Source organism: Symphalangus syndactylus, chromosome 8 (genome assembly GCF_028878055.3).
Source record: "Symphalangus syndactylus isolate Jambi chromosome 8, NHGRI_mSymSyn1-v2.1_pri, whole genome shotgun sequence".
NCBI classification, from domain to species: domain Eukaryota; kingdom Metazoa; phylum Chordata; class Mammalia; order Primates; family Hylobatidae; genus Symphalangus; species Symphalangus syndactylus.
This window is the reverse complement of record NC_072430.2, coordinates 12,168,032-12,284,396: the sequence shown is the minus strand read 5'-3', so window position 1 is coordinate 12,284,396 and position 116,365 is coordinate 12,168,032. Positions and strand designations below refer to the sequence as shown.

At 54.9% G+C, this 116,365-nt stretch overlaps 4 protein-coding genes across 22 annotated transcripts in view; 2 read left to right on the top strand and 2 right to left on the bottom strand.

Moving 5' to 3' along the window:
* Positions 1–7,526, top strand: part of PLD4 (phospholipase D family member 4) — an 8,794-nt gene extending 1,268 nt beyond the window's left edge. Inside the window, exons 1-11 of one of the 11 annotated variants that reach the window (XM_063645437.1) lie at positions 1,078–1,288; positions 1,434–1,523; positions 1,963–2,156; positions 3,040–3,223; positions 3,601–3,721; positions 4,272–4,399; positions 5,036–5,236; positions 6,066–6,178; positions 6,303–6,468; positions 6,550–6,646; positions 7,056–7,526. In XM_063645437.1, the coding sequence (XP_063501507.1) occupies positions 1,106–1,288; positions 1,434–1,523; positions 1,963–2,156; positions 3,040–3,223; positions 3,601–3,721; positions 4,272–4,399; positions 5,036–5,236; positions 6,066–6,178; positions 6,303–6,468; positions 6,550–6,646; positions 7,056–7,255 (1,677 nt within the window). In that variant the 5' untranslated portion in view covers positions 1,078–1,105 and the 3' untranslated portion in view covers positions 7,256–7,526. Of the gene's footprint in view, positions 1–1,077; positions 1,289–1,356; positions 1,524–1,833; positions 2,157–3,039; positions 3,224–3,600; positions 3,722–4,271; positions 4,400–5,035; positions 5,237–6,038; positions 6,179–6,302; positions 6,469–6,549; positions 6,647–7,055 lie in introns of those variants that run through there. The other 10 variants (XM_055287969.2, XM_055287968.2, XM_055287970.2 and 7 more) reach the window with 10 other exon arrangements.
* A 4,226-nt stretch (positions 7,527–11,752) lies between these two features.
* AHNAK2 (AHNAK nucleoprotein 2) lies at positions 11,753–50,674 on the bottom strand. Of its 4 annotated transcripts, none has more exons than XM_055287966.2 (7): positions 50,434–50,674; positions 30,132–30,190; positions 29,928–30,026; positions 29,106–29,207; positions 28,000–28,150; positions 27,476–27,660; positions 11,753–27,318 (listed from the first exon to the last, which is right to left on the bottom strand). In XM_055287966.2, exons 1-7 carry the CDS (start codon positions 50,486–50,488, stop codon positions 12,562–12,564), a joined length of 15,408 nt encoding a protein of 5,135 aa, XP_055143941.1. In that variant the 5' UTR covers positions 50,489–50,674; the 3' UTR covers positions 11,753–12,561. The 4 variants fall into 4 exon arrangements, with proteins under 4 accessions (XP_055143941.1, XP_063501505.1, XP_063501503.1 ...); XM_063645435.1 differs by lacking the exon at positions 50,434–50,674 and adding an exon at positions 45,360–45,368; XM_063645433.1 differs by lacking the exon at positions 50,434–50,674 and adding an exon at positions 42,779–42,839.
* Positions 50,675–57,999: 7,325 nt separating this feature from the next.
* CLBA1 (clathrin binding box of aftiphilin containing 1) lies at positions 58,000–67,435 on the top strand. Of its 2 annotated transcripts, none has more exons than XM_055287975.2 (5): positions 58,000–59,079; positions 60,739–60,884; positions 63,602–63,731; positions 64,873–64,989; positions 66,523–67,435. In XM_055287975.2, the coding sequence occupies exons 1-5, from the start codon at positions 58,657–58,659 to the stop codon at positions 66,682–66,684; spliced, it is 978 nt and encodes a 325-aa protein (XP_055143950.1). In that variant the 5' UTR covers positions 58,000–58,656; the 3' UTR covers positions 66,685–67,435. The 2 variants fall into 2 exon arrangements, with proteins under 2 accessions (XP_055143950.1, XP_055143951.1); XM_055287976.2 differs by lacking the exon at positions 66,523–67,435 and adding an exon at positions 65,485–66,516 and having other exon boundaries at positions 58,644–59,079.
* Positions 67,436–81,478: 14,043 nt separating this feature from the next.
* CDCA4 (cell division cycle associated 4) lies at positions 81,479–112,382 on the bottom strand. Of its 5 annotated transcripts, none has more exons than XM_063645461.1 (4): positions 112,306–112,382; positions 109,431–109,572; positions 93,632–93,987; positions 81,479–83,504 (listed from the first exon to the last, which is right to left on the bottom strand). In XM_063645461.1, exon 4 carries the CDS (start codon positions 83,496–83,498, stop codon positions 82,776–82,778), a length of 723 nt encoding a protein of 240 aa, XP_063501531.1. In that variant the 5' UTR covers positions 83,499–83,504; positions 93,632–93,987; positions 109,431–109,572; positions 112,306–112,382; the 3' UTR covers positions 81,479–82,775. The 5 variants fall into 5 exon arrangements, with proteins under 5 accessions (XP_063501531.1, XP_063501530.1, XP_055143953.1 ...); XM_063645460.1 differs by having other exon boundaries at positions 112,152–112,376; XM_055287978.2 differs by lacking the exons at positions 93,632–93,987; positions 109,431–109,572; positions 112,306–112,382 and adding exons at positions 91,821–91,941; positions 92,594–92,766.
* Positions 112,383–116,365: the final 3,983 nt, after the last annotated feature.

The following is a 116,365-nucleotide window of genomic DNA, read 5'->3' as shown; positions in this document are numbered from 1 at the left end:
GGGAGGGCAAAGGCCCAATGCTGGGCCCTGAATCCCCGGGGACGGTGGGGACACGGTGGGCACCCTGAGGTCTCCTCTGTGGGGTCGGGGGAGCATCCCCCAGAGTTCAGCTCTGGGGTGGGGGCGGCACCCGACCCACCTCTGCAGACCCCCCAGTGTGGGGGGAGTTGGGTCGCAGTGACTTGGCCTGAGTCCCCTGTCCCCACACTTGGTTTATGCTTCTACCCCCAATCCCCCATAACGCTTGGTCTCCAGGACAGACACAGCCCTGGCGTTTCCACCCCATGCTGAGGCAGGCCAGGTTCTCAAAGCCCTCAGCCCTGACCCATGGGAGGATAGCCCAGACGAACCCCAGAGGCCTGGAGGCTGAGCTGGCTGCTCCTGGGTGGATAGATGACCCACAGAGCCCCTGGGTCCCAGTGCCCAGCCTGGCTGCAGACACTGGCACTCAGCACTGCCCAGGCCCAGGCCCCAAACCTTGGAGACCTTCCCATCCCAGCCAGGAGCCAGCCAGCTCCTGCCTTGGTGGATGTCTCAGTCAGAGGCTGGCCAGCCAGGTGACCATGCTGGGCACAGACCCCTCCCTGCACCCAGGGAGGGTGCCTCTGTACTTGTGAGGCACCCTTCCCCCATGGTGGCACCTGGGGCAGCCTGACTGCTTGCTTTGGGGGTAGGAGTGGGGGTGGGAGCCCACATCCCACGGGGCCCAGATGGCCTGGCTCCCAGCTCCTTGTGGGGTGACCACTCTGAGGAGACAAGGCGAGTCCCTGCAGCAGAGGACAACCCCCTCCCCCAGCAGTGCAGGGGTCCCACTCCGCCGCCATCTCTGCCCTCTCCACGCCTAGCCTCTCCAGCCAGGGTGCTGCCCACCTGCCCCCTCTGACCTGTGGCTCTCAGGAGGGGCTGCCGTGGGGCCAAGACAGGAGCCCAGCCCAGGAGGGAAGCAGTTATTTATAGGCCAGCAATAAGAGGACCAAGCGACAAAAGCAGAAATGGCACTTTCAGATGCAGTTTCAGTTGTGGTTGAAACAGGGAACTGAGATGCAAAAACCTAGATACTCACTGAGTAGGAGACCCTGAAAGGGGAGACACAGAAAGCCGGGGCATGTGGTCAGGCACAGACGCCCACCCCGCCCCTCATGCTTGGCCCAGGCTCAGCCCTGGGGACCGCCTTAGCAGCAGTCCCTCCGGCTTGGCCAGGGGGACAGGGCAGGTGACATGTGGCCGGCTGCTGGCTCCAACACCCACACGGCTTGTCCTTGTGGAAAGCACACCCCCAACATCCAGGGTGTGACCTCGGGCATGAGTGGGCGGCTTTTGGGGGCTTATGTGGGTGTCTGTGCACGGTGTCCCCAGGGCCCAGCTGGCCAGGCACTGAGGGGCAGTTGTGGGCAGAGCTGGAGCTGCTGGTGATGCCAGGCTGCCCTGTGCAGATGCTGAAGCCTCTTCAGAGAGCAGCAGTGGCCCCCACGTGGCCATGCTCCATGACGCCCCGCCGCCCGTGGGACAGACAGGCTGGCACGGTAGGACTGGGGGGCCCCAGGGAGGAGGCGGCTGGGATCAATGGCCTTTCAAGAGCTCTGAGCCAGAGTGGAGAGGACACAGGCAGCCTTGAGGGGGCCTCCAAGCAGAGGTGCCCTGACTGGTGGGCAAGGGAAGCCTCCCTGGGCTGCTCCAGACCTTCCCTTTATCCGCCTGCTGGAGGTGCTGGGGACAGCCAGTTACCACGAGCCACAGCATTGCAGAGTGGGCTGCAGGCCCCCTGACCCCCACCACCACCCTGCGCTGGGGGTCTTCTCTGTATCACCCTCCCCTCTCCCTTGTCCACCCTAGTCCCCCCCAGCGGCAGCCCAGGTCCGGGAAGTCAAGACGGTCTGTCTCAGCACTGGAGGGGCCATCTTGGCCCAGCCAGAAGTCAAGCTCCCACCTGTCTGGTGACCCTGCGGGTGCTGCCCCATCCAGTTGCAGGTCCTGGGAGCACTGGCTGTGCTGTGTCTGGGCTCCATGGCTCTTATCTACCTCCTGTGGCAAGTGCCCCATCCTCCCACCTGGGGCCAGGTGCAGCCCAAGGATGTGCCCAGGTCCTGGGGGCATGGTTCCAGCCCAGCTTGGGAGCCCCTGGAAGCGGAGGCCAGACAGCAGAGGGACTCCTGCCAGTAAGTGGGCCCATGGAGGCCTGCGGGGGCAGGTCTCAGTTTGGGGCTGCTGCCTGTGTTTCTGCCCTTGGATCTGCCCATGAGATAAGGGCGGCCCTCTACCAGCTGCTCTAGGAAGGTGCAGGTCACCAGGGAGGGCCACAACCATATGAGCTGGAGTGGGGGCTGGGGACGGGGCAGGCATGTGGTGCTTTTTGCAGCAAGCAGAGGCTGCCACCTGGGGGCTCTGACAGGCTGGAGAACACTGCCTGTGCTGAGGCTCACCCCCTCAGTCCTTCCACCCCTGGGGGGTAATGTCACTGTCTCCTCCCGCCCCTCAGCCTTCCCTCCCACCCTTCTTTCCCTGCGGTTGGGGTACTGGAATCCCAGGACTGCCCTGGAGGAACCTGTTGGGCCATCCTGCACACATCCCCTGGAAACGGGAGCTCACCTGCCCCTGGCCCAACCTTTCCCTTCCAGGCCAGCTCTGGCCACCACCAAGGGCTTCCACACCAGGAGGCCACCCCAGACTCCAGACTCCACAGCTCTGCTCTACTCTGCCTGGCTTCAGGAGCAGCTGCTCCCTGTAGGCAGTGCCTCAGGGCTGGGTGGGGCCAGGACCCCCCAGTCTAGCCTGCTCTGGACCAGGCAGCCCCTCTCAGGCTCCTTCCCAACTTGCTCCTGGGTGTCCCCACCCCAGCAGCATGCTGGGCTCAGGCCCACCCTGCCCAGTCTGTTTTGTTGCCTATACCTTAAACCCTTACCCTGCACACTTGGCCTGGGCTCATCCCAGGGGCCACCTGAGCAACAGTTGCTCTGGCTTGGCAGCGGGATGGGGCAGGTGATGTGAGGCAGGCTGGGGGCTCCCGCACCCATACTGAGCCCAGTGTGGCCCTCTCCACAGGCTTGTCCTTGTGGAAAGCATCCCCCAGGACCTGCCATCTGCAGCCGGCAGCCCCTCCGCCCAGCCTCTGGGCCAGGCCTGGCTGCAGCTGCTGGACACTGCCCAGGAGAGCATCCATGTGGCTTCATACTACTGGTCCCTCACAGGGCCCGACATCGGGGTCAACGACTCATCTTCCCAGATGGTGCGCCCCGCCCTGGCCCCACCGCATCCTGGTGCTGGAAACACAGCAAGTCAGGCTGCCCATCTATGCAGGCGTCTCGGGCACCAGGCCCGGGGGCTCAGCTCGGTGGTAGGGTCTAGCATGGAACAGGGATTAGGCCGCTCCTTTGGGGGCTCTAAGGGCAGAGGTGTCAAGGAGCTGGGCCTCTGGGTGATTAAACACTCAGACTGTGCCTGGTGCAGTTTGGCTGTCACCAAGGGTCATCCAGATACTTGACCTGACCTTGCGCCGTGGGCAGTCAGTCATAGGTGGGCCTCCTGAGGAGGGCATGGGTCCCAGTGGGGGTGCGGAGGAGAGGGCGCCTGAGGTCAGCTCTCATGGCTGGCCTGGCCTTGCAGGGAGAGGCCCTTCTGCAGAAGCTGCAGCAGCTGCTGGGCAGGAACATTTCCCTGGCTGTGGCCACCAGCAGCCCAACACTGGCCAGGAACTCCACCGACCTGCAGGTCCTGGCTGCCCGAGGTGGGTACCTGCACCATGCTGGGCCCCACTGCCCTAGCGTCAGGCATGGGCTGTCTGGCTGGCACCATGGGACAAGGAAAAGGAGTGGGGGTGGGAAAGGTGTCCTGGACTTCCCTAGGACACCCCAGGAGGGCAGGACCCAGGGCTCTGAGGTCCTTTGAGTCAGCTTCACCTAGGCACAGGGCTGGTTCCAAGGAACCAAAAGTACCATTTTCCACAGGGCAGAGCATGGGTGGCCTTGGAGCCCTGCTGAGCCCAGCAGCTGACCTGTGGGTGGAGGCTCAGGCTGGGACCTCTGGCTGGGGAGCGAGAGGCCATGGGCAGTCACCACAAAAGCAGGCTCTGGAGCTGAGCTGCCCAGAGGGATCCTGGGCCAGTCTATCCCTCAGTGTCCTCACCTATAAAATGGGGATGAGGATAGCAGCAGCTTAGTAGGACTGTTGTGAGGACATCTGAGTCAACCCCACTGTCAAGAGCTTGGGGTCAGGCTCACCATGAAGCTGGCACTTAGCAAGACCTAGTTCATCCCATTGCCTGAACTCTCCACCAGGTGCCCATGTACGACAGGTGCCCATGGGGAGGCTCACCAGGGGCGTTTTGCACTCCAAATTCTGGGTTGTGGATGGACGGCACATATACATGGGCAGTGCCAACATGGACTGGCGGTCTCTGACGCAGGTGAGTGCCAGGGCCCTAACACAGGAGGCCTGCCTGAAACTTTTCCCCTCCTGCACTCCTGGGGACTTGGCCTGACATCTCAGTGGGTCTGGAGAAAGTCGTGTAGTCCTGTTTACAATTCACCATGGTAGAAACAATCGGAGACTGGTCTAATAAATGATGGAATTCTACACAGCCGCTGAACTCATGCTGTGGAATCACATTGAATGACATGGAAAGATGTTCAAGTCACATTACCCAGGGAAGCATGCAGATTACAAAACACAAGCCTTTTTAGGAAAAGCAATGCATGAAAAATGTGTCAGAATGGTCATGGCAAAGGCAACCATGGTTATCGCTTGACAGTGGGATTAAGAATGATCCCATTCTTAATGCCTTGATGCATTTTCTATTGTTTTTGTAATAAACATGCATTGCTTTGATCATTGGAATACAATGTTCAAAAACGCAGGCACCCGCTGGGCACTCCTCCCACCAGCACACTCTATTACAGATTCCTACAGGCAATGCTTCCCACAAGTGGGGACCAGTTGGGCAGGGGCTGCACCTGCCCCAGCATCCCTGGCCTGGGTGGAGTGGGGTGGAGGCCCCGCAGAGGGGTTTTTCTCCCACAGCGCCTGACTTTGGTCCCTGCAGGTGAAGGAGCTTGGCGCTATCATCTATAACTGCAGCCACCTGGCCCAAGACCTGGAGAAGACCTTCCAGACCTACTGGGTGCTGGGGGTGCCCAAGGCTGTCCTCCCCAAAACCTGGCCTCAGAACTTCTCATCTCACATCAACCGTTCCCAGCCCTTCCACGGCCTCTTTGACGGGGTGCCCACCACTGCCTACTTCTCAGTAAGACGGGTTGAGAAGGAGCCTATCAGAGGCCCCTGTTCTACCCTGGCTGGCCAGACCCACAGGGAGCCCTCTGGGCTGGCCCTGCAGACACCAGCAGCATCAGCTGGGTCCTCAGGCAGCCAGCACCATGGGTGGGGCCGTGGCCCTGGGGTGAGCAGCAGGCTGGCATCAGCAGGCTCTGGGCTGTGCCTGGAGGCAGGCTTAGCTCCAGGAGGACAGCTGGTCAGCACCATCCCTGGGAAACAGGCCGCCTGGGAGGTGGTGGGAGGACCTGGGGCCCTGGGAGTCTCCAGACTGCTGGGCGAGGCCAAGAGGCTTAGCTGTGCACTGGAGAGGGAGGGGAACCCCACTTGCTCTTCGGGGAAGGAAGGGAAGAGTGAGGAGTGGGCAGATCCTCCTTTATCAGCCCACGGGGGTGGGGGTGGACAGCCCTCCAGCCAGCCGAGGGACTGGTCTGTAGTAGAGGCTGTATCAGAACAAGGGGAGCCTCCCTAGATGGGGGTGGGGGTGGCACCCTGAAGGGAGTGGAGAAGCTTCCCTGTGGCCAGGAACTGTTTCTGGGAGATCAATCCAGCCTGGAGCCCAGGGTGGTCCAGCTGCTTCCCCACTCTCTCTGCCAGGCCTCAGAGCCAGTCCCCAGGACCCCTGTTGAGCCGATCCCTTCTTTCCTCACATTTCCAGGCACCTGGGCCCCCTCCCTCCACCACCACATGGGGCCTCTTGGGTGGTGCATGGTGGGGTCACAAGTCCAGGATGGGCTGGGCTGGTAGAGCCTTCAGGAATCCCTCTCCCATCACAGGCGTCGCCACCAGCACTCTGTCCCCAGGGCCGCACCCGGGACCTGGAGGCGCTGCTGGCGGTGATGGGGAGCGCCCAGGAGTTCATCTATGCCTCCGTGATGGAGTATTTCCCTACCACGCGCTTCAGCCACCCCCCCAGGTATGTCTGAGTGGGAGGCGGGCGGCCTGCTCTGCTGACGGGCAGCTCCTGGACACGTCCCCTCCTGCTGGGACCTCTGCCCCGCCCGGCTTGTAAGCAGAGCCCCGTCCCTCCCCACACCAAGGTACTGGCCGGTGCTGGACAACGCGCTGCGGGCTGCAGCCTTCAGCAAGGGCGTGCGCGTGCGCCTGCTGGTCGGCTGCGGACTCAACACGGATCCCACCATGTTCCCCTACCTGCGGTCCCTGCAGGCGCTCAGCAACCCCGCGGCCAACGTCTCTGTGGACGTGGTGAGGGCGCGTTCCCGGCCGGGCGTGGGGAGGGCGGCCCGCCCCCCGCCCTTCCTGACGCGCTGCCTCTGCTCCCCTAAGAAAGTCTTCATCGTGCCCGTGGGGAATCATTCCAACATCCCATTCAGCAGGGTGAACCACAGCAAGTTCATGGTCACGGAGAAGGCAGCCTACATAGGTGAGCGGGAATAGATCACGGCGGGCGGGCCCCAGGGTGGCCAGGCACGGGCGAGGGAGGCACTGGCTTTGTGACCGGCGTGGACACCTCAGGACAGCGGGGCTGCTGCTGAAGAGGGACGGGGTCTCCATGGAGTTCCGGGGACCAGGCCACCCGCCTGTCACCTGGCCCCACAGGGCCCCAGAACACTGAGTCAGGACGCCTGTCCCCGAGTGATGAGGGTGGAGTTCCACCGCGACCAGCTGTGCCTCCCGCACCTAAGCGAGGGGCTTCCCCGGCTGGAGTCTGATGACAGTGGAGGGGCCAGCTGCCAACCGTCCCCAAACCCGTAGCCGGGCCTGGCGCTGAGCGGGCTGCAGAGGGGCCTGTGAGAGCCGGCGCCCCAGTGTCTCCTCCGTCCTCCCCGCAGGCACCTCCAACTGGTCGGAGGATTACTTCAGCAGCACGGCGGGGGTGGGCCTGGTGGTCACCCAGAGCCCTGGCGCGCAGCCCGCGGGGGCCACGGTGCAGGAGCAGCTGCGGCAGCTCTTTGAGCGGGACTGGAGTTCGCGCTACGCCGTCGGCCTGGACGGACAGGCTCCGGGCCAGGACTGCGTTTGGCAGGGCTGAGGGGGGCCCCTTTTACTCTCGGCGACACCGCCCCGCACCCGCCCTCCCATCTGACCCCGGCCTGGGCTTCAGCCGCTTCCCCCGGCAAGTAGCTCGGGTCCGCACTGCGCCAGGAGCCGCCTGCGACCGCCCGGGCGCCACGAACCGCCCGCCTGCTCTCTGATTTCCGAGTCCAGCCCCCCTAAGCCCCACCTCCTCCAGGGAGCCCTCCAGGAGGCCCCTTCCCTGACTCCTGGCCCACAGGCCAGGCCTAAAAAACACTCGTGGCTTCCTGCTGCCTCTGTGTGAGTCCAGCGCGGGCGGCGCTTCATCCTCTTGCCAAGGGCCCGCCTCTACGCGCCCGCCCCTGCGAAACTGCGCCGCGCGACCGCCGTGGCAGCGCCTCAGCTAGTCCGGGGTCCGCGAGAACCTGGGGCGGGGCGGGGCGGGGACCAGACGGGCCCCCCAGGCGGAGCGAACCCTCCACCTCCCACCTGGCGCCGGGCTGCCGCGCTCCGGAACCCAAATTCCCACCCCGCGGCTGCCGGGGGAAGCGAGAGGCGCGGAGCCCACGCCTGGGACTCCCGCGGAGGGAACGCAGACCAAGGCGCAGCGCCGCGCACCCACCGCCAGGGGGCAGCTCCTACGGCGCCGGACGGGTGCGGCGCGGGAGAGGAGGTGGGCTGAGGGGACGGGGAGAGCGGGAGGGGACCCGCGGCTGAGGGGACGGGGAGAGCGGGAGGGGACCCGCGGCTGAGGGGACGGGGAGGGCGGGAGGGGACCCGCGGCTGAGGGGACGGGGAGAGCGGGAGGGGACCCGCGGCTGAGGGGACGGGGAGGGCGGGAGGGGACCCGCGGCTGAGGGGACGGGGAGGGCGGGAGGGGACCCGCGGCTGAGGGGACGGGGAGGGCGGGAGGGGACCCGGGGCTGAGGGGACGGGGAGGGCGGGAGGGGACCCGCGGCTGAGGGGACGGGGAGGGCGGGAGGGGACCCGGGGCTGAGGGGACTGGGAGGACGTGAGGCGACCCGGGGCTGAGTGAGGGGAGGGCGGGAGGGGACCCGGGGCTGAGGGGACGGAGAGGGCGGGAGCGGGCCCGGGGCTGAGGGGACGGGGAGAGCGGGAGGGGACCCGCGGCTGAAGGGGCAGAGAGGGCGGGAGGGGACCCGCGGCTGAGGGGACGGGGAAGGCGGGAGGCGACCCGGGGCTGAGTGAGGGGAGGGCGGGAGGGGACCCGGGGCTGAGGGAAGAGGAGGGCGGGAGGCGACCCGGGGCTGAGTGAGGGGAGGGCGGGAGGGGACCCGGGGCTGAGGGGGTCAGGAGAGTGGCAGAGAGGGTCCCCCCTGATGGGGAGGGTGAGAGGGAGGGGACCCAGGGCCTAGGGGACAGGTCCTGCCTGTGGGCTGGGGAGACAGGTGGACCGAGGGTAGGGGTGCACAAGGCTGTGTAGTTTGTGGGCTGTTGTGCAGGGCGGGTCCAAGAATCTGGGGGCAGGGTTGTCCTGGGGATGCAGTGCCCAGGATTGGTGGATGGGGCTGAAAGGACCAGCATTTGAACTGGAGGGCAGGAAGGTGGCTCCAGTCTGAGACCAGGACTTGGATGCAGCTCCACTGGAACTCACCCTATCCTGGGAGCCACCTGGGCACCTGTCCTGCAGATGCAGGATTTGAACCCAGGTTTGGCAACTCAGTTCCCACTCTTCTGCTATGAATGCTGGGTCAGGAGGCTTCTCAAAGCACCCTGGCTTATCTCACCTGATGGTTCCTGACCAAGATCACAGGGTACCCTCCCCTGGTGGAGGTCCATGGGGCCACGCTAGGCTGGAGTTCAGGGATGCCTCAGCCATATGAAGGAGCACTGGATGCTGAATAGACACAGGGTGCCCTGAATGCTCTCCCGGTCTTCAGGCACCACTTTCCTACCCTTCTCTACTTCTCTTCTTTTCCTACCCTTCTCTACTTTTTTCTTTCCTACATTTGTGTCCCTGCCACACTGTGAACTCAGCCGTATCTTCCTCTTCCCTCTTTGCTTTGGGGACAGCTAGCAAAGTTCATCTCAGGTACAGTACAAGTTACTTTTCTGTTCGATTGGTGACCTCATACTTCCCCCATCTAAAGGACACCTTAGACTTCAGCATTCTGTCTGTGCAGAAAGTCTCCTACACCCATCCTGCCTCCCTGCCCAAGCTTGTGAAAAGCTTGCTGCGGATGCTGCAGGGGGATGGGGATCCACACAGCCCTGCAAGGCCTTCAGGAGCCTCTGGGGGCTGCTTTGTATGTAAGCTGCACTTGGCCAAGCCAAGCTCTGGCAATTGCAGTGGCTGCTCCCTGTGGCTTCCTATCCCTCATTCGTGCTCCGTATCTCCTCAGCAACCGTCTGCCAAAAAGCTGCATGGCAACACCTGGCTCGGAGGCCGATATCATCCCAGACTAAGCTCTGCCGTCCAGGGTTGCACGTGTGGGTTTGCTCCCTGGTTCTTGGCCTTATACCTGAATGTGTCTCAGAGCACTTGGCCCGCTCTTTTGGCCTGCCAGCTATGTCCTAGGAGGGCTCTGTGCTCCAGGCTGTGATTTGGACAACTGGCTGGTGGCCCTCAGCCAGTGAAAGGCCTCTTTCCACACACCTGGGGACTGGCAGTCACACCTCAGTGGGACTGTCAGAGGCCTGCTTCAAGGCAGACGCCTATTCCAAAGGAAATCCAGCTTGACAAGGCTTGGGAGACCCCAGGAGGGTACCACAATGTGGCCCCTTCTGGGTTATAGCAGACAGACTTTAGAATGGCTCCCTTGACCCCCACCTCCTGGTATGCATGCCCTTGTGTGATCTCACCTTGAGTGTGTGCAGGACCTGTGCCTTGTTGTAACCAATATAATACAGAGGTAATGGGATGTCACTCCTGTGACACCGTGTGATCATGTGACATAAGATTATAACATTATCAAGGAATAGCAGTGTATCCCTTGCTAGCTTTAAAAAGTGAGCTGCTAGGCTATGAGCTGTCCTATGAAGAGGCCCATGTAGCAGGGTACTGGGGTTGCCTCCAGCCCCCAACTAGTAAGAAACTGGGGCCCTCAATCATCCCATCCACAAGGAGTTGAGTGTGGCTAGCAACAACTTGAGCTTCAGAAGTGGCTCCTTTCCTGGTCATACCTGAAGGGGAGACCACAGCCCCAGCTGACATCTTGTCACCTAATGGGACCTTGAGCAGAGAACCCAACAAAGCCACACTTGGGCTCCTGATCCACAGAAACTGGGAGATCATAAATGTGTGTTGTTTTATGTTGCTAATTTGTAGTGATGTTCTTATGCAGCATAGATAACTCATACACAGAGAACCAAGGCCACGCGAGGGGGGCCCCTGCTGCTCAGCCACTCCTCACATGCTGGGACAGCTGTCTCTCTGCCCTCTAGCACCAAGGTCCCCACTATCCCAGGCCTTGACTCTTGGATCAGAGAGGGACAAAAGCCCCATGGAGCCAAGCAGACTCCTCCCCCTGGACTGCACCCACCTAGCTTGTCTGGCACACACAAGTTGGAGTAGAGGAGGCAGGAAGCCCTGGGAAGGGAGAGGGTGACAGCCTTGCTTAACTGGGATGAGTGTCCACCAAATTTCCCTTCTCCCTTCCCCTACTCATGAGCCCCCAGGGGACCTGTGTCAGTTCACTTTCTAGAGGCTTCTATGTCCCCTAACTTGGATGACACCCACGGGCCTCCCCAACTCAGCACAGGGAACATATGCCCATGGTGGCATGGGGAAAGAACCCAGCCTCTCCCCTGCCCAGGCTCCTGCACCCCATAGCTGTCACCCCTGTGGAACCTCTCAGGGCAGCACGAATGGTAGCCTCAGAGTGGCCTTCACCCTCCAGGCACTGTGGTCCTCCAGATTGGCTCACAGCCCAGCTCTTGCTCCCATACCCACAGCCATGAGAGCAGCCACCTCCCCAGGGGGCCATCAGCGCTTCTCACCAGGAGTCCACCTAGGCCAGGAGGGAGCTGGGGGCAAGTTCCAACTGCCCCCTTGAACACTGCATACCCATGAACCTGGCAGGGGCATCTGAGGGCAGCTGGGAAGAGATTTGACCACTGAAAGACTGTAGGGAACCCCTTGAACCTCACTCCACTACCCCACATGGATTTGCTTCCTGTGGGCTGCCCAAGAGAGCCTCTGTGGTGAAGGAAGCTTCTGAGGATGGGCCACTAAAGATGGCCAAGGACACCTTTCTGTGCTGTCCCCACTCTGAACTCCATCTCCCATCCCACACTGCCTCCAGCGGGATGGAGGGAGGGAGCGTTGTGAGTCTGTGTCCCTGCCACACTGTGAACTCAGCCCTATCTTCCTTGTCTTCCTCAAAGCCTCTGGCTCAGAGGAGGACCTGGACAAATGGCTGATACATAGGCAACCACTCTAATGTTCCTCACTGACTGTTCTCTAGAGCTACTTAGTAGAGACCGGGAGTGTGTGGGAGGAAAGCACTGGTAAACTTCGACTCTGAGACAGAGACCGCAGCAGCCTTCACCATGGGATGCAGCACTTTCTTTATTGCCCATCCAGGGAACAGCCAAGCCAGCTCCATCTGCATTCTGGCTGCAGCGTGTACATTAGGGGACTCAGGGGCCACAGTGTGGGACCGTGCACGCTGGCAAGGCACTGGCGGATGCTGGCAGGCCAGTGGACATGGATAGATGAGAATGACAACTCACAGATGTCCTAGCTTCTGCTGGCCCAGCTGCCAGCCACTGGCCATCACCCTTTTGCCCAGCATGTGTGCATTGTCACCCAAAACATCTTGAAGCTTGCTGTTAGTGAGGCATTCAACAAATAAGTAAGCTAAGTGAGTAGGAAACAGTGTTTCCTGGAATATACCGCACTCTGCCTGAAATAGGAAAACTATGTTTGCCGGGAAGCAGCAGCAGCAGGAAAGAAGTTATACCAAAAACTACTTGTACACCACAGACATTATAACCCTTTCCTCAAAGAAACAGTCATGTTCTGTTGGGTATTATGGACAGGTCTCTGGAAATTTATCTAATAAAGACCAACAAACTTCCCCAGCAGTGCCTCAGAGTACCGTGTGAATTCTGGTGTCTTGTGGAAGTCAGGGTGCCTTCTTTGCATCCAAAGCTTTGAGGGAGCTGGGAAGTTTTGGTTCCATTTTAGGAGGGCTGTGTGATGGTGACAAAGGTGTTCTGGTCATTTCTGCTCTGTTCTCAGTTCTGTGAAGTGAGGTGGATGTAATGTGCTGTGGGATGGGGTGCTCCACATGTGTGTGTAGCCTTGACTTTCCAACTTAGATTTTGCATCTCTCTTGCACTGACGAGCCATACCTGTCAGCCTTCATTTGGTCCCAGGCCTGAGCCTTTGCCTTCATCATCAGCTTTTCCGTCCTGCTCTAGCAGGATTAACTCTGTTCTTGCCGTGGATGTCATCATCACTCTGGAGTCCAGCCCAGTGCCCACAGGCCCGGCCAGTTCACCCTCTTCCTTCTCTTCAGGGGAGAAACTTTCTTGGGCATCAAAAAAGGTGATTGTTTCTTCTTGAAGCTTTTGTTCTTCCAGCTCTGCCTCATCTTCGGTGCTTTTGCTTTTCTTGGTAGGAGATGAGGAGAACCCTAATTTGGGAAATCGGAACCAGCCTGCCTTCTCCTGTTTTTTAGGCAGTTCTGCCTCTGGTCGTGCCTCAGGCTGTGTTTGAATGGGTGCAGATCTCTGGACGTCATTTTTGGAATCGACACCTGTCTCATCAACAGAAGAGGAAAACCCAATGTTTGGAAGCCAAAACCAGAGGAGACCAGATTTTTTACTTTCTGGTTTGTCCTTTGGAGCCCTGCCTTCATCTGCCAGTGGTGTGGTTGCCTCTTGGCTATCATCAGGGGGAAACTCAAGAATTTCTGCTGGCTCCTCATCTGAACAGCTGTCTGCAAGCTGGTGGCCAGAAGGAACTTCAAATGTGAGTGTTTGCTGTCCCAGTGCATTGACGCTGGAAGAGATCATCTCAAATGGTTCTCCAGTGTCAGGCTGGAGATCTCCAGAAATGGAGTCTACTCCTGGGGCGGCTTGTATGGGAGCCTCTTCTGTGCCCTCCTGAGTCCTAGCGTGTTGAGTCATTGTTGTGTACACTTTAGCCTGCGTGTGGGGCTCTGGGATTTTCACTTTTAATAAGGAAAATCCATACGAAGGTGTTTGAATCTCTGATGTGGGGATCTCTGATTCCCGCACAATCTGAGTGGAAGAAGTCCTGGGTGCTGAGAGATCTACAAACTCTGGTGTCACTATGCTGTGTATAGTGACCTCTTGACTTTCAACCTGAGCACCCTGAATATGCACTCTGACCTTTGAAATTGGGGGAGCTTCCGAAGGCAGGTTAAGGTCCACAGGCTGCTCCCCGGGGACCCCAGCACCTGCCTTCAGGATGCTGGCTCCCCAGAGCCCCGGACTTCCCTTACAAAGGGCTATATCAATATTGGCCTCTGGACACTGCACTTCCCTCACAGTGGGGATGAACACATCATCCTCTGAGCTGGGGGCAGGGAAGGAGAACCTTGGTACCATTAATTTGGGGAATTTGACAGTTAGGACAGAATCTTCCCACAGTTGATCCACATTAACCACAGAAATCTGGGACGGCATATCAGTACTTGAAGCTTTCAATTTAAGTGGACCTTCAGGCTGGGAAGACCATTTCTCTGTTTTATCCTCCATGCTGGTAAGGTCATGTCCTGGCTTGGAAAGAGGAGTCTCATCTGTTTCTCCTGGAAGAACCTGGCTTTCTGGAAGCCTCATGCCAGGCATCTGAAAAGGGAGAGGTCCTTTGGATGGATGGATCCTGACCTCAGAAGTGGAAAGCTCATCCCCAGTCATCCCAGCAGTGGAGAGGTGCAGCTTCAAGCCTGTGCTGTCAAGATCACACCTTAGAATATCTGTGGATGATTTGCTCTCAGAAGCTGTCACTTCTGCATCTGCCTCTGGGAGCTGTAGGGACATACTTGCCTCCACGTTTGACCCAGAAACAAGGAACTCTTTGACTTTAGCTGCTGCTTCACCCCCTGTTGCTGCCAGTGCCTGTGTCTGAGCCACTTCCAGCTTTCCAGCCCCACCTCTGTCCCTGGAAGAGCGCCTAAGGCTGGGCATGCGGAACTTGGGCATTTTAAACCAGCTTTCCTGTGAGTACCTGGTCGTGGCTTCCTCCTCTGGGTTTTCCACTGTGGGGACTTCAGCATCTGGTTTTCTACAGGATGGCTGGAGGGGGTCTTCAGGTGTGGGGGCTATCCCCTCCCCACAAGGCTGGCTTGCTGGGACATCCCCGAGCCCACATCCTCTGCTGTCACCTTCAGTAGATAGATCATGTTTGGGAAGAGGCAGGTCAGCTTCAGGCTGGCTCACCTCCACCTTGGCCTTGGAGGATCTGAGATCAGGTTTGGCAAAGCCCAAACTGGGAATGCGGACCTGTGGCCGGTGGAGGTTCACACCCTCACCTCCTGTGGCACTTGCTGTTGCACCAAGTCCTCCCCTACCACCGTCACTGCTGGCCTTTTCTGTGTCTTCAAAGCTACCCCCTGCTGTGGCACTAGAAAGAGAAGGATCCATGTCTCTCTGTGGCAGGCTGACCCCACTCTTAGAAGCCTTCATTTTGGGAAGTGCAAGTTTTGACATGGCCAAGCCAGGCTTTGTGCTCCTCCCCTTCTCTCCATCCCTCTCAGGAGGCAGATCCACGTGGATGGCAGACTGCAGGGCCACTTCATCCTTGTCTAAAACCAGGCTGAGTTTTGAGTCCTCCACGCTACATTCTGGGTCCACCTTTGGCCCTGCTTCCTTCTTCGGGGACCACCTAAATGATGGAAGCTTAATCTTAGGCATTTTCAAGGGACTCCCTTTCCCTTCATGGTCAGCATCTTCAGAAGGGGCTTCTCCAGGGGCCACTACTGATGTCTGCAAGGAGGCCACAAGCTCTTCCGGGCCATGGGACACAGAGGTGCCTGGGGATGGCAGCTGGGTGCTTGGCAAGGGGCACTGCACTCCTTCTCCACGGCTAAGAGGAGACATGACTGGGGCACCCGCTGCTGCATGTAGGTCTCCCTCAGGAACTGCCATTTGGGGGACTGAAAACACAAACTTTGGTTTATAGAATTTAGGAAAAGACACCTGACCAAGAGAAACAGGAATCATGGAATTCAGTGGGCCAGAGTGACTCTCAGTTTGAGAAGTTGGAACTCCCTCTGGAGGCTGCAGGTCAGCGGAGCACTCTGTCTGGGGAAGAGGAATATCAGCCTGAGACTCAGAAGGAATTTCCAGAGCAAGCTCAGGGGCCAAGGCAGCTCTGGGAACAGTCACCTGGTATTTTGTAAGTGTAACATCCTCACAGGGAGAGAGAATAGAAGATTCAAAGTGAGGAACAGTGAGATCAAGCCGAGATGATGGAAACCCAGCCAAACCAACCTTAGGCATCTGCATGGATGGCTCTGAACCAGCCGAAACCTGTTGTAATTCAAAACTTGAGGATTCTGAAGATGATAAGGGAATAGCGGAAAGACCTATGCTAGACTTTGCACCTGGGACTAAACTATCTTTAGGAGTTTTGGCAGAAGAAAATGAAACTTTGGGCACTTTAAAATGCAGTTTCTTAAACTTCGAATCCACTCCAACTTCTCCAACAGCAAGCTCCAAGTTACGATCGCGAGATGGATCATGAAGATCACCTTCACAAACAACAGATTCCACAATGGGAAATGCAGAAGTCTTCTCATGGAATGTAACATTTCCTTCCATTTCAGAGGAAGACATGGAAACTTTCTTTGATGACCGTTCAAAACCAGACGTGCTCAGTTCTGGCCCTTGAAACTTACTGTCTTTCACAGCTACATCCTGATGGGCCAGGGACAGCTCCCCCTCCAGCCGCACGTCGTCCAGCTTGGCTCCCGGGGCCTGGACGTCCACCTCCACGCTTGGCAGAGACACTTCCACCTGGGGGGCCATCACCTCGGCCTTGGGGCCTCTCAGGTCCACCTGGGGGCCCTTGAGGTCCACTTTGGGCATCTTGAAACTGGGCATCTGCACCTTGGGCAGATGCCCTTTGAGGCCAGCTCCCTCGGGCAGGGGGCCCTCCGGGAGCTTCATGTCCACCTGGCCAGCCTGGACCTCCAGGTCTGCGGAAGGGGGCTGAATGCTGAGGTCAGTGGTCTTGAGGTCCCCCTGCATGGAGGGGAGGCTCACGTCGGCCTCCATCTTGGGTGCAGACACGTCCACCGAGGCCTCGATGGACTTGCCTGGGACCGACACTCCGAACGACGGCATCTTGAACTTGGGCATTTTGAACTTGCTGTCTTTGGCGGCCACATCCTTGTCGGCCAGGGACAGGTCCCCCTCTAGCCGCACACCATCCAGCTTGGCTCCTGGGGCCTGGACGTCCACCTCCACGCTGGGCAGAGACACTTCCACCTGGGGGGCCATCACCTCTGCCTTGGGGCCTTTCACGTCCAGCTTGGGGCCCTTGATGTCCACCTGGGGGCCCTTGAGGTCTACTTTGGGCATCTTGAAACTGGGCATGTGCACCTTGGGCAGGTGCCCTTTGCGGCCGGCTCCCTCAGGTAGGGGGCCCTCCGGGAGCTTCACGTCCACCTGGCCAGCCTGGACGTCCAGGTCAGCGGAAGAGGCCTGAATGCTGAGGTCAGTGGTCTTCAGGTCCCCCTGCATGGAGGGGAGGCTCACGTCGGCTTCCACCTTGGGTGCAGACACATCCACTGAGGCCTCGACGGACTTGGTTGGGGCCAACACCCCAAATAACGGTATCTTGAACTTCGGCATTTTGAACTTGCTGTCTTTGGCAGTCATGTCCTTGTCGGCCAGGGACAGGTCGCCCTCCAGCCGCGCGTCCTCCAGCTTGGCTCCCGGGGCCTGGACTTCCACCTCCACGCTGGGCAGAGACACTTCCATGTGGGGGGCCATCACCTCTGCCTTGGGGCCTTTCAGGTCCAGCTTGGGGCCCTTGATGTCCACCTGGGGGCCCTTGAGGTCTACTTTGGGCATCTTCAAACTTGGCATCTGCACCTGGGGCAGGTGCCCTTTGACACCGGCTCCCTCAGGCAGGGGGCCCTCCGGGAGCTTCATGTCCACTTGGCCATCCTGGACCTCCAGGTCAGCGGAAGGGGGCTGAATGCTGAGCTCAGCGGTCTTCAGGTCCCCCTGCATGGAGGGGAGGCTCACGTCGGCCTCCATCTTGGGTGCAGACACGTCCACCGAGGCCTCGATGGACTTGCCTGGGACCGACACTCCGAACGACGGCATCTTGAACTTGGGCATTTTGAACTTGCTGTCTTTGGCAGCCGCATCCTTTTCGGCCAGGGACAGGTCCCCCTCTAGCCACACACCATCCAGCTTGGCTCCTGGGGCCTGGACGTCCACCTCCACGCTGGGCAGAGACACTTCCACCTGGGGGGCCATCACCTCTGCCCTGGGGCCTTTCACGTCCAGCTTGGGGCCCTTGATGTCCACCTGGGGGCCCTTGAGGTCCAGTTTGGGCATCTTGAAACTGGGCATCTGCACCTTGGGCAGGTGCCCTTTGAGGCCGGCTCCCTCGGGTAGGGGGCCCTCTGGGAGTTTCACATCCACTTGGCCAGCCTGGACCTCCAGGTCAGTGGAAGAGGCCTGAATGCTAAGGTCAGTGGTCTTGAGGTCCCCCTGCATGGAGGGGAGGCTCACGTCGGCTTCCACCTTGGGTGCAGACACGTCCACTGAGGCCTCGATGGACTTGGTTGGGGCCGACACCCCAAACGACAGTATCTTGAACTTGGGCATTTTGACCTTGCTGTCTTTTGCAGTCATGTCCTTGTCAGCCAAGGACAGGTCGCCCTCCAGCCGCGCGTCCTCCAGCTTGGCTCCCGGGGCCTGGATGTCTACCTCCACGCTGGGCAGAGACACGTCCACGACGCAGTCCATGACCTCTGCCTTGGGGCCTTTCAGGTCCAGCTTGGGGCCCTTGATGTCCACCTGGGGGCCCTTGAGGTCCACTTTGAGCATCTTGAAACTGGGCATCTGCACCTTGGGCAGGTGCCCTTTGAGGCCGGCTCCCTTGGGCACCTGGCCCTCTGGGAGCTTCATGTCCACCTGGCCAGCCTGGACCTCCAGGTCGGCGGAAGGGGGCTGAATGCTGAGGTCAGTGGTCTTGAGGTCCTCCTGTATGGAGGGGAGGCTCACATCGGCCTCCAACTTCAGCGCAGACACGTCCCCCGAGGCCTCGATGGACTTGCCTGTGGCGGTCACGCCAAAGGATGGCATCTTGAACTTGGGCATTTTGAACTTGCTGTCTTTGGCAGTCACGTCCTTGTCGGCCAGGGACAGGTCGCCCTCCAGCTGCGCGTCATCCAGCTTGGCTTCCGGGGCCTGGACTTCCACCTCCACGCTGGGCAGAGACACTTCCACGTGGGGGGCCATCACCTCTGCCTTGCGGCCTTTCAGGTCCAGCTTGGGGCCCTTGATGTCCACCTGAGGGCCCTTGAGGTCTACTTTGGGCATCTTCAAACTTGGCATCTGCACCTGGGGCAGGTGCCCTTTGACGCTGGCTCCCTCGGGCAGGGGGCCCTCCGGGAGCTTCATGTCCACTTGGCCAGCCTGGACCTCCAGGTCAGTGGAAGGGGGCTGAATGCTGAGGTGAGTGGTCTTGAGGTCGCCCTGCATGGAGGGGAGGCTCACGTCTGCCTCCACCTTTGGTGCAGACACGTCCACCGAGGCCTCGATGGACTTGCCTGGGACCGACACCCCGAACGACGGCATCTTGAACTTGGGCATTTTGAACTTGCTGTCTTTGGCAGTCACATCCTTCTCGGCCAGGGACATGTCCCCCTCCAGCCGCGCACTGTCCAGCTTGGCTCCCGGGGCCTGGACATCCACCTCAACGCTGGGCAGAGACACTTCCACGTGGGGGGCCGTCATGTCTGCCTTGGGGCCTTTCAGGTCCAGCTTGGGGCCCTTGATGTCCCCTTGGGGGCTCTTTAGGTCCACTTTGGGCATCTTGAAACTGGGCATGTGCACCTTGGGCAGGTGCCCTTTGAGGCCGGCTCCCTCGGGCACAGGGCCCTCTAGGAGTTTCACGTCCACTTGGCCAGACTGGACTTCCAGGTCAGCGGAAGGGGGCTGAATGCTGAGCTCAGTGGTCTTCAGGTCGCCCTGCATGGAGGGGAGGCTCACGTCGGCCTCCACCTTTGGTGCAGACACGTCCACCGAGGCCTCGATGGACTTGCCTGGGACCGACACTCCGAACGACGGCATCTTGAACTTGGGCATTTTGAACTTGCTGTCTTTGGCGGCCACATCCTTGTCAGCCAGGGACAGGTCGCCCTCCAGTCGTGCACCATCCAGCTTGGCTCCTGGGGCCTGGACGTCCACCTCCACACTGGGCAGAGACACTTCCACCTGGGGGGCCATCACCTCTGCCTTGGGGCCTTTCAGGTCCAGCTTGGGGCCCTTGATGTCCACCTGGGGGCCCTTGAGGTCCACTTTGGGCATCTTGAAACTGGGCATCTGCACCTGGGGCAGGTGCCCTTTGAGGCCGGCTCCCTTGGGTATGGGGCCCTCCGGGAGCTTCATGTCCACTTGGCCAGCCTGGACCTCCAGGTCAGCGGAAGAGGCCTGAATGCTGAGGTCAGTGGTCTTGAGGTCCCCCTGCATGGAGGGGAGGCTCACATCGGCTTCCACCTTGGGTGCAGACACGTCCACTGAGGCCTCGATGGACTTGGTTGGGGCCAACACCCCAATTGACGGTATCTTGAACTTGGGCATTTTGACCTTGCTGTCTTTGGCAGTCATGTCCTTGTCGGCCAGGGACAGGTCGCCCTCCAGCCGCGTGCCATCCAGCTTGGCTCCCGGGGCCTGGATGTCTACCTCCACGCTGGGCAGAGACACGTCCACGTCGCGGTCCATGACCTCTGCCTTGGGGCCTTTCACGTCCAGCTTGGGGCCCTTGATGTCCACCTGGAGGCCCTTGAGGTCCACTTTGGGCATCTTGAAACTGGGCATGTGCACCTTGGGCAGATGCCCTTTGAGGCCAGCTCCCTCGGGCACGGGGCCCTCCGGGAGTTTCATGTCCACTTGGCCAGCCTGGACATCCAGGTCTGCGGAAGGAGGCTGAATGCTGAGGTCAGTGGTCTTGAGGTCCCCCTGCATGGAGGGGAAGCTCATGTCGGCCTCCACCTTCGATGCAGACATGTCCACCGAGGCCTCGATGGACTTGCCTGGGACAGACACCCCGAACGATGGCATCTTGAACTTGGGCATTTTGAACTTGCTGTCTTTGGCAGTCACATCCTTCTCCGCCAGTGACATGTCCCCCTCCAGCCACGCACCGTCCAGCTTGGCTCCAGGGGCCTGGACGTCCACCTCCACGCTGGGCAGAGACACTTCCACCTGGGGGGCCATCACGTCTGCCTTGGGGCCTTTCAGGTCCAGCTTGGGGCCCTTGATGTCCACCTGGGGGCCCTTGAGGTCCACTTTGGGCATCTTGAAACTGGGCATCTGCACCTTGGGCAGGTGCCCTTTGAGGCCGGCTCCCTTGGGCACGTGGCCCTCTGGGAGCTTCATGTCCACCTGGCCAGCCTGGACTTCCAGGTCGGCAGAAGGGGGCTGAATGCTGAGGTCAGTGGTCTTCAGGTCCCCCTGCATGGAGGGGAGGCTCACGTCGGCCTCCACCTTCAGCTCAGACACATCCACTGAGGCCTCGATAGACTTGCCTGGGGCCGACACCCCGAATGATGGCATCTTGAACTTGGGCATTTTGAACTTGCTGTCTTTGGCAGTCACGTCCTTGTCGGCCAGGGACAGGTCGCCCTCCAGCTGCACACTATCCAGCTTGGCCTTTGGGGCCTGGACTTCCACCTCCACGCTGGGCAGAGACACGTCGACATCGGGGGCTGTCATTTCCACCTTGGGGCCTTCCAGGTCCAGCTTGGGGCCCTTGATGTCCACCTGGGGGCCCTTGAGGTCTACTTTGGGCATCTTCAAACTTGGCATCTGCACCTTGGGCAGGTGCCCTTTGACGCCGGCTCCCTCGGGCAGGGGGCCCTCCGGGAGCTTCATGTCCACTTGGCCAGCCTGGACCTCCAGGTCAGTGGAAGGGGGCTGAATGCTGAGGTCAGTGGTCTTGAGGTCCCCCTGCATGGAGGGGAAGCTCACGTCTGCCTCCACCTTGGGTGCAGACACGTCTACCGAGGCCTCGATGGACTTGCCTGGGACCGACACCCCGAACGACGGCATCTTGAACTTGGGCATTTTGAACTTGCTGTCTTTGGCAGTCACATCCTTCTCGGCCAGGGACATGTCCCCCTCCAGCCGTGCACCGTCCAGCTTGGCTCCCGGGGCCTGGACGTCCACCTCCACGCTGGGCAGAGACACTTCCATGTGGGGGGCCGTCATGTCCGCCTTGGGGCCTTTCAGGTCCAGCTTGGGGCCCTTGATGTCCCCCTGGGGGCCCTTGAGGTCCACTTTGGGCATCTTGAAACTGGGCATGTGCACCTTGGGCAGGTGCCCTTTGAGGCCGGCTCCCTCGGGCACGGGGCCCTCTAGGAGTTTCACGTCCACTTGGCCAGAATGGACCTCCAGGTCGGCGGAAGGGGGCTGAATGCTGAGGTCAGTGGTCTTGAGGTCCCCCTGCATGGAGGGGAGGCTCACGTCGGCCTCTACCTTGGGTGCAGACACATCCACCGAGGCCTCGATGGACTTGCCTGGGACCGACACCCCGAACGACGGCATCTTGAACTTGGGCATTTTGAACTTGCTGTCTTTGGCGGCCACATCCTCGTCGGCCAGGGACAGGTCGTCCTCCAGCCGCGCACCATCCAGCTTGGCTCCTGGTGCCTGGACGTCCACCTCCACGCTGGGCAGAGACACTTCCACCTGGGGGGCCATCACCTCTGCCTTGGGGCCTTTCACGTCCAGCTTGGGGCCCTTGATGTCCAACTGGGGGCCCTTGAGGTCCACTTTGGGCATCTTGAAACTGGGCATCTGCACCTTGGGCAGGTGCCCTTTGAGGCCGGCTCCCTTGGGCACGTGGCCCTCTGGGAGCTTCATGTCCACCTGGCCAGCCTGGACCTCCAGGTCGACGGAAGGGGGCTGAATGCTGAGGTCAGTGGTCTTGAGGTCCTCCTGTATGGAGGGGAGGCTCACATCGGCCTCCAACTTCAGTGTACACACGTCCCCCGAGGCCTCGATGGACTTGCCTGGGGCGGTCACGCCGAAGGATGGCATCTTGAACTTGGGCATTTTGAACTTGCTGTCTTTGGCAGTCACGTCCTTGTCGGCCAGGGACAGGTCGCCCTCCAGCCGCGCGTCGTCCAGCTTGGCTCCCGGGGCCTGGACTTCCACCTCCACGCTGGGCAGAGACACTTCCACCTGGGGGGCCATCACCTCTGCCTTGGGGCCTTTCAGGTCCAGCTTGGGGCCCTTGATGTCCACCTGGGGGCCCTTGAGGTCCACTTTGGGCATCTTGAAACTGGGCATGTGCACCTTGGGCAGATGCCCTTTGAGGCCGGCTCCCTCGGGCACGGGGCCCTCCGGGAGTTTCATGTCCACTTGGCCAGCCTGGACCTCCAGGTCTGTGGAAGGAGGCTGAATGCTGAGGTCAGTGGTCTTGAGGTCCCCCTGCATGGAGGGGAAGCTCACGTCTGCCTCTACCTTGGGTGCAGACACATCCACCGAGGCCTCGATGGACTTGCCTGGGACCGACACCCCGAACGACGGCATCTTGAACTTGGGCATTTTGAACTTGCTGTCTTTGGCAGCCACATCCTTGTCGGCCAGGGACAGGTCGTCCTCCAGCCGCACACCATCCAGCTTGGCTCCTGGTGCCTGGACGTCCACCTCCATGCTGGGCAGAGACACTTCCACCTGGGGGGCCATCACCTCTGCCTTGGGGCCTTTCAGGTCCAGCTTGGGGCCCTTGATGTCCACCTGGGGGCCCTTGAGGTCCACTTTGGGCATCTTGAAACTGGGCATCTGCACCTTGGGCAGGTGCCCTTTGAGGCCGGCTCCCTTGGGCACCTGGCCCTCTGGGAGCTTCATGTCCACCTGGCCAGCCTGGACCTCCAGGTCGACGGAAGGGGGCTGAATGCTGAGGTCAGTGGTCTTGAGGTCCTCCTGTATGGAGGGGAGGCTCACATCGGCCTCCAACTTCAGTGTACACACGTCCCCCGAGGCCTCGATGGACTTGCCTGGGGCGGTCACGCCGAAGGATGGCATCTTGAACTTGGGCATTTTGAACTTGCTGTCTTTGGCAGTCACGTCCTTGTCGGCCAGGGACAGGTCGCCCTCCAGCCGCGCGTCGTCCAGCTTGGCTCCCGGGGCCTGGACTTCCACCTCCACGCTGGGCAGAGACACTTCCACCTGGGGGGCCATCACCTCTGCCTTGGGGCCTTTCAGGTCCAGCTTGGGGCCCTTGATGTCCACCTGGGGGCCCTTGAGGTCCACTTTGGGCATCTTGAAACTGGGCATCTGCACCTTGGGCAGGTGCCCTTTGAGGCCGGCTCCCTTGGGCACGTGGCCCTCTGGGAGCTTCATGTCCACCTGGCCAGCCTGGACTTCCAGGTCGGCAGAAGGGGGCTGAATGCTGAGGTCAGTGGTCTTCAGGTCCCCCTGCATGGAGGGGAGGCTCACGTCGGCCTCCACCTTCAGCTCAGACACATCCACTGAGGCCTCGATGGACTTGCCTGGGGCCGACACCCCGAATGACGGCATCTTGAACTTGGGCATTTTGAACTTGCTGTCTTTGGCAGTCACGTCCTTGTCGGCCAGGGACAGGTCGCCCTCCAGCTGCACACTATCCAGCTTGGCCTTTGGGGCCTGGACTTCCACCTCCACGCTGGGCAGAGACACGTCGACATCGGGGGCTCTCATTTCCACCTTGGGGCCTTCCAGGTCCAGCTTGGGGCCCTTGATGTCCACCTGGGGGCCCTTGAGGTCTACTTTGGGCATCTTCAAACTTGGCATCTGCACCTTGGGCAGGTGCCCTTTGACGCCGGCTCCCTCGGGCACGGGGCCCTCCGGGAGCTTCATGTCCACTTGGCCAGCCTGGACCTCCAGGTCAGTGGAAGGGGGCTGAATGCTGAGGTCAGTGGTCTTGAGGTCCCCCTGCATGGAGGGGAAGCTCACGTCTGCCTCCACCTTGGGTGCAGACACGTCTACCGAGGCCTCGATGGACTTGCCTGGGACCGACACCCCGAACGACGGCATCTTGAACTTGGGCATTTTGAACTTGCTGTCTTTGGCAGTCACATCCTTCTCGGCCAGTGACATGTCCCCCTCCAGCCGTGCACCGTCCAGCTTGGCTCCCGGGGCCTGGACGTCCACCTCCACGCTGGGCAGAGACACTTCCATGTGGGGGGCCGTCATGTCCGCCTTGGGGCCTTTCAGGTCCAGCTTGGGGCCCTTGATGTCCACCTGGGGGCCCTTGAGGTCCACTTTGAGCATCTTGAAACTGGGCGTCTCCACGCTGGGCAGGTGCCCTTTGAGGCCGGCCCCCTCGGGCACGTGGCCCTCTGGGAGCTTCATGTCCACTTGGCCAGCCTGGACCTCCAGGTCAGCGGAAAGGGGCTGAATGCTGAGGTCAGTGGTCTTGAGGTCCCCCTGCATGGAGGGGAGGCTCACGTCTGCCTCCACCTTGGGTGCAGACATGTCCACCGAGGCCTCGATGGACTTGCCTGGGGCCGACACCCCGAACGACGGCATCTTGAACTTGGGCATTTTGAACTTGCTGTCTTTGGATGTCACGCCCTTGTCGGCCAGGGACATGTCCCCCTCCAGCCGCGCACCATCCAGCTTTGCTCTCAGGGCCTGGACATCCACCTCCACGCTGGGCAGAGACACCTCCATGTCGGGGGCCGTCACTTCCGCCTTGGGGCCTTTCAGGTCCAGCTTGGGGCCCTTGATGTCCACCTGGGGGCCCTTGAGGTCCACTTTGGGCTTCTTGAATCTGTCCATCTGCACTTTGGGCATGTGCCCTTTGTTGCCAGCTCCCTCCAGAACATGGGCCTCTGGGAGTTTCACATCCACCTGGCCAGCCTGGACTTCCAGGTCGGCAGAAGGGGGCTGAATGCTGAGGTCAGTGGTCTTCAGGTCCCCCTGCATGGAGGGGAGGCTCACGTCGGCCTCCACCTTCAGCTCAGACACATCCACTGAGGCCTCGATAGACTTGCCTGGGGCCGACACCCCGAATGACGGCATCTTGAACTTGGGCATTTTGAACTTGCTGTCTTTGGCAGTCACGTCCTTGTCGGCCAGGGACAGGTCGCCCTCCAGCTGCACACTATCCAGCTTGGCCTTTGGGGCCTGGACTTCCACCTCCACGCTGGGCAGAGACACGTCGACATCGGGGGCTCTCATTTCCACCTTGGGGCCTTCCAGGTCCAGCTTGGGGCCCTTGATGTCCACCTGGGGGCCCTTGAGGTCTACTTTGGGCATCTTCAAACTTGGCATCTGCACCTTGGGCAGGTGCCCTTTGACGCCGGCTCCCTCGGGCACGGGGCCCTCCGGGAGCTTCATGTCCACTTGGCCAGCCTGGACCTCCAGGTCAGTGGAAGGGGGCTGAATGCTGAGGTCAGTGGTCTTGAGGTCCCCCTGCATGGAGGGGAGGCTCACGTCGGCCTCCACCTTCAGCTCAGACACATCCACTGAGGCCTCGATGGACTTGCCTGGGGCCGACACCCCGAATGACGGCATCTTGAACTTGGGCATTTTGAACTTGCTGTCTTTGGTGGCCATGTCCTTTTCTTTCAGAATTTGTTCCTTTTTTAAGCGTTTTTCGTCGTGTGTTAGTTGTATTTTTGTTGTGTTTGTCATTGAGTCACTGTCTTCTTTGTCTTTTAATCCTTCCTCTGTGCCTCTCTGTTTTCTTCTATCGGCTGTTGCTATGGCCTCTCCTTCCCTTCCCGGCTCTGTGTCTTGTGTGGCTTTTTCTCTCCCTGTCTTTGTGTGCTTGCTTGGCGACCATCCTAAGGAGGGTATCTTGAACTTGGGTATTCTCATCTGTCCTTCTGTGACTTCCCCGTCCTTGTCCTGTTCCTCAGTGATCCTTGTCCTCTGTAGTCCTTCCTCTCCATCTCCTCCACCCGCCTGTGCCTCTGCATGTGTGGTTGGTTCCCTGCCCGGCACCCACCCTGCTCCTTCCACCTCCTCACCCTTCAGGCCAGTACCCACTTTTGAGGACGCATCCTGTCTCTTCCCTCGCTGTGGGGTACTAAGGCGCCTTTGTCTTTCTGGCTCTTTTTCTGTGGAAAATGCAAATTTTGGTGTCTTTAAATCGTGTATTCGCACCCTAATTTCTGGTGGGCCGATCTGTGTGCCTCCTTCGCTTGTGTCTCTCAAGGACAGCCTGGCGATCCCGATTTCCAGGCTCTGCAGTCCCTCGCCTTCACCCTCCTGGCGCATTCCAGGAGTTGGCTGGGCCCTGGGCTTCCTCTGGGCCACTGCTGTCTCCTGTGCCTGCCCCTCCAGGGTCTTTCCATGGAGCCTGGCTGCCCTGAGTCCCCCTTCCTCAGAGGTTCCCTCGCAAAATCTAGGGTCACCGAGCTCTGTGGGCAACTGCATGCTCTGAGCAGGCATCACTTCTCGATCCTGTTCTGCCCTCTCCTCTCTCCTGCTGCCTGTGGCAGCCCCAGTGTCCTTGAGGCTATCACCCCAGGGCCCCAACTCTTCCAGGACCCCAGCACGGCCCACCCCACTCTGGGACCCCCTGCCTGGCTGTCCTGTCGATGAAGGGCCCTGTCCCGAGCCTGTCCTGAATCTCAGGTTGAGGAACTTCCGCCTCCTCTGGCTGCCCGGCCCTGCCTTCTGCTCTTGGCGCTCCACCGCGAGCTGGGCCTCTGTGTCTGTGCTTGTAGGGGACACGTCATGTGCGTCCCTGGGCTCGTAGGCCTCTGACGAGCTGTGTGACCTCTGGGGTCCCGGCCCCCGCTTGCTCTTTATGGATTGAAATTTTGGCCAAGAGAGCCTCTCCCTCTGGGTCTGCCTGCCTCTCCCCACCCTGGGTTTGGAGATGAGTCTCTCTTGGTCCCCATCTCCTTCCAGAGTTTTCGTGGGGGTCTCTCTGCACCCATCAGCAACATCCGTGTCCTGAAACATAGGGAGAGGGAATCTGTTGGTGCCAGTCCAAGAAGCCTGAGGCCCTGGCCCAGGGACAGATGGAGTGGGCGTGCTATCCCCTCCCGGGCTCAGCCAGCAGGGTAGGGAAGCCAGCTGGGGCCCTGCCTCACGGGCATGGTGGTCTCACCTCCTTCTCCTTGCCCTGTGGGCCATGCTGGGCATCGATGGAAGCCCACTCTTCATCCTGTGGGGCAGGGAGCTGCCGTCTGATTTTGAACTGAACCTTGTAGGGCTCTGAGTATTGAAGGATTTTGAGAGCATCTTCATATTGTATGTTGTCAAAGAACACGGTTGCACTGAGCAGCTGATCCCCTAGACCAAGAAAGAGCAGCCCCAGGGCCGGGTATGTGAATGAGATGGGGTCTGCCATCTTGCCTTGGCTGGCGAGGAGGGCCCCAGGGGCATGAATGGGGGAATCCCACTGAGTCTGCCCCACCAGTCCCCCACTGAGTGCCTCAGGCACAGGGAAGGTGGATGGGGTCCCCCATTTTATTAGATGCAGTGGGTGATCCCAGCCTCAAGCGGCTGAGCAGAGACGTGAGGATGTCATCCTAAGTGCCAGGTGTGGCTCCTACCCCCTCAGTAACCCCTCCAGGTCCCTCCCATCCTGGTGGGGAGAATGGTGACCCCAGGGATGGAACCGCATGGCACCTTCTCTCAAGTTGAAAAGCCTGGCGGCTGAGGAGTCCTTCAGCACTTGCTTGACGAAGATCCCCTGGTCCCCACCACCTGTGACACTGTAGCCACTGGCTCCTGCCTCCACCTCTGTCTTCAGCGTCACCTCTGTTGCCTCCTGGACGGCCTGGAGCAGAAGCACATCAGGGCCATGGTGAGCATGTGCCAGTCCCACCATAAGCATCCCTGCTGGGCCTGTGTCTCCAGAGGATGGGCACCCCACCATCCTTCCCATCAGCCCAGACAACACAGAGCAGGGTAGGGTACCCACCAGGTGGGCTCAGGTAGCTGTGTCTGAGCTCTGGAGGAAGCCAGCTGGAACCTGCCAGAACTCTTGTCCCCACCCCAACCTGCCAGGACTTAGGCACAGCCTGTCCATGCCACCAGGCCCAGCAGGGCACTAGGAGCAGTGCAGAATGGATTCTGCTTTCCCTGTGGCCAAAGTTTCCCCTTTTCAGCTCCTTCATGCATTCTTCGCAAACATGTGAAGTGCCAGTTGTGTGCAAGGCACCTGATGCTCAAGACAAGGAAGAACAGCAATGCCAAGGAAAATACGGGACATTGGGTGCAGCCTGCCAGACCTGGGACAGGATGAGGCCTGTGTCCTGCAGAGCTCTTGGACTGCTGGGGCCTCCAAGGAAAAAAACCAGTTGCTTAAGAGGCAGAGTGCCCTCATCATTGGGTGCTAGCAGAGTCTAGCACCTTCCACAGTTACATGGCCTGGGTGCTGACTGGCCCTTTCAGCCCCACAGCTTGAACATGCAACAGACACCAGCACTGCCCCATTGCACAGAGGAGAAAATTGAGGTCTGTACAGCCAGGTCTACCTGGCCAGGAGCTTGGCTATGCATCAAACTCCACAGCAGGAAGGGGTGGAGATGGTCAGGACCAGATTTAGCCTTCTGGAGCCCCTGCCCTTCCCCAGGCCTGACAAGGGGGACAAGAATACCCCTCCTCCCCAGGGCACGGGGCACACTGCCAGCCTCTTTGCTCCTCCCCTTCCTGCTCTGACCTTGCACTCTCTGGCTGGATCCCTTGAGGACGGACACACCTCCATGACCCTCAGCTCCTGCTGTACCCACCTCTGGACGACTCATCTTGAAAAATGTCCGTGAGTCCCCTGAATCTCGCTTCCACCAGGATCTCCGTCTCCCAGCAGAACCTTGCCTGCCGGGGGCGTCTTCCTGCAGCCACAAGTGTTGGGAGTTAGGCACCTGCCCCAGCTCAGGGACAGGGAGGGGCACAGGTAGGCTGGTGCCAGACCAGAAGCCCTCCCTTCAGAGGGGCCCAGAACTTCCAACATGCAGCTGTGTGCAGAGGGAGCCGAGTTCCTCCAGGCACATCCACAGAGAAAAGGCAACTCTCGGCCTTCCCGCTTCCCGATAGGGCCCAGCCTACAGCCCACAGCACCCACCCTACAGCCCACAGCGCCCACAGGGAAGCCCCACAGCAACTGGAGTTTTGTATGGAGGGAGATAAGAAATTCAAATTGTACAAAAATGAATCCTTTCATAGACATGGCTCCTCTGATCCCTTCCCCGAGTCCTTGTCTCCAGAGGTAGCCATGGGGCCCTGTCCCCAAAGACAGCATGAGTGTGTTACACAGGTGCAGGGATGCACACACCCTGTGCCCCTGAAATACAAACACAGCAACACGAGGCCTGTCCCCATCAGCCCATACGCATGCTCACAAGAGCTGCAGGGCACCTCCATCCCACTGTGCCCTGGCCAGCCGCAGGGAGGGACCCAAGGGCACAGAGGAGTCTGAGAGGACATCTGAGTGGGCACTGCACAGTGGGCAGCGGGACAGGGCAGCAAGGCTGCACAGTCACGTGTGAGTTGCCCACACAGGGTAATGCAGGAGGAGACCTGGGTGCCTGTGGGGCTCTGCCCAGCAGGCTCACCTGGAGTCCAAAGTCAGCAGCCTCAGTCGTGTATTCGTAGACAGGCGAAGACCCCTGTGGCCGTGGTCGAATGACCTCATCCGCAGGCCCTTCAGTCACCTGACGGGAGAGAATCCAGTTACTTTTGGCATTCGGTTCTCCCAGGGCCCAGGACGAATGGGGGCAGGATATGAGGAGGACACACTTCCTCCTGCTCTCACTTACAGAGTGGTCATCTTCAGTTTCCGCATCTGGCTCCCCGGGCTGCAGCTGTCGGCCGGACACTGCAGAGAGAGTGGCTGTCAGTGGAGACAAGCAGGCTGGGGGAGCAGATCGGGGCCCAGGGGAGGGAGCCAGGAGTGTATGTACACTGTGGAGGTGTCATAGTCCTTTCCTGGACACTGGATCTGAGAGCAAATTCAGGGGCTGGGGGAAGATCTGTAGCCACTGAGCTGAGAGGCTGTGGCATCAGGTCAGGTAGCAGTGAACTGAGACTGGACTTCTTCCAAGTTGGAACAGATTTAGTCCAAGAAAGTTACTCAACAAACACAAGGTGTTCGTTATTGTATAACCACACCCTGGGAGGATCAGAATCCAGAGTTGCTAGAATATATTGTCTAAAATGTCCAGCAGCCACCAAAAAATTACAAGTTACGCAAAGAAACAAGAATGTATGGTCTATACTGAGAAACAGCAGTGAATGGAAAGTGTCTCTAAATGTCCACTAATGCTGGGTTTAATACAGACTTCAAAGAAACTATTAAAAGTTTGTTCAGGCCGGGCACAGTGGCTCACGCCTGTAATCCCAGGACTGTGAGGCTAAGGCGGTGGATCACCTGAGGTCGGGAGTTCGAGACCAGCCTGACCAACATGGAGAAACCCCATCTTTACTAAAAATACAAAATTAGCCAGGCTTGGTGGCACATGCCTGTAATCCCAGCTACTCAGGAGGCTGAGGGAGGAGAATCGCTTGAACCCGGGAGGCGGAAGTTGTGGTGAGCCGAGATTGCGCCATTGTACTCCAGCCTGGGCAACAAGAGTGAAACTCCATCTCAAAAAGAAAAAAAAAAGTTTGTTCAAAACACAAAAACAAATCATGTTTAAAAAATTAATGGAAAATATGTTAACAATGGCTCAGTGAAGAGAGAATCTCATAAAGAAATAAAACTTATTTTTTAAAAGGCAAGCAAAAATTCTGGAGTTGAAAGTTTACTACTGGGGTTCACCAACAGATTAGAGATACCAGAATAATTATCAACTTGTAGATCAATATAAATTAGCCAATTTGAAGAACGGGGGTCAGGGGGAAGATTGAAGAAAAACAGAGTCTCAGAGCATTAACCATAAGATAAAGAGGCAGAAGAGAGAGTTGAAGAAGTGATAGCTGAAAACAATCTGCAGAATCCAAGAAGCGCAACCAAACCTAAGCAGGAGAAACACAGAGATCCACACCTAGACACGTCATAGTCAAAATGCTTAAGAGAAAGGGCCCCATCACATAATAAGGGCACAAAAATACAACTAACACCTGAATCACATCAAAACCATAGAAGCTACAAGAAAGTGGAACAATATATTCAAAGGGCTGAAACAAAGTGTTGTCAATGAAGAATTTGATATCAAGCAACCTATCCTTCAAAAATAAAGGCAAAATAGTCTGGGCATGCTGGCTTATGCCTATAATCCCCGCACTTTGGGAGGCTGAAGTGGGAGGATTGCTTGAGCCCAGAAACTCAAGGCCAGCCTGAGCAATATAGTAAGATCTCATCTCTACAAAAAAATTTTTTTTGAGACGGAGTCTCACTCTGTCACCCAGGATGAAGTGCAGTGGCACGATCTTGGCTCACTGCAACCTCTGCCTCCCAGGTTCAAGTGATTCTTCTGCCTCAGCCTCCCAAGTAGCTGGGACTACAGACACGCGCTACCATGCCTGGCTAATTTTCGTATTTTTAGTAGAGACGGGGTTTCACCATGTTGGCCAGGCTGGTCTCGAACTCTTGACCTAGTGATCCGCCTGCCTCAGCCTCCCAAAGTGCTGGGATTACAGGCGTGCGCTACCGTGTCCGGCCCAAAAATTTTTTTAAAAATTAGCGGGGCATGGTGGTGCATGCCTATAGTCCCAGCTGCTCGGGAGGATGAGGCGGGAGGATAGCTTAAGCCTGAGAGGTTGAGGCTGCAGTGAGCTGTGATTGCACCACTTCACTCCAGTCAAGCAGAGCGAGACTCTGTCTCAAAAAAATAAAAATTTAAATTTAAAAAAAAGGAAAAATAAAGGCATTCCCAAATGAACAAAGACTTGGAAATGTCATTGCTAGCAAATCTGCCCTACAAGATATACTAAAGAAGTCCTTTGGACTGAAAGGAACTAATACCAGACACTAAGTCAAATGCACAGGAAGAAATGAAGAATGCAGAAAATGCTAACTAGGTAGGCAAATATAAAAGACTCTATGAATATATATTGTCCTCATTTTATTTCTTAACTTCTTTCAAAAACAGAGGATTGTATAAAGCAAGGATTGACAAACTCTTCTTGAAAAAGGCAATATAGTGGATATTTTAAGCTTCCCAGGCCACACGATCTCTGTTGCAACTCTGCAGCCATAGTACAGAAGCAGCTATAGATTATAGATAATAGGTAAATAAATGAGCAAAACTGTTTCAACAAAACTTTACTTGTAAAACAAAAAGGAGGCTGGATTTAGAAGACAGGCAATAGTCTGTGAACCACTTATATAAGGCAACAATTCTAACACCATATTGTTAGGATTATAACATATATAGATGCAGTATATATGTGACAATAATAGCAAAAAGGAGTGGGAGGAGAGGGTATACAGTCAGCCTTTCATATCAGTGGTTTCTGTATCCTGAGTTCAATGAAACTTGGGTCAAAAATGTTCTCCCAAAAATTGCATCTGTACTGAACATGTATAGACTTTTTTCTTGTCATTATTCCCTCAACAATATAGTATACCAGCTATTTCCATAGCATTTACATTGCATTAGGTATTATAAGTAATCTAGAGATTATTTAAAGTATAGGGGAGGGAAGATGTATGTAGGTTATTTGCAAATACTACATTGCTTTACAGAAGGGACTTGAGCATCCACGAATTTTGGTATCTGAGGGAGGTCCTAGAAGCAATCCTTCATGGGTGCTGAGGGACAAGTGTACCTTGGACCAAAGTTTCTATAATTTACCAGAATTAAGCTGGCATTGCCTGGGGCTGGGAGTGGGAAGGGAGATTGATTGTAAATGGGGTTGAGAAAATTTGGAAGGTGATGGAGGTGTTCCAGAACTGGATTGTGGTAATGTTTGCACAACTCTATAAGGTTAGTAAAATGATCGAATTGTACATTTACAATGGGTGGGTTCTATGGCTTATAAACTGTACCTCAATGAAACTGTAAAAGAAAAAGGTAATTAACTGTATAAAACAAAAATAAGTCAGCATGGTGGCTCACACCTGTAATCCCAGCGCTTTGGGAGGCCAAGGAAGGCAGATCACTTGAGGCCAGGAGTTTGAGACCAGCCTGGCCAACATGGTGAAATGCTGTCTCTACTAAAAATACAAACATTAGCTGGGCATGGTGGTGCACGTCTGTAATCCCAGCTACTCAAGAAGCAGAGGCAGGAGAATCACTTGAACTCAGGAGGTGGAGGTTGCAGTGAGCTGAGATTGTTCCACTGCACTCCAGCCTTGGCAACAGACCAAGACTCTGTCTCCAAAAAAAAAAAAAAAAAAAATAACAAAATAAAATGTATCTTAGAATTTTACAAATATAGAAGTAAAGCATATGACAGGATGGGGATGGAGTGCAAAAGTTGCCGTTGTGGGCCGGGCGCGGTGGCTCACGCCTGTAATCCCAGCACTTTGGGAGGCCGAGGCAGGCGGATCACGAGGTCAGGAGATCAAGACCATCCTGGCTAACATGGTGAAACCCCGTCTCTACTAAAAATACAAAAAATTAGCCGGGTGAGGTGGCGGGCGCCTGTAGTCCCAGCTACTCAGGAGGTGGAGGCAGGAGAATGGCGTGAACCCTGGGGGGCGGAGCGTGCAGTGAGCCAAGATCTTGCCACTGCCCTCCAGCATAGGCAACAGCGAGACTCCGTCCCAAAAAAAAAAAAAAAAAGTTGCTGTTGTGAAGATCTTACATTAAAGGAGGAAAATCTCACTTGAAATTATACTGTAATAAGTTAAATATTCAGAGTACAAACCATAATGCAACCATTAAAAAAATGAAAAGATGTATAGGTAATAAGCCAATAGTGGAACCAAAATGGAATACTAGGTTGGGCACAATGGCTTGTGCTGTAATCCCAGCACTTTAGGAGACCGAGGCAGAAGGATCACTTGAGGCCAGGAGTTTGAGACTAGCCTGAGCAACACAGTGAGACCTCATCTCTAGAAAATATTTAAAAATTAGCCATGCATGGTGGTGCACATCTGTAGGCCCAGCTACTCGGGAGGCTGAGGTGGGAGGATCACTTGAGCCCAGAAGGTTGAGGCTGCAGTGAGCCGAGATCATGCCACTGCATTCCAGCCAGGGCAACAGAGCAAGACCCTGTCTCAAAAAACAAACAAACCAAAAAACACCTAGATCTTGTTTTTGAAACACTGCAGTAAAAACTGGCAAAACTGAAAGGAGAAATAAACAAATCCACAATTATTATACAATAGGAGATTTTAACACTCTTAGGAAATGATAACCTTACAAAGTAGAATAGGGGAAGATACAAAACACTTGAAGCACCCATCAACCAACGAGACCAAACTGGCACTGGGAGAACACTCCTGACAGCAGCCGGTGCATGCTGCTCTCAGGTGCACAGGGGACAGTCACTGAGACAGGCCCCATGCTGGCTCAGAAACCTGTCTCAACGAATTTAAAATAACTTCAGTCATCCTAGTTCTCTTCTCTGACCCCCAGTGGAATCAAGACAGTGTGGCAGAAACACAAATCAGTGAACAGAAAACAAAGTCCAGAATAGCCCCACACTTACATGGCCAATTAATTCTTGTTTGTTTGTTTTGTTTTGAGACAGGGTCTCACTCTGTCGCTCAGGCTGGAATGCAGTGGCACAATCTCAGCTCACAGCAACTTCTGCCTCCTGGGTTCAAGCGTTTCTCATGCCTCATCCTCCCAAGCAGCTGGGATTACAGGCATGCGCCATCATGCCTCACTAATTTTTTTTTTTTTTGGTACTTTTAGTAGAGATGGGGTTTCACCATGTTGCCCAGGCTGGTCTTGAACTCCTGGCCTCAAGTGATCCACCTGCCTTGGCCTCCCAAAGTACAGGCGTGAGTCACCATGCCCAGCCAAATTCTTGTCAAAGCAGCCCAGCTATTCCAATAGAAAGCAAAGTCTTTTCACTGAATGGTCCTGGAACAGCTGGGTATTTACTGGGAAACCAATAAACCTGGACCCTTCCATCCCATCACTCATGAAAATGAATTTGAAATGAATCATAGAGGGAAATGTAAAACCAAAAACTATAAAACTTCTAGAAGAAAATATGGGAGAACTTCTTTACCACCTTGAGGGCAGCAAAGTTTTCTTAGGATACAGAAGGCAAGGATCATAGAACGAAAACTGATACATTTAAGTTCTCATAATTTAAAACACTGGCCTTAAGAGCTTTCATTTTCCTCAGAAAATGAAAAGGCAGTGAATGTATCTGGCAAAGGACTTGCATGGAGCCCTTGTACAACTCAACAGAAGACAAAAAGCTCAACTAAAAATGGGCAGAAGATTTAAACAGACATTTCACAAAAGAAGATGTAAGAGTGTTCATACACTTCTTGTTGTTGTCAACATCTTCAGTCATCAGGAAAATGCAAGTCAAGACCAATGGAACAGAACAGAGATCCCAGAAACAGACACACATACACAAAGCTGTGATGATCTGTTCAATAAATGGCCTGGGATCCATTGGATATCCATATGGAAAAACATTAATCTTCGCCCCACCTCAGCCACAGAAAATTAATTTCATGTGGATTATAGATCCAAAATTAAAGGCTTAACAATAAAATTTCTAGAAAATAAATAGAAATTGCTTTTGGAGTAGGGGAAAAATTATTAAACAGAACACACAAAAAATGACAGATATTGGTCTATATTAAAATTAAGAGCTTCTGGCCAGGCGCAGTGACTCACACCTGTAATCCCAACACTTTGGGAGGCCGAGGCGGGTGGAACACGAGGTCAGGAGATCAAGACCATCCTGGCTAACACAGTGAAACCCCGTCTCTACTAAAAATACAAAAAATTAGCCGGGATTGGTGGCGGGCGCCTGTAGTCCCAGCTACTCAGGAAGCTGAGGCAGGAGAATGGTGTGAACCCGGGAGGCGGAGCTTGCAGTGAGCCGAGATTGCGCCACTGCACTCCAGCCTGGGCAACACAGTGAGACTCCATCTCAAAAAAAAAAAAAAAAAAAAAGAATTAAGAGCTTCCGTTCATCAAAAAACACCACTAGGGGCATGAAATGTAAATTAGTATAGCCATGATAGAAAACAATATGGATGGTTCCTCAAAAAATTAAAAATAGAACTACCATTTGATCCAGCAATCCCACTACTGGGTATATATCCAAAGGAAATGAAATCGATAAATTGCAGCTATCTTTGCCCAAAACACAGATTGGGCGAAGATACCTGCAATACATTTACCAAGCAAAGGCCTCCAACCCAGAATGCACAAAGAACTCTTGCAAACCAAAAGACAAACAACCCGATAGAAACATGGCAAGAAAACACTGGAAAGGCAGCTCATAGAAGAGGATGTTCAACCAGCCGATTAGTATATGGAAAGATGGCCAGCATTTCTAGTCATCTGGGCAATGCCAACAAAACCACGAGGTGCCATATGCTCCCAGGAGAATGGCTGAAATGGGAAAGTCGAGGTGGACCACCTGGATACAAGGCCTGGGGCAGCTGGAACTCCGTCCTGGTGTGGGTTGGGGGTGAGCTGACACGACCACTTGGAAACAGCCTGGTAGAGTCTATCAAAGCCTGACACGCCTTACCCTGTGGCCCAGCAACTCATAGCCAGGGGCAGAGCCAAGAAATATGCGCACATATGCCCCTCAAAAGATGGGCGCGGGAACGTCCATCTCAGTATAATTTGCAGCACCCAGAAACCAGAGATTGAAATGTCCATCAACAGTAGAATAAAAAAAAAGTGAGGTATTTGTCCAATGGAACAGTATATGGTATAAACTATGCCTACGTGCAACGTGGATGAAGTTCACAAACGCAAGGTTGAGATAAAGAAGCTAGATATAAAAAGCACTCGTACCGGGGGAGCCCATCACATCCAGCTCACAGTCAGGCTCAGGCCACCTAGGGCTGAAGTCGCCAGGGGGAGCGGGCAGACAGGGTCTACTGGAGAGGACTGATTACTTGGGCGTGCCATGGTTTGTACCCTTTCTCCATAAAAAACTTTAGAATTCTATATAAAATCAAACACAATTATAAACTTTACACTAATAAATCTGAAAATTTAGATTAATTGGATATATTCCTAGAAAACCCACAAGAAGAACCAAACTTGTCCAACCCACGGCCCACAGGCCGCATGTGGCCCAGGACAGCTTTGAATATGGCTTAACACAAATTCATAAACTTCCTAAAACTTTCTTATATTCTTTTGCAATTATTTCTTTTAGCTCATCAGCTATCATTAGTGTGTGTGACCCGAGACAATTCTTCTTCTTCCACTGTGGCCCAGGGAGGCCAAAAGATAGGACGCCCCGATGGATAATTCAAGTAGTTTTGTAACGATTTAAAAATCAACATGGTGAAACCCCGTCTCTACTAAAAATACAAAAATTAGCTGGGCTTGGTGGCGGGTGCCTGTAGTCCCACCTACTCGGGAGGCTGAGGCAGGAGAATCACTTGAACCCAGGAGGCAGAGGTTGCAGTGAGCCGAGATCACACAATTGCACTCCAGCCTGGGCAACAAAAGCAAAACTCTGTCTCAAAAAAAAAAAAAAAAAAAAAAAAAAAACAGAAAAAAAGAGAAAGAAAAAATCAAATCCCTTATTTAAAACCGTCCCACAAAAAGAACTCCAGGCTCAACCCCCACTCCAAATTATACTCTAAATATTCCAAGCAGAAACAGTACCAAACTTACACCCACTCTGGCGCCTTGGCCTGGGCTCCAGGGCCTCCCTCCTGCAGTGACGAGGAGGGTCTCAGACCTAAGGCCCCCATCCCTGCCCCAGACCCAGTTGCTGGTAGGACACTGATTGGGAAGGAGCATGTCCCTATCCTCTGGGGTGGTGTGCTGGCCTCGGGGACTGTCCCATGAAGAGAGATGGGGAGGCCCAGTCCCGGCAGTAGTCTAGGTCTGGCTGCTGCTCTGGCCAATGTGCTGTGTGGCCCTGAGCAAGCTCATCCCCTCTCTGAGCTTTCATTCCCTCATGGATACATGGACCGCTCTGCTGGCCCTGACTGTAGGTTGCTGGGCTACAGACACTGCTCCCGCAGAGGCACCCCCAGGGCCATGCCTGCGCATCCCAACAGCACCTCTGCCTGCGCAGGCCCCTGCCGCTCCCTCGCTGCTTCATGGGCCTTTCCTTGCCCTTCTGCAAGATGGCTCACAGCCCAGGTCCCCTCTGGCTCTGGTCTCAGGCCTGGCAGAGCTGGGGGATGGTGTCTCCTGGAGGAGGTTCTCTCAAGCGAAGGAAGAGACGGGCAGGAGGTGAGGGCAGGCAGGGCTGGGTCAGTGCCCGGAGGCATCAACACTCACCCCCACATCATCCCGCCCCCGCCACCTTCCTACTGCTCGGGTGGCCAGGCCCAGACCCCTGGCCTCCATGACCCCCCAGCAGAGCCACAACCTCCGTTTCCCCCACCTGCCAAACCAGCTTTGCGCAAGGTGTCAGCCCAAGAATTGTACCCCTGGCAACCCCACGACGCGATCTCTTCCACAGACCCCTTCTCCCTAGCCAGGCAGTGAAGGGACAAGGCCCTGTCTCCCTTCTGCACAACTCTGTCCTGGCCACCTGGGCCCATCTCACTCACCTTGGCATTCAGACACTGCCCCACCACCTGACAGGGCCCCACTCCCTCCACGTGGCCCTGCCAGGGCTCCCCAGTGCACCCCACAACCCTGAGGGACCGCCAGCTGGGGCCACCCCGGTCCCTCTGGAGCTGCCTGGAGCTCCAGCCACAGCAGACCCACAGCAAATTCATGGGACGGGGCGGTGCCAAGGAAAGGGACAGGAATCTGGCCAGAGCCTGCCCACCGCTAAGCCAAGGGCAATGGCAGGTAAGCCACTCTCTGGCCTCAGTTTCCCTTCCTGCTCTGCCCAGACCCTGCCCCTCAATCCCCAAGGTGGGTAACACGTGAAAATTGAGGCTGGGGGAGGGGAGCCACTTACCCAAGGGGACCCAGCCAGTAGGTGTGGAGCTGGGGCAACTACCTAGCAGGGCTGGGGGCAGAGGAGGGTCCCTGGGTCACTTGGCCCACAGCTGCTCCCCTGCCGGCAGGTGGAGCTGGGGTCATGAGTGGGGAGAGGCTCCACTGCCTCTGAGACCAGGTGTCCCAGGCCCTGCCCAGCACTCAGGGTGGGGCAGGTGTTCTGAGGCTGCCCAGAAACCCAGCCGCCTCCCCCTCCCTCCGCAGCCTCCCCAGCCAAAAAGCCCCACCCAGCAGGCAGGAGCCTGGATGGGTTGGGGGTGGGGGGCAGCTGCCGTGAGGCCCAAGAAAGGGTCAGGAGGGCAACTCCTCGGAGAAGGGACTCGCCAGGCAGGGAAACACAGGTCTGCTGGGCTGGGGGTGGGCACCACGGTCAAGGGCCCCTGAGCTGGGCACAGCCGGCTGCACTCCCAAATCTTTCCAGGGTAGTCTTGTGGGTGTTGGGGCCGGTGAGGGAGGGTGTTGACAGCAAGCCCTGGGCACACCCTGTGCTGGGAACCTGCGTGGGGGAAGGAGGAGGAGACGTGACCAGCCCTGCTCCTGCTGGCCCTCATGCCTGGTCCTGCCGCTGGCCCACGCGGGACAGTCCCCAGCCCCACCCTCAGCCACCGCACCGGCAGCGGCCGTTCCTGCACTGCCTGTGGTGGGGATGGAGCGCAGAGGCTCAGCGAGCAGCAGACCCGCCTCTGGCCACAGAGCTGCGGAGTGGGGACCCCTCGAGCCACTGGGCTGGCAGGAGCCTGGCCCAGGAACACAAACAGGAAGGGGGAAATCCTGCCCGCCTCGGGATAAGGCTGCCCAGCCAGGCTACCGGCCTCGGACCCGCGCCAGTGGGGAGAGAGAGAAGGCCCCAGTATCCCAGTCCCCCACCAAGAGCACCGCCTCCCAGACCCGAGGTCCTGAACAAGCCCCGCCTTTGCCCCGCCCCGCCTCCGGTTCTCCCAGACAGGCTCTGCAAGTGGCCCCAACACCTGAATCATGACACTGCTTGTTGACGGTCACCAAAGCCCCACTTCACAGAGGAGAATGTGGAAGTCGCTTGCCTGAGCCAGGCCCAGCTGGTCAGGCTGTTGGCACCTGGCTCCTTCCCCAATGCCCTTCCCCCACTCCCCGGGCCCCCCAGCGCCCTGGCGTCAACGCTACCATTAACATTCCTGCGGGTGAAAACTTGAACCTTGGGGAGGGACCCCAGCACCCAGGTCAGTCCCTTGCATGCCAGGGCAGGTGGGGGTGGTACCACAGTGAAAGCCGCAGAGGACACCCACCCTGGCCCAGAAAAGCTGCCTCCCTGAGAACTGGACTATTCTGGGGCAGGGCCTGAGCAGGCGGGGCCTCAGGAAGTGTGTTTGGGGGAGGAGCAGATCCCGGCCTGGAGGCGGGGTGCGGGGGTGGGGAGGGGCGGAGCGGGAGGGGAGAAGGAACACAGGCTGGGGAGTGCGGCAGAGGCTCACCAGCACCCCTGCTCCACAGCTGGGTCCAAATTGAGGACTCACCAGCCAGCAGCTCAATGAGAGTTCCTGGAGGGTCCAGAACAGGTCCGTGGGGGGAGGAGGTGGATTTTGCTTAAACAAAATCCAAGTTTGCATCTAAACTGGCAGCCCCAGGGCCCCATCTCTGGCCTCCAGGTGGGAGGGCATGGTTGGGTGCATTTGCAAGTCACCAGGGCCCTGGGGGCTGGCAGGGAGGAGATTGGCTCTCCAGTGGCCAGAAAAGTCCATCCTGGGTGGGAGGAATGAATGGCCCACTCCAGGTTTGCAGATGTGTGTGCACACGTGTGTGCTCACGGGATGTACGTGCTCAGGTGCTAGGGCGTGTGTGCACTTGTGTGTCTAGCCTGGGCTCCTCCCTCTGAACACCCATGGACAGCCCAGAGTGAGGCCATGGAGGCGGGAGCCCTGTGGGAGTCACTGCCCTCGGGCTGGAAGCCCGGTGCCCACCCAGACACAGGCGCACACAGCCGGCCGCACTTGGGCCTCACCCAGTTGTGGAACTTCATGAAGAAAGTGCCAAGCGGGCTGACTGTCATGAGACCTTCAGACTTTCCCGAGCAACATCTCCCGCCCTCCCCGATGATGCTTCTCGAGATAACTCTCGGGATGAGCTCAGGCTCTCGCTCCTGCCTCTGTGTCTGCCTCCAAGGCTGCAGGAGGGCCGGGGAGCCAGACTCAGTCCCCTAGACCTGGGAGCTGGGCTCCTCGCCCATCAGCAGCCATTCCCCACTGCAGCCCAGCTGCACCCGTGAGGCTATTCATATCACCCTCTCCCGAAACAACCTTCCGTAGCTCCCTGGTGCCGTCCATCAGTCAGACTGGCCTGGAAGCCTCTCCGTGCCTGCTCCAGCCCTAGCCGACATCTGCAGCCTCTCCAGCCCTCACTGTGCCTGCCTGGGCCACGGGCTCTCTCTCTCTGGGCTTTCCCAGGCTGTCTTCTCTGCTGGGCAAATTCACAGACTGAGCTTGGCCACCCTGCCATGGCTTCTGGACACTGCCTGCTCCCTGGTCCCCAGAACACTTTGCTCACCAAGCCCTCAGAGCCTGGCACACAGTAGGTGCATAATAAATGCTAGTGCAGGCAGTGCATGGGAAAAAGGAGGGAGCTTGTCAGATCTCCTGGAAAAGGCTGGTTAAGCCTGAGGGTGGGAGCCAGTTGATGGGGATGGGAGGGCAGCAGGTGGACCCAGTTCATCGCCTTCTGCTCCTGGAGAAACTGAGGCACAGGGTAGCACACAAGCCACCTCTCTGAGGGATCTGGCAGCCAAAAGGAACAGCCCCACGCTCCCATCCATCCCAGGCAGGCTAGCCTGAGCCAGTTTCCCTGGGCTGAAAGGCCGGCCCCACAGACGTCCAGGGCAGTGTGACCCTGTGATGGGGCTACCCCTCACCCCAGGCCCCCACAGCCCACCTCGGGTACCCCCAGGAGAGTAAACCTGGCCTTTGGAAGCAACCACACTCCACAGCCACCCAGGGCCGCTGTGCACCAAGCAAGCACAGGGTCATCTGAGGACCCTTTCGCAGGCCCCACGCCCACCTTGGGGACTTGCAGACCTGCAGCTGGCCTGAGTGCAGGTGCCCTTGGCATTCACCTCCCCCCACACCCAGGCTCCTTGGAAACAAGAGCCACTGTCCCCTACCTGCCCAGGACCCACAGCTCGGCATCCTGCCACACACCTTGTATGGCCTGGGCTCCTCCGGCACCCCAGGGACCAGGAGCCAGGAGAAGGGCCTCCGGGGCTTTCTCCCTGACATCCCTGCCCAGCCCGCTGGCCCTGGCTGGAGCCACGGTGAACTAACACCCGTGCCCATCCGTCATCTGCAGGTCAGGTGGATGCCCAGCCCAGCTCTGTTCCTCCAGACCCCCTTGCTGGTGGCCTGCTGGCCCCCACAGACCCGCGGAAGAGTGAGGCAAGCAGGTGTCCGGGCATGGGCACAGGAGCCACTTACCAAGGAAGCTACAGACGCTCTCCCAACTGGCCCAGAAGTGAAGATCCCAACTGGCCACCTCCCCCTGCCACGCCCGGTTCCTCCCTCCACAGCTCCTCCCCCCATTGTCCCGCCTCCGCCTGCTCCTAGGGCTGGCTCTGGACCCTGCCAGGACCCCCACGTCCCACCAGAGGGAGTAGGCGGGTCCCCTGATGGGCCAGGATCCTGGCCAGCCCCCAACACTCACTCAGCTTCTTGGAACTGGGGACCCCACCCTGAGGGCCCCCCCAGCCTGAGCAGCTGACCGCAGAGGAACAGACCGCTCTGAGTCACACAGCCAGCCCAGTCTGGTGAGTGCCTTAGTGTGCGCCAGGTCCTGCTGTGGGGACAGACACAGGCCTGAGGCAGGTCCCTCCAGGCAGGCTCTGCACAAGCCCTGTGTCTCAGTTTCCCTATGGGGACCAGGACAGAGGCTGGCCCAGAAGGGAGGAGAGGTATAGCCTAAGGGCAGGGCTGAGCCCACTGGGCCAGTGACCTTGGGGCCTGGTCATCTGCCACCTGCCTGAGCCCCCAGGGCAGCCGACCCTGGCCTCCCTTCAGCCGGCTCAGCCCAAACTCACAGCAGCCGCCACACCTCGAAGCACCAGGGTATCTGGGAAGCGGGGTGTGGTGGGGCTCAGGAACTGGCATTTTTTGAAACAGGGTCTCTCTGTCTCACCCAGGCTGGAGTGCAGGGGTGCGATTGTGGCTCACTGCAGCCTCAAACTCCTGGACTCAAACCATCCTCCCGTGTCAGCCTCTCAAGTGGCTGGGGCTCCAGGTGACGCCACCATACCTGGCTAATTTTAAAAATGTTTTGTAGAGACGGGATCCTACTATATTGTCCAGGCTAATCTCATACGCATAGGCTCCGGTGATCCTCCCGCCTTGGCCTCCCAAGTGGCCGGGGCTGCAGGCACACACCAGCACGCCTGGCTAATCTTTAACTATTTTGTAGAGACAAGGTCTCCCTGTATTGCCCAGGCTAGTCTCAAACTACTGGGCTCAAGTGATCCTTCTGCCTCAGCCTCCCAAACTGCTGGGATTACAGGTGTGAGCCTCTGCACTGGCCTAGCTTTTTTTTTTAACAAGCCTCCCATCCTTCCCAGTCATTCCAATACAAGTAGTGGCTGAGAAACACCCGAGTCTCATGACCCCAAGTCCCCCACTACCCAGAGCTCCAGCTGCTTGGCCCACCTCCTGGTCACCTCACCCTGCTGCACCCCGGGCCCTTAGCCCCCACTCCTCTTTGCTCTGGGCAGCCAGGAGGCTCCAGCAGGACTCAACCAGCTGTGCTACGTGTAGCCCCCCTGGGATCCCAGGGTGCCAGCCCTGTGCCCATAGCCTGGGTGTGGACCTGCCTCCAACAGGCAGTCTGGAGCAGGCCCGCACAGTCGAGGCCCAGCCCAGGCCTCAGGCAGCGAGGGGTCAGACCCAGCCTGGGAGGTCAGCGATGGAACAGCTTGCACCTGCACCAGGCCCCAGCTGCATGGGAAGAGGTGGGAAGGTGCGGCTGAGAGGGCTGCCCCCGCCACGGGATGCCAGGATGGCCTGAAGAGGGCACAGAGAGAAGGGGTCCCCAAGTAGGCCAGAGGACTTCGAAGGCAGGGAAGGCTCTGTCCCAGCCCCAGGGCAGGGGCACTGGCTGGCAAATGGGGTGGGAGAGGCCCCAGGGGCTCCTCAGGGACCTGATCCCAGGCCCCTTCCTGGCCTCCCCCCATTGCAATGCCCTAAAAAGGCTGATACAAAAACCTAATGGCCACAAAGATAGAAAACGACTCTATTTACACAGAGGCAGGAAAGCTGGCCACGTCTGCTCCAGGGACACTCCCAGACAGCTCTCACCTGGGAACGCTGTTTACCTGTTTACCACCTGACACCCACAATCAGCCAGGCAGGGCAGGGCTGGCTGAGTCAGCACCGTACCCACAGGCCCAGCCCGGCTGGAGTGGGACAGGAAGGAGACGCTGGCACAGAGCGGGGCCATCACACCAGACACAGCACTGACCCCCGCAAGAGCCTTTGCTGGGGCCCCCACCCCAGCTAGGCCCACCTCACAGCAGCCAGAGGGAGGTGCCCTGCAGAGCTGGCCACAGCGCCGGCCACGCAAGCCCTTCCCAGACCCTCACTGCAGTGTGGCGAGTGTGGTCCGCCAAGCCCTGGAACACATGACCGAGATCTCCTCCTGGTGCACCCTCCCCAACACGGACCGCCATGGGAACTCACCACACCCTGCCCCAGGCCCTCTCCAGACTCTAAGCACGTGCCACTGGTTCTGCCTGGGGCACCCTCCCAGCTCAGATCCTGGACTTGCTCCCCCGCCAGGCAGTCAGCACCGAGCCCTCGGCTCCAGAGCCTCTGGCGGTGGGTGCCCACAGCATGGTGCAGACACACAGCAAGGGATGGGGTCAGGCTGGAGGCCCTGGGCTCTGGCTCAGGGCCACTTACTGGGAAGGGTAAGAGCTGGAGAGCCACGCTTCATACCCTGCCCCTGTTGCTACCCAGTCCCAAGAGAGGCACACTTGACCACCAGCAGGCGGGTGCTGGGCAGGGCCTTGCTCACCTGCCTCAGTTCCTGGGGGCCCCACCTACCGGACCCCTGGCACCACGTGGTGGGCCTCACTGTTCAGGCAGGTGTCTGATCAGCTGGAGGGACGGCAAGGAGGGCATCTGCTAAGCCACCACATCACAGACCTTGAGACCTAGGCCATCCGGCATGCCCTGTGATGCGCACTGCACAGCTAGTCCTGGCTTAGAGCTGCTAGGACCCAGGACCAGCTAGGAGTCGCCATGGAAACTCGGCTGCTGGCGGCGGCCAGGCAGCGCTGAGGGCAGCGGATGGTGAATCAGCCGGGAGGAGGCCAAGGCGTGAAGCTCGGCATTCTCAGGGCATGTGTCACCAAGGAGCCCTTGGTGCCGGCTCACCCAGGAGCCAGGCCTGCCAGGCAGCAGGAGCAGGCCGAGGACCGAAGGCTGGAGCCCTAAACAAAGGGGCCTTAACTCCACCCGGTGGGGCTGAGTCATGGGGCCTCCTGCCCACCCAGGCTCCATCACCTGACAGCCCCTCCAGCTGGCAGGGCTCACACGGACATAGCCCAGTGAGGCTCCCCCAAGTGTCCCGCCCCTGCCGCGTCCCGGGCACCCCCCAGCTGCCCCTGCTTGGCTATACCCTCAGCAGCGTCCAGGCAGGGGTGTGGCTTGAGATCCTTTTCCGGACTCCTGCCCGGAACAGCCTGTGCAATTGCCTAGCCTCCTACCTCAGAAACCAGGCCCTCCCAAGAGCTGTGCAGAGAGGAGGCCCCAGTGCCACTCCCACCCTCACAAGCACACACTGGGTCAGCAAGTCCGAGTCTGCACAGCAGAGCTGGCAGGGCAGGGACCGGCAGCCGGAGGGGAGGGCGGTGGCTGCAAAAACCTCTGCGGGCCTCTGTGGGGTGCGGGGATGGGGGAGCACCGCCTCCCGCCCCAGCCCCTCCCCACCCCCTGCCTCCTGGGCCCAGCTCCATGTTTCCATTTTAGAAAGTGCTTCTGACTATTAAATATTTATCCGAGCAAGGAAGGCCTTGACTCCCGGCCAGCCTATGACTTCCAAAAAAAGAAAAATAAAAGGAAATCTGGAGGCCCAGGCTAAGTGCAGGTGGGGCCTGGTGGAGACACCCTCAAGCTCACAGTGTGGCTGGGGATCCCGTCACCCTTAGAGGGGGTGGAGGGGAGCAGAGAGCATGCCCCGTCCTCCTTGTGTGTCCAGTTAAGACTCCGCTAAGCTCCCTTAGCTAACCTGGCCTCTACATCCCCCACAGAGCAGCTTCCTTCCCGCCAAAACTTCCCTAAGACCTATGGGGCTCCCCAGTGCCCTCAGGTCAAAGCCCTCCCTCCAGCAGCTGGCGCTGCCACCTCTACATCCTCACCCCACCCTGTCCCAGACGCACTGGGTTGAACACCTTGCAGGTCCCTGACTTCGCCCTCAGCCTCTGCAAGCTCCTCCTGCTCTGCCTCCGCTTCTTTTTCATGACCAGTCCCGGTCTCCACTGGGCCAGTTTCCCTCCAGGGAGCCCTCTCTGGCCCTTCTGTGCCCCCTAAGGCTGCACTGGCCACAAAAATGGGATTCACATTTGTTGACGGAACAATGGGGTGGACCCTTGCTCTGCTGAGCTATGACCTCCCAGGTCCCAGGATTCCCAGGGTGGCTTTGAGACCCAGAAGGATGGGTGAACAGGCAGACAGACAGACAGAGAAGCACCCCCGCAGCTCACACCATCCCTGAGCGCAGGGTCTGCCTCTGCCAGCCGGAAGACCAAGCTGGGAGAGTGTGGCATTTTACTCCTGCAGTGGGTGGCAGGGACCCCCGGATGGCCAGCGCCTCCCACTTGCTGGGGCTTGGCGGCCTTTCCTCCCCGGCACCTACACTTCTCCACACCTGGCCAAGCCAGCCCCTAGCTGGGCCTGAAACAGAGGCCTTCTGCATAGGTGTCACAAGAGGAAGGACACAGAGCCGGCCAGAGTCCAGGGGAGAGCTGGGAGTGAACCCAGCAACCCAGGGGGCTTCCCAGAAGAGGCAGCTCTTAGCCCAGCCCAGGACAGAAGAGCTTGGCCAAATGGAGAGAAGGCAATGAGGGCATTCCCGCTGCAGGCCCAGCCACGATGAGCCCAGATGGGAGTGGGCACTCCGCTTCCTGGGCATGGAGAAGGCTGGGAGGGAGCGGGCTCCTGGGGCATTGGAACTGGAGGCTCTGCGGGCTTGACCCTCCTGTCCACTTCTGAGCCCCACTCCCTTCCCTGAGCTGCACGAGGTGGGCACTGCCTGAGGCTTGGGGCAGGAGCCAGAGGCCAGCAGGCAGCCCAGCCTCCCTCCCTGGTGGCCCAGCTTCCGTTTCCCCACTAGGGAAAGAGCTGGGGTTGTTGTTAGGAACACACAGCATCGCTGTTGGTGGCTTCTGAAAGGCCACCTCACTGGAGGGCACTCCAGGATGCCCTCTGCTGCCTCCTCCTCAAGGCCCATTCCTGCCACTAGCGGCTACAGAGGGGCTCCTTTGCCTGCGGTCACCCTGCCTGGTGGGGCAGGGCAGAGCCATCACCTGTCAGAACAGCATGTCACTGACCAAAGCGTGCGACATTCTGCTCTGGCCCCTAAGAGCCCAGGGAGTCACTGCCTCACTGTCCCCAGCCTCAGTGTCCTTGTCTGCGGAATGGGAATACAGCCCTCCCCCAGTGTGGACGACCCAGTCAGGGAGGCACCAGGGTGGCGACAGGCCCGCCCGCACTGTCACTCGGCATCCCTGGCTGCATGGAGCTAGCAGCACAGGCAGCTGCAATCACTCCTGTCCCCGAATTTGAGGTCCTGACCCACATTTGCAGCCCGAGGCCCTGTAGAGGGCACCAGCGAGGCACAGAACAGCGAGACCACCTCCACAGCTGCTCTGCTTTGCACCCTTCTTGGGAAAGGGCCAAGCCATCTCATGACCCCCACCCCAGAGAAGAGACCACCCACACATCTTCGCATGGTATCACCACCTGGGGCCTTCCCAACACGGTGGTGCTTTCTTGGGGGGTGGTGGGAGGTGCTCAGGCCACGCCAGGGCAGCAGGTGCAGGGCCGGGGCCAGGGCCAGGGAGGGGTTCCCTGTCTCCCCAGTTATCAGGGGCCTAGCTCTGCCCCTGGGAAAGAGGCAACCTGCCCCTGGAGTAGGCAAGGGTGTGACACCCAGAGCCCACTGGGAGTGAACTGGCTGGTGTTAACAGTCGGCAGCGCTGCGTGGGGTGGTCCCAGCATGGCCACCAGGGGGCAGCCTCGGCACAAAAGCCGCCCAGGAGATGGCTCCCTGCTGGGCTGGTGCCTGGTGCGGCTGGCAGAGGGCAGGTTTGGACTGGACAGGAAGACGAGAGCAGGGGAGAGTCCACCCATCTCCAGCCTGCTGAGAGGCGACTGCAGGTGGAAAAGGCCTGGACCAAATCCAGGCTGGGAAAGGCAGTAGGTGGCAGGGTGCTTGTCAGGAATGCACATTCCTCGGCAGCAGGGTTGGAGGGTCTGGGAACCGGTGTGCTGGACAGAACTCCCAAGGGCTCTGATCTTGCAAGTCTCCTGCCAAAGCTCCAGCGAGAGCCACTGACCTTATTCCCTAAGAGCGGATGGTTCCGTAGGCTGGACACACAGAGGGACTGCCCCAGACGGGCTGGGAACCACGAAGCCAGCACAAGCCTCTGTGGAGGCAGGGGGTGGGTGAGATGGTCCTGGACCCTGCAGCTTGGGAGTCTCTGGGTGCCCGTGAGTGAGGAGGAAGCAGAGCAGAACGGCTGTGCAGGGAAGCCGGGGTCAGGGTAGTGGTCCCATGCCTGGGGGCCCTGCCCTTCTCCCTCTGAGGAGGTCGACCTGCAGCCATGTGGGCAGGGCCAGTCAGAGTGAAAGAGGAGGGGGCCGGGGGCCTCCAGCCCACCGGAGCCATCATCCTCCCGCTGCTGTACCCAAACACCTTGGGCTCCCATCTGCGACACCGTGAGGCAGGTGCTGTAGGGGCCTCCCTGCTCTGGAGCCCCTCAGACAAGCCTCCCACCCTAAGTGCGCACCAGACAGACAGGCCACAGGAGGGGCCTTGGTAGTGCCTGCTGCAGCTGGGGGGCATGCCCAGGCCAAGGGCACCCCTCTGCACCTGCAGCGTTGTGGGCACAATTAGCATTGACCTGTTTTCCCCAAGGAGTGGGGTCCAGCCTGCACCAGTGCGGGCCAGCCCAACCCCCCGGCCGGTGGCTGCCAATGCCCTGGGTGTGGTCAGCTGCAGCAGCATAGACCCAGTGCCCAAGGGACTGGCCCCCCCCCAGGCCTGCCCTCCAAGATGCTGAGACACCCAGGCCCTGGAACCAGGCCCAGTGCAGGGACAGACACACAAAGAGCAGCAGGTACACATTCCGTAGGCTGCGGCTCAGAGAGAGGCTACTACTGAACATCCCTGGGGGCATGCCAGTAGGTAGCACCCACTTTCCCTTGCCCAGCACTGCGGGACCCTGTGGCCTGACTTTGACCCCATTCAGGCCCCTCACCAGGCCCCAGACCTCAGGCCTAGCCCTGCCACAGCCTCCACCTAGCCAGCGTCCCCACCACACAGCCACACAGTAGACGCAGCCCAGCCCTGCCTGGAAGCCCTGGACCAAAGTGGAGAGCCCAGACTCCTGGACTAGCCTGGCTGCTCTCCCGCAAAGCAGGTGAGAGGGCAAGCCTGGTGCAGGTGCCCCGGATCCCGGCGGCCCGGGCTTTCACGCCCCTTGCAGACACCAGCCCTGCTCCAGAGCGCGGTAGCACCTCCCAGGAGGCCGCCTCGCGACCAGACAGCGTCCCAGGAGCGGGGCAGGAGCGAGAAGGAGAGACAGACAGGGACCGCGAGTGACGTAGGGAGTGAGCGGCAGAGACAGCCTCAGAGGCCAGGAGAGGAGCAGGGACCGACAGCCGCGGACAGGTAGAACGCGAGGCACGGGAGAAGAGACTCCAGCGGCCGGGAAGGCCCAGAACCACGCGCGAGTCCCGCAGGCGTCCCCGAGTCCCCCGCCCCCAAGGCCCGCACTGCGCGCCCCTGGACACGCCTCGGCGCGCGCTCTCGCGCGTAGCCCACCCGCCCCAGGGGAGCGGGCTGCAGGCGGGGAGGGGCGCACCGCTGCCGGGGGTTCCGGGCCAGGTGGGCAGCACCATGTGGAAGCAGTCGCACATCGCGGCGGCCAGGCGGTGCGGGCCTGGCGGCCCGTCGCGTCCAGTCGCTGGTCCCGGCTCCGGCGCACCGGGCGGGCAGGCGGGACCCGCGCTCTGCCCCGCTGCCCTGCGCTGCCGCGGGCGGCCGACCTCGGACTGCGGACACCGCGCGCCAGGCTACCCAGCCGCTCAGCGAGGACCCCGCCCTGCTCCGCCCAGCCCTGCCGGGCCACTGCGGAGCGCGCTCGCGGGCGGTGCCGCCGGCCTCATTCAGCCCATTGGCTGCCGCCGCCGCAGCCCCGCCCCTCCCGGCGAGGCCCCGCCCCACCCCGCGCCCCCTGCCCGCCTGTCGCGTCCGCAGAATTAACTTTGGACTCCCGCCAGGGAGCGACCTCTGGATCCCCGCACCGAGGCTCCTGGGCTTGCCGCTGTCTTCACCTCCCATTCCGGGCGAGACAGACACTTTAGTCACAAGCTGGGGTTGGGGGCAGCCTGCGGGGACAACAGCGGTCGCGGGCACCGCAGGAGGTGATCTGGCAACATAAGGACAAGATAGAATTCTGCAGGGGCTGGTGGGTGGCAGATACGAGGACGCGGCTGAGAGAGTGCAGCGGGAACAGGGCGCCCCGGGCAGGGCTGCGGGGTGGGCGCTGCGTGCGGGAGCGCCCAGCGCTGGGGGCCGTCCCAGAGCCACAACCCCGCCCAGAGTCATCCTTTCTACTGATTCTTGTCAAGAGCCTGGGGCCTAGGACACAGCGGCAACCAGCACCCCACTGGCCCTGCCCCAGGGGCTCCAGGTCTGGTGTAGACACAAGCAAGCCTGTAAGGATGAGGCGTTCTGCAGGGCGGCACTGCCCTGGGGGCGGGGGAACGGGGGTCCTGGAAGGCTCCTGGCAGTGTAAGCTGGGACCTTAGGGGTGAGGCATGTGCCAAGCAGTGTAGGGTGTTCTGGAGAGAGGGGACAGAGTAGCGTGTGTGCAGAGAATGGGGGCAAAAGGGCTGGGGTTGAAAGTCAGGTCCAGTGTGCGGGGGCAGGGCAGCAAGGCGGCTGAGGGGGCTCCTGTCGGTAGGAGGTGCCACCTAAGGCTCCAAGCAGGGTCTCTGAGCGTGGTGAGAGCTGAGGAAAGACTGTGCAGGTGGCTAGGGGTGTTGGCATGGGGCACAGTTGGAAACAGGAGCAGTGGAACCAGGGCCATGGTATGGGAGAGAGTGAAAGGATATTCAGGCAGAGGGGACTTGGTGAGGATCAGAGTGCAGAGGGTGGGAGCCTCCCTGGGATCTAGCTTGGGCACCACACAAAGGCAGCACACCTGGGGGTGTGGACAGGGAGGGCAGGGGCCCAAGGGAGTTCTAAGAGTTTGGTGACGCCTAGCCTGGTGTAGACCCGAGCCGGGCACACCCTAGAAGGAGTGGAGTTCTGCAGGGATTGTGGGGGGAGGCAGGGCTGGAAGAGAGCCAGAAGAGGACTGCCATCTCCATGAGGAGCTGCCTGGCAATGTCCAGGGGTGTGGGTCAGATGCGGGGACACACACACACACACACACACATACACGGACACACACACACACGGACACACATACAGATACACACACACACATACATACATACAGAGATAAAGGCACAGAAACACACAGACAGACACGGACAGAGACAGACACACTGATACATACACAGGTACACACAGAGGCACACACACACACAGACACACACACAGAGACACACAGACACATACACATAGAGATACATACAAACACACATGCTCTGTCATACACACACACACACACACACACACACAGACACCTTTTCCTGGGGTGGGAAGAGGCCAGGCTGTACCGGAAGGGCCAGGCAGACACACACACTCATAGACAAGATCACAAACTCACCAAGACACAGACGCAGGCCACCTGGGATATTTGATACACTCAGAGACAGGCACACACACACTCAGGCCTGCATGCATGAACACCCACACCAGGATACAGACCCATGCACGTGTACACATACACACAGGGGCACACACATTCCTGGGCTCATTTGGAGACCACGCACAGCTAGCGGGCCCAGGTGAGCCACCGGGGCACGATGACTCACTCAACAGTTCCCGTTAGCTGCGCTGCAGCCACCGGGCAGCCATCCAGCAGCCGATCAGACGGACGCCAGAGCCACTGCCGGGAAGAGGCCCTGGCAGCCTCCTGCCCATGAGCCCAGGCATGATGGGCACAACCTTCTCTCTCATGCGGTGACCTGGCGCGGGTCTTACCCCACCCCCTCGCAATGTCCTTCTTTCAGGGCTGAGCAGTGTTGCCCGGGGTCCAGAGGCCCTGCACTTACCTCCCACCCCAGGAGCCCGTCCTGCTCTGCTCACCTGGAGTCAGTCACTCTCTGGGCACAGGGAGAGAGCCACTAGGGTGCCCGGGTGCATACACCTCTGTGTGTGTCCCTGGCTGCGTCCATGCCTCTGCCTGGTCTGCCAGGGGCTTGGCCCGCCAGTCCTCTGTGTCTGAGTCTGGCTGCAGGGCCTGGGAACAAGGGGCAGCTCAGGGCACTCGCCCACCTTTGTGTCCTCAGCCCCGTCAGGTGTGTGCCTTGACAAAGTCATTTGGCCTCCTGGGTCCCCATCCAAATGAACTGGCCCCTCTCCTGATTGTCTGGCATGATCTGCACAGGGCTATAGGGACTCCCCTCGGCTTTGCGGGATGGGTGAGGATGGAGCCCTGGGTGGGGAAGCTGGGGCTGCCTCCGACATGTCCCTGTCCCTGGGCTACTACCTGCTGCCCCTGCCTCTGTTTTCCTTCAGCAAGATGAGAGAACCCTCCAGGCCATCTTGGTGGGCACCGAGTGAGAGCGCAAGTTCAGCGTGGCATCACGGGAGTGTGGGGACCCCACACTTGGGAGGACTTTGCCCTGGTCCTGCCCCTCAGCCTGGGGTGGCTGAGATCTTCCCCTAGCTGTGTCCACTGGGCCTGTCCACCCCTGGCTAAGAAATGGTCCCAGAACCAACGACGGCTGCCCAGGTCCAGGAACTTCGCCTCTGCCCTGCACGGGGCTGCCCAATTCCAAGGTGGGCACAGACACACACACGCAGCTGCACCGTGCTCCCCTGTGGCCCCAGAATTCAGGATGGGGTCTGGGCAGGGCCTGCTCCACCCGGAGGCCGTCCCTCCCCTCTCCTGCCCACTCTGAGACAGAGGGCTGCTGTCTCTCTGCAGTGGCCTCTGGCTCTGCACTGCCCTGAGTGCTGGGGCCGCAGTCTGGTTGTGACTGTTGGGGAGCTGAGGACTGCCCCTCCCACCCTCCTTCTGGGGGTCTTCTCCTAGCTTGAGGGTTAAGCTGACAGTGTCCTAAGACACCTTGGGGTGTCTGTCCAGAGAGCTTCCCCACCTCAGGGAACCTGGGGTCCTGAGAGCTCTATCTCACTCCAGATGCCTCTGGGAGGGCCTGCAACTTGGGCAGTGTACCCCCACAAACAGGCAGGCTGCGGCTATGTGCAGCTGAGGACTGGCTCCCCAGGGGCCAGCCAGAATCCCTCCTCCCACCCACCAGGGCCTCAGCAGCCGAAAGAGGGCTCCAGGGTCACAGCTGTGGGAGCAGGGGAGAAGATGAGAGGGGCTGCCAGCCCCCATCCCAGTCCCTTCCTGCCAGCTGAAGCCTGTGCTCCTGTCATCACGACCAGCTCCAGTCTCCTCCCCATGTGCCCCTCTGGGGACAGATGCCCAGCTAGGGAGGACCACAGAAGCGGGCCTGGGCTCAGGAATTCATGCCCCCACCCACAGCATCACTGGACACAAGCCCAACTCACAGCCACCCCTGGCACATACAAGGCCCCACACCTGCTGTAGGTGTCACCCCGGGGAGAGGGCGTCACATGCTCTCTCCTGTGCACGCAGCCTCCACCTCTTCCCTGGACCACTGAGATGGGGACACTTGCCCAGCCCACTGGTTGCCCATGGCCTTCCTGAGGCTGGGTGCCAGGGCCTGGGGTGCAAGCCCTGGTGTGAGGAGCCGAGGCTCCCCGGGCCCTGACCATCAGCAGAGCCGCTGCCCTGCCCCCATGGCCTGATGGCGCTGCTTGCCTCCACCCTCCGCAGGAGGGGATGCCCACAGCATCAATGATTGATGCTTGCTGCGGCAGCTGCAGCAACATAAGCAAAAATAGCTCTGCTGTGGTCCCTGCCCCGCCCCAGCCGCAGCCTTGCATCCAGCCCGGCCTCGTGCCCGGATGGAGGGCTGTGAGGTGAGGTGGGAGCATCTAGGACTGTCTCAGCCACCGCCTGCCCCTGCTCAGTCTTTTATACGGTGATGATGGGGGAGGACCCCCGAGACCAGGTGGGGGACACTTGTCCACCCCACCTCCCACTCTTGCCTGACCACACTGACTCCTGACCTCTAACCGCCTCACTCTCCCCCAAAGCTGGGTGCCGGTTTCAGGCCTGGGTCTTGTCCCCAGGTCCACTTCCTCTGCACCCACACAGCTGGGATCAGGAAATGTGGCAGTGCTGGGGCACGTCAGGGTGCTGCCATCGTTCCACTTGGATGGGTTTCTTTCAAACCCTGTGTCTTCATCGGGCTCTCTGGCTCAGCAGTCCATGTGGGCTAGCCTGGGATCTGAGCAGCAGCAGGTTCCCATGCTGCCGCCTGCAAGCCCTGCCATTCCTGCTGCCAGAGGTGGAGACAGGTGCACTCCCCAACTTGCCCTAGGGACTTGGGGCTGAGGATCCCAGAGGACCAGGATGCTTGGGTGCTTCTGGGGACCCCTCCCCAGCCAGTCCTTGCTCATCAGGTGATGCTGGGAGATCCCAAGATGACTGTGGGGCTCTGTGTGCAGGTGGCACTTGCCCCAGGACCCAGGCTGGCCCCTTCCTCCTGAGACTAGGGTAGGCAAGCTTGGCTCCTCTGCAGAAGGGAAGGTGCTCCCCACACACCCATTGAGCAGGGCTGGGGCTCAGGGTGGACCGAGGTGGCTGGAGAGGTCCTGGGACGGCTACATGGGCTCCTCGTCCTGACCACACTCCACCTGCCCCCTCCATGCCCCTCGGGAGTCATGGCTAATGTCCCCCACACCCAGGCTTTAATGGGAACCCACCCTCTCTGGCCCAGTCTCCCCTAGCAGCTGGGCCAATTCAATTTGAGCAGCGCCTGCTCCGATCGCCAACCTGGAAGCCTTATCCTCAGCTCGTGCCCTTCAGGCTATGCCATGAAGCAGGATGGTCTCCCCAGAAGCTGCCCCAAGAAGCCAGCGGCAGCCTAGCAGCCACCTGGGCTGCCCCCACCTCCTCCTGCAACCAGGGTTGGGCACCTGATGTCAAGGTTGCCGCTGCCATTTCCTCTGCACCTTGCCTTCCCCGAGGCAGCACTTCTTAGTGGGTTATAAGGGGTCACTCAGGCGTATTAGTTCCCCGCTGCTGCCATAACAAAATGCCACCAACACAGTGGTTGAAAACAGCATGTGCGCATTTATCAACTCCAGTTCTAGGTGTGGGCAGGACGGTGTGCCTTCTGGAGGCTTCAGGGGTGATCTGTTTCCTGGTCCTTTCAGCCTCCAGAGGCATCTGCAGCCTCATCACTCCGGCTCTGCTTCCATCTTTGCGTCTCCTCTCTGACTCTGACCTTCCTGCTTCCTTCTCAGGACCTTTGTGATTACACACATCATCCAGGCTCCACTCCTCCTCTCAAGAGGCTTAATTTAAGCCCATCTATAAAGTGTCTTTGACCCTGTAAGGTCACATATCCACAGGTTCCAGGGATTAGGATGTGGACATCTCTGTGGGGCTCTGTTCAGCTGCCACACCAGCTCTTCAACCCATACAGGTCATTTTTATCCTCCAACCACCCTGGGGGTACTGTGCTCTCCACGCTCCTCACGTGGAAGCTGAAGCCCAGATGGGGTGGGGAATTGCAGAGAACCAGGAGAGCAGCTCCTGTCCCAGCTCTGCTTCTCACGCAGGCCTTTGGGGCGGGGCCTCAGTTTCCCCACCTGTACACAAGGACAACACTCCTCCTGCCCCACTCCCAGCTCCCTGGGCCTCAAGGACGGCAAGGACAGTGCAGTGGATGAGGGGCAGCAGTGGGAACGGACACTGCCCTTAAGCTGGCAAGACAGTCCCAGGCCTGGTCTACAAACCCAGCCAGCTCCTGATCACCATCCTTAGGGTCACTGCGCTGCTGGGGTGGCCGAGCCAAGGTCCAGTCCTGGACAGCCTGACCGAAGAGCTTCCATACTGCATGGCCCGGCTGCTCTGCCCCTCAGGAAGGAGCGGGGACAGGAGGCTGGGTCTAAGGTGCAGAGAATGATCTCATCTTGTCATTTGTAAAATTAAATTGTTCTGTAGCTTGGCTGAGAAGGACCAGAGAGGGAAGGGGTGATTCAAGCCAGGACAGAGTCCAGGCAGGGCCCCAGGCCCCAGGGTGGGAGAAATGTGAGCCTGAGGTAGATAGGGGGTGGACAGCAGATGGCATGGTTCAGGGCTTCACCAGGGCCAGGCCCTCCCCTTACCCAGAGGAGGCAGTGATGGGGGCCGGTCTGGGAGGGCTACGGAGGAGATGGAGTCAAGGTTGACTCCTTGAGTCTGGGGGTGAGGGCAGATGGCAGAAGGCCTGGAAGCCTGGAGGGGAGCTGACAGAGGCCAGCCTAGTTCCTTGGTCGTCCAGTGGGTGGAGAGGGGCTGTCCGCCAGCCCTGCTCTGGCTGGTGACAAAGGAGGGGAGCACTCCGTGGGGCCTGCGAGGGAGGGGTGGAGCCTCCCCGCCGCTCCTTCCCCCAGGAATGGGGATGAGTTAAGGGCGGGCGAGGTTTTGGGATTCAGGAGTCAGCAAGACGGACTTGGCTCTCGCCAGGGAGAGGTGGGGTCCTGAGGGGCCGTCGCTCAGCTGCACCCACAGAGGGGTCGGCGGCGCGGCAAGTTAGGCTGCGGGGCGCCGGGAGAAGGGGCTGTGGGTGACGGGTGCGCTGGGACGGACCTGGGGAGCTCGTCGTGAGGAAGAAAGAACCACTCTAGGGCCAGGCACAGTGGCTCAAGCCTGTAATCCCAGCATTTGGGAGGTCGAGGCGGGCGGATCACGAGGTCAGGAGATCGAGACCATCCTGGCTAACACGGTGAAACCCCGTGTTATTAAAATACAAAAAATCAGCTGGGCGTGGTGGCGGGCGCCTGTAGTCCCAGCTACTCGCAAGGCTGAGGCAGGAGAATGGGGTGAACCCAGGAGGCGGAGCTTGCAGTGAGTCGAGATCGCGCCACTGCACTCCAGTCTGGGCGACAGAGCGAGACTCCGTCTCAAAAAAAAAGAAGAAAAAAAAAAGAAAGAACCACTCGGGCGGCGAACTGAGCACGGACAGAAAGCTCGAGCGGCCCCGCGCCCAGGGCTCGGCCAGTGGGGAAGCCCGATCCCACCCGCAGCGGAGGCGGCCCGGGGCAGGCAGGGCGGGTCCGGGGCGGGTCCTGGAGGACGGGGGCCGGCGCTGGCCTCGCCCCGGATGCGAGCTGACGTCACGGCGGCGGACGCCGGAAGCGGAGCTGTCGCACGCCGTTGCCAGGCAACGGGGCGGCGCAGGCAGGAGGCAACGGCTGGATGCGGGTTTCTCTCGTCCTGGCCCCGCGCGGCCCCGCCGAGGCGGCGACCAAGGTGGGTGCGGGGCCCAGGCCCGGGCCCAGGACACGCGAGGACTCTCGGGAGCCGTGGGCCAGGCGCTTAGCCGGCCACCTCGGGCCCTGTCCAGGCTCAGGCGGTCCAGGGCTGCCCTGCGGGCCGCGTGCGAGAGGGACTCTCGGGAGGCCCCGGGGCGCCGCACCCACTCCTTCCCACTTGGGCCTCCCGCGGGCGCCCGGCTCTCGTTCCTCTGGCCAGCGTGGGCCTCCCAGGCCCCCTCGCGGCTCTCTCCAAAGCAGGAGCCCCACCTTGGGCCGCCCGTCTCACACCTGCCGTGGGTCCGGTACGCGCACCTGTGTTGGACTCCGCGCCCGCGCGCGTGGGAGGAAGCCAGGACTCCCGGGCGACCGGGCCGTGCCTGTGGTTTGTGTCAGTTCCACAGCAGCACGTGAGCACTTTGCACCGTCAGCCACTGGGCAGCCTGGGGCACTCCTGCAGCGTCCCCAGGGCAGGTGAAGGCTGGGCAGTCCTGGGCAGCCAGCACCCCGGCGTGCATGTCTCCTGAGCAGCTGCCCATCGGGCCTCTGCTGGCCTGGCGGCTCCAAGATGCAAGGCCGGCGGGAGCTGTGGGGAGAGCCTTTGAGTGACCTCCAGGAGGAAGCAGCCAGCGCTTCCCTCCGAGTGGCACCTGAGAGGCTGAGTGATGACAGTTTGGAATGGAGACGGACCTGCCCCGACCTTCTCCTGTCCGATGGGAAAGCCAGCATCTCCATGCCCCGTGAGGGCGGTTCCACCTGCACTACCCGATGTCCTGACCCTGGGGAACACAGCAGCACTTGGGGGGAGTTTGAAGGCTTTCGGGAATCTTCAGCCAAGTCTGGACAATTGTCACAGTCCCTTGAACTCCTGGAGAGACCCACAGAATCCCAGCCACCGAGAACCACTTCTGCCCCAAAAGAGTGCAGTTTTCACCAACCATGCCAGGGTGGACCTTGGGTGACAGGAACTTCTGCCGTCCCACCTTCTGAGGTATTTCTACTGTGCTGTGGTCACCATGTTGAGTGGGACGTGTACACACCAAGAGGCCTGCAGCCCTCGAATGCTGTGGCGTGCTGGCCAGGGAGGGGGCTGACAGCCTCAGAGCGTCTGCTTCTCTCCTGGCCTTCATCCCTGGCCGTGTGGTTGGCAGTCCCATCCTGAGGCCAGGGAAGGAATGAGTTGGCAGAGGAGGCTGCAGATATGGGTCACACCAAGGCCAGGTGGGGGCCACCTGAGCTGGGTCGCTCTCTCTGACCATTCCTCCCCAAGCCTGTCCACTTCCCATTGGCGGGGGCCGCACTGGCCCCAGCTCAGGGCATTTGAGGAGGAGCTTTTTGTCTGAATTCTGAATCTGCTGAGTTCAAAAGTCTCAGAGATTGTAAAATCACGTGATCACAGTTCAACTTGCTTGTAATGAATTGGGTGACGCCGGATCCAGCGTGTCCGGGAGCTTGTAATGAATTGGGTGATGCCCAGTCCGACCTGTCTAGGAGCCAGGGTCCCAGCCCTCAGCCCCCTGCCTCCTGCCCTCTTTCAGAGCAGACTGCCAGGTGTTTGCCGTTTGGTGACACTTCCGCTCCTTCTCTTTTCCTGTCTTCTTCCTTCCATTGTTCCTCTTTCTCTGCCACTTCTTCCCAAATGGTTCATCCCAAGCACCATCATGAGAGATAAGAAATAAAACCAGTGAGGAAGGAAATAAAGAATATTGCAGTTCTCAGGGCTGGCCTGTTTTCTTTTTTTCTTTCTTTTTTTTTTTTTTTGAGACAGTCTCACTCTGTTGCTGAGGCTGGAGTGCAGTGGCACTGTGTCGGCTCACTGCAATCTCTGTCTCCTGGGTTCAAGCGGTTCTCCTGCCTCAGCCTCCCGAGTAGCTGGGATTACAGGCGTCCACCACCACGCCTGGCTAGCTTTTATATATATATATATATATTTAGTAGAGACTGGGTTTTACCATGTTGGCCAGGCTGATCTTGAACTCCTGACCTCAGGTGATCCACCCGCCTCGGCCTCTCAAAGTTCTGGGATTACAGGTGTGAGCCACCGTGCCCGGCTGCATGTATAATTTCTTTTTTTTTTTTTTTTTTTTTTTTGAGGTGGAGTCTCGCTCTGTCACCCAGGCTGGAGTGCAGTGGCGTGATCTCGGCTCACTGCAAGCTCCACCTCTCGGGTTCACGCCATTCTCCTGCCTCAGCCTCTCCGAGTAGCCGGGACTACAGGCGCCCGCCACCACGCCCGGCTAATTTTTTGTATTTTTAGTAGAGACGGGGTTTCACCATGGTCTTGATCTCCTGACCTCGTGATCCGCCCGCCTCGGCCTCCCAAAGTGCTGGGATTACAAGCGTGAGCCACCGCGCCCGGCCAATTTCTTAACCAAATATGGAAAACAGCACTAACATTATTGGGTGGCCATCTTTTTTCATGTGTCACTGATGAAGTTTGAATGTTTTGCCCTAACCCCACCTTTCCCATGAGTCCTCTGGTTTTGTGTGATTTTGCTAACTTGGTGATTTTTAGGAATGAATATGTCAAGTGATAGTAACACTAATGGTATGATCAATTACAAATTTCATTTCTATCACAATTATTTCTTTGGAATAAGGTAACATAATGTATGTCTTTCTCCTAACTTTGGTATGCTTTTCTTTTCAGCCCATTCTCAGCTATGAGAAGATTTTAAAGTGTGCTTTTCAAGAAATAACAGTCCAGCAGGCAGCTGAAGACGTTTCCACCATAGGCCATTTCCTAGAAATAAGCAGTGAAGAAAAACCTGGCCTTGAATGTATACATAAATTGTGGTAATGAACTTAAGAAATATTTCCTACAGCAACTGCATTTATACTTCTGTTTGATAAAAGTAGGTGTGTGAGGCTTTGTTTTTGCCTTTATAGAGCGTAGCATCTCTCCTGAGGTCCCTGCCGTCTGTGGGTCATAGGGGTCCTATGAGAAGCGGGCAGCACGATTGATGCTCCAGCTGTGGCCTTCCACTCTGAGCCCTGTTCATCCCCCTCCCCAACCAGCTCACCTGGAGCAGCTGGACCCGAGCCCAGCTCCTCTTGGGTCTCAGTGCCAGTGCTGGTGGAGTGGGTGGGGGCCTCGCATTCAGTGTGAGTGGCTGGTGAGCCTGGGCGGTGGGCACGGGGGCCTTCTGGGGGACTTGGCTGAGTGGGCACTGGCTGCCTCATGGTCCTCAGCCACAGAGTTCTAGAAAACATTCCACACTCTGGAGCCCCATTGTCAGCCCCAGGCCCAGCCCGAGGGGTGCTCCCGGAGCTGCCTTCAGGGCCACGGGCTCCTAGGGGAAAGTGTACCCGCAGTCACTCGCAGATGGCCACTTTCCAGGGACACACTTTCAACTGAGCATTCAAAGACAAACAGTGCTCTGGTGGATTAGGCAGCAGTGGTTGAGAAGCTCGAGGTAAGTTGGCCCAAGGCCCCACAGGGAGGAGGGAAGTGAAGGTTGGGGTGAGATAGCTTCCCTGTCCCTCGGTGTGGTCTGTGGAGTGGGTCTCCCAGCAGCCAGGGGAGAGCCAGGTCAGCCTGCTGATGTGTGTGTCTCCGAGCAGGCCTGGACTTTCAGAGAGCTCTGCAGACAGGCCATTCCGGGCTCCAGCCCTGGCCCACTGTGGCCTCTACTGGGGTCCAACCCAGCACCTGCCCCAGGGTACCCTCTACAGGAGCTTGAGGACAGAGGCCTGGAGCCCAGAAGGCCGCAACCAGCGTTGCCCAGATGGCCAGTGTGCCCTCTGTATGTGGTGCTTCTGCAAAGCACAATCCCTGGGGAGAAACTGCCAAGAATGTGGTCCCAGCAAGCTGACGGTGGGGGTGTGCACTGTGCTGGCAGTATTGACATCTCTGTCACCAGCAGCACGACTCGCGGACCCAGAGGCATGGGGAGTCCTGGGTGTCAGGACTTGGCAGGGCTGGACACTCATGGGACAGAAGGCTGGATGGTACTTTGGGAGTGGAGTAGAGCATGGTTTGTGTGTTCTGAAACACTGGGGTATTTTTGGAAATGGTTTGGTGTTTAGCACATTTGCTCTTCTTCTGTACTTATCTGGAGTGCAGTGGCGCGATCTCAGCTTACTACAACCTCCGCCTCCTAGGCTTAAGCGATCTTCCCGCCTCAGCCTCCTGAGTACTGGGACTGCAGGCACCCGCCACTACACCCAGCTAATTTTTGTATTTTTTGTAGAGACAGGGTTTTGCTATGTTGCTCAGGCTGGTCTCAAACTCCTGAGCTCAAGTGATTTGCCCTCCTCAGTCTCCCAAAGCGCCGGGTTTACAGGTGTGAGCTGCCGCACCTGCCCTTGCACTCATTTTCCCTTCCCTACTAGAGCGTGAACTTCCTACAGGCAGACCTTCTCAGTCCCTCACAGTACGTAGCAGTGACGTGTGGCACACAGTAGACATTCACCGTTGGTTTGTTCATTTGTTCTCCTAAGCATGCACTGGTACTCTTAGTTTGTGAGCATCTATTTTGTACTCAGTACAGTTCTAGGCACTTGAGTGAACAAAACCAGCAAAATATCTGGCCTCGTGGAGCTTCCACTCGTTGGAGGAGACAGTCAGTAACGGCAGTGAGTAAGCTACTCCAGGGCAGGTGCTGTGAGGCATAGAGGGGGCACGGGAGGTGGGTTGGGGTGTTGCAGGATGGCACATGTTGTTTGAATAAAAATATAAATGAACAAATAAATGAGACAGCCCAGTGCTTCTGCAGGGAACGCTGTTTTTATTTGTTTTTGTTTGTTTGTTTGTTTTTTTGAGACAGAGTCTCACTCTGTTGCCCAGGCTGGAGTGTAGTGGCACAATCTCCGCTCCCTGCAACCTCCACCTCCCAGGTTCAAGCGATTCTCCTGCCTCAACCTCCCCAGTAGCTGGGATTACAGGCGCCCATCACCACGCCCGGCTAATTTTTTGTATTTTTAGTAGAGATGGGGTTTCACTATGTTGGCCAGGCAGATCTTGAACTCCTGACCTCCTGATCTGTCCACCTCAGCCTCCCAAAGTGCTGGGATTACAGGCGTGAGCCACCGTGCCCAGCCCGGGAACGCTGTTTTTAGAGCTCTTTTTTTTTTTTTTTTTTTTGAGACGGAGTCTCACTCTGTCACCCAGGTTGGAGTGCAGTGGCGCGATCTCAGCTCACTGCAAGCTCCGCCTCCCGGGTTCACACCATTCTCCTGCCTCAGCCTCTCTGAGTAGCTGGGACTACAGGCGCCCGCCACCACGCCTGGCTAATTTTTTTTTGTATTTTTAGTAGAGATGGGGTTTCACCGTGGTCTCGATCTCCTGACCTCGTGATCCGCCCGCCTCGGCCTCCCAAAGTGCTGGGATTACAAGCGTGAGCCACCGCGCCCGGCCTTGTTTTTAGAGCTCTTAACAGCCATACGCCTCTTGGCTTGTGTGCATCTCGGCTTGCGGGTAAAGGGCCCCGTTGTGTGCCTCAGGCCGTGCCTCGGTGATCTCCTCAGAAGGCTTTCAAGGTGACCTTTTAACAACTGCATCTGTTTTCCAGTAATGAATCCAGAAAACTCTGGAGAGCCCTTCAGAGCATACACACCGTGTCTGCTTCTCAGCACCTCTGGAGCCAGTCCTATTGCCAGGAGAACTTCTTTCTTGTTCTCGGAATAGATGCTGCGCAGAAGGTAGGTGGTTTGGGTTGACACAGGGCTCCTGGGAGTATGGTTGAACTTCACTGTAGCCAGTGGCCCTTGGCCGTGCCCAAGGCGTGGGTGCAGGCAGAAATGTGGGTTCAGGTGGGTTATAGGTGGCCCCATAAACATGTCAAGGCCATTGGATGAATCCCGAATGCTTGAGGCAGGAGCCAGCAAAGCCTAGAGCAGGAGGTAGGGAAAGGCTCTGGAAGGAACAGGCGTGAGCCTGCAGCAGACAACGCACACAGAGATGTGCATCAGTGCACACACACTGATGCACACACACCGCCACACACTGCCGCGCGCACACACCGCCACGTGCACATACTGCTGCCGCGTGCACACCACTGCTGCTGCACGCACAACCGCCACGCACACACCACTGCTGCCACACGCACACACCACCACGTGCACATACTGCTGCCGCTTGCACACACCACATACACCGCCACGTGCACCACTGCCACGCAGAGACTGCTGTGCATGTGCGCAAGCTCTTGGGCTGTCACAGAAAACGCCAGTCATAGGGAGGGCCGCCTTTCAGCGATCTAGATTTTAAGGATCTTTCTTTATTCTTAAATATTATGGAAATTTTCAAACATGGAAAACTCAAAAAGGGCCAGCCAGGCAGGCAGATTGGCCCTGGTGAAGACAGGGGCGTGAAAATGGTTGCCCTGTTGGCCCATGGGCCACATTGGGCTGGCCAGGAAGGAAGTGAGGGGCAGAAAAGAACAGAGAGGCTCCCAGTGAGATCAGCCCTGACTGTGTCATTGTGAGGGGAAAACAGAGAACCAGGAGGCTAGGAAATGGGGGGAGGCCTGAATAGAAGCCTCAGAGGCAGGCCAGCTCCGAGTGGCAGCAGCCTGAAGGGTGTGTCTGAAAGTGGCCGTGAAGACATTATTCCCATTGAGCAGTTGAGGGGTGCTGAGGTCCTGAAGGGGAGCGAGGCCTGTGAGCCGGGGATGAGGCAGCGAGTGGCAGGGCTACACAGAGGAAACTGGTGAGCTGACCTTCAGAGGGGCCTGAGAGAACTTTGCAGTTGTAGCATGAAGTTAGTAGAGGGGCTCAGGGGAAAAGGAAACAGGAGAAAATGATGAGTGCACTGGCTGTCTGATGGGGTCTGTTTCCTTAGGACCTTTCTGGAGGCCAGGGCCACATCATGGAAGACTGTGACCTCAAAGAGCCTGAAGGACTCCTCACTGTCAGCAGCTTCTGTCTCCAGCATTGCAAAGCCCTGATCCAGACCAAGGTGAGTGGTCACCAAGGAGAGGCCTCAGGGAACCGTGCTGGCGGTGTCCACACATGGGGAGCCCTCCGCATTCTCTGATGTGAGTCAGTTGCTTGTTTTCTTCCTTTGAGTCTTGTGGACTTCCAGAAAACAAACATTTCTGCTATTTAGGGCAGACAGGCAAATTGTTAACACCACTGCAGGGTGCCAAGCAATTTAAATATCATCCAGAAAGACTCTTAGGCCAGAGGACCCAGGATATGGGTGGGTCACACAGGAGAACTGGCAGGAGAAGCCAGGCAGAGAAGAGAGCTGCAGGGAAGCTGAGACGCCAGGTGTGGATGACGAGGCTGGAAGGATGAGGCAGGACCACGCTGTGACTGTTGGGCCAGGGGATGTTGCCTCCGCCTGGGCAGCTGTCGTGAACGGATCTGACTGGCGGCTTCAGTCACAGCGCTTACCTTACACAGGGTCTGCCCACAGCCTTTCTCTCATGAGCTGCGGTTCTTGCCGCAGAGTCCCTTCATCACAGCCGGGCTCAAGGCGGAAGAGGGGATGGACAGAGAAGGGGACTTCTTCCTGCAGCTCTCTCTTTTATCAGGGGAAGAAAAGCTTTTCTGGGCTGGAGTCCGGAGCCCGCCCTCAGACCAGGGATTGCAGGAGGGCTGAGATGGCCAGGCCTAGCTCACCTGGTTTCCTGCTCACCCTGGAGACCCGGGACCCTGGAACAGTCGGGGCTCATTGTGTACACTCAGGAGATGGTGGGAGGGGTGCAAGGGCTGCCGTCAGCATGAAGAGTGACATGCAGGGAGGCACAGGGGTAAAGTACTGCCCTGTGGCCTGGTAGGAGGTGACAAGGACCTGAGACTGAGCTGGGACAGCAGGAAGGTTGCATAGCACAGGAGGTGGCCAGGGTCAGCTTCTGGGCAAGAATTTGGCATGAATGTGGCACTGCCCCCAGCTGATGTGGGGTGGGTGCCCTGGATGGTCAGCACACAGGTGACAGGCGACAGATGCCATGGGGCAACAGGAGAGGGCCCTCATCAGCCATCTTCACAGGCTGTCCATCTTTTTGAAAAACACCGTAGCACAGGAGGGTTGTCCTAGAGCAGCAGGCCATAAAGAAATGTTCGTGGCTGTGTTACTCACAACAGCCGATGGGGGAGACGTCCAGCCGCAGCTGTTTGGGGGAAGCCTGTGGTGTAGTCCAAGAGTGGCCACTGCAGGGCTGTGAGTGGAGGGTAGTGGCAGCCTCTACCAAGGGGTGCCAGACACGTACCACAAGGGCCAGAGACCCCGCCTAAGATGTGGGCCCACTGCTGTCTTCGGGGCTGGCTGCAGGCCAGAGCCATAGACTGAACCATGAGGAAGCCCCAGCATGTCTTCCCTGTGCACCTCTCTGGTGACATCCCATGAAGAGAAGGTTTCTAAGAGGAGAACCAAGGAGAGAACACTAGGGGGCCGAGAGGCAGGGGGCGGCCAGGGGCAAACGCCCAAGCTAGCGCTTCTCATTGCCTGGGGTGCGCGCACCTGACTGCTGTCCTCTCATCTCAGCTCTCGGGGCCGCCTGGCAGCAGACAGGGGAGGCTGATGACATGCAGCCGCTTCCTGAAGACCCCCTCATGCGGAGGTGGCCAGCACATCACTATTCCAAGGAAAAAGATATTCACTTCACACAAGCTCAAACTGACACTCTTCAACAGCGATGTTTGCTGAGATCAGGAGTACTTTGTGCCTTTATGAGGAATTTCTCATTTTCTTCCTGGCTGGGTGGATGTGGAAAGCAGAACTGTCTGTGGAGCTGTTTTCCAGACCCCAGGCCCGTTCCTGGGGTCTCTCCAACAGGACCTGTCCTGTGCTCCGGGCTCGTCTCGGGTCTGACCAGGAGATGGAGGATGTGTCCTTGGCAGAGCCAAGGGGAGACAGAGGTTTCTGGGTGCCATGGCAGGCTGTCAGGGTCCAGGTGGCACCCATGGGCCCCCTGCCTCATGTGAATGCTGCTGGCACCTGGTGGGGGTGCCCAGGGATGGACCCTGGGCATGGCTTCTGGGCTGCTTAGTCCAGGGGGAACAACTTGTGGTCAAATCCATGAGCTCAGAGGAAAAGGGGAAGGCACTGAAACGTCACCAGAGAGACAGCTGTTGAGACTGCTCAGAAACCCTCTATCTGTCACACTCTGCCCTGGCTGCTGTGTGGTCAGGGCACCATGAGGGCGTGCAGATGTGCTGTTTCCTCAAAGCCTCGCAGGTGCCTCACTGCCTGGGCCCCATGCCCAGCAGCCTCAAGGACAGGCCTTTCTTCCTCATGGTTGTGGCCAGGAGGTCGCACCACTGGCCTGCGAGAGCTTCTGGTGGGCCCGTGGTTTCCCCTAATTATCTGCTAAGGAAAACTGTGCTCTTCGAAGGGCAGAGCCAAGAAGTCAGCCCTGACTTTTGTAAAATTTTATTAAATAAAACTGCCTAGATAAGCCTGTTCTCACTGGTTCATCAGCTGGGGGACTGACACCTGAAATCCTGTCCCCAGGGGCGGCCTGAAGTCCAAGCAAGCAGCTACCCTGGCTGTCTCTTTTCCAGCCAAGGCCACACAGGGGACCGTAGCCTCCATGTCACCGTGGTATCAGTGGGATGTGCGCAGTGATGGGCAGGAGTTTCCATCATGAAGGAGGAGGAAGCGGATGTCCCTGCACACACCCTGGCCTCAGCCACCCAGCTGCACAGCCAGCACCATGTTGCACGTGGCTCTAGGTCTGTGATGAGGATAATTCCTTTTTGTTTGTTTGATTTTGGGTATCACTTGTTTTGGAAAGCTGCCTTTATTTTTCATTTTCAGCCAGGCGAAAGTGGGAATTTAGAGACTTTTTCTAACACGCAGCTTCCTTCAAAGGCACTGTCTTGTGGGCCCTGCCAGCAGAGCGCCTCCAGGAGATGCCCTGGTTTCCTCACCTTGAAAAGTTAGATTTTAACAAGCCAAAATACTCCATCCTGCTCCTCCCACTCCAAGATTCGGGTTCAGACTGTGCCATGGCATCACGGTGTCACCCGTGGTGGCCCTTGCTCCTCACCTGGCTGGACATTGGTGACCCACAGACCTCAGAAGGCCAAGCCTTTCTTCTGACTTCCCTGTGGCCTCACAGGAACCTCAGAAGCAACAGGTTCCAAACCTGACTTCTGTGGCACCCAGTAGAGAAGAGAGGCCCTGCTGTTCTCGTCCCCAGAGGGGAGTGAGAGGAAGAGGCCCCTCACAGAGTCAGGTAAGAAGGGATCAGGCGACGTACATGCAAACCGCTTGCCCACTAGTGCGGCTGCCAAGCCCCAGGGTCTGGAGGACCCTGCAACAGGCAAGTCCAAAGCTCCCTGGCCTCCCTCAGGTCCACACTGAGTGCTCAGGAAGAAAGTGCCAAAAGCTGGGAGTGGGGGCAGGGAGCTGACGGACACTCCCCCGAGAACGCCCCTCTCACAGACATGCTGGGATTTTTGTTCCCAAAGTCTGGAGGCCCAGCAGGGGAGCTGGAACGGTGGGCAGGAGGCAAGCCCCCAAAGGCTGAGGAAGAGGCAGCAGGGCTGCAAGACGCCCTGGGCACAAGGCGAGGGGCTGGAATGGAGAGCAAAGGAAGCCTCCAGTGGCCGAAAAGGACGGCAGTCCAGCTGAAGAATGGAGAAATCGTGCAGCCCCCAAAGCCGGTGGCTTGGCTGCGACACACAGGCTGATGTCCAGAATCACTGTGCTCAGAGCTCAGACCCCACCGAAGCCGTGCCCTGATGCCACCCTCAGGGCGTCTGAAGGCCTAACTACAGCTGCAGAGAAGTCCAGAGCTAGCTCAACTACAGAGAAGGACAACTGTGTTCCCACTCTGGCAGCCTCACAGCGGAAGGCATGTGCCGCTCTCTGGAAATAAACATTGTTTGCTTCAGCCTCTATTGTTCTTTTATATGAACTGTCTAGCCTACAATAAGACATTACAAGACACATGAAAAGGCAAGAAAACGTGAACCACAGTGAGCAGCAGAAGCAGAGGCAGCCCCAGTGGCAAAACTAAAGTCAAGGGCTTTGAAGGAACTCTGGCGAGGTGGGGAGGGCCTGTGGAAGTGACAGGTGACATTCACCAAGAGATAGAGACGTTCAGCAGAAACAGGGACACTTCAGTAAAGAACAAAATGAAGATGCTAGAAATGAAAAATATAGTATATAAATGAATAATCTTTAGATGGGTTTAACAGCAGACTGGACACCACAGAGGAATGGATCAGTTAACTTGAAGATTGGTCAATAGAGAAGATCCAAACACAGAGAGAGGGGAGGGAAAACGACAGAGGGTCCAAGATCTGTGGGCCAAAGTCAGGTGGCCTAACTGAGTGTAACTGGAGTCCCACAGCAGGAACAGGAGAGAATAAAGAAGAAATATTCCAAGACCGAATCGCTAAGAACTTTCTGAAATTCATGAAAGAAAATAATCCACAGATGCAAGAATCTCTGTGAACAGCAAGGAGATGACATGGAGAAAACTGTACCTGAACACATCCTACAGGCCTTAAAGGCAGCTAGGGTGGAAACAGGAGATTCATATGGAGAAGCAATGATAGGAACAATGGCTCACTTCCCACCAGAAGGCCATGCACGCACCCACATCTGCGGTGCTGAAGGGAAAAGGAAGGTCAACTTAGAAGTTCACATACATTGAAATATTCTTTAGGCTGATCACAGGGGCTCACCCTGTAATCCCAGCACTTTGAGAGGCCAAGGTGGAAGGATTGCTTGAGGCCGGGAGTTTGAGACCAGGCTGGGCAACATAGTGAGACCCCCATCTCTACAAAAAAGTAAAAAAAAAAAAAATTAGCCTGATGTGGTGGCACTCACCTGTAGTCCCAGCTACTCAGGAGGCTGAGGTGGGAGGATTGCTTGAGCCCAGGAGTTGGAGGCTGCAGTGAGCTGTGATCACACCACTACCCTCCAGCCTGGGCAACAGAGTAAGACCCTATCTCTTAAAAAAAAAAAAAGAATTAAGTAGTAAAAGTTGGTTAACTACTAAAAGGGTCTTGGTTTGGTTTGGCTTGGGTTAGAGACAGGGTCTTGCGACGTTGCCCATGCTGGTTTTGAACTCCTGAGCTCAAGGAATCCTCCTGCCTTGGCCTCTCTTCTTGTTTTTTGTTTTTCAATAAAGACTTACTTAATAGGCCCTGAAGTAGCAGGTGCGGGAAAGCAGCTTCTCTGGGTTGTCGGTGAGGTACAAGGAAGAATTAAGACCTGGCCAAGGCCCCCTGCCCTCCCAGGCTGAGATGCAGGCCTTTCACAGTGAGTGTGGCTGCATAGGAACAGGCCTAGGCAAAGGAGCTGAGCTGGAGCTGGTCTGCAGGGACAGCTGGCAGGAGGACAGGTGCCCCCAGGAGCACCCTACTGGAGTGGCTCAGGAGCACAGCCAGTGCAAACATGGGGCATGCTAGGGCCCATCGTGCCATGCTGGGCTCCTGTGCCAAATAATACTGATAGAGGACCAGACCCAAGAGGGAAGCCCCCTCTCCCAGCCAGCGGCTGCCCCTTCCCAGCTGTCCCCAGTCAGTGCTGAGTATAGACCGGTGCAGAGCCAGCCGTTTCTGCCCACCTCGGCCTCAGATGGACACTCTGTCCTGGGCCCATGGGTGTGGCAAAGGCCCTTCCTCCCACACATGCCAGGCTTGCATCGAGGCTGACAGCTTTCCTCTGCCTGCCCCTGCTTTCTAACCCTTTTGTCCTTCATAAGTATTTCCCCAAATAAACCTCTTGAATGTGTAAATCTATCCTGGCCTTTGATTCCTAGAGGCCCTGAAGGAACGTGACCGTCACCTGACCTGAGTGACACTGCAAAGCCCTTGTTCTTTCTAGTGGACGTGGAGCTCTCTCCAAGCAGATGAGATGCTGAGCCATCAGCCACATCAGAGGCCAGGGACATGGCCTTCAGAGGCTTTGGCCATCATGCAAAACACCTGGCCACCCTGAAGCCTCTATGCTGGAGAAATGTCTGGAGCGATCCCACAGAGATGCTGACAGATGCCCAAGGACCCAGCTGCTGGAGCCTTCCAGCCAGCATGCCAGCCCTGGGAGGAAGGAAGCCTTCAGGGTGGGGTGCATCCAGCTGCAGCCACTGCCTGACAGCAGTGGCCTGAGTCCGGTCCCAGCAAGAACCACCCAGCTGAGCCCAGCCAAGCCCTGGCATGAGATTATGGCAGTAACAGATGGTAGGTGCTGCATGCTGTGAAGCTAGTGATGGCGGCTACACAGCAGGCGGTCACAAGAACAACACATGTCCAGATAACCAGTGGGTCCACAGAGGTCACTGGAAACTTAGTAATTGAAACTGAATAATGAAAGTGGCACTGATCAAAATCTGAGTGAAAGCCGTGCCTAGAAGGAAATTTATAGCTTTAAATGTTTATATTAGAAAGTAAGAAAAGTACAAAACCATCTAAGATTTCATGTTAAGGTGCAAGAAGAAGAGCAAATTAAACCAAAAGTAAAGCAGAAAGAAGGAAATAAAACTGAGAGCCAAAATCAACAAAATGGAAAATGGCAGAACACTAGGAAAAAGGGATGGTCCTAAGTGAAGACGTAAGAGCATGTCATGTGCGGCTCTCGCTGACTCCTAATTCAAACAAACCAAATGTAGAGACAACTTGCAGTAACACACAGCGAGGAAAAGCAGGCAGCCTCTGCCCAACACAGCCAGGAGACAGCCTCAGAAATCAGAGAAAATATTTGGAAACCATGAATCTGATAAGGGGTTAATATCCAAAATACATAAGGAACTCAAACAACAGGAAGAAAACCCAGATAACCTGATTGAAAAAATAGGAAAAGGACCTGAACAGACATTTTTCTTTTCTTTTTTTTTTTTTTTTTTTTGCTCTGTCGCCCAGGCTGGGGTGCAGTGGTGCAGTGTTAGCTCACGGCAAACTCTGCCTCCTGAGTTCAAGCGATTCTCCTGCCTCAGCCTCCCGAGTAGCTGGGACTACAGGCGCCCGCCACCATGCCCAGCTAATTTTTATATTTTTAGTAGAGACAGGGTTTCACCATGTTGGCCAGGGTGGTCTCAAACTCCTGACCTCAGGTGATCCACCCGCCTTGGCCTCCCAAAGTGCTGGGATTACAGGCGTGAGCCACTGTGCCCAGCTGAGCAGACATTTTCCAAAATATATATATATATATTTTATATATATAATATATATATTATATATTATATATATATACACACACACACACACACACAAATGGCCAACAGCTATACAAAACCAATGCTCCATATCAGTAATCATCAGGGAAATGCAAATCAAGACTGCAATAGATGCCCCCTCCACCTGTTAGGATGGTTATTCTGTTAGGATGGTTATTCTGTTAGGATGGTTATTCTAAACAGGTGAAATGTCGCTGACGGTGTAGAGAAATGCAGATGCGTGTGCACTGTTGGTGGGAGTGTAAAGTAGTACCGCCATTATGGGAAACAGTATGGAGGTGCCTGAAAAAGTTAAAAATAGAACTACCATATCATCCAGCAGTCCCACTACTGGGTATTTATCCAAATGAAAGGAAATCAGTATGTTGAAGAGATACCCGCACCCCCATGTTTATTGCAGCACTAGTCACCTAGCCAAGCTATGGAACCAACCTAGGTGTCCAACAACAGATGAATGGATAAAGAAAATGTGGTACATACGCACAATGGGATACTATTCAGCTGTAAAAAAAAAAATGAAATCCTCTCATTTGCAACTATCTAGATGAACCCGAAGCATTTATGGTAAGCGAAATAAGCTGGTACAGAAAGACGAACCCCACACGATCTCACTCATACGTGGAACCCAAAAAGTCAAACTTGCCAGGCGTGGTGGCTCATGCCTGTAATCCCAGCACTTTCAGAGGCCAAGGCAAGAGGATCACGTGAGTCCAGGAGTTTGAAACCAGCCTGGGCAACAGAGTGATACCTCATCTCTACACAAATATAAAATAAAGGCCAGGGCCTGACATGGTGGCTCACGTCTGTAATCCAAGCACTTTGGGAGGCCGAGGCAGGCGGATCAAGTCAATAGATCAAGACCATCCTGGCCAACATGGTGAAACTGTCTCTACTAAAACAAAAATTGGCTGGGCATGGTGGTGTGTGCCTGTAGTCCCAGCTACTCGGGAGGCTGAGGCAGGAGAATTGCCTGAACCCAGGAGGCACAGGTTGCAGTGAGCCAAGATCGGGCCACTGCAGTCCAGCCTGGCAGCAGAGCAAGACTCTGTCTCTAAATAAATAAAAATAAAGGCTGGGCATGGTGGCTCACGGCTGTAATCCCAGGACTTTGGGAGGCCAAGCCGGGCAGATCACTTGAGGTCAGGAGTTTGAGACCAGCCTGACCAACATGGTGAAACCCCGTCTCTACTAAAATACAAAAATTAGCCGGGCGTGATGGTGTGTGCCTGTAATCCCAACTACTCGGGAGGCTGAGGCAGGAGAATCACTTGGACCCGGGAGGCGGAGGTTGCATTGAGCCAAGATCGTAATCACTGCACTCCAGGCTGGGTGACAGAGTGAGACTCCGTCTCAAAACAAAACAAAACAAAACAAAAAACCCAAGAGGTTGAGGCTGCAGTGAGCCATGTTTGCGCCACTGCACTCCAGCATGGGTAAGAGCAAGACCCTGTCTCAAAACAGAAAGGGAAATTCATAGATGCAGAGAAGAGTGGTGGTTGCCAGGGGCTGAGGGGGGTGGCTGGGGAGATGGTGGTCAAAAGATGCAAAACTTCAGTGGGAAGGAATGAGCTCGGGGGATCTCTTGTACACGGGGATCGTAATCAGTAGCAATGGATTATATTCTTGAAAACCACTAGGAGAGACTGGATGCAGTGGCTCACGCCTGTAATCCCAGTACTTTGGGAGGCTGAGGCAGGCGGATCACGATGTCAGGAGTTCAAGACCAGCCTGGCCAACATGATGAAACCCCATCTCTACTAATAATACAAAAATTAGCCTGGCGTGGTGGCACATGCCTGTAGTCCCAGCTACTCAGGAGGCCGAGGCAGGAGAATCGCTTGAACCTGGGAGGTGGAGGTTGCAGTGAGCAGAGATTGTACCACTGCACTCCAGCCTGGGTGGCAGAGCAAGACTCTGTCTCAAAAAAAATAATAAAACCACTAGGAGAGTAGATTTAAGTGTTCTCACCCCAAAAAGAGACGAGTATGTGTGGCAGTGCATATTAATTAGCTCGACTTAGCTGTTTCACAGTGTACACATATTTCAAAACATGTTGTACATGATAAACATATACAATTTTTGTCAATTTAAAAATTAATTTTTTTTTTTGAGACAGAGTCTCACTCTGTCACCCAGGCTGGAGTGCAGTGGTGCCATCTTGGTTCACTGCAACCTCCGCCTCCCAGGTTCAAGCGATTCTCCTGCCTTATTAGCCTCCTGAGTAGCTGTGACTACAGGCCACCATGCCTGGCTAATTTTTGTATTTTTAGTAAAGACGTAGTTTCCCCATATTGGCCAGGCTGGTCTCGAACTCCTGGCCTCGTGATCCGCCCGCCTTGGCCTCCCAAAGTGCTGGGATTACAGGCATGAGCCACCACGCCCGGCCTAAAAATTAATTGTTTTTTTTTTTTTTTGAGATGGAGTTTCGCTTTGTCACCCAGGCTGGAGTGCAGTGGCACAATCTCGGCTCACTGCAGCCTCCGCCTCCCGGGTTCAAGCAATTCTCTGCTTCAGCTTCCCAAGTAGCTGGGATTACAGGCACCCACCACCATGCCCAGCTAATTTTTCTATTTTTAGTAGAGATGGGGTTTCACCATCTTGGCCAGGCTGGTCTTGAACTCCTGACCTCACGATCCACCCACCTCAGCCTCCCAAAGTGCTGGGATTACAGGTGTGAGCCACCGCGCCCAACCAAAAAAATTAATTTTTTGAAAAAGAACAGCAACACACACAACCTGGGCAAACCTCACGACACGTAAAGGCCAGGCCCTGCAGGTGCCCATTCACAAGCAGATCAGGCCCACAAATCCTGTTGGCACGGTGGGGACACACCTCCCCTACCTTAACCCATAGCAGCTACAGGGTGTCTTCTCGTGTAAACTGTTGCCAAGCAGACACTGACAATTCTGGCATGTTCTGGACTCTACTATGTACCTCAATTTTTAAAAGTTGAAAAGGAAATAAAGGGGCCGGGCGCGGTGGCTCACGCCTGTAATCCCAACACTTTGGGTGGCCGAGGCAGGTGGATCACGAGATCAGGAGATTGAGACCATCCTGGATAACGCAGTGAAACCCCGTCTCTACTAAAAATACAAAGAATTAGCCGGGCGTGGTGGCGGGCGCCTGTAGTCCCAGCTATGTGGGAGGCTGAGGCAGGAGAATGGCGTGAACCCAGGAGGCGGAGCTTGCAGTGAGCGGAGATCGCGCCACTGCACTCCAGCCTGGGCGACAGAGCGAGACTCCATCTCCAAAAAAAAAAAAAAAAAAAAAAAAGGACCTTTTAAGGAGAAAATCACTATGATTTTTGAATGCTTCATAGTCATTCAAAATGACTATGAAGCAGGTGTTAGATACTAAAGAATTCTCCCTAATTTTCCAGTTACAATATGGTGTAAACCAAAAAGCATCTGAGGCAGGTCTCAATCAAGTCAGAGGTTTATTTTGCCAGCGCCCAGGAAAAAGAAACACAAAACCACAGGAACAGTCTGTGATCTGTGCTTTTTCCAAAGAGCAATATTTGGGGACTTCAGTATATACATGTATTTTTGAGACGGAGTCTTGCCCTGTTGCCCAGGCTGGAGTGCAGTGGCATGGATCTCGGCTCACAGCAACCTCTGCCTCCCAGGTTCGTCATGCAGTCGTCTCTCGCTCAGCAAATTATGCTTTCGTAAGATGAGCAGACAAGCGCAGCTGCCTGTGGAGGCCTGTGGCCTTCTACCTGCAGCTGTTTGCTCAGAAACAAAAAGAAAGGCGGTTTCTTGAATGAGTCAGTCTCTAGCTTAATTTTTCCCTTTGGCATAGTGAATTTGGGGGCCCTGAAACTGTGTATCTTTCGCAACGGTATTGTGGTTGTGTAAGAAAATGTCTTTTTTGGCTGGGCACATTGGCTCACACCTGTAATACCAGCACTTTGGGAGGTCAAAGCCAGCGGATCACCTGAGGTCAGGAGTTTGAGATCAGCCTAGCCAACATGTTGAAACCCCGCCTCTAGTAAAAATACAAAAAATTAGCTGGGCATGGTAGCGGGCACCTGTAATCCCAGGTACTTGGGAGGCTGAGGCAGGAGAATTGCTTGAACCCAGGAGACAGGTTGCAGCGAGCTGAGATCGCACCATTGCACTCCAGCCTGGGCAACAAGAGCGAAACTCCGCCTCAAAAAATAAATAAAAGTCTTTTTAAAAAAGTTTAACCTGGCCGGGCGTGGTGGCTCACACCTGTAATCCCAGCACTTTGGGAGACCGAGGCGGGCAGATCACGAGGTCAGGAGTTCGAGACCAGCCTGGCCAACGTGGTGAAACCCCGTCTGTACTAATAATACAAAAATTAGCTGGGCGTGGTGGCACATGCCTGTAGTCCCAGCTACTCGGGAGGCTGAGGCAGGAGAATTGCTCGTACCGGGGAGGCAGAGGTTGCAGGGAGTCGAGATCGCGCCACTGCACTCCAGCCTGGGTGACGGAGGGAGACTCCATCTCAAAAAAAAGGAAAAAAGTTTAACATGTTTTTAGGGTCAAAAGGTCTCAACATCTGGGATTTGTTTTAAAATTCTTTCAGAAATTCAAAAAGGCCGGGTGCGGGTGCAGTGGTTCATGCCTCTAATTCCAGCACTTTGGGAGGCCAAGGCGGGCGGATCACTTGAGGTCAGGAGTTTGAGACCAGCCTGGCCAACATGTCGAAATCCCGTCTCTACTAAAAATAATTAGCTGGGCGTGGTGGTGGGCGCCTGTAACCCAAGCTACCGGGAGGCTGAGGCAGGAGAATCGCTTGAACCTAAGAGGTAGAAGTCACAGTGAGCCAAGATTGCGCCACTACACTCCAGCCTAGGTGACAGAGTAAGAGACTCTGTCTCAAATTAAAAAAAACAAACAAACAAAAAAAAAAACAAGATGAACAATGCTAACACCTGGTCAGCCCAGGCAGCAGGCCTGGGGCTCTGTGTCCTGCTTCCCGGCTCTGGGCTCCAGGTGTTTGAACTGTTCCAGGCAGGCCTGCCTGCTTTGGGACAGCACCTCTACCTCTGGCTGGGAGCTCTGCCTGGCCTCAACTTGCATCCAGAAGGCGAAGCATGAGGAACCATGAGGCCACAATCGAGGGCCAAGTGTTTGGGGTGGTGGCAGGGGTTGTGGCCTCCTGGGGACCCTCCCAGCCCCCAGTGACCCTCAGCACCAGGCTGGCCAGGCCCACGGGCGAGGAGGGAAATGCACGGCCTGTGCTCCTGGCAGCCGCACCCAGTGTGACCACGGCTGAGCAGCTCTGCAGGAGTGGTGGCCCCATGGTCACAGGGACAGGATCACAAACCAGGATCCTCGAACAGGCTGGGGTCTGACCACTTTCCCAGCCCTCACCCCCAGCACCCCTCCAGCTGCACATGCACATACATGTAGTTGCACACACACGTGCACACCCTCCTACGCCACCCAGCCAGTCCCCACAGCAGGCAGCCAGGATGGAGGCAGCACCTTTCTGCCTGTGTCTCACTGTGGGACTGGGCTTAGGCCGACTCGGTACAGCTAGTCCCCACGACGGGCTCGGCCTCTGGCCAGGGTCAGGAGGCAGAGGCACCGCCCCGACTGAGCTCTCGGAGCTGGGTAGTGCCCCTTCTTGTTCTCCTGCCCCTCAGTGGTGGCTGGTCCTGCTGGGTGCCTGGGTCCAGCGGAGCTGCCACAGGCCAGGCCACCAGCCTAGGTGGGAAGAACAGGGTGAAGACGGCAGAGCCCCTGGGAGAGCTTCCTGGGACCAGATCTTCAGCTTGTGGGCAGCAAGCAGCCCACCTGGTTCTTGCCCCGCAGGCTGCCCAGCTTCATCACTGGTGGGGGTAAATGGTGGGGCAGCCCTTCCTGGGGCCCAGCACCACAGTGCCCTCTGTCCCCAGGCCTGCCCAGCTCTTTGTGGGGTGCTGGAACGCCCCTTCTCTGACCCTAGTAGGAAATGAACCTACCTGTAATCAAAGTCCTGTCTGTCAACCAAATGCAGCCCACGGGCCTGGCTGTGCTCTGCATCAGCTCCAGTAAGAGGATCAGCGGGCAGCCTGGTGGGCAGGTTCGCCTGGCATGCCAGATTTCTCCGCAGCTTGCGATGGAGGCACTTGCAGGGAGGCCCAGGTGTGAGTGCAGGACAGAGGAGCTTTCATCAGGCAGAGGCTGCGTGTCCGTAACGGTCCCGTCCAGGTTGCTTTGTTTTGAATCTGAGGTGGTTTTCGACTCCACTCTGGGCGTCCACCCAACAGGTGCCTGTGGACACCCACCCACTCCCCCCACCCACGCAACTTGCTAACCTTCGAGCAGATGAGTGTAACCACCCCCCAGTCCGATGGTCTGCAGGAACGTGGGGGCAGCAAGGTCACAGGGCCTCGGGCCAACCCAGGGATGGGGGTACTTTATACATTTGGGGCCTTTTCACAAAAAGATGAGGGTGCTGAAGGGTCCCTGAAGGCCCCAGAGGTGGCAGGGCCGGGCCAGGCAGTGAGCCCGAGCCTGGCGTCTACAGGCCGAGGGGAATCACCGCACAGTGGCTGTGGCCAACAGGCTGCTCAGAGCATATCATTTTTAGGGCTTTCCTGGACCTTCCACTCCAGCTCTCTGTAGGTTTTCCAAGCCTCTTGTTCTGGCATTGACCAAATTGTCACCCAAGAAGCAGGCCCGCAGTGCACCTCCAGTTCATTCAGCTGGTTCCGACAGCTTCAGGAACAGTCCATGGAGCTGCTCCCAGCCTCCTCTTGCAAGGCCCGCTGGCCTCCTCTGCACAGTGCAGAGGATCATTCAGGCCCAGTGTGGGAGGCAAGGGGGGCGGATCTGAGCAGCAGGGGCTCATCTCCCAGGGGCAGGGCAGAGTGAGGGATGGGCCAATGAAGTGTACGCCTGCAAGGGGCAGCAAGCAGCCCCAAGGGCTTCAACTGTGTCCAGCTGCAGCAAGTCTGCTGGAGCGACCAAGCAACATGTGACCTCAACTGAGGGCTGCGCTTGGCAGTCACATCTTCCCAGACGGGCGATCGCCGCTCCTGAGGATACTGCAAAGGCTCATCACTGAGAAAGGGAGGTCACCCTCGAGCCCTCAGGCATCCACACATCACAACTCCCCTCCCTGCTTGGCCCCACTACAAACCCTGAGCAGGCACTGAGGGCACAGCCACCTCCACACAGGGCATGAGAAGGGACAGCGGCCTTCCTGTGAGTAAATGCAGCGACCCAGCACACACAGCACTGCCACGTGGAAAGCTTGGCTCAGGTCACAGTAAAATCCCAGTTAAGGACGTGGCTCGCTGGTTGCAGATAGAAACTTCTAGCAACCCAGAAACCAACTGTGAGAGTTGATGATGAGGGACGTGATCCTACCACTCTGTCTTTAGTAGACACCCACCCATCCACCCCAGCCAGGCCTTCTGGCGGCCCCGCCAGCCTGCTCATCCAGCTACGCGGACTCCACGGGGTGAGCACAACGTCGACACTTTTTCTGCAGTTTGCTGCTGCGTCCTGCTTCCATCACTACCATGCCCACTTCACTAAGGAGTGAACCTGGGAGAAGGCGCCTGGCCGGGACGTGGCCCAGCAGGGATCCAGGCCCAGACGGCTAGGCTCAGCCCTGTGGAGACCGCCCCCCACCCCACCCCGTGCCCGAGGAAATCCTGCACAGGCATCTGTGGGCAGAGCAGGCAGCGTTCTCCAAGCTGCGCTGTCACCCCCAAAAGGAAGATCAGTTCCCTGGGAGGCGTCTGCTATCTTCACACTGTTCCATGTCTTCAAATAAATGTGCGTTACTTTACAACCTTAGAAACCGAACTTCTGAGGCAGAAGGGGCTCCGAAGCTGTGTGCAAGGCACACTGCACGTGAGGGGCACCCACCACACATCAGGAAATGCCCCTGTGAAACTGTCAACTAAAATGCCCGCTCCCCTCAGTTTGGCCAGAAGCAAACCGCAGAGAACAGTGCTAAAATTTTACATGACTGGAATTTGTATTTGTTTCTGAATAAACATTTTGTAAACAAAATTATTAAACACTTGGAAAATTTGTTCCCAATTAAAGTCAATTTGTACCTACATACTTAAAAATACCACATACACAGCCAGGTGCGGTGGCTAACGCCTATATTCCCAGCACTTTGGGAGGCCAAAGCAGGTGGATCACCTGAGGTCGGGAGTTCGAGACCAGCCTCACCAACATGTTGAAATGCCATCTCTACTAAAAATACAAAAATTAGCCAGGCGTGGTGGCACATGCCTGTAATCCCAGCTACTCGGGAGGCTGAGGCAGGAGAATCGCTTGAACCTGGGAGGCAGAGGTTGCAGTGAGCCAAGATCACGCCATCGTACTCCAGCCTCGGCAACAAGAATGAAACTCTGTCAAAAGACCAAAAATGCCAGGCACTGTGGCTCACGCTTGTAATCCTAGCACTTTGGGAGGCTGAGGCAGGTGAATCACGAGGTCAGGAGTTCGAGACCATCCTGGCCAACATGGTGAAACCTCATCTCTACTAAAAATACAACAAATTAGCTGGGTGTAGTGGTGAGCGCCTGTAATCCCGGCTACTCGGGAGGCTGAAGCAGGAGAATCGCTTGAACCTGGGAGGCAGAGGTTGCGGTGAGCCAAGATCGCGCCACTGCACTCCAGCCTGGGAGACAGTGAGACTCCATCAAAAAAAAAAAAAAAAAGCCACACACAGGGACTAAACTTGTAGAGAAATGCTTGGAAAACAGCTGATTACTCAGCTACTGCGCACCACGGTGGAAACAGGCTTTGGTATATAGTGTCACAGGTGGACACGGTGACAGTCCAGGGAATGAGGCTCTGGCTACACTTCTAAGTCATAGCAGCTGTTCTCTCCTGTCTCTGTGGTCCTTCCACAGACCCAGTCTGTATTCTGACCAAGCACCCTAAAGCTCTCAAAAGTCACATTCTCTGAGCAGTTTATAATTTTGAAGGCTACCAAAACAGGCACTACAACTACTACTAATGCTGAACAAATGATGTTTTTAAAAGATAAAAATGCTATACAGAAACAAAATAGTGCTTTAGATTTATTGCTATAAAACACATACCCTTTAAACTAGGGTCCATGAGGATTAACTTTCGACATCGGGGGCTGTCAGAGGTCGTGGACACCCCCAGCCCCAGCCGGGTGCTGAACGAGGTAAAAAGAATTTGCTCTACAACCCTGTGTGGGGAAAAATAGAAGTAACCCAGCGTCCATTTAATGCAGCTAAGTGAAATTCCTTTCCCCACCTTACAAAGCACCATTAGATAATACAGCAGAACTGATCCTACAGAAAGGTTGCTGGAGGGTCAGGCCATGGTCATAACTAACGCCACATTCCCATTTTGTTTGCTGGATAATTTTTTAATAAAGTGAGGTTTACATCACTGATATTTAAGAATGGCTATATGCACAAAAGAAAAACACACCTTTTTGGTTAAGGGGTGAGGAAGTTAGAGAAAGCATGAGAAACAGGGAGCATGTGGGGTGAGGCGGGGCAGGAGTGGAAGGCTGCAGGCACCCCCAGCTCACTCCCTGCCTGCGGCAGCACCCATGACCCTACAGATCAAGGGGCTATGAATGACATGGATTCAGATTTCTTTCATTCTAGACTTCAACCTAGCCTTAACCTTTTGTTTTGGCACCAGTCTAATGGCAGCGCAGGCGTTTCTCATCCAGCAGCAATGCTATTTCCTCACCCAGGGCAGGTGCCTGGGCTGACCCTGACGGCAGCCTCCAAGAACACTGCCTTGAGAAGGCACCACCAAGGGGTCTGAGGTCCCTGAAGACCAACTGGTGCCCGTGATCTCCAAACAGACAAATACTTGACCTTTGTCTTCAATGACATTTACATATAAATAGACATAAATAAAATCCTCCATAATTTACGCTTAAGTCTAGGAAGATGTGGCTCCCACAGATTTTCTAATGACAAAAAAAGTGTAGCTGTGTGTGGTTCTTGATTTTCACCCAGGTCTCACTAACACAGAACATAATTACCAAACACACATTTAAAGTAAAACATGATACATTCACACTGTTGACTCAGACTGTAGTGATGCTCACTGCAAAAAAAAAAAAAGCCCTTATTTAAACCTTAAAAAAAATGAAACACACCAACTGCAATTGTTTAGGCTATAAAAGTTCTAATGTAGCAGCAAAGGATGTTTATAGAAAAAATATACTTTTAAGAAAATAGCTGAAAAAATCTAAAGAGATAAGGTATAAAAAGTTTAAAAAATATATCTTAAGACAAAATACTGCCCAAAACATATAAAACTGAATTGTAAAAATTCACCTATCTAAATGTAAAGGAGGTTGATGCAGCTGTGGCTCGCCATCCTCTACAGTGGGGGACACAAAGAGACACGAGGGGCCCAGGGCTGTGGGGACGTCAGAACTGGCCCAGAGACGAGAAGCCTTCCAGGAGAACAGCCTCTGCCTGGCCCTCCACAGGGGGGAAGTGAGTGGGACGGGCCTGCGGCTGCAGACCCCACTGGTAATGGGCTGTTCTGGGATTTCTCAAAATCAGCAGACAGGGCAGCAAGGCTGGGCCGCTGGCAGCAGGCGCACCCTCCGTGGGAACCAGCGCTCACGTGTCAATGCGTCAGAGGCGGCTGCGAGCGCTCAGGGCTCCGGCTCAGGTCTCCACCAGGATCTCCACCACGTGGTCCAGCTCACCCAGGTCAGACTTGCAGCTGGAGCTGGGGCCCGGGGTGGCCGGAGCCAAGCCCTCGAGCCCTTCACAGGGGCCTGGCCTGGCACCACCCATCATGCCTGTCAGTACTGTGTCCAGGTCGTAGTAGGGGCTGTCCACGTCTGAGAACAGCTCCTCCATGCAGCTGGGGTTTTTAGTCTCCAGCGTTTCAAATATCTGATCAAGTGACTTGTGAAAGCTTTCTCTGTTTTCTCGAGGACCATCCATCTCCCAGGCACTGCTCTGCGGGTGCCTTGGTGCCTGTGCTGTGACTGGGCAAAGGTCAGAAACCGGGCCCTGTGTGTGGTCGTCTCCCAAGCCAGGGGCAGGATGTGCCCCCTCCTGCTCCCACGCTGCACGGCACAGGATCTCCGTGGAGACCAAGCGGTCGAGCGGCGCCCGCGCTGCAGCCTGGGGTGCCAGTGCGCGCCACGTCCCATCCTGCGTCATCTCCTCTTGGATCTGCCGGACCGTGTTGGCGATGAGGACCGAGCGGCACAGGTTGGGCTCCACAAGCATGTGGCAAAGCTGCAGCTTCACCAGAGACATGTCCAGGAGAGACTGCCGCTGCAGGCTGTACGAGGACACGGTCTTCAGGCCGGCCAGGGCTCCCTCCACGTCTTCCTCGTGGCCAACACATTTCCTCTTCAGTCCTCGTGCAAACATCGTGTCCTGCAGAAACCAAGGAAGATACCACTTAGCACACGGCAGACTCTCTAGCGGACAACGCCCCTTGGATTTCGTCTGACTGCCCTGACTGTACGCAAGGAGCAGCGACTCCGTAACTGGCAGGGAAGTCAGAGCTGAGACGTGGAGCCCAGTGGGAGACCCCCACCCCCAGATCAGCTGCCATCCTGCCTAATCCAGGCACAGTCACGTTGTTAGAAACGACAAAGCTCTAAACCGTACCACAACAGTGTTCTCCAGCAAAAAAGATAAATGAACTAAAAATAGGAGAAATATATAAGAGAAATATAAGTGTTCGAGAGCTTGGCTGAAAATCTGTTTCAAAAAATCTAATTGTGGTGCGTACAAAAGAAGAGACCCTGGGGTAACATGAGATCAATGTGAACCATGCCAGCCTGCAGAGGGCGCGGGGCTGGGGACAGGGCCGGGCACACACACCTACCATTCTGACTTCCCTCAGGATCCTGCCTTGGACAAAGTCACTTCTGCGTTAAGAGTTAGTGCCTTCCTCCCTCGATACTTTCACTAAAAGCCTCTGTATGTCGCAGACAGCCATGCTGGAAAGCTGTGCCACCAGGAACGCACAGGGGAGGGACCGCAGGGCTGTATGCTCATCCCATGCAGCGAGTGGGCTGTGTTTGGTGCACAATTCTCCAAGGCACACAGGGTCCCCTGGCCGAGCCCATGTGGCCCTGGGCAGCCCCTTGCTCCCACATCCGCCCATGCTGCCTGCCTTAGGGATCACACCCATTCCTTGGCTCCCCGCCCCCGCCCCCACCAGTTCATTTCTCCCAAGGTGCAGAGGCTCTGCCTGGCTGCTTTCTACTTGACACCTCTCAGGTCAACGCCCTCCACCCGAGAGCTCTGAGGAGCTCGCACAACCATGGCCTCAGAGGCCACCTCCCCTCTCAACTCAACTCCTTTCTCTTCAAAGGAACCAAAACATGGCAGGGCCTGTGTGTGTCCGGGGCAGGGGGGGTGGGTTCCCCACCAGTGTGTTGTGGCAGCCCACAGCTGGGCAAGGCAGCGTTTCTCAGCGTGTGCCTCAGCAGTGGCGCTGCTGGTTGAAGATGCAGATTCCTGGATCTTACCCCAGACCCGGGCAACTCCGGGCTGGCATCTGAGGCTCAGCCTCGCTGGGCAGGTTCCACTAAGACGCACAGCACAGATGCACTAGACGGACATTGGCCATGTCTGCTCTTAGAAGTACAAGTCTGTGCAAACTGGTTTTTTCTTTTTTTTTTTTTAACTGATTCTAAATTGGACATCTCTGGGGCATTAAAGGCAGAGCGGAGAGGAGGGTGAGCTCTGGCTTTTGACAGGTGCCATTCTGAGCCAGTGCCACCTGTGGGGAGCTGGGAGGATGACAGCTGGCTCAGGGCCACACTGGCCGGCAGAGTCTGACAGGACAAGCATCTCACGCATGATTAAGTTTCTCTCTTCTCATGCTTGTAATGTAGTGAAATATTATTGCAAATAATTCAAGTTATGCATAAATAGGGTTACAATCTTTTGAATATGCAAACTCTGGAACTTCTTTTTCTCTTAGTCAATCTGATGGCTCCCTGTGACCAGGGTATACCAGGTGCTTTGGGAAAGCTGGGGTATAGGAGGCACATGCCGTCTCTGCTCCGGGTCTGGAGACCAAGGATGAGAAGTTTTGCAGGCGGGAGAACTGGCTGCCAACCACAGCCCTTCCCAGGAGCCCCTCTGGAGGCTCCCACCTGCTGGTCCTACCCTTGAATTAACAGAAGAAAGGTTCCCCCTGTTCTCTGAACTTCCTTTCAGTGTCATAGATCTCATCCCCTGTGCATTTAACACACATAAATTTTATAGAACTAAGTGACCTCTTGGGCATTTATCCCAGAGAAAAAACCAATGTCCACGCAAAAAACGTGTTCCAGAATGTCCACAGCAGCTTTATTTGTAATAACTCCAAATCGGAAACAAGGAAAACGTACCCCTCCCCTGGGCATGGTGACACACACTCTGCTCCATTCACGCCACCAAATCCTACTCTGCAATAGAAAGGAATGAACTGTTGATACACAGGACGGATCCTTCTACAGGGGAATTAGGCTGAGAGAGAAAAGCCAACCTCAGAAGGGTGCTTGCTGCAGGATCCCACTTATGCCACATTGTTGGGCTGACCCAGAGCTGAGGGGTGGCACGGCTAGAAAGGAACCTGCGCAGGGAGATGTTGGGGGTGAGAGGCCCTTCTGCTCCTGGGCTGTGGGGGTGGTTCTACTCTGACTGCACGGCACCGGACACGCACACATGCGCCTGCAGCAGCCGTGTGATCACATGGACCTGGGGCCTGGCTGTGCCTCCTACGAGGATGCCAACCCTGGGAGCAGAGGAAGGGCACATGGGACCTCCTGAACACTGCTCTGCAACCTCCCCTGGTTCTACAATTATTTCAAAATTAAAATTAAAAGAAAACTTACATAACCCTAGCTTATTTCCTCTACAGCAACCATTTCCCCAGAGCAGCATGCAAGTGTCACCACAGGCACAACCCTCAGGCTGTGCACCGCCACTCACGGGCATACAGCAGCTTCTCAACAAATTCTAAATGAAGGACACTTTACCACCAAAACACATTTAAACATTTCTATTAATTCTGGTAAATATTCAAGTTCTCTGTGTCAGCCACAAATTTACCTTTTCAGAGGTTTTCATCCCAATCCATTGTTTAAATCACTGGCTTAAAATTGCTAAGTATATAGAGAATTAACATAAGGCTATGTCAGACTACAAAGGACACCCTGCACTGGGGAAAAGATTAAGTCCCACGGGCTCCTCTGTGGGAAGTCACTATACCTTTTAGGTTTTTAGTTTCTCTTTCAACCCTATCTCAATCCCAAACCTGCATAACAATGGATTAATTTAGGACCCAAACCAAACCCTCTTCAACAGCATGCATTAAGCCCAAGTTTACAGACAGAAGAACCCCTGGCTGCCTCCCCTGACTCTGGAAACCCAGCAGCACAACCCCCATAATGTGGGGCCTACAGGAGGTCAGCACGACTGACCAAGGCGATCAGGGCAACTCACAGAAGGAACGAGAATACCAATGGGACAGGCCAAGAAGACCCACAACCACACTGGGAACCAGCTCAAGAAGCTGTCCCAAGCTCCTAGGACCCTCCGGGTCCCACTTTCCTTTCCTCTGAGAGTCCTTAGAAATGCCAGGTCATGAGTCCAAACCCAACGACAGACCCTCCCACCCTTCTCTGAAAGCCAGATATGGATACTAGAAGCCTCCCACTGGGGATCTTAAGAGGATGAATTCAGTGCTTGGCCTGGTGCTGTCAGCAGTCCTAAGGGCAGCACTAGCAATATGTGACCGTCGGAAATCAGCCTAATAACATCTGCTCTGAGCGAGGGAATATACCAACAAACAATTGCGGAACCACGTACAGAAACAGAACTCTCAGCCATTATCCGCGGCAATCAGTCCGAAACCAGCCCTCTGCCTACAGTAACCGGCCAGGAAGCCAGGGTGCCCTAGTCAGACCTGCAGGAAGCCTGGCTGCTTTCTCTAGAACAATCCAGGAAGCTAAACAATCATTTCCATAGCAAGCAGCCCAAAATGGCCAGGACATGATTAGTAACTGACAACCTCTCCAGTTTTTGTTCCTGCTTCCAATTTAGGACCAACCAGAGAAAGCCAAACGTGTTGTAAGCCATCTCACAAGAGCCCCACTTCTTTTTTTCGTTGTTGTTGTGTCACCCAGGCTGGAGTTCAGTGGCGTGATCTCAGCTCACTGCAACCTCCGCCTCCCAGGTTGAAGGGACTCTCCTGCCTCAGCCTCCTGAGTAGCTGGAATTACAAGTGTGTACCACCAGACCGGGCTAATTTTTGTATTTTCAGTAGAGACGGGGTTTTACCATGTTGGCCAGGCTGGTCTCAAACTCCTGACCTCGGGTGATCCACTCACCTTGGCCTCCCAAAGTGCTAGGATTACAGGTGTGATCCACCGTGCCAGGCCAGGAGCCCCACTTCTAACTGGCCACCCCAGTCCCCCAAGTCAGCAGCCTCCATCAGCCATTCCTGAGCTTCCCTGGTTTCCACCATAAAGCTCTCCTGTTCCCGCGCCTGCCTGTGAGTTTCTACCAATCACGAGGGAGGAGGGCCACACCCCTGCTAGGGGAAGCTCTGGATAAACAGCCTCTGCCTGTTCTCACCTGGTTGCTTATTTCCACAGCTCACCGTAGACAATCTGGAAGAGCATCAAAAACCACAAAACAGATTTTCTCCCAGGATCCCATCGATTCAGAAAAACACAGTCACCACCTGGGTTCCTCCTTTCCAGTCGTTTCTCCCAGCACTTTCCTGTCTGCACAAGGGAGGGAAGTTTCACACTACTGACAATTTTCCCAATCACAAATGATACCAGTTTCTAACTTTAGGTGCTTTGGTATTTCTAGCATTTGGCTTCCTTAGCCTCGACTCTTTACTTACTAGGGTGATGCGCGGGTACATTTTTAAGAGGCTTGATAAACATTATCAAACTGCATCCTAAGAAGGTGGAACTCTCCACCAACTTTCTCCTGCACTAATTTCTGCACATCTGCTGGTAAAGCTTCCTCTTGCTTTGCCAAGTCCCTGAGTCCCACAGCTAAGCATTCCTTCCCTCCTCCACTGAGCTCCACGTCTGTGTTCCTATCCTGTTCCACAGCTGCTCTTCTGCCAGGACCACACACCCTGGCCTCCCTGTGTAGGCCCTTTTCTGGCCATGCCACCCTTCAGCTCTGGGTCAGCCCAACAATGTGGCATAAATGGGATCCCACAGCAAGCACCCTTCTGAGGTTGGCTTTTCTCCCTCAGCATAATTCTCTTGAGATCCTTGCAAACTCTTGTGTGTCAATAGTTCACAACAGGGTAGGACTTGGAGGCACAGATGGAGCAGAGTGTCACCACACCCCAGTTGAAGGGGGCTTTTTTCCTTGTTTCCAGTTTGGAGTTACTACACGTAAAGCTGCTATGGACGTTCTAGAACATGTTTTTGCATGAACACTGGTTTTTCATTTCTCTTGGATAAATGCCGAAGAAATATAAAATTTAGGAGTGTTAAATGCACAGGCAATGAGATCTATCACACTGAAAGGAAATTCAGAGAACAGGGGGAACCTTTTTTCTGTCTATTCAAGGACAGGACCAGCAGGTGTGAGCCTCCAGAGAGGCTCCTGGAGGGGGGGTCCTTGGCCTAGTTTCATCACTCTCAGTTGTAAGCATTCTTTTTTCTTTTTTTAGATGAAGTCTCGCTCTGTCGCCCAGGCTGGAGTGCAGTGGTGCAATCTCGGCTCACTGCAACCTCGACCTCCCAGGTTCAAGCGATTCTCCTGCCTCATCTTCCCTCAACTTCCCGAGTAGCTGGGATTATAGGCGTGCACCACCACGCCCAACTAATTTTTTGTATTTTTAATAGAGACGGGGTTTCACCATGTTGGCCAGGCTGGTCTCGAACTCCTGACCTCAAGTGATTCGCCCACCTCAGCCTCCCAAAGTGCTGAGATTACAGGAGTGAGCCACCACACCCAGCCACAAGCATTCTTTTAGGACTTAAACAGCCCGGGCACAGTGGCTCATGCCTGTAATCCCAGCACTTTGGGAGGCTGAGGCGGGTGGATCACCCAGTCAGGAGATTGAGACCATCCTGGCCAACACAATGAAACCCCATCTCTACTAAAAATACAAAAAATTAGCCAGGTGTGGTGGCACATGCCTGTAGTCCCAGCTACTCGGGAGGCTGAGGCAGAAGAATTGCTTGAACCCAGAAGGCGGAGGTTGCAGTGAGCAGAGATTGCGCCACTGCACGGTAGCCTGAGCGACAGAGCAAGACTCCGTCTCGAAAAACAAACAAACAAAAAAAAACACTTAAAACAAGTTGAATGTACACGATCTGGTGTATTCTGACAAAGGAATGCAACTCAGCAACATACCTCAATGATTTATGCAACATGGATCAATTTCAAAACATTATGCTGAATAAAAGCAGCAAGACACACACAAAAGTATTTACTGTAGGATTCTATTGATCTGAATGAAACTTCAGGACAGGCAAAGCCAATCTAAGTTGTGAAAACACAGAAGGGTAGCCACCATCGGGGTGGGAAATGCTACAAGGGGCCAGAAAGAATCCTCCAGGATGATGAAGATTCTCTCTCGCCCCTTGTAGGACTTGTGTAACCCAGGGACCTGCGTAGATGTGCCTGGGTTACACAAGTCCTACAAGGGACGAGAGAGAATCCCCATCATCCTCCACTGCATCTCATCCCAGGCACAGATCCCATTCTGGTACCATGAGACTATCCCTGTTCAGTCACTTCAAATCATTCCTGTCCAATGTTCCAAATCTCCAGCAGCTGTTAATTCTGTGTTGTACCCAATATTTTAAAATGCTGACAAATTTATTATTATTAATACAAAAAAGAGTAAAGCTCACAAGTGCTTTTTACAGTCACGTGACCCCAAAGAGCTGTCACCCAGAACATGTGTTCAGGAGTGAAGAGGATAAGGTTGGGCCTGGAGAAGTTTGCCTGTGAGGATCACCCCTGAATTGGGTTATATCTGTGTTTGAGACAAAGTCAGCAAGAGCATGGTCTTAACTAGCCCTGAGGGATGCCTGGGCTGGGCCCGGCTCCCTGAGGGCCTCCTGTGTGACTCTGGCCTGAGGCTGCTTAACTCCTTCTAATATGGAATGAGGAAGGGCCCTATACCATACCGGTGGGGCTGTGGAGCCTAGCTCCCTGCTCAATTTTTTTTGTTTGTTTTTTTAAGACAGAGTCTCACTCTGTCCCCCAGGCTGGAGTGCAGTGATGCAATCTCAGTTCACTGCAACCTCCACCTCCCAGGTTCAAGCGATTCTCCTGCCTCAGCCTCTTGAGTAGCTGGGACTACAGGCACGCACCACCACATCCGGCTAATTTTTGTATTTTTTGTAGAGACGGGGTTTCACCATGTTGGCCAGGCTGATCTCGAACTCCTGACCTCAGGCAATCTGCCCATCTTGGCCTCCCAAAGTGCTGGATTACAGGCTGAGCCACCATGCCTGGCCCCTTGCTCAGTTCTGAAGCTCTTTCTACACATCTAGTTAAATGCCTAAAATCCCAACTCCACAGGGTGTCACCGGGACAGCCAAGCCCTCAGTCAACTCCCAGCACTGCCCTCAGGCTTCTAAACCAAGCACCGACCAGACAGAGAAAAACGAAGAGGGCCAGACGGACTGAGGACATGTCCGACATGGCAAGTGGAACAGCCAACAGGCCACTAGAGAGACAGCAACCTAAGCCCACTGAGGCAGAGGCCAGCAGGCAGCAGCCCCGCAGTGCTGCCCAGGCAAGCAGAGTACAGCTCGGGGACGGGTCCTTCACTACAGCAGCAGTGGCCACACCTTCGTGGCTGAGCAATACTAGGAGGCTGGCTGAAAACGCAGATTCCCAGATTCTGATCAGTACGGCTGGGACGGTTGGGCACAGAATCAACTCTGACCTAACCTGTCACCTTCACAGCTGGATTTGCAGCCACTTCGAAGTTTCGGGTTTTTAAGCAAATCATCAACAATTTCCATTTCTCACACATCAGATAAGCGTTGAAATACTTTATCGGAAAAACAGGGAGAAGAGGAGCAAGGTCTGCAGTCTTGAGTCCTGAGTGGGAGCTCCACCTTCCACTACAGTCTGCTGGAGGCTGTTCATGAACAATTACTATGTTAATTTCAGGTATTTTTTTTTTTTTTTTTTTTTTTGAGACGGAGTCTCGCTCTGTGGCCCAGGCTGGAGTGCAATGGCACGATCTCGGCTCACTGCGACCTCTGCCTTTCGGGTTCAAGCGATTCCCCTGCCTCAGCCTCCCGTGTAGCTAGGATTACGATTACAGGCATGCGCCATCAGGCCCAGCTAATTTTTGTATTTTTAGTAGAGCGGGGTTTCACCATGTTGGCCAGCTGGTCTCGAACTGGGGACCTCAGGTGATCCACCCGCCTAGGCCTCCTCTCAAAGTGCTGGGAGGTGTGAGCTACCGCGCCCAGCCAATTGCAGGTACTTTTGTTACTTGGAACGATACACACCCCTTCTTTTCCCTGAAAACGTTCCAGTGGCAAGTTGAGGGAAACTTCCTAGCCCCTTTTCCAAGATAAAGCCTACCACTCTTCCTAGAAAAAGGGTGTAACTCACTTTGTATTCTGGAATTCCAGCCTAATCATAAAACATGGTGACACTTGGAAAGAGTGGTTGTACGTACAAAGTTTATAAAACCTAAGTTTTGTGAACAGGCAATGTTTTTCTGTGGCTCACTTTGAGAGAACGGTTATCTGGGTCCTGCCGTCTCGCGCGTCCCACACGAAGGCCACAGGAGAGGCGAGGCAGCGGAGACCCTCTATTCCAGCAAGCTGTCGGAGCCTTTGTCAGGACGATCCTGTTTGCGGGACGAGAAGCTTTTGCCTCTGACTTCTCCAAGTGTCTCGGGGACTTTCGCTAGTCCCACCTCGGACCGCCGGAGGAGCCCAGGGAAGACGGCGATAGCCGACCCGCCCAGGGTCTGGGCCTCCTCCCACATCCTCGGCCCTCTCCGCGGCCGGGTTCCAATTGAGGGGGCTGCGGCGCGCCCTGGCCCGGTTAGCCGGGTTGGCCCGGGGCAGGGCGGGGGCGGCCGTCGCGGGGCGCGCCTGGCGTTCCCTCCGCTGCAACTAGAGCCGAGGTACGGGAAACGCCGCTGCGTACCCCAGCCGGGCCCTCGTGAAACGGCTCCCGCGTGGGGCCGCCCGGAGGCCTCGGCAAAGCCCCAGTTCCGCGCTCCGCAAGGAACGCAGACGGCGGCCCGGGCCCCTCTGCTCCCCGGGCCCCCTCAGCAGCGGCCACCCCGCGGGGGAACCAGCGCCCAGGAGGGCGGCGAGGGCGCCGCGGCAGCCCCAGCGGTAGTCCCAGCGGTAGTCCCGGGCGCCGCCTCCGCCCCGGACCCAGAGCCAGGAGCCACAAACTCCCCGCACCGCCCCCAGGCTCCTCCGCGCCCTGCAGCACAAAAGTGCGCGCCGCCGTAGACGCCCTCGCGGTCCGCCGGGCCCGCTCACCTGACCCGCGAGACCGCCCGCCGGGTCCTCTGCTCAGCCGCCGCCACCGCCGCTGCCGCCAGCTTCCCGCCGCTGAGGGAGGAGCGCCCGCCGGCGCGGGGCGGGGCGTGCGACCGCCACTCGGCGTCCACAAAGGGTCGACGCTGCGCTCTCCGCGCGCTGCGCCCGCTGATTGGCCACTCGCGGGCCGGGGGCGGGGCCTCTTGTTCAAACCCACGCGGGCGGGGCAACTGTGGCGCGTGTTCCCGCGCTGCGGCGACGGCCGTTGGGGCTCGGGCGCGCCCTTGGTTGCCCCGCCCCTGTCCCCGCTCCCGGCCCCGCCACGCCCACGCCCCCCCCGCTCCCAGGTCTCCCCGCGCCCAGTCCGGCCCCGCCCCGTCAGCTCCCAGGTCTCCGCGCGTCTGGCCCTGAACTGAACGCGCCTGCGCCTGGGGACCACGTGGGGCCCTCGGGCGGGCGTGGCGGGGCAGCCTGGTAGGTGTTGGTCCTCTCTCGCTTCTGCCTGGCTCAACTTTTCTGCCGAGGCGTCCGTGCCGGGGTCGGGAGGAGCCGGGCACGGCAGTTCCCGGGCGGCCGGGGCTCCGAGGTCTATCCAAGCATCTCTAGAAACCGGGGTTATCTCCAAAGACTTCCTAGGTTTACATGTAAGAAACGTAACGTGAAAGTAGAAAGCAGGCGACACGTGTTTTAAATGTCTTAGTGGAAAAGGTTTTAAGTAGGATACAAGAACCTGCAATCATTGACTCTGAGCGCCTGCAGCAGGCCCGGCAGGCGTGGTTGCAGCTGAGAACCAAGTGCTGGTAGTGGTGGGGGAATCCTCAGATGAATCCGCAGGTGCGGATGCGCCAAGGTCAGTGGTAAATGCTGAATCAGGAAATGCTGGAATGCTTGCGCCACTGCATTCCAGCCTGGGCGACAGAGTGAGACTCTGTCTCAAAAAATAAGTAAATACACATATAAAAATCTAGAGAAATACATGTGGAAGGCTAGCCTATAGATAAAGTAAGAAAAAAGAAAAGTATTAAGGAGGAGACCCACCTCTATATCAGTGACCTTTTGCTGTGTGACACACTTTCCCAAACTTAGCAGATTCAAAAGGCAGCCTTTTACTTGCTGGCATTTCTGTGGTTGGCGTTTCGGCTGGGGTCAGCATGCTGTGTCTCATGAGGCATCAGCTGAGCTCACTCAAGCGTTTGGGTCTTGGCAGGGATGACTGACTCATCTCTGCTCTGTCATCCTCCGGAAGGCCAGCCCAGGCAGGAGAACTTCCGGCGGCACCAATACAGGGACTCTTTTTATACTTTCCTCTGCTCTGCTCACATGTGCCAATGTCCAGGCGGCCAAGACACATCTGGCCAAGCCTAGGGCCAGTGTGGACAAGAGAAGACAATTCCCTGGAGGACATTATTATTATTATTTTGAGACAGAATCGCACTCTGTCACCCAGGCTGGAGTGCAATGGTGTGATGCTCTCAACTCACTGCAACCTCCGCCTTGTGGGCGGCAAGCCACCCAGGCACTGAGACAAGAGACCGAGGACACGAGCTGTTCCAGTATAATAAAATATAAAACAAGAATAGTCATACCAGATACAGATCTTAGATATGATTATATATGAATATCATTAATCATTAGTTGGTAGCAATTACTCTTTATTCCAATATTATAATAATCCCTGCTCTACAATCATAACCTAGGAAAAACCAGGCCATACAGAGATAGGAGCTGAGGGGACATAGTGAGGTGTGACCAGAAGACAGGAGTGCGAGCCTTCTGTTATGCCTGGACAGGGCCACCAGAGGGCTCCTTGGTTTAGTGGTGATGCCAGCATCTGGGAAGATGCCCGTCGCCAGGCGGACCGTGGTCTAGCGGTAGCAAAAGGTGTCAAGGAACAACACCCGCTACTTAGCAGACCGGGAAAGGGAGTCACCTTTTCCCCGGGGGAGTTTAGAGAAGACTCTGCTCCTCCACCTCTTGTGGAGGGCCTGACACCAGTCAGGCTTTCCCGCAGTTATCCGGAGTCCTAACCGTCTCCCTGTGATGCTGTGCTTCAGTGGTCACGCTCCTAGTCCGCCTTCATGTTCCATCCTGTACACCTGGCTCTGCTTTCTAGATAGCAGTAGTAAATTAGTGAAAGTACTAATAGTCTCTGATATGTAGAAATAATGGCATAAGCTGTCTTTCTCTTTGTCTTCTCTCTCTCTCTGCCTCGGCTGCCAGGCAGGGAAGGGCCCCCTGTCCAGTGGACACGTGACCCACGTGACCTTACCTATCATTGGAGAAGACTCACATTCTTTACCCTGCCCCTTTTGCTTTGTATACAATAAATAACAGCGAAGCCAGACATTCGGGGCCACTACCGGTCTCCGCGCATTGGTGGTAGTGGTCCCCCGGGCCCAGCTGCCTTTTCTTTTATCTCTTTGTCTTGTGTCTTTATTTCTACACTCTCTCATTGCTGCACACAGGGAGAGACCCACCGACCCTGTGGGGCTGGACCCTACATCGCCTCGTGAGTTCAAGCGATTCTCCTGCCTCAGCCTTGCGAGTAGCTGGGATTACAGGCACCCGCCACCATACCTGGCTAATTTTTGTATTTTTAGTAGAGACAGGGTATCGCCATGTTGGCCAGGCTGGTCTCGAACTGCTGACCTCAAGTGATCCGCCCACCTTAGCCTGCCAAAGTGCTGGGATTACAGGTGTGAGCCACTGCACCCAGCCTATTATCATTATTATTTTGAGACAAGGTCTTGCTCTGTGGCCCAGGCTGAAGTGCAGTGGTGCTCACTGCAGCCTTGACCTCCCCCAGCTGAAGTGATTCTCTCGCCTCAGCCTCCCAAGTAGCTTGGGCTACTGGCACACACCACCACACCTAACCAAACGTTACTGTAGTCTACTACATCTTACCACATACTTGAACATACTGTAAGTAAACTTAAATATATACTTAGTAATGACAGATATTGGTGTATACTGTAGTAAAATTAAACAAATATATACAGATGCTCCTCCACTTAGGATGAAATTATGTCTCAAAAACCCCGTTGTAATTTGAAAATATCAAAAATAAGTTGAGAATGCATTTAATACATCTACCAAACATGCCTTAAGCCTAGCCCATCTTACACATCTCAAAACACTTAGGTTAACCTACAGTTGAGTAAAACCATCTAATGCAAAGCCTATTTTATAATAAAATATTGACTATCTCATGTAATTCATTGAATACTCTACTTTCAATTTTTTCACCACCACTGAAAGTGAAAAACAGAATGGCCAGATGGGTATTTGGAAGTATGCTTCCTACTGAATGCATATTGCTTTTGCACCATTGTAAAGTCAAAAAATCGTAAGTCAAACAATCATAAGTCAGAGACCATCTGTATCTACAAGAATCCACAGGAGGCCGGGCGCAGTGGCTCACGCTTGTAATCCCAGCACTTTGGGAGGCCGAGGTGGGCGGATCACGAGGCCAGGAGATCGAGACCACGGTGAAACCCCGTCTCTACTAAAAATACAAAAAATTAGCCGGGCGTGGTGGCGGGTGCCTGTAGTCCCAGCTACTCGGAGAGGCTGAGGCAGGAGAATGGCGTGAACCCGGGAGGCGGAGCTTGCGGTGAGCCGAGATCGCGCCACTGCACTCCAGCCTGGGTGACAGAGCGAGACTCCGTCTCAAAAAAAAAAAAAAAAGAATCCACAGGAAATACTAAAATGAATAGTGAAATGGTGAAAATGATAAAGCTTTCTCCTATTACCGGTAAAGTGACAAAGATTCCTCATCTCCTGACTCATCTCTGCTCTGACTCATTTCTACCCAACGTTGTACTCTAGGACCTAGTTATTGTAAGAAGGCAAGAAAAAGAAAAGGTATGAAGATTTGAAAATGAACTAAAATTACCATTAATTTCAGAAAGTTGGAATTTGAATGTAGGAAATCCCAAGGATGCTGGGAACAGTGGCTCACACCTATAATCCCAGCACTTTGAGAGACCAAGGCAGGAGGCTCACTTGAGGCCAGGAGTTTGACACCAGACCAGGCAACATAGTGAGACCTTGTCTCTACAAAAAAATTTTAAAAATTAGCCACATGGGCCGGGCGCAGTGGCTCACAACTGTTATCCCAGTACTTTGGGAGGCCAAGGCAAGCGGATCATGAGGGCAGGAGTTCAAGACCAGCCTGGCCAATATGGTGAAACCCTGTCTCTACTAAAAATGCAAAAATTAGTCAGGTGTGGTGGCACGCAACTGTAGTCCCAGCTACTTCAGAGGCTGAGGCAGAAGAATCGCTTGAACTAGGGAGGTGGAGGTTGCAGTGAGCAGAGATTGTGCCACTGCACTCTAGCCTAGGTGACAGAGCAAGACTCCAGGTGTAGTGATGCACACCTGTAGTCCCAGTTACTCAGGAGGCTGAAGCAAGAAGATTGCTTAAGCCTGGGAGGTTGAGACTGTAGTGAGCCATGATTGTACCACTGTCACTCTGGGTGACAGAGCAAGACTCTGTCAAGAAAAAGTCTTGGAAGAGAGAAAGGAAGGGAGGGAGGAAGGAGGAAGGGAGGGGGGAGGGAGGAAGGAGGAAGGGAGGGAGGAAGGGAGGGAGGAAGGAGGAAGGGAGGAGGGAAGAAGAGAAGGAGGAAGGGAGGGAGGAAGGGAGGGGGGAGGGAGGGAGGAGGGAAGAAGGGAGGGAGGAAGGAGGAAGGGAGGTGGGAGGGAGGGAGGAAGAAGGAAGGGGGGCAGGGAGGGATGGAGGAAGGAAGGAGAAAAGGAGGGAGGAAGAAATGAAGAGAGGGAATCCCCAGATAAATTGTTCAAATTAATAAAAAGTTAATGTGTAAACAAACTGTATACTAACCTAAGAGGATGAATGGGTTTGTAATAAGCAGCTGAGTCTCAGCCAATCATAGCAGCTGAATGTTCAGCCAGTCAGAGGCTGAAGGCTGCCAAAACATGACCAAATAAGGCAAACACCAAATGCAACCAATCAGGTTATTTCTGTATGTCATTTCCTCTTCTCTGGCTATAAATATAGCCTGCAGAAATTGCTGGGTGATGCATTCTAAACCATTTTCAGTCTGGACTGTTTCCCAGGTACACGAATGTTTTCTCTGCTTAATTAAACTCAGTTACATTTAACTTGTCTTGGATTTTTAATTTTTAATACAGCCAATACAGGAAAATCAATTCTATTTGTATGTATAAGAAACCATCGGCCAGGTGTGGTGGCTCACGCCTGTAATCCTAGCACTTTGGGGTCTGAGTCAGGCGGATCATGAGGTCAGGAGTTCAAGACCAGCCTGGCCAACATGGTGAAACCCCGTCCCTACTAAAAATACAAAAAATCAGCTGGGCATGGTGTTGGGCACTTGTAATCCCAGCTACTTGGGAGGCTGAGGCAGGAGAATCGCTTAAACCCAGGAGGCGGAGGTTGCAGTGAGCCAAGATCATGCCATTGCACTCTAGCCCAGGCGACAGTGTGAGACTCCATCTCAAAAAAAAAAAAAAAACAAAAGCCAGAAACCATTATAAAATACTTTTTTAATGATGCCATTTGCAAACCACTAAAAACATCAGCACCTAGGGATAAATCTAACATTGAATATGCAAGACCTCTACACAGAAAACTACACAACATTGCTGAGAGAAATCTAAGTAAATGGAGGAATAAACCACGCATCTGGCTTACTCCTGTAAAGATATCAGAGGTCTCGGAGTTTATCTTCAGATTCAAAGCAATCTCAGTCAAAATACCAACCTTTTATGGGAATTGACAAACTGATTCTCACATTTTTATGGCAATACAAAGTGCCAAAAAGAGCCAAAACAACCTAGAAGAACAAGAAAGTGGTGAGCTGGACAATCACTTTGGAGATGTATGTGGCAGGATCTACTAGACCTGGGCACACACCGAGCCTATGACTTAGCATTGCTTGTCAGGATGTGCCCAGTAGAAAGGCATGCATATGTTCACAGAAAGATTTATACAGTAAAATTTATAACAGGGTTGTTCATAGTAGCCTTGTGAAAGTTGTCAGATTCAAAATGGAATCACTTGTGACAATCCCCTGGCTAAGTGGAGCTGGGGAAGGGCATGAAGGGAGGTCTCCCCTGTACGATTTGCCTGGTTACAAGAACCATCACGAGATGTTTCCAAACCACAGGTCACTACACAAGTCACACAAGGACAGCTAGCTGTTTATACAAGAACACTTGCCTGACACGTGGCCTCACAAGCCCAATCCAAAACTGCAAGAGCCTAGCTAACTCCCAGATTACAAGTCCTACCTAGCAACTAGCAACACTTGCCAGTCAGAACTCGCCAGCTCAGGGCCAGGCACAGTGGCTCATGCCAGTAATCCCAGCATTCTGAGAGGTTGAAGTGGGAGGATCACTTAAGGCCAGGAGTTCAAGACCAGCCAGGGCAACATAGTGAGACCCTGTCTCTATAAAAAAGAATTTAAAACTATGAAAAATAAAAACTCACCAGCTCTTATAAGACACTTCCAGCTCCAATATGCTTTCTTTCAAAATAACTTGTGTAGCCTACACTTTCCCTAATAAAACCCTAACCTTTTCTCTTCATTCTCTGGACATACCAGAGACCACCATGGTCTGTATGTATGTCCCAGATTGCAGTCCTACTTCTTACACCCAAATACAACCTTTTATTTAAACTTAGAGATTCAACCCTCTCTGTTTTTTTTAAAACTTTTATTTTTGGGGGGACAGAGTCTCGCTCTGTCGCCCAGGCTGGAGTGCAATGGTGCGATCTCGGCTCACTGCAACCTCCACCTCCCGGGTTCAAGCAATTCTCCTGCCTCAGCCTCCTGAGTAGCTGGGGTTACAGGCATGCGTGACCACACCCAGTTAATTTTTTGTATTTTTAGTAGAGATGGGGTTTCACCATGTTGTCCGGGCTGCTCTTGAACTCCTGACCTTGTGATCCACCCACCTGAGCCTCCCAAAGTGCTGAGATTACAGGCGCGAGCCACTGCACCCAGTGAAAACTCCAACCTGAAAACAACCCAAATGTCTGTCCCTAGGAGAATGGACACTGGAGGTGGGTATATTCAACAGTGGCACACTGTTGTGAGATGAGATGGGCAAACATTGCTGCACACAAACAAATGGATGAGTCCCACAAGCATAACGTTTTGGGAGAGAAGCCAAACAGGAGTAACGACTGCTTCCACAGATGGAAAGCTCAGATTAGGCAGAGGGGCACCATGCCAGAGAATGGCTATTGGGCAGCACGGCAGTCTCCCAGACCATCACTGTCTTGATCTGAATGGTGGTGTTGAATCTGTTTTGTGTGCTCCCTTTCAGGGCATTCTATGTTTTGACTTCAATAAATAAGTACATTAAGCCAGGCAGGGTGGCTCACACCTGTAATCCCAGCACTTCGGGAGGCCGAGGTGGGTGGATCACAAGGTCAAGAGATCGAGACCATCCTGGCCAACATGGTGAAACCCTGTCTGTACCAAAAATACAAAAATTACCCAGGCGTGGTGGCGCATGTCTGTAATCCCAGCTACTTGGGAGGCTGAGGCAGGAGAATCGCTTGAACCTGGGAGGCAGAGGTTGCAGTGATCTGAGATAGCGCCAGCCACTGTACTCCAGCCTGGCGACAGACCAACACTCCATCTCAAAAAAAAAAAAGACATTAAGTGCTATGTATCGTACAGTGTATCTATGGCTGGATCCCCAGGGGCTATCTTCTGGGTGGTGCCCTGGTGGCTGGGGCTCAGGCCAGGCTAGAAGACTCCATGTCCATCTTTTTTTCCTTTGGAATTACCTCCCATACATATGTATTACCTAGTCAAGGAAGAAAAGCTTCTCTTTAATTAAAAACAAAAAGTGCATTCAGCTTTTCTGCCTCACAGCTGAGCCCCTTCACTTGGGAGCAGCCTGGGTGCGTTTGTGCACAGCTGAGATTCCAGGCAGGACACTGCTATGGCCCTACCCACCCCCTCATCACTCATCCTGACTCGTGGGGCCAACCCTGGGGCTGTGGGCTGTTGGGGCTGTGGTAGGATGGAGACCTCAGGCCCACATGTACCAGGAAGTCCGCAGAGAGACAGTGAGGAGATGCTGAGGACACGCCTGTCAAGGCAGGCCCTCAGCCTGTGACTCCCAGCCACCTTTTTCTTTTCCTTTATGTTGTTTAATATTTTTGTCACAAAGAGCCATGATCACTGGCAGAGCTGTCACTATTTAAATAGTAGAAAGTACCCCTTTTGGGTCTGGGCATGGTGGCTTATGCCTGTAATCCTCGAATTTTGGGAGGCCAAGGTGGGAGGATCACTTGAGTTCAGGAGTTTGAGACCAGCCTGGGTAACATAGCGAGACCCCATCTACAAAAAATCAAGGAATTAGCTAGGCGTGGTGTATTGGTTTGTTTTCACACTGCTATAAAGTACTGCCCGAGACTGGGTAATTTATAAAGGAAAGAGATTTAATTGACTCACAGTTCAACATGGCTGGGGAGGCCTCAGGAAACTTATAATCATTGTGGCCGTCAAAGGGGAAGCAAGACACCTTCATAAGGTGGCAGAAAGAAGTGCCGAGCGAAGGGGGAAGAGCCCTTTGCAAACCATCAGATCTCTTGAGAACAAATTCACTACGTGAGAGCAGCATGGGGGCACCACACCCCCATGACTCAGTTACCTCCACTTGGTCTCTCCCTTGACACGTGGGATTGTGGGGAGTACAATTCAATATGAGATTTGGGTGGGGACATAAAGCCTAACCATATCACGTGGTGTCCCCTGCCTGTGGTTCCAGCTACTCAAGAGGCTGAAGTGGGAGGATCGCTTGAGCCCAGGAGGTCGAGTCTGCAATTAAGCTGAGATGGTGCCACTGCACTCCAGCCTGGATAACAGAGCCAACGGATGGCTGCACTAACAAAACTGAAAGGAAAATAAATCTCAGGACCCCAGAATCACTAAGCCAATGGGAAAAGTCAAGCTGGGAACTCCATCAGCAAACCTGCCTCCCATCCTATTCCTAAATAAAATAGCTACAAACATAAAAAAGCTATGTCCTTCCCTCAAAATTTGTCCACAAGAAAATTCCTTGTGGACAAAAGACAGGCAGAACTGAAGAGTCCTCCCTCTGCTCCGGCGAGACAAACGCACAGCTGATGGTTCCTTTGCTCTATTGTTCCACTAAGCCAGACTAAGGCATAAGTGACGATTCCTATAAATTGTGTATTCAATTAAAGGCTAATCAGAAACGCAAAAGAATGCAAACATTTGTCTCTTATTTACCTATCACCTAGAAGCCCCCTTCCCGATTTGAATTGTCCCATCTTTCCAGACCATTGAAACGATTCTCCTGCCTCAGTCTTCTGAGTAGCCGGGACTACAGGCACCCACCACCATGTTTGGCTAATTTTTGCATTTTCAGTAGAGACGGGGTTTCACCATGTTGGCCAGGCTGGTCTGGAACTCCTGACCTCAGGTGATCCACCTGCCTCGGCCTCCCAAAGTGTTGGGATTACAGGTATGAGCCATGCACCCAGCCTCAGATACGTTTTGGTTTACCAATTTGGTAACCAACAGAAAGGACTCTGAGGCCGGGCGCGGTGGCTCACGCCTGTAATCCCAGCACTTTGGGAGGCTGAGACGGGCGGATCACGAGGTCAAGGGATCAAGACCATCCTGGCTAACACGGTGAAACCCCGTCTCTATTAAAAATACAAAAAAATTAGCTGGGCGTGGTGGTGGGCGCCTGTAGTCCCAGCTACTCGGAGAGGCTGAGGCAGGAGAATGGCGTGAGCCTGGGAGGTGGCGCTTGCAGTGAGCCAAGATTGCACCACTGCACTCCAGCCTGGGCGACAGAGCGAGACTCTGTCTCAAAAAAAAAAAAAGAAAGGACTCTGAGTGGAGGTGACCTGACCTTCAACAGATCTATCAGTGCTTGGTACCAGCTTGAGCTCTCTTCACGGCTCAAACCAATAGGACCATTTGCTGAAGACTGGGAGCTTCCCTCCCTCCAGAGAATCCCAGATCTCCCAAAATTTGGTTGAGATCTGCAGTTTATTTTTCTGTACAACTGTCAGAGGTGTGTGACCCAGAGCCACTCCACCTTGAATAGGGGCTGGGTAAAATGAGGCTGAAACCTACTGGGCTGCATTCCCAGACGGTGAAGGCATTCTAAGGCACGGAATGAGACTAGAAGTTGGCACAAGATACAGGTCATAAAGACCTTGCTGATTAAAAACAAGTTGCAGGAAAGAAGCCAGCTAAAACCCACCAAAACCAAGATGACCACAAGAGTGACCTCTGGTCGTCCTCACTGCTACACTCCCACCAGCACCATGAGAGTTTACAAATGCCATGGTAACGTCAGGAAGTTATCCTATATGGTCTAAAAAGGGGAGGCATGAATAATACACTCTTGTTTAGCATATCATCAAAAAGTAACCATAAAAATGGGCCATCAGTAGCCCTCAGGCCTGCTCTGTCTACGGAGTAACCAATTCTTTTATTCTTTTCCTTTCCTAACAATATTTATTTCCCTTTATGTTCTCACCCTGATTCTTTCTTGTGCGAGATCTAAGAACCCTCTCTTGGGGTCTTGATCGGGACCCCTTTCTTGTAACACAACTCCTTTTTTTGGAGTTTTACTTACTTCCAACTTCCAACAAGGAAGGCACGTTTTCCTGCTTCCATGACGATGGAAGGCAGGTAGCTCCTTTCCGGAGTTTGAGCTCGCTTTCAACAGGGAAGGCAAATCTGAGTTTTCCCCTGCTTCTAGAATGGAAGATGGCGGTCTTCAGCCTGAGACCCATTCCTAGGTAAGTAGCTTAATTGGGTTTTCATCTTGGCTAAAGTTACGATTCACAACCAGCTGGTCTCAATTTCTCTTTACCATTAGAGTCTCAGTAATGATATTGTTGGGATCTGTTTTAAAAAAATGTTTTCCGGTCTTTCTCCCATTAGATTTGACCCACTCTACCTGCCTTGGTCAAATCCTAACGAGAATTCCAAATTATGGGGAACAAGGACTTTCTGAATTACCTAAAATTCTTCACAGATGCAAAAGAGAAAAACAAAACAAAACCATGCTCTTGGTTTCCGTGTTCGCTCCCCCGTCACGCTCTTGGTTTCCCTGTTTGCTCCCCCGTCACGCTCTCGGTTTCCCTGTTTGCTCCCTGTCACAATCTTGGTTTCTGTGCTCGCTCCCTGACACGATCTTGTTTGTACAAAATGGACATATTATGGTCTTTCTGTGCACAATTATGTCAAGGAAAATGCAGAGCCTGAGGGTCGGCCTGCAACTGTCAAGTTCCTAAGTGGGTTTTTTTTTTATTTTTCTTTTGTTTTGAGACAGAGTCTTGCACTGTCACCCAGGCTGGAGTGCTATGGCACCATCTCAGCTCACCACAACCTCCACCTCTCAGTTTCAAGCGATTCTCCTACCTTAGCCTCCCGAGTAGCTGGGATTACAGGCACCCGCCACCATGCCCAGGCTAATTTTTGTATTTTTTAGTAGAGACGGAGTTTCAGCATGTTGGCAAAGCTGGTCTTGAACTCCTGACTTCAGGTCATCTGCCTGCCTCGGCCTCCCAAAGTGCTGGGATTACAGGCGTGAGCCACCACACCCAGCCAAAGTTCCTAAGTTCTCTATCTCTCTGCTATGTTTTCCCTGCTTTAAGTCTGCTGTTACTTTTCTACTGAGATAAAATCCACTGTTTGCATCCAACCATTTCTTTTTGTTATTGTTCCCGCAAACCAGTGAGTTTGTATTCATATCGCATGGCTAGAGTTCTAAAGTAAAAGCTATAGGAGCTTTGTATGAGTGTGTATGTGTGTGTTTATGTGTACATACATGTATTTTGTTATGTGTTTTTGGCCACAGGTACGAAATTGGCTTAAAGTTATAGAGTACTCATAAATTAATAATAACCGAAATGCTTTTCAAGTTCATGTGACTTAAGTAAAATCTTTAATAAACTAGTTTTAAAATTTTGGTAAGGTGATATTAGAATAGTCTTATGAATTGTCGGCATACTTTTTTTTTTTTTTTTGAGATGGAGTTTCGCTCTTGTTGCCCAGGCTGGAGTGCAATGGTGCAATCTTGGCTCACCGCAACCTCCACCTCCCAGGTTCACCCGATTCTCCTGCCTCAGCCTCCCAAGTAGCTGGGATTACAGGCATGCACCACCACGTCCGGCTAATTTTGTATTTTTAGTAGAGACAGGGTTTCTCCATGTTGGTCAGGCTGGGTCTCAAACTCCCAACCTCAGGTGATCTGCCGCCTCGACCTCCCAAAGTGCTGGGATTACAGGTGTGAGTCACTGTGCCCAGCCAGCATATGTGTTTCTATTTGCATTTATTGATCACGAGATTTCATTCTTATCCCTGCCAAATAATAAACGGTGCCAACATTTGGCATAAAGCTCATTAAACTATAAACCCAGCCCAACACAGAATGATCTCGGCTTGGGTAAGTTTTCCTGCTTGTGTAATTTTTGATAAATAAGACGTTAATATAGTTTTAATGAAAACAGTTAAATCTTGAATTATTTAGTAAAATAACCATATATTTAATCTTAAGGTTTCTACTTACCTAAATACCTGAAATTCACAGGCTATAAAATGGTTGATAGGGAAATAACCTTAAATGATGACTATCATAGTTTTCATAAATAATGCAGGTAAACTATTAATATAAAATAATTAGGTATATGTAATGGGATACATACTTGTAGACAAATGCCATAATTTAGAACTTAAAGTTTAATATTAAGTTAAATAGTAGATATTTCATTAAATAGGTATTTTTCAATTAAAAATATACTAAGAGAACATTCTTTCTAAAAAATGTGTGTTCTTGTTGAAAGATGAATAATTTTTGCCTAATTTATTTATTGTAATTTTTATGATTATATATATATATTTTTAGACTGAGTCTCACCCTATTGCCCAGCTGGAGTGCAGTGGGTGGCACAATCTCAGCTCACTGCAACCTCCACTTCCCGGGTTCAAGTGATTCTCCTGCCTTTTTTTTTTTTTTTGAGACAGAGTCTTACTCTGTTGCCCATGCTAGAGTGCAGTGGTGTGATCTTGGCTCACTGCAACCTCCACCTCTTGGGTTCAAGCAATTATCCTGCCTCAGCCTCCCGAGTAGCTGGGATTACAGGCACCCGCCATCATGACCAGCTAATTTTTGTATTTTTGTAGAGACAGGGTTTCACCATTTTGGCCAGGCTGGTCTCGAACTCCTGACCTCAGGTGATCCGCCCACCTCAGCCTCCCAAAGTGCTGGGATTACAGGCGTGAGTCACCGCACCCAGCCAATTTCTGTGTAATTTAAAGCTTATTTAAAGGTTATGTATAAAACAAGGTAAAGGGAACCAGGAAATAAGAGAGATGTAAAGAAAGTTATAAAAGGCCATGGCCAGGAGTGGTGGCTTATACCTGTTATCCCAGCACTTTAGGAGGCTGAGGTGGGCAGATCACCTGGTCAGGAGTTCAAGACCAGCCTGGCCAACATGGTGAAACCCTGTCTCTACAAAAATACAAAAATTAGCTAGGCTTGATGGCGGGTGCCTGTAATCCCAGCTACTTGGGAGGCTGAGGCAGGAGAATTGCTTGAACCCGGGAGGCAGAGGTTGTGGTGAGCCGAGATCGTGCCACTGCTCTCCAGCTTGGGCAATAGAGTGAGACTCCGTCTCAAAAAAAAAAAAAAAGGCTGGGCACAGTGGCTCATGCCTGTAATCCAGCACTTTGAGAGGCTGAGGTGGGCGTTATCACCTGAGGTCAGGAGTTCAAGACCAGCCTGACCAACATGGTGAAACCCCGTTTCTACTAAAAATACAAAATTAGCCAGGCGTGGTGGCACATGTCTGTAATCCTAGCTACTTGGGATGCTGAGGCAGGAGAATTGCTTGAACCTGGGAGACAGGTTGCAGTGAGCTGAGATCGCACCATTGCACTCCAGCCTAGGCAACACGGAGCAAAATTACGTCTAAAAAAAAAAAAAGAGTTATAAAAATAAAGAGGCATTTTTAGTATAAAAAAAAAGTTGGCTCAGTGCAGTGGCTTATGCCTGTAATCTTTTTCAGCACTTTGGAAGGCCGAGGCAGCTGGGTCACCTGAGGTCAAGAGTTCGAGACCAGCCTGGCTAATATGGTGAAATGCCATCTCTACAAAAATATAAAAATTAGCCAGGTATGATGGCACATGCCTGTAATCCCAGCTACTCAGGAGGCTGAGGCAGGAGAATTGCTTGAACCCGGGAGGCGGAGGTTGCAGTGAGTCGAGATCATGCCCCTGCACTCCAGCCTGTGTGACACAGCAAGACTCTGTCTCAAAAAAAAAAAAAAAAAAAAGCTTAGAGAAAAATAATTTTATGTGAGAAAGAATCTTGTTTGGTGAATTTTTGTCCTAGAATAAAATGACTGGTTGTTTATGAAAGAGGGATGTTCAGGACAAACCAGAAAGTCCAAACATGTCACGAATGGTCTGTGTAAATCATAGAAGAGGATTTATGGAAAAAACTTTTATAGTTGTCATAATTAAAGGGAAATTGTTTATAATGGTCTTTCTAGAGATTAGGTTTTGATATTTAAAAACTTCCTAAAAAGTTGGTTTGAACAATGAAATTTTCCTAAGGTATTGCTTTACTCTTAATAAAGTTACATGACATTATTATTTTTGTATGCAAAGTTCAACTTCATTGCACCTCTCTGTTTTCAGCTTTCTCTCCCCTTTTAATAGGCCTGAAAGAATAACTCTGTCCTTCAACTAGTGTTTAACCCTTGTAAGTTTTTTATTCTTCAGGTTCTGTTTATTGTGGCCTGATGCTAGAAAATGTTTTGTCTTAGAGCTCTAAAGGACATGTTTCCTTCCAACATAATATTCTGTGTGCTTGCTTTAAATTGTTATATGGATCCAAAAATTTTCACTTATGACCCAGGAAACACTCTTCCTATTATGGAATGAGACCACTACTTCTCCTGTTGTCCTTCTCAGCTTCTCCCCCACCTCCGCTTTTCCCTAGTTTGTAAGACAGGAGAAAAGGGAGAAAGCAAAAACTTGGAAAGAAACAGAAGTAAGATAAATAGCTAGACGACCTTGGCGCCACCACCTGGCCCTGGTGGTTAAAATAATAATAATATTAACCCCTGACCAAAACTACTGGTGTTATCTGCAAATTCCAGACATTGTATGAGAAAGCACTGTAAAACTTTTTGTTCTGTCAGCTGATGTATGTAGCCCCCAGTCACGTTCACTTGATCTATCATGACCTTTTCATGTGGACCCCTTAGAGTTGTAAGCCCTTAAAAGGGCTAGGAATTTCTTTTTCCGGGAGCTCGGCTCTTAAGATGCGAGTCTGCCGACGCTCCCAGCTGAATAAAAACCTCTTCCTTCTTTAATCCGGTGTCTGAGGAGTTTTGTCTGCCACTCGTCCTGCTACACTATGTGTAACTAATTCAAGTACCTTGTCACGAGTTCTGCCTTGCAGGTGATCTAAGTGGACTCCCCCATAGGGAACAGCACTCATATTGCAGAAGGTCTTTTCTTTTGCCTTTGGGTAACTGGCTTTTTACACTTTATTGAAATAATTCCTAAGTTGTGATTTGCTTAGAAAAACTGAGATTAAAATGTTTTTAAATTAAAGTTATTACATCTGTGTAATTTTCTGTATGTGCTTTTAAAGTCCTTATGCCATTAAGTTACAGGGCTTTGACTCCTGGGTCTAAAAAGGACACCCAGTCCTGCTAAATTTTTTTTTTTTTTTTTTTGAGACAGAGTCTCACTCTGTCACCCAGGCTGGAGTGCAGTGGTGCGATCTCTGCTCACTGCAACCTGTGCCTCCTGGGTTCAAGTGATTCTCCTGCCTCAGCTTCCCGAGTAGCTGGGACTACAGGTTCGCACCACCATGCCCGGCTATTTTGTATTTTTCGTAGAGACAGGGTTTCACCATGTTGGCCAGGCTGGTCTCGAACTCCTCACCTCAGGAGTTCCCAACCACCCACCTCGGCCTCCCAAGGTGTTGGGATTACAGGCATGAGCCACCCTCACTAGCCAAAGTCCTGCGAAATCTTAAACACTGACAGCAGTTAAAGCCTCATCCTCAGACCCGATAGAAGATGCCAATCAAAATAAACTGCATTCCTGAGACACGGGCCAGAAATCAAACCAAAACCAGTTAAAACGGTTCAGTTCCTGAAGGCCCAGGGACTATCGCGGAAGAGGTGGGTGTGTGAGATTGTAAGGGGTGATTCTGAGAGATAAGTTAACCATTAATGTTGAAGGCACACGGATGCAAGACCAGCACATGGGCCTCTGTGTCGAATTAACAAGATTTTCTTGGAGTATTAACCCAGTCCTTAATAAAAGGTTATAAAAGGCTTATGGAAATTATATTTTATGGTCAACATGATTAAAATTGTATAAATTGGGCTAGGTGCAGTGGCTTATGCCTGTAATCCCAGCACTTTGGGAGGGCCGAGGTGGGCAGATCACTTGAGGTCAGGAGTTCAAGACCAGCCTGGCCAACATGATGAAACCCCATCTCTACTAAAAATGCAAAAAAATTAGCTGGGCGTGGTGGCATGCACCTGTAATCCCAGCTACTTAGGAGGCTGAGGCAGGAGAATCGCTTGAGCCTAGGAGGTGGAGGTTGCAGTGAGCCGAGATCCCACCACTGCACTCCAGCCTGGGGGACACAGCGAGACTCCATCTCAAAAAAAGAAAAGAAAAATCGTATAGATTGTCGTGCACTTGGTTTCCCAAGTTGCCCACCTGGCCCTCTTCCACGTGTGCTTTCTTTCCCTTCAGTCCTGTTCTGAAGCTCTTTAATAAACATTCACCCCTGCTCTGAAGCTTACCTCAGTTTCTCCTTCTGCTTATGTCCCTTGGTCAAATTCTTCTGAGGAGGCAAGAATTGAGGTTGCCGCAGACCTGTAAGGATTCGCTGCCAGTAACTCAGATACCTTTCACCAGTAACATGTCAACGGAAAGAATCAAACTCTGTAAAACATTTGAAGAGATTTATTTTGAGCCAAATATGAGTGACCATGGCCCATGACACAGCCCTCAGGAGGTCCTAAGAGCATGTGCCCCGGGTGGCTGGGGTGCAGCTTGGTTTTATACAATTTAGGGAGACACAGACACCAATCAAACACATTTAAGAAATACATAAGGCCGGCTGGGCGCCGTGGCTCACGCCTGTAATCCCAGCACTTTGGGAGGCTGAGGTGGGCCGATCATGAGGTCAGGAGATCGAGACCAACCTGGCTAACACGGTGAAACCCCGTCTCTATTAAAAATACAAAAATTAGCCGGGCGTGGTGGTGGGCGCCTGTAGTCCCATCTACTGGGAGGCTGAGGCAGGAGAATGGCATGAACCCGGGAGGCGGAGCTTGCCGTGAGCCAAGATCGTGCCACTGCACTCCAGCCTGGGCAACAGAGCGAGACTCCATCTCAAAAAAAAAAAAAAAAAAAAAAAAGAAATACATAAGGCTGGGCACGGTGGCTCACACCTGTAATCCCAGCACTTTGGGAGGCCGAGGTGGGTGGATCACCTGAGGTCAGGAGTTCAAGACCAGCCTGGCCAACATGGTAAAACCCTGTCTCTACAAAAATACAAAAATTAGCTGGGCATGATGGCAGGCGCCTGTAATCCCAGCACTTGGGAGGCTGAGGCAGGAGAATCGCTTGAACCCGGGAGGCAGAGGTTGCGGTGATCTGAGATTGCACCACTGCACTCCAGCCTGGGCAATAGAGTGAGACTCTGTCTCAAAAAAAAAAAGAAAAGAAGAAAAAGAAAAAGAAACACATTGGTTCAGTCCAAAAAGGTGGGACAACTCGAAGCAGGGAGTGGGGAGCACCTTCCACCAGTAACAGACCACAAGGAATTTCCTTGTGGGCAATTTGTGTGGGAGGTATGTAGCTTTTTAATCTTTGTAGCTGTCTTGTTTAGAAATAGGATTGGAGGGAGGTCTGCCTGCCAGCAGTTCCCAGTTTGACTTTTCACTTTGTTTTTTGTTTTTTGTTTTTGTTTTTTTTTTTTTTGAGACGGAGTCTCGCTCTCTCACCCAGGCTGGAGTGCAGTGGCGCAATCTCGGCTCACTGCAAGCTCCGCCTCCTGGGTTCACGCCATTCTCCTGCCTCAGCCTCTCTGAGTAGCTGGGACTACAGGCGCCCGCCACCACACCCGGCTAATTTTTTGTATTTTTAGTAGAGACGGGGTTTCACCGTGGTCTCGATCTCCTGACCTCATGATCCGCCCGCCTCGGCCTCCCAAAGTGCTGGGATTACAAGCGTGAGCCACCGCGCCCGGCCTGACTTTTCACTTTGGCTTAGTGATTTTGGGGTCCCCATATTTTCCTTTCACATTAGCAAATACCCCAAAACCTTCCCACACCCCCGTGGCCACAGTTCCTTTGCTGTTCTTGGTCTCAAACTCCTGGGGTGCACTCTTTCTCCACCAGTGGCGTGATCATGGCTCACTGCAGCCTCAGCCTCCCGGGCTCAATCCATCCTCCCACCTCAGCCTCCCAAGCAGCTGGGACAACAAGCACACACCACCATGCCCAGCTGATTTTTGTATTTTTGGTAGAGGCAGGATTTTCCTATGTTGCCCAGGCTAGTCTTGAACTTCTGGACTCAAGCGATCTTTTCAGTGCAGCTTCCCAAAGTGCTGGGATTACAGTCATGAGTCACCATGCTGGCCTCCTGAGGCCTTTATGTACCTATGGGCTTGCCAGCCCATCCTCCACCCTCCTCTCCTCACCAAGCCACTGGGGGCTTTGGGCCAAACTCTGTGGGCCCTGCTCTGCCCTGCCCAACCCTTGCACTTGCCCCTCCCACTAGCCCCTCGTGAGCCTCTGTGCATCCCTCCTCTCTGCCGCCTCCCAGTGTTGCAGGGCCCAGGAGCCCAGCCCTCACACTGCCCCTCTGTCACCGCCTACTCCCCAGGTGCCTCTCCAGTCCTGGATTAAACGCCATCCACCCTGCACCAAAAGAACCAGGAGGCCACTGCGTGTCAGTCGTGCCCTTATTTTAAGCACCCCAGTTTAGGCCGAATTCTAAGAACATGTGCCCTCCCAGATTTCCCTGCGCCAGCCCCTGGAACTGGTGCCTCTGCATAGGTTCCACTCCCAAGGTCGGGCCGGTTTACACGGCAGAGTGGAGCTTAACACTAATTCCCAAGTGGGCCTGACCTAGTCCCGGGGGCCTTGAAAAGAGGACAGTTTTCTGTGGCTGGTGACAGGAGGGGAGTCAGGGAGGTCCAAGCGTGGGAAGGCTTCAAGGTGCCGATGCTGGTTTGAAGACGGGGCGGGGGGCGTGAGAAGGAATATGAGCACCCCCAGAAGCAGGGAGCAGCCATCAGTGACACCACAAGGAGGCAGGGACCTCAGTGCCACACCCGGCTTCCCAGCGACAGGAGCCAGCTTGGAAGGGGACCCTGAGCTCCAGACCAGAGCGTGGCCAGCTGCCGCCTGACTCCAGCCTAAGCCCAGACCCACAGACTGCAAGCTAAGAAAGCGGGGGCTGCTTGAAACCACGAAGTCTGTGGTAACAGGAAAGGAACGGCCACCAGATACCTGAGGCTCCTCCGAAGCGTTGGGTTCCTCCTGCAGCCTCTTTCTTTCGCCTCCACCTCCCATCTGCCCGCCAGCGTCCTGGGCTCCACCTTCACACAGATCGGGATCTGCCCACCTGCAACCGCCCGCGCCGCTGCCTGGTTCGGAGGCTCACCTGCACCCTGGGGCCGCCTCCAGACGCTGGTAGCTCTTCCTGAGTATCCAGGCACTTCCACGCCAGCCAGGGGGCCCTGAAATGAAAGTTGGCTGCATTGGCCTCTGGTCAGGAGTCCCCGGCACATCCGTCTCAGGTGCTCGGAGGGAACTCCGTTGTCGATGCCTGGCTTCCCGGACTCTTGCTCACCGTGGATTCTCACCACTTCTCGAGCACCTGAAGTGCTCCCTGCCCTGGGCTTTTGCCCTGCGCCTGACCCAGACCAGCTGCAAGGTTGCTCCCCACTTCCACTGGTCTGGGCTCAAAAGCACCTGCTCAGCGAGGCCATCCATGGCCCTGTCTGCAGCCCACTCAGCCCTTCCCAGCATAGATGACCCTGGCACATTGCATACTGGTCTTGCTCATCTTCCTAAGAAAGCAGTGACCTGGATACGGTTATTGTCTCCATTTTCCAGATGAGGACAGCGAGGCACGGAGAGGTTGGGTGACTTGTCCAAGGTCCCAGAGAGTAAAGGGCAGTGCTGGGGTCTCAGCTCAGGCCCTGGAGTCCCAATGTCCACACGTGAATCCTCAGCATCACGCATGTGTCTCTCTCCAGGCAGAGGGCAAATGTGCTTGCTGTCCAAGATAATAAAGATAGCTTCTCCCTCTGGGCAGAAACTGGGCAGGTTTGCTAGCAGCCCTTTCAATGACTGGTGTTTCCTAGCCCAGGGTTCCTTAGCTGTGTGTATAGCATCCACCAGGGCCACTCCTCATTGTCCGTGGGGCTGGGGGGCTGGGGGGAATATGAAGCTCGTGCTGCCTGCTGTGCTGTGAGTAACAAAGTCTTTGTCTCAGACCCAGGTGTCTCATGTCTTGCCCATGTTCAGAACACTGGCAGGCTCACTGTTCACTTGCAGACAGAGTGAACTCTCAGACCCTTCATTTCTTCCTTTTTCCTACTTCCCCTTACCCTCCTCCTTGAGGGCCGGCTTTTAACCTGCCGAGGGAGCCAAGAGAGAGACGTGGAGAGGGCTGGGGATTGCACAAATAAGTAAAAGCATCGGGGATGAAGAATTTGAGGATTCTTGTTTCGGAGAAGGGAGTTGCAAATTAGGAAAGTGGTCAGGCTGGACCAACTTCTGGCTGGGTGGATTGAAATTGGAGATATCAGTACAAATCCAGTTCCAATATGGATAGCTGGAAATACAGATGTATATCTATGTGTGTGTATATATCTATGTGTGTGTGTATATCTATGTGTCTGTGTATATCTATAGGTGTGTGTATATCTATGTGTGTGTATATCTATGTGTGTGTATATCTATGTGTGTGTGTATCTATGTGTGTGTATATCTATATGTGTGTGTATATCTATGTGTGTGTATATCTATGTGTGTGTATCTATGTGTGTGTATATCTGTGTGTGTATATCTGTGTGTATATCTATGTGTGTGTATATTTATGTGTGTGTGTATATCTATGTGTGTGTGTATATCTATGTGTGTATCTATATGTGTGTGTATCTATGTGTGTGTGTATCTATGTGTGTGTGTATAGGCATACATATTTTCTACAGCTCTGGAAACAGTGAGCACCCCTAGTGCCCAGATCTTGGACTATTATTATTAATATTTTTTTGAGATGGAGTTTTGCTCTTGTCACCCAGGCTGGAGTACAATGGCACGATCTCGGCTTACTGTAACTTCTGCCTCCTGGGTTCAAGCGATTCTCTTGCCTCAGCCTCCTAAGTAGCTGGGACTACAGGCACGTGCAACCACGCCCAGCTAATTTTTGTATTATTAGTAAAGACGGGGTTTCACTATGTTGGCCGGGCTGGTCTTAAACTCCCGACCTCAGGTGATCCACCTGCCTCGGTCTCCCAAAGTGCTGGGATTACAGGTGTGAACAACTGTGCCCTGCTTTCTCTACCATTTTGTGACACAGAATGAAAGTCCTCACCAGGGCCATGCCCTTGAACTTCTCAGCTTGTAGAACTATGAGCTAAGTAAACCTCTTTTTTTCTTATAAATTATGCAGTCTCAAGTAATCTTTTATAGCAAGACAAAATGGACAGAGACCCGCACATACATATATGAGAGAGAAGGGTAAGCCTGACCTCATAGTGGAAACCTCAAATTCTCTCCCCAGAAATGGTGTAATAATTGCTTATTCATTAATGAATGTAAAATGCTTACTAATTAACTTTTCAGTGGGGAATGGCGGCAGACACCATCGTACCCAAGTGACAAGGGTTATCATCACCAGTGATGGCCAGATTGGCCCCGTGGGCCTCCGGCAGGATGCTGTAAGAGGAAAGTCTCACTTCTGAGGGGTTCCTCCTGGAAATGAAGAGGCCACAGGAAACAGACAAGGCTAGAGCAAGGGCCATCCCACAGAGACCCATAAGACCCACAAAGACTCATTGAGACGGAGGAGAAATTGGCAGGGGATCTGCAGAGTCGATGGGGACATTGGATCAGTGGTGGCGTCCTGATTTTTCAAGGTTTACTGCAATTACTTGGGAGAGAGTTCGTTTATTTCCAAAATACTCTCTGAGCTGTTTAGGGGAGCAAGCCTGGAGTCTGCAGCTTATTCTCAAATGCCACATAAGCAGGAGAAAGAATAGCGGGGCAATGTTCACACCTGGAGAATCTGTAGGACAGGAATATCCAGGTCTCTTTGCACGGTGTTTGCCACCTTCTGTAAATTGGGATTTTTTTTTTTTTTTTGAGACGGAGTCTCACTGCAACCTCCGACTTCCTGGTTCAAGCGATTCTCCTGTCTCAGCCTCCCGAGTAGCTGGGATTACAGGCACACGCCACCATGCCCAGCTAATTTTTTTGTATTTTTAGTAGAGACGGTGTTTCACCATGTTGGCCAGGATGGTCTCGATCTCCTCACCTCGTGATCCGCCCACCTCGGTCTCCCAAAGTGCTGGGATTACAGGCGTGAGCCACCGCGCCCGGCCCCCAAATTGGGAATTATTTCAAAATAAAAAGCTGGATAAATGCATACACACAAGACAGTATCAAGTATTTCCCACGAGTGCCTGTACAGGCAGGTAAGGATTTAGGAAAGGTCTGGAAGGATGTGCAAAATGTTCCGCTTGTGAAGGCTCCGCGGTGGCGGGGACACTGCTCGGGCTCCGCTCCCGAACGCCGGAGTGCTCTGATGGGGCCGCCTCTGCACTGCGTGTCCACAGGCGCGGCCCGGCTGTCCACGGGCGCCCTTTGCAGCTGCTGCCCCCTGGCGGCCGCGGGCGGCTACTAGCGGGAAAGCGAAACCCGCCCTGTCCATTCAAGCCCCGCTGCCTGGCGCCCTCTAGGGCCGTTCTTGGGAACAGGCGGACCTTTCGTCAAGGATAGTCTTTCCCTGCAAGATTCCCCACTGGGGGAGCCAAGGAGGAAGTTAAATGAAGATCTGTGTTTTTGAGCGCTGCTTTGTGCCAGGCTCATCTTAGGTGTGGGACGTGTATTATCTGAATTAATACCCCACCAGGCCTGTGGGACACTCACTGTCACCATTCCCAAATTATGGATGAAGAAAGGAGGTACCAAGTGGTGGAATCACCTGTCCATAGCGAGCTGTTCCTCAGGAGGGTGGCCGCCCCACGCGACCATTCAGTGTGCTCTCATTCACACGTTCATTACCCAAGAGCACTGCTAGGACTGGGGGCTGGCTCACTCCTGCGATCCCAGCACCTTGGGAGGCCAAGGCGGGCGGATTGCTTGAGGCCAGGAGTTCGAGACCAATCTGAGCAACATAGTGAGACCCTGTCCCTACAAAAAATTTAAAAATTAGCTGGGCAGCTGGACATGGTGGCACATGCCTATGATGCCAGCTACTCAGGAGGCTGAGGTGTGAGGATTGCTTGAACCCAGGAGGCAGAGGCTGCAGTGAGCTGAGATTGCACCACTGCACTCAACTCCAGCCTGGGTGACAGGGCAAGACCTTGTCTCAAAAAAAAAAAAAAAAAAGATGGATGTGGTGGCCTATGCCTGCAATCCCTCCCAGCACTTTGGGAGGCTGAGGCAGGCAGATTGCTTGAGTCCAGAAGTTCAAGACCAGCCTGGGCAAT

What these genes read in the sequence shown, in the direction of transcription:
- CDCA4 (XM_063645461.1), bottom strand. Translation starts at nt 83,498, where the DNA reads ATGTTTGCACGAGGACTGAAGAGGAAATGTGTTGGCCACGAGGAAGAC.
- CLBA1 (XM_055287975.2), top strand. Translation starts at nt 58,657, where the DNA reads ATGCAAGGCCGGCGGGAGCTGTGGGGAGAGCCTTTGAGTGACCTCCAG. An exon ending in GAATAGATGCTGCGCAGAAG is followed by an intron (nt 63,732 to 64,872) that starts GTAGGTGGTTTG and finishes CTGTTTCCTTAG; the next exon opens with GACCTTTCTGGAGGCCAGGG. An exon ending in AAGCCCTGATCCAGACCAAG is followed by an intron (nt 64,990 to 66,522) that starts GTGAGTGGTCAC and finishes CTCTCATCTCAG; the next exon opens with CTCTCGGGGCCGCCTGGCAG.
- AHNAK2 (XM_055287966.2), bottom strand. Translation starts at nt 50,488, where the DNA reads ATGTGCGACTGCTTCCACATGGTGCTGCCCACCTGGCCCGGAACCCCC. An exon ending in AAACTGAAGATGACCACTCT is followed by an intron (nt 30,027 to 30,131) that starts GTAAGTGAGAGC and finishes CTCTCCCGTCAG; the next exon opens with GTGACTGAAGGGCCTGCGGA. An exon ending in CTGCTGACTTTGGACTCCAG is followed by an intron (nt 29,208 to 29,927) that starts GTGAGCCTGCTG and finishes TTGTGGCTGCAG; the next exon opens with GAAGACGCCCCCGGCAGGCA.